The 106,567-nt window shown below is 48.7% G+C and overlaps 2 protein-coding genes and 2 long non-coding RNA genes across 9 annotated transcripts in view; 2 read left to right on the top strand and 2 right to left on the bottom strand.

Annotated features, from left to right (window-relative positions):
• The window catches only part of TMEM273 (transmembrane protein 273), an 82,532-nt gene extending 65,033 nt beyond the window's left edge, over nucleotides 1-17,499 (bottom strand). Inside the window, exon 1 of the mRNA XM_081823083.1 lies at nucleotides 17,373-17,499. Coding sequence (XP_081679209.1) covers nucleotides 17,373-17,499 — 127 coding nt within the window. The remainder of the gene's footprint in view (nucleotides 1-17,372) is intronic.
• Nucleotides 17,500-28,687: 11,188 nt separating this feature from the next.
• Nucleotides 28,688-44,181, top strand: LOC115937034 (uncharacterized). The gene is made up of 2 exons (XR_004072378.2): nucleotides 28,688-31,786; nucleotides 43,375-44,181. It is a non-coding gene; the product is annotated as an uncharacterized LOC115937034 (long non-coding RNA).
• A 226-nt stretch (nucleotides 44,182-44,407) lies between these two features.
• On the bottom strand, nucleotides 44,408-55,571 carry LOC115937033 (uncharacterized). Of its 2 annotated transcripts, none has more exons than XR_014146275.1 (5): nucleotides 55,164-55,571; nucleotides 49,213-53,164; nucleotides 45,868-46,012; nucleotides 45,367-45,461; nucleotides 44,408-44,533 (listed from the first exon to the last, which is right to left on the bottom strand). It is a non-coding gene; the product is annotated as an uncharacterized LOC115937033 (long non-coding RNA). The 2 variants fall into 2 exon arrangements; XR_004072376.2 differs by having other exon boundaries at nucleotides 49,213-49,395; nucleotides 55,164-55,563.
• C6H10orf71 (chromosome 6 C10orf71 homolog) lies at nucleotides 53,250-81,842 on the top strand. 5 transcript variants are annotated; one of them, XM_081823927.1, is made up of 6 exons: nucleotides 53,250-53,331; nucleotides 53,560-53,670; nucleotides 55,845-55,967; nucleotides 72,679-72,778; nucleotides 73,017-73,181; nucleotides 77,441-81,842. In XM_081823927.1, exon 6 carries the CDS (start codon nucleotides 77,591-77,593, stop codon nucleotides 81,794-81,796), a length of 4,206 nt encoding a protein of 1,401 aa, XP_081680053.1. In that variant the 5' UTR covers nucleotides 53,250-53,331; nucleotides 53,560-53,670; nucleotides 55,845-55,967; nucleotides 72,679-72,778; nucleotides 73,017-73,181; nucleotides 77,441-77,590; the 3' UTR covers nucleotides 81,797-81,842. The 5 variants fall into 5 exon arrangements, with proteins under 5 accessions (XP_081680053.1, XP_081680054.1, XP_081680055.1 ...); XM_081823928.1 differs by having other exon boundaries at nucleotides 53,259-53,331; nucleotides 53,563-53,670; XM_081823929.1 differs by lacking the exons at nucleotides 53,250-53,331; nucleotides 53,560-53,670 and adding an exon at nucleotides 55,564-55,722.
• The last annotated feature ends 24,725 nt before the right edge of the window (nucleotides 81,843-106,567 follow it).

Here is a 106,567-nt window from a genome sequence, read left to right as displayed (position 1 = left end):
GCCTGGGTGGCTCAGTTGGTTGGGCGACTGCCTTCGGCTCAGGTCATGATCCTGGAGTCCCGGGATCGAGTCCCGCATCGGGCTCCCTGCTCGGCGGGGAGCCTGCTTCTCCCTCTGACCCTCCCCCCTCTCATGTGCTCTCTGTCTCTCTCATTCTCTCTGTCTCAAATAAATAAATAAAATCTTTAAAAAAAAAAAAGAAAAGAAAATTGGGGGAAATTGAACACAAATGGGATATTATACAATGGTAAAAAATTGTCACTGGTAGCCAAGATGATGATGATGACTAAATCCAAATTTCCCAACATAACCTGCAAAAGGAAGGAAAGAAGGCAGGGAGGAAAGGAGGAAGGAGGGAAAAATAAAACTACACAAAACCCATACTGTCCACATAATTAGAAGACAGAAACTTCAAATTACTTGATTGAACAATAAGCAAATTTACTGTAGGCAACCCCTGATTGTCTGTAAATTTCCTGGTTGTAATCTGTGAACTCCAGTTACGCAGAACAAAGTCTTTGTTTTTAACAAGTATAGTCTATAGTAGTTAGGGATAAAGGAGAATCATGTCTGCAACTTATTCTCAAATGGTGCTATAGACTGAATGTTTGTGTTCCCCCAAATTCATATGTTGAAGCCTCATCCCCAACGTGATGGTATTTGGAGGTGGGGCCTTTGGAAGGTGAGTAGGTCATGAGTGTGGAGCCCTGGTGAATGGGATTCGTGCCTTTATGAAAGAGACCCCAGATTGCTCCCTTATCCCTTCTACCAGGTAAGAAGACAGCAAGAACACACTGTCTGTGAACCAGAAAATGGATCGTCACCAGACACTTGATCTTAGACTTCCCAGCATCCAGAACTGCACTAAATAACTGTTATTTAAGCCGCCAGTCTATGGTATTTTTGTCATAGCAGACTGAGCAGATTTAGGTCAATGATTTAGGGGGAAAAAAAAATGTGTGTGTGTATGGAGGGGAAGGATTACTAGAACAAATGAAGTATAACATAGATATTTGAAGACGCTGGAATAAGAGTCTATAGAAATTCTTTGAATTATTCTTCCAACTTTTCTATAAGTCTAATACTACATCCATATTTTTAAAAAGACATACACACAAAAGAAATTATTTACTTTGATGGTTGTGACAATGGTGTGTGGGTTATGCTTTAAAAAAAATTGTCTATTAGGGATTTTTAAATGTATATGAAGCAAATACTGCAAAACGTTAGTAACCGTGAAATCGAGGAGGTGGGTTTATGAGAGCTTATTACCTTCTCTGTCTCCATGTGTGTTTGAAATTTTTCATAATATAAATTTTTTTAAGTCATTCTGAATTCTATTGTGTATCACTCCAAAGACTGGAAAGGAATGCTATTTTTGAGTATTTCCATCTAGTCTTTAGAGTGATGCATATATTTTGTCATGCAAATGATTCAAATCCTGCCCGTTTTGTCTTTCACATTACCAAGGTCTTCCCAATTGGCTCTCCAGTGGCCGCGTGTTAGTTCATCAGCCAGACAATTTATTCAATCATTCCCCTGTTGCTGAACTTGCAGCTTGCTTATACAGTGAACTCAACATGTGGCCCTTCTCCACATATGGTATCCTTTCCTAGGAAAGATTTCCAGAAGTGGCATTTCTGGATCTTAAACATGATGATGTTTATAAATCTTGAAGCATTTTGCCAGATTGCTTTCCAAAAAGTGGTACTAATTTACACTATATGAGACGAAGCATTGGGACTTGGCATTAATTTTGTAACTGGTGCTAGGCTTGTGTTACTTGCATCTTTCTGTTTCCTCTTTTGTGAATTGTTCTGTCTCCAAGCCTCTGTTGGGGCCTTAATGTTCTTCAAAATCTGCATGAGCTCTTTGAGTAAGAAAGATATTACCTTTCATATCATGTTTGCCTCAAATGTTTTTCCTGAAAAACTCACTTTAAATGGGAGGATAATGTCTTAGGAACTAGACAGCCATTATGCACACCACCTACCACATTCTCTCGAAGAAGAGCTCCCAGTCCTGGCAAGGCAGCCATCTGCTTAGAAAACAGGATAGTTATATTTATCTAGAACATAAAATGCTATGAAAGACTGTCTGCTGAGATAATTTTCCAAAGACTACAAAACAGACCAAAGATCCTGGCTACATCTTCATGATCAAAATAACCAGCTTTAAAAATAGCTGATGTAGTCTTTGTCCTGTTTTCTTAACAACCAAATTAACAGTGACTAGTAAAAGGAGGACATAATGGTAGCCACATAAGTTTAACCCACTAAAAAAAAGGTGACACAACTTCTGTTTCCACAAGAAAAAAGATCTATTTCCCCGATTTCTCAGGGGATGGATTTCTGCATAAATCAACCTGATCCTATGACAGAAAAGAGCACGAGGGTCTAACACCCACATTGTCCCAATAATCTGTCCATGTTGAGGCGCCTGGGTGGTGCAGTCCATTGAAGCATCTGACTCTTGGTTTCGGCTCAGGTCACGATCTCAGAGTTGTGAGATCAAGTCCCACATCTGGCTCCATGCTGAGCATGGAGTCTGCTTAAAACTCTCTCTCCTCTCCTCTGCCCCAACCCCTCTTAAATAAATAAATAAGTCTAAAAAAAAAAATCTGTCCATGTCGATCAAGTAGGTGATGTATGGTTAGACCACACCAGTGGGTGCCCCTCCCTACCCTGGCACCCAGGTCTCCCTCTCCAGGGGCCATCGGCCCCCAGCTCACTTTTCTTCCCCATTTCTCATCTCTCCAATACATACTAGGCAATTGTGTACTAATGTGTAACAGCTGATGGGGAAAGCAGGGCTTTCCTCTGAAACGGTGTCTCCAGTGGGCTTCTGTGACAGGCAGAGGGAGGAGCCTTCGTGACTTAAACAACTTCTCCAGCAACAACAGGGCCTTCCAGAGACTGAGGTAGGTGTCCGCCATTTGGATCACAGGGCTGGTTCGGCTCAGGGTCAGCTGAACGTTATCCTGAGAGTTTCCTGAGCACCAAGAGCTTGGGTAAGCGCTACTTTCTGCTAGGAGCCCTTATGTTGGCTAGCCCCAAGTACAGCTTCTGTGTTCACCCTTCACCGACTCTGAAGCAATACTCAGCAATTTCTTACTTTCATCATAAGGAATCTTTCTACACCAGAAGCATTTTGTAAGGTGCATGGAGCCACAGTTGAAGACTTTCTATCAGTCATCCCTCTTCTCCTCGGAGTCACATTTCAATGGCTAGTCATCTCTCTCTCTCTCTCTATCTCTCCCCTTCATCCTATCCCTTCAACAATCCCAAGGCCCAGCTACCTGCTCTATTGAAAGAGCCACGCCCACCCATTTGCCTCCTAGTCTGGGACTCCTGTTGAGCTACAATGGTAGAGCTGAGTAGCCAGGATGCACTGAATAGGCCACAAAGCCTAAAATATTTACTATCTGGCCCTGCTCTAAATCTCTTCTATCACCACCTCCCATTCCTAGATGGTCCTTAGGACCACTCAATTTGCCACTCCTTCCTTAGTAAGGAGAGCTATTCACTGTTTTCTGGTTTCTACCTTGAACCTTACGCACCCAAATCAATACTGTACTCAAGCCTATGAAAGCCATCACACAGAGCATGATAACTGTTCGCACTCAGCAAACAGAAGAGCTTCCAGTTAGCACATCCATGCTTCTTAGAAGGCACCAAAGGGCTATCTATAAGAAAAGAGCACTTCAGTTTGCTGCAACATACATTATTGCATATAATCTGTTTATAGACACACTAAGCCCTTACTAGAATGACCTTTATGGCTCAACACAATGGAACTGGATCTTCTGACAACAGCCAATGGGCTCCAGCCATCCTGAGCTATGCAAGGAGGCCTGGGAAGGCCAGGCTAAGGTACAGAAGAGAAAGCCCAAAGCAGGTGGAGGAGGGAACCACAGGACAGAGCTGGGCTGTGGGCCCACTGCAGGTACAGGGGATGCCAGCTGACTTGAGGGTCTCGACAAATGATCTCTATGGAAAAAACAACGAAGGGAAAAGTCTCTTTCAGCCACGCCCGCCCTCCAACTCCAGGCACTGCCTCTACTCTTGACTTTTCTAGCAAAGCGAAGCAGAATTTAGCTGCAGCCAAATATTCCTTTCCATACTGCATTTGACCAATTTGTCTTACCTCTTTCTCTCTTTTCCTTCTTCAGCCCACCGAGTGGAAGGGGTGAGCTTTTTACTTCCTTTGTCTGGGTAGCAGAGCCTGTGATTGTATTATTTCATGAGTTTCCATACCCCATGTATTTTTGTTACCTCGATTTTCATGTTGGTCCAGCCTGGCTGCTAACATGTTAATGGGAGCTTCAAGGATTTATAAGAAGCTTTCTTTCTCTATAAATCCTGGATTTTAAGACTATTGTCCTGTTAGAGACTTTTAAAAAAAAAACATTTAATCTGAAAAGCCATAGCTGAGTAGTGACATGGTATTCTACCCAATACCTGCATTCAGTGGGAAGCATTGAAACCTATTGCTACAATGGAGCAACTCAGCCAACTCCCTCCACATAGACTTCCTATTCTGCAGAGTGCCCGGGCCAGAAATTACATTCCAGACAGAGTTCCACATACGACCTAGCATCTTCCAAGCTGATGTAACTACTCAAGATTTGGAAAATGAAGTGAGCAAAAAGAGGCTCTCGCCACACAATAGGACATGGTATCTTCCAGAAAACTTGATTGTGAAAGCTACTGGCTCTTCTCAGCCGCTGAAGGATTTTCAGTGCCTGGTGTCGTAGGTATCGAGCATGGGTGGTGGTAGCCGTGGTATTTTGTGAGTCCTGCGTATGCTTGGGCAATTTTCCTGGCTGTGTGGCAGCCAAGTTCATTCCCTGGTTTCCCGGGAGATCCCGTAGGCAAACTAATATGATTTTAAAACCCTCTTTCTGATTAAACCAACTAGTATGGGTTTTGTTGTCTGCTAGTAAGAACTCTGTCCAACACAGGTGGGGAGCCCAGGGCATGAAGAGTACCGGGTATGAAAATATTTCAAAAATATTGTCCCCTTTAAGCATGTTCTCTGAATGTAAGCCAAGTGAATTTACAAGCATCTTGATGAAATTGTGAGGAAGAGATACCAAAAGTTTCTAGAGAGGAAAGGATGGTAAATGGAAATTAATTATAAACTCCCTGCTATTACAAATTTATAATGTAGAAGAGGCCAATGCTTTTTTCTTTATTTGGTATGCCGCCTGTGTTTTATTGTATTGAAGATTAAAAAAATGTATGTATGATGCTTCGTGGATTCATTTATGACCTCAGACCTCAGCCTTATTTTTCTCGAAAGCTTCTCAGCAATGGTTTCCCCTGTTGCTGAGGCTTCGAGAATGCCCACCATTAGGCTGAGCACGGATTCCTAGCCACACATGGTCAGGACGATATATCCAGTAACCAGTCAGGACCTGGTCATCACATCTGTTGTCTTGAGCCACCAGAAGACGTTAAGATTCTTTGCAGCCACAGTAGTTTACAACTCCATAAATACAATCTCTAAGACATTGAAGTCTTGTTTCTCTAACCAGACTGCAGGCTCCTAGCTGACCAGGATAGCCTTCAGAAAGCTCTGCGATTCCCACACAGATGGTCTTTGCCAGCATCCCAGAAAGAGCACCAGGGACCCACAGTTGTCTGCCATAGCTCTGAGATGAGGGAGTACTTTGGTAGGTAGCACAGTTCCTCCAGACCACCAGGAAGAGAAGAAAGATGGTTAGCCCTCCACCACCAGTCTGTGGGCAAGTCCCACAAAAGGAGGCAGGAAAAGACCATTGCGTGCAGTGGGAGGAGCCTCTCAGGATATGGAGTCAGCCCTGGCTGACTGGCTGGGGAACTGCAGAATATACGTGGGCTTCTAGATTTCACTGAGCCTCTTGGATGTTTCTGAGAATTAGCAGGCAATCGTGGATGTGAGGACTTTGCAAAGGCCATCCCTGAAGTGATGATCATCACTTGGTGGCAAAGGGTTTAGGTGAGAAGCCTCCCGTCCAAAGGGCTTTCCTCACTGGGCTCTGTGTTCCAGACATGCTCTAAGTGGCTGGTCTGTTCAAACTGGGTGACTTATAAACCACAAACACTTACTCCCAGAGTTGCGGTTGGGAAACCCAAGACCAAAACACCAGCAGATTGGGTATCTGATGAAGGCCTGCTTCCTGGTCCATAGATGATCGTGTTTCGCTGTGTCCACATGCGGCAGAAGGAACAAGGGAGCTCTCTGGGGTGTCTCTCACTAAAGCACTAATTCTCCCAAAGGCCCCACCTCCAGACACCATGACACTGGGGACAACATATGAATTGGGGAGGGGGGGGACACAAATATTCAGTCTGTATCACTAAAAAAACACACACTTTGGACTTCTTAGAGCTGAGAGATAAGCAATCTGATGGAAATGGGTTCTCAGCTTCTTGTCTGTTACAGGTGTGGTAATGCACACAGCAACCTGAAGGATCATGTCACCCCCTGGCTTAGATCTGCTTGGAGGTGTTGCATGGGCAATAAAATCCTATCTCTCACCCTGGGGTTCAGGGCTCCATGTGACCTGCTCCTACTGTCCTCACCCAGCTCATCTCCTCACCATTTTCTCCCTTACTCCCACCGCAGTGCTCTTCTCAATTCCTTGGGCATTCTGAAGTCTTCCCTTCCCCAGGGCCTTTGCACATTCCATTCCCACCCTCAATTCCATGATTCCCCCTCCTCATTGCCGGATCAGTGTTCCTTCACACTTTGTCTCTCTTGCTCACTGCTAAATCTTTCACTCCTAAAACTGTGCCTGACTCATAGTAGATTCTTAGTTATTTGTTCTTAAAGAAAAAACTGACTGAAGAACAGTGTGGATTCTAACTCGCATAATTTATTACTGTAAAGTGGAAATGGTAGTAGCTCCAGCTTTTCCCTTTTCCTTACCTTTCCACTCCTAGGCTCCCAAGCTAAAGGCGGAAACGATATAGAGTCCCAGTGGGTTTCTTTTTTTTTTCTTTTTTTTTTTTTTTTACAGCGAGAGAGGGAACACAAGCAGGGGGAGTGGGAGAGGGAGAAGCAGACCTCCTGCCGAGCAGGGAGCCCAATGCGGGGCTCGATCCCAGGACCCCAAGATCATGACCCGAGCCGAAGGCAGACGCTCAATGACTGAGCCACCCAGGCGCCCCGGGTTTCTTAGATCCAACACTTTTCTTTATAGCATTTCCCCATGGGTTTGCCTGTGCCTTCCTTGAGGCTAAAGTCCGTCCACACCTTGACAGCAATCAGAGACTTAGAGTTAACAAATTTTTAGCTTTTGTTTTATGCCACATGCTCTCCATCAAATCCTTCTGATCCTCACAACAGCCTCCTTGGTTTTTCCATCCCCAACTGATGATCAAGGACCTCGAGCTTCAGGAGCATTAAGAAATTCGCTCACAGTCACACTTCCTATAAGTTGTACAATCAAATCTTGACTCCAAAGCCAGTGCTCATCCTTTCATACTACAGTAGGTCATGAATTGAGAGCACTCCAGGAGTGTCACCAAGGTCATAAGTTATAGCAATCCCTTGCAAGGGGCCTCACTGGGGAGTTGGGGTGGGTTGGGGTGGATGACAATGGTCTAAGAAATGAAACCGGCAGCTAGCTTCAGGGTCAAAGGCAGAGCAGCACCTTAGCCTGCACGATGCGGCCTGAGCAACTAGCCACTGGCATTGGGTAACCCTGGGCAAGGCCACCGGCCTCCCCTGACCTCAGCATCCTCATTTCCAGGTGGGAGAACATGGCAACCCGAGTCCGCTGGCAGCTCCAGAGTGCTGGGAGAATTAACTAATAAATGATTGGGAAGCACTCGGCAAATGTAAAGTGCTATATAAATGCTTAATAGTAACAACCACCCTGTCAGGCATCCAGGGTTGCTTTTGAGCCCTGTGGTCCCTGTGTAATGATACTGAACCCTACAAAGTGCTTTACAAATAGTAAATAATTCATTCTCAGGGCACCCCAGGGAAGAGAGAAAGTATTCCTCTTACTTGAGAGGAATTGAGATCCAGCAATTGCTGGGGCTGCTCAGCCAGGAGTCCTTGCAAAGCCAAGTTTGGATTGCCATGGCCCTCTGGGCTGGGCCACGTTGGGCCCAGCTGCTCAGGGCTGAGAGTGAGCCTCTGCTCCCCGGGGCTCTGGCTGGGCATTTGTCTGTCAGGCTCTGGAGCTGAAGACTGTGGCTTGGAAGAGTGAGAGGCTCGGGAAAATGAATAGACATAGCTGGAAGTGCAAAAGATAGAGTGGCTTCTTGTTGTCAAGGCACTGGACTTGAGGAGGTTGGATACCTCAAAGGCCTCAGAGAGGGGGAAGCAGCCAAGGAGGGGAGAGCACAGGGCAGGGTAGCTGGAGGAAGAGGACACCAAACTTAACCACTCCCACATAAGGTCCAGGGACTTCCCCACCTCAGGGGTGGTCTTGAACCCACTGGCCTTCAAAGGAAACCCTCTCAAGCAGGGCTCCATACATTGCCCCTGGCCAGGGAGCCAGAGCCTGGGGAAACAGAAAAAGCCTAACTTCCCAGGTGTCAGGGCAGGAACCCACCCTTCAGAGAGGTTGCTGCCTGGGGCTCAGGCCCAGGGGTCTGAGGCAGGGTGTTCGGGACAGGTTGGGCCTGGAGAGGCGGGGCATTAGGATGCTCCTTACCCTCAGGGTCCTGATTGAGAGGCCCAGGAATTGAGACTCCACATCTCTTCATTGCAGTTTTGGCACTATCTCCCTCCTCTGAAACCTCAGAGAGCCCAAGGATCCTGCCTCGCTTTCTTCACCCTGAGAAGGGGGATCGAAAGGCCTATCTGCCATCTTCCCAAAGAATGTGTCGGAAGTGGCTAAAGGTCCCTTCACCATCTGTGATGCCGCAGACGCAGGTAAGAAAATCCTAGATGAGATGAGGGACTTGGCTTCTCCAAAGTAGGCTCTGAGTTAATTGAAGGTATTAATAACTCCAGCTCCCTGTGTGACACGGGACGAACCCTTCACCCCGCTCCCCATGATAAAATGCGCATAAGCATCGCTGTCACTTTGCCCCGCTGTGTGAAGGGCAGATGCCCTGACAAGCTAATAGGCTCATGAGTCATGGCACCGCAGGATCGGGTCACTTCCTGGTGCTAGGACAGCACTTACATCCCTCTTCCCGGGCCCAGGGGCGGCACTTGGCACATCGAACAGCCAACAGTCCCAAGACCACCAGCCCACCCACAGGCCAGTTAGCAACCTTCTGGCAGCTGCATGTTTATTGCTGTTTTCCCCTAAAGCCTGGGACTGGAGGCAGTTGGGGGGGGGGTCATCTTCGTGTGGGGTCAGCGCCTCACACACACCACCTTCCTCATCCTCACAGCCGACGAGGAACCCGAGGTCCAGAAGAGTTCAAAAGTGTCCTCAAGGTCTCTCAGCAGGCCAACCCAGGCTCGGGACCTGCTCACCTATTCTGAGCCCAGACCTCCTTCTGCCTTGTCCTTCCGCCTGCAGGGCCCAGCGAGGGCACCACAGAGCCAATGGGCCCCGGGGAGCAAACGGGAGTGGACGGTGGTTCCAGGAGCGAGCAGCAGCCAGACCCCACTCTCCCGCTAAGGACCAGCGAAGAGGAAAGGAAGCAGGAGTGATCAGATTGTTTCCAGATGAGACAAAGTTTGAGGTTAAAAAAAAAACAAACTATTTAACTATAGTGAGCTAATTGCTGGACACAGGGAGGAGGAGGTCACCCGTCAGCAGCACCCGGATCTCAGGACCCGTAAAGAATAAAGGGGAGACAGGCAATGAGAAACTAGACCAGGGACAGATGAGTGCATCACAAATGTCGGGGAGTGTTCTGCAGAAAACAGAGGGTGCACGCCTCAGAGAAAGCTGCTCTAGAAAGGAGCGCTGCAGTGGACAAAAAACCCCATTCAGACTAGATACGTAACACCCAGGAAACTTCACCTTCAGAAGAACAGGGCATAGCAGATAGAAAGCACCGAAAGGAATACAGAAATAATGGAAGGAAAAATCATTGCGGTAGATTTTAACGTATATCTTTTAACCTTCAGAAAACCAAGCAACTAATTATATGTTAATTGATTAAATTTAAATTTAAAAATTTTTTTAAATTAAAAAAAAAACCCAAGCAGCTAAAAATGAGGGACATAGAAATGAGAATTACAATTAATAAGATTGGATTAGCAGGCAGAATTTAGACTTTGTGCCTTCCTGATCAGGCTGTCCTGGGATATTTACGAAAGAAGATACAAAAACCTGAAAAGCAGAATAATTTGATAATGAATCAGAACCATTAGACAACAGTCTAAAACAAAATACACCAAGGCCAGAAGTTGATAACAAAGTTTAAACAAACAAATGAAAAGTAACCCCATGGAAATAAAAAAGAGAGCTCTTTACTAACTTGAATCGTAGAGGTCATATTTGCAATTACAGATTCTTGGGGGGGAACAAAACAATAAAAACAAAACCACTGAATTTCAAAGAACGTAACATGGCCCAAAGTGGAAGCAGAAACAAGTTTATAATCTTAAGTGCTCTCATTATATATTTTTTATATTTTATATATTTTTATATATTTTAGTGAATATTAGTCAGAAGCATGAGAAATTAGCAAGGGGAAAAAGACCTAATTAGGACAGGTAGATGGACACTGTAAGGATAAAAGCAGAAATCAATACCACAAATAAAACAAAGAAGTAGAAAGGCCCTCATCCTATGAGGAATCCTTCTTAAACTGGCTGTTTGTGTGGGGGGCATGGGGGTGGTAAAAATCACTATATAACAGAGTAAATCTAATCAAGAAAAGAGAGCTAGACAAATAAATATAATTAGTTATGTGAAATGAGATGTAACAAAGGTAAGGAAATTACAAAAATTGTTATGAGATCTCACACTGAAATTTACTCCAAAGCATACAAACATCCAGATAAAGTTGATCACTTTTCTGGAAAAAAGAAAAAAAAAGAAAAAACAGATGACTAAAAGGGGCTTTAGAAAATCAGGAAATCTGGAGGGGAGGTGGGGAAAGACAATATTCATATTGAAATTTTTTTAATACTTCAAAACAACGGGGCGCCTGGGTGCCTCGGTCGTTAAGCATCTGCCTTCCGCTCAGGTCATGATCCCAGGGTCCTGGAATCGAGCCCCACATCCGGCTCCCTGCTCCGCGGGAAGCCTGCTTCTCCCTCTCCCATTCCCCCTGCTTGTGTTCCCTCTCTCGCTGGGTCTCTCTGTCAAATAAATAAATAAAATCTTAAAAAAAACTTCAAAACAACTCCTCAAGAATGCCCCATGGCCAGATGACCACACCTATGTGTCCTCTTCACATTTTCAAGAACAGTTGGATCCCCATGCAGTATACACTCTACAGGAGCACAAAAAATATGGTGAGCTGCCCTACTCATTACCAAAATGAACATGAACCTGATATTAAAACTTGACCCAGAGAGCACAGAAAAGCAACCATGGACCAATTTCAACCTGATGTGTAAATAGAAAAGCAAAAATCAGGGCCAGCTTCCTGGTCATACAACCTGTACAGAACACAGGGCACTGTGCTCTCAGAAGGGCCCCATGCTTGATTTAATACTGTCACCCGCTTGAGATTCTTAATACTTTTTCAACAACGGGCCCCACACTTTCACTTTACCCTGGGCAACTCCGTATGCAAATTATATAGCCAGTCCTGGCGGAAACATCAACAAATCAAATATGATAGCACGACAAAATAATCCCTACCTCCATCAGGGGGGTTTTTATCTGAGGATTCAAGGAGGATTCAACCTTAGGAAATCTACTAATTTACCTCCGCGATGTACTGTAAGATAATGGTGTTACAGATGCGGAACAGACATTTGAGAAAACGGCACTCCTATTATTTTAAAAGTTGAGTGGTATATTCTTGAATGGTAAAAGCTAACGCTAAGCCAAAAGCAGGGGACCAGCAGTAGGTTGCGGGGGGGGGGGGGGGCGGGGAAGTTCGGCTGCTACTATAGGGCATGAAGGCTGAGAAGGGGAAGGCCTCCAGGAAAGTGCAGCGTTATGTTATTTACAGACAATACGGTTACAAACTAAGAAGACTCAAGAGGGTTGACCAAAAAAACGTTTAAATCAATTGGATTGTTGGGTGCAAGATAAATAAACATAAATCAAGAACATCGGTGATACTTACTAAATAGGAGTAACAACAAAATGACATCTTCATAACAGATTTTTTTAAGTAACCACAAGTAACTGTTACATGCGTAGTCCACATGAAAGTTTACTGAAGTACATACAGTATTATTTTCATAAGTGGAGAAAAAGTTACAAGTATATTGCCAAGTTGCCATAGGATTCCGTAACCAGGCATTAATTACTTAATCAATTAGTTAATTAATATTGTTTTCCAATTTAGTAGTTAACACAATTACTATCAATACCATCAGTAGAATTTTTTAATGGAATGAATATTTATAAAAGAATTCTGAACATTATCTGAAAAATAAACAAGTGAGAAAGGTTGGAAGCATTTTTAAGAAGCAGAGGAAACTGTTCTGCCAAATTTTAAAGCGTATTCTGAGGTTCCAACAATTAAGTGTTTTACTGGCAGAAGAATTTCAAACAGATCAATGGAACAGGCGAGGTAAGCACAGAAAGAAATCTCAAAATTATATAAGAATTGAGAAGTTGAGGAAAGGAAACATCACACCGAAGGGGAAAGGAATGGATTAGTCATCAAATGGAATTTTTATTCATAATGAAACCGTAGAAAAAAAGAAGGGAATACATGCCAATAATTACTGATATTAGAATGGGGAAGCACTTCCAAGCTCAGCAAGAAAAAAATACCACAAAGCGGGGAGGCGGAGGTGGGGCCTCAGTCGGTTCAGCGTCTGAGTCTTGGTTTTAGCTCAGGTTGTGATCTCAGGGTCGTGAGATGGAGCCCTGTGTCAGGCTCCACGCTCATCAGGGAGTCAGCTTGAGATTCTCTCTCTCCCTGTGCCCCTCCCCCCGCTCGTACACTCACTCTCTCTCTCTCTCGAATAAATAAATAAAATCTTAAAAAAAACACACAAAGGAAAATATGGATAAATTAAACTGCATATTCTATGTTTGTATATCATATATAGGTCATATCAAAAGTGCCACATTTAGGAGTGCCTGGATGGCTCATCGGTTCAGCATCTACCTTCAGCTCAGGTCATGATCCCAGGGTCCTGGGGTCGAGCCCTGCATCGGGCTCCCTGCTCCTCGGGAAGCCTGCTTCTCCCTCTGCCGCTGCCCCTGCTTGTGCTCTCTCTCTTTCCCTCTCTGTGTCAAATAAATAAATAAAATCTAAAAAAAAAAAAAAAAAAAAAAAAATTTAAAGTGCCACATTTAGAAAATAAAAGGCCAAGACAAGCTGAAAAGGAATACTTTCAACAAATATGACAAAGAAGTTAATATTATAATATAAAGAACTCTTTAAAAATCAGAAAGAAAAATGTATCAAGATCCCAATAGAAACATGAGTTAAGTATAAAGGCAAAGGGCCAATAAGCCATCAGTATGTAAAAAAATGTTCACCTCACTACCAATCAATGGGATGAGAATTAAAGCAATGAGATATTGTCTAGTGCATGTGGAATTGGCAACAAGGAAGGGACTGATTTTTGTTCTTGTTTTTAACATCACAAGAGACCACTAATACCACTATGAGCACAAAACAAACCCCGAGGGGTGCATAAATTGTGCACATTTTCTGGAAGAAATTTGATAATATATATTAGGAGCCTTGAAAAAGTTATACCTCTTGATTAAAAAATTCCATTTCTACAAATGTATACTAAGAAAAAAGTCATCAGAGAAGCACCACCAGATATAAGCAGAGGAAGAACCCATACAGTATTATCTTTTTCCCAAATACTTTTACCTTTAATCAGGTAAGACGTCCTTTACATTGATTCATATTTTTCAGTTAGACAATTTTTCTTTACTTTCTCTTTGAGATAGTTGAGATAGTTGAGATTCCCATGCAGTCATAAGAAGGTATGATAGAGGGATCCGGTGTACCCGTCACCCAGTTATCCCCAGTAACATCCTGTATAATTGTAGTACAATATCACAACCAGAAAACTGGTGTAGACACAACATCATTATTCATATTGCCCCCTGCTTTACTGGCTCATTTGTGTGTGCGTGTGTGTGTATAATTCTATGCAATTTCATTATATGTGTAGATTAGTGGGCACCACACAACCAAGGTTACAGCAGTTCTGTCTGGGGATGGACACCTTCATTTTTATGCCCACACCCCCTCCCTCCCGCCACAGCCCCTAACCCCAATTACTACTCTGTCCTCCAACATTATCACTTTGTCATTGCAAGGATGTTATATAAATGGAATCGGACAATGTGTAACCCTTTGGGATTGGCTTTTTTTTCACTCAATGTAATTCCCTTGAGATCATTTAAGTTGTGGCCTGTGTGACTATTTTATTCCCTGCTGAGTAGGATTCCATGGTATGGATGGACCACAGTTTTGTTTAGTTGTGCACCTGCTGGAGGATATTTGAGTTGCCTCCAGGTTGGGGCTGCTATGAACATTTATGCAGCGGTTTTGCAGTTTTATTCTTAAGAGCAAAAATAAATAAATAAACAAAAATAAAAACAACATAAATTCAAAAGTCCAACAGCAGGGAAATAACTAAATAAATTATGGTTAAGTGACTATTTCAATGTCCTTTAAAAATACGTATAAGTGGGGCTGCTGGGTGGCTCAGTCCATTAAGCATCTGACTCTTGGTTTGGGCTCAGATCATGATCTCAGGGTCATGAGATGGAGCCCCAAGTCGGGCTTCATGTTCCGGGCAAAGTCTGCTTGAGATTCTCTCCCTCTCTCTCTCCATCTGCCCCTCCCGCCACTCAAGTGCCCCCCCACTAAAAGAAATAAAATCTTTTAAAAAATACATATAATATATATATTCAATGAGCTAGACTCACAAGTACAAACAGAACATGACTTTCTCCCCTCAACCACTGCATTTAGGAAGGGAAGGTCTGACCTCCCTTGCTCACCCCAGACAACACTGATCATACCCCTTCGCCCTTCATTCACTGTCGGGTATGTGATCATTTGTTTTTCAAGTAGTAAAAAGTCTTGTCCATTTAGAATCAAAAGCTCCAACTCTCATCCATTTAAAATCATCTCCCTTCCACCCAGTTGGAAATGAGGCATGGGGCAGCCCTTCTTGCCTAGGCTCCTGTGCCCCTCCCTCTGTGCTCTGCATCCTCCAGGGCTGGGGAGAAGAAGGAGAACAAGGTGCCTTCCCACTACTGTGGGGTTCCCTTGCAGCCTCTTGACACCCTCCCCTCCAGTCAGCTGTGCAAAGCGAGTGCTCTCCTTCCCTCTGTCTCTGTCTCCCTCTCTCTTCACGCACACCCCCCCTCACTGTTCTCTATGTGCCCTACCTCTACCCAGACACCCAGGCCAAGTTCTCCTAAGCCATCCCCTGCCCTAGTCAAAGAATCCTTACTCTGAGCCATCTAGGCTTTGCCAACACGGCCGAGAGCCGGAAGTACAAGGGTCCGGAAGCCACCCCCTTGGCTGTAGGCTAGAATAGCTGTCAGATAGAAAGAAACTTCCAGAACCCCCTGGAATCAGGCTGAGGCCAAGTGCTGTCAGATTTTGCCTGAAATCACACCACACCAGCCTCCTCGCTTTCCCTGCCCTCGCCCCAGTCCCTCAGCAGCGTCCCCTGGGAGCACTTCCTTAGCAAACCCTCATCTAGGGCTCTGCCCCCTGGAGATCCTGACCTAAGACGTTTTTAAGCAGAGGTCGTTAAGTCCATGCTTTGGGGATGTCAAAAAAATACATCCTTGTATTACCTAGGAGCTTGGATAAGGGGATCAGGTATGGATCCTCTGTTACAGGAGGGCGCTCATCACACAGCATCTCATTCAATCTGCACCCCCAAATCGCTGACTGATTGGCCTGCAGCCCGTGCTTTGAAAACCACAAAGGTGCCATCCATCAGAAGCAGACCTGTCTCCTGGAAGAACATCCATGCCTCTGTGTGCTGGCTGAGCACTTGATCAAGAACCCCCTGGGAACAAGGACAGCCTTGTCTGTAGACTCTGCCCTCACAGGAGGAGGCGCTCCATAAACAGTTGCTAAATGAACAAGAGCCTAGCCCTACACCGCCCTGTGCTTAAGGCTTGGGATATGTTGCCTCGTGGAATCCCATGACAGAGACAGTGACTTTTTACCCCAACCACCATCTTTCTTTCCTCCTCAGTTATAGAGCACTGGTGTTTTAAATGGGAGAAAATACACCAGCAAAAATCTTTATTTCCCTCTCTCCCTTGGAGTTAAAGATAGTCTGTGACTGATTCTGGCCAATGGGGTAGAAGTGAGTTGTTCTATGGGAATGCTAGAAAATCTATTCAGCTGGGCAGAGCAGCCTTCACTCTCTCCCCTTCCCCCACCTTTCTTCCCACTGCCAGCCCGGAATACTGATGTGATGGCTGGAACTTTTCAACCAGTTTGGACCAGGAGGTGCCCTCGAGGCTGAAAACGACTCTTCAGGTGCACCACGATGACACCACACCTGGCTCCAGACTTCCTTAAATCACCAAGATTGATTGATTGATTGATTGATTGATTGATTTTGAGAAAGAGAGAGAGAGTAGGGGCAGAGGGAGAGAGAGAGAGAGAATCTCAAGCGGGCTCCACACTCAGTGCAGAGTCCAATGCAGGCCTCGATCTCATGACCCAGAGATCATGACCTGAGCCGAAACCAAGAGCTGGACTGAGCCACCCAGCTACCCTTAAACACCCCAGATTTTTTATTTCCCTATTCTATTACAGTTGAACTTAACCCCAAATATCATAAATCCTCTCAATAGTTCTGAAAGGTAGACTAGGGATTGCTGGATTTTCCTCTCCCCTGAAATTATGGCATTTGTAGGGCCTACAGTAAAGTCAGGTTGAATCTTCAGGCACCATGGGCAGCCTGAAGTGTCCCAGAGAAGTGCTCTCCCCCCACAGTGGGAAATGAGGGCAGACCATCAAGAATTGGGGTCTGTGAGTGGTGTCCCACAGACCTATTCTTCATGCCCTCTCTCTGCTAGTTGATTAAACAAATAGCAGTAGGCTACTTAGGCTTAACTTTGAAGGCAGAAAGAAAAGATATTTAAATACTTCCTTCAGCAGACTGCTTTCAGCTACAGAAGAATTAACCACCATTAATTATGATGGTGATAATTATACAATGCATAAAATACACTATGTAGATAAAGTATGCAATTAAATAATTACCATTTTTCACAAGCTCTATGGGACCATTCCAGGATAATGAGCAGGGTTAATAATGGTGTCAAATGAAACCTACCTCATTTCCATGCCCATTGCCCAGGCACTTACCTTCTCGGACCTCGGTGTCCTCATCGATGAGATGAGGGGCTTGATTGAGTGAGATGTTCTTGGAAGCCTTTGGATCTCCTGGCAGGTAAAGCGTGGCTGTTCTGGGTGCTGGCAGAAAGAGGGCCATTTCCTTTGGGACATGGCATTTTACTTGGAAAACTGAGAAAGGTATTTACCACAATGCAAAAATGATTTTGTCTCCTTCTTGGAGATGCACAGCTCTTTGCTGCCAACACTCAAAGCAAGCTCTCAGCCGTAAAATGATTTACGTGGTGCAACCCAATCTTTTCTAGGTTATGGCACACATGTAACATGGAAATAAAAAGAAGAGGCTGCCTGTGGTTGCAGGTGCCCAGCTGCCCCTCCCCCTGCCTCCCGCCATCCCCAGTGCTGAGGGGAGCAGCCTGTTCACACTTCTGTATCGTATGCATGGTCCTCTGAGGGGCGCCGAATTCAAGGACCAGAAAATCAAGAAAAGTAAACATTTCCATCGTATTCGTCCTGCTATCAGATTTACTTTTTGTTCTTGTTCTGCCTAAAAGGGCTGAGACCTTGTAACAAACTATCCAAAGGCACGCGAGGGCAACTTGCCTAAAAGTCTGGGCCTGTGTGTCCACAGGCTCTGTCCTTTTTGTCAGGACCCCAGCCCCAGGCAGCCCCGTAGGCTGGCCAAAGCTGCTGAGCCAGAGTGTGGACACTAGGGCCCACCCTTCATGGGCTGGGGAGGGTCCTCAAACTCAAGACCAAGTCAGTCCGGCTTGGGGGACAAGCCTCTGTCTTTCCTCTTGAGACCATGACAATCTCCCACCCAAAGGCTAGCCTAGGTTGGGGATTCAGGGAAAAGCCTTGAAAGAGAGAAAACCTGGCTATCTTCTCTGGGCACTGAAAGATGAACTTCATTTTGTTTGTACCATGGGCCAGATGACCATCACCCAGATGTCCTATCTCATGGACGTCACTGTTAGTGAGTAGAGATAGGAGGCAGGGGCCAAGGTGAGGATTCTGTTAGGGACATTCCTTCTAAGTCTGGTTCCATCATTTACTTTACTTTGCTAAAACTTGGTGTTTTCTGTGTGAAATGGGAATATTCTATCTATATTAACAAATATTTATTAAAAACTTACTTTGTACCAGATACTATGGTAGAGTCAAGGGAGATTATGATGAACAAAACTGCAGAGGAGGTTGCTGTGTGCCCCCCATAATCTCCCTCAAAGAAGGAGTTGCTGCCCCCCGCAGGGGGTGCTATGGGTGGGGGGCCCCTGCTGTCAGCCTCTTTGCAGGTCGTGTCAGGGCAGAACAATCTGGCACAAAGTCCCTTCTTTCTCAGGGCAGCTCCCATCCAATGACTGACCAAAGCCAAAGGATGAAGAACCGGCCACCTCAACCCAACTCAGGACACCTCTGAAGGGCCACTCCAGCCCCAAAGCTCCCAAAGATGTTGGCCAGGATTGAAGCCTGATTGTCCCTCCTCCCACACCTGCTTCTAGCCCCTCCCTTCTACAGGGCTGGGTCCCAAGGGCCCTCATTAATAGACATCCTGCCCACTAAGCTAAACCCCATCTCCAAGTCTGCTTCCCCAGGAAACCCAATTTGCAACAAAAACAACTTTCCCTTTCTTAAGCAACCAGCTGGGGGGGGGGGGCGGGAGCGGGGAAGCAATTCTGTGAGGACTATTGAGAAAAGCAATGAGATGTGTGGGAAAGCACTGTTGAAGCTATGGGTAACTTTTATTTCTAGTGGTTTGAAGTGAGTCGAGTTGTAATGTAAAAACCTCTCTGATTGCTTGGAAAGAAAATCTGCCAACCTCCCCTCCCCGCCCCACCACACACACACTTCTTCCCCATCTTCAAGATACTCATTCTCAGTAGCCTGAGAGAGGTCACCCACCCAGACAGGTGTGGCATTGTCCGGGTGCCCTCTGGGGACAGGAGCTGAGGGTACTTCAGGCATTCCAAGGAGATCTCTTGGCTCATGCCTGTTATGTACCTTTCGCTAGCACAAGCCCAATTCCAGAAGCCACAAAAAGAAGAGAGCCACATGACCCCAAGCCCGGCTGACAACTTTCCAAGTTCAACGGTGCTATAACCGGCTCTGCAGAAGCAGAATCCTTGACTCCAAACCACTAATGAACTCCTTCTAGCTCCAGGTTTAATTAGTTTTCATTGCAATATTAATGATCCTAACAAACCATTTCAACTTTCCTGTTGCACAGCTGGAGTTCTTTTATTTGGCATTTGGTCTCTTTATAAGAAAATCCCACATGCATCCTCCTCCCTGCCTGCCCCATCGAGAGGGAATACGATCACATTCTTACTTTGCTTATCACTTTGGCCAGCCCAGGGACAGTAGCTTTAATAATTTTGAAACTGGGAGCATTAAACACATCACAAACTGCCGTGCAAATAACATATAATATAACTCCAGGATTTTAATTACAGTGACTAATATATGTACCAATCCTAAAATCTCTATAGTACCATTAGGGCACATGCATGGACATTATTGGGAGGCTTAAAATTTGCACAAGGTATGTCATTAGTTGATCCAAGACCTTCTAGATCTAGAGTTCTCACCTGGGACTCAGAATTCATTTCTTGGGCTCTTTGGACTACCCAGTCAGAGGCAGAGCTATTTTCATTAGTGACTATGAAAAATGATTAAACATTGCTACCAGTTCGGGTCGATTGGTGCTGAGAGCAAGTTTGGTGGCACAGCAGAACAATTAGGCATTTGCTGGTGGATTCCAATGCTTCTTTATTTTCTCTGCCTCTCCAAAGGAAGAGAGAAGCAACAGCAAACCGATGTGTGATGGAACTATGTACCACCTATTTCCAGAAATTCTCCAGGCCAGCCTCAATAGAAATTGATCTGATTTATATGAGAATCTACTGAATTATAAGCACAGTGTTCTCCCAGGCAGAGACTTGGATTTGGGTGGAACTACTGGGTGAGGACTGAGAGAAACTGAGTTAAGTCCCAAAGAAAGGCCAGCATCCCCAAAGTTCAAGGACCCATGATGAACTCAATCTCAGCACTGCCAGCATCAGCATGTAGAGGCCATGCTGTGTGGGGCCGCAGTGCTGAGCTTGTGGTGAGAGTCCAAGCTGAGATATACAGCCAATGTGGCTCAGTCCCAGCAGATACCCAGAGAAGGAATAAGGAACAAGGAAGGCAAACTGGCCACATAGATAGGAGCAAGGGAAAGAGGCAATCATGAAGGTTAACACTGGGGATAGAAAGCAAACCACTCCAGAGTCTGTTCTCTAGTGGGAAACGATCTCCTCCTGTCCTTTCAACACCTAGAGAGGGAAGACCTTTAGTGCCCTTGGCTGGCGGAGCAACTTCAGTCAGGATCACGGACATGGCCTCCTTAGGGAGAGGCCCCTCCCCCCACTACAAAGGCATCCAGTCTGGGACCAGTCCTGTGACAACGCTCTCCAAACCAGTGTCCTCTGGCATGGCCCCATTCCCCATGCTTCTGAACACACACACTAGGCCAGAAGATTCTTTCCCAAACTTAGATCAGACCGTGTCCCTTTCCTGCTCACAACTCCTTGAAACCCATAAGTGCTATCAGCTACACTGACAAAGGGGACCCCAGATCCCAGAGGGTCTCATGAGACCTGTCTATTTCACTGCCCAGGACTTCAAAGGGGCCCCAGAGATACTAGTGTCCCAGTGAGGTCTCAATAATCAGTCAAAAAATGGAAAAGGATAAAAAGTCCCATGTACAACCATGACTATAAAATGTTTATATGTAAACCTAACATGAAATGTGGAAGATGAATATTTTTCCAAAACTATTAAATATTAGTGAACAAAATAAAAGACAATAAAGGGAAATACCTTGTTATTGTACAGAAAGACTCAATATTTTTAATATATCAATTTGCTCCAAATTGATGTATCCATTTATTTCGATCCCAATTTGTGGAAATTGACAAATGATTCTAAATTACATGGAAATGAAAAGACCTAGAGTAGCCAGGTTAATCTTGGGGGGGAATAAAGAACAAAGTTAAGGACTTAAGCTACCAGATTTCAAGACTTACCATGAAGCTATAGTAATCAATACTGTGTGGTTTTGACATAAGGATAAACAAGGATATATTAAAGTCTTCAGAAAGGAAAAATGAAATTGAGTCACCTACAAAGAAAGGAAAACCACCTGTGATTCTGACCATGCATCAACCACACTGGGTGCTAAAAGATTATGAAAAATTGCCCTAAAATCCTGATAGAAGATATCTTTCATGAACTTAGAGGTAAAAACCCTCGACAGGGTGCCTGGGTGGCTCAGTTGGTTAAGCAACTGCCTTCGGCTCAGGTCATGATCCCAGGGTCCTGGGATCGAGTCCCACATCGGGCTCCTGGCTCAGCAGGAAGCCTGCTTCTCCCTCTCCCACTCCCCCTGCTTGTGTTCCTGCTCTCGCTGTCTCTGTCTCTGTCAAATAAATAAATAAAATCTTTAAAAAAAAAAAAAAAACCCTCGACAAAGTATTAACAAATCTAATTCAGTGATACATAAAAAGAATTATATGCCATAACCAAGTGCAATTTATTCCAGGTATGCAAGGCTTATTCGACATTCAAAAATTAATCACAGTAATCTACCATATTGACAGGTTAAAAAATAAAAATCATGTGATCAGATCAATTGACACAGGAAAAACATTTAACAAAGTGCAACACTCATCTATGATAATAATAAGGAAAAGAACTCCCAATAAGTTAGAATTAGAGGGAAACCACCTCAGCATGATAAAGGGCATATACAAAAAGCCTTTAGTTAATATCATACTTAATAGGGAAAAACTGAGCAAGGGCAAGATGTCTGTCTCACTCACTCCTCTTCAACATAGTTGAAGTTCTATCCACTGCAATAAGGTAAGAAAAAGAAACAAAAGGAACAAAGATTGGGAAAAATAAAGCTCTCCTTATTTGCAGATGACATGATTGTCTACATAGAAAATTCCAAGAAATACACACACACAATTAGAACTAAGTAACTGAGTTCAGCAAGGTTGCAAAATATAAGACCAACACACAAAAATAAATTGAATTTCTACATAAACAAATGAGCATTTTGAAACAAAAATTAAAAACTAGACCATTCTTTACACCATACACAAAGATAAACTCAAAATGGATGAAAGACCTCAATGTGAGACAGGAATCCTCAAAATCCTAGAGGAGAACATAAGCAGTACCTCTTCGACATCGGCCACAATAACTTCTTTCAAGACACGTCTCCAAAGGCAAGTGAAACAAAAGCAAAAATGAACTTTTGGACTTCACCAAGATAAAAAGCTTCTGCACAGCAATGGAAACAGTCAACAAAACTAAGAGGCAGCCCACGGAATGGGAGAAGATATTTGCAAATGACATTACACATAAAGGGCTGATATCCAAGATCTATAAAGAACTTTTCAAATTCAACACTCAAAAAACTAATAACCCAGCCAAAAAATGGGCAGAAGACATGAACGCACTTCTCCAAAAAAGAGATACAAATGACCAACAGACACATGAAAAAATGCTCCACATCACTAGCCATCAGGGAAATACAAATCAAAACCACAATGAGATACCACCTTACACTAGTTAGAATGACAAAGATTAACAAATCAGGAAACGACAGATGTGGAGGATGTGGAGAAAGGGGAACCCTCTTACACTGTTGGTGGGAATGCAATACAGCCACTCTGGAAAACAGTATGGAGATTCCTCAAGATGTTAAGAATAGAGCTACCCTACGACCCAGCAATTGCACTACTAGGTATTTACCCCAAAGATACAGATGTAGTGAAAAGAAAGGGCACGTGCACCCCAATGTTCATAGCAGCAATGTCCACAATAGCCAAACTGTGGAAGGAGCCAAGATGGATAAAGAAGATGTGGTACATATATACAATGGAATATTATTCAGCCATCAGAAACGATGAATACTCACCATTTGCAACAACATGGATGGAACTGGAGGTGCTTATGCTAAGTGAAGTAAGTCAAGCAGAGAAAGACAATTATCATATGGTTTCACTCATATGTGGAACATAAGCAATAGCATGGAGGACCATAGGGGAAGGGAGGGAAATCCAAAGGGGGAGAAATCAGAGAGGGAGATCAACCATGAGAGACTATGGACCCCGAGAAACAATCTGGGGGTTTCAGAGGGCAGAAGGGTGGGGAGAGGGGGCAACAGGGTGATGGATATTGAGGAGGGCATGTGCTGTGATGAGCACTGGGTGTTTTACTTAACTAATGAATCATTGAACACTACATCAAAAACTAATTATGTACTATACAGTGGCTAACTAAACATAATAAAAAAAAATACATAAATCCTAAAAAGCTCATTGTGAAGAGCAGAGTCCCAATAATTTGTATTTTGATCACTTTTAAATATTTTTAAAGTGAGCACTTCTAAGGATAAAGCAAATAGTCTCATTTTGTGGGGCATTTGATTAAATTCCGAACATATAAAAAAAAACAAACAACAATACCATTGACTATTGCTTCAAAGAAAATGAAACACTTAGGTATAAATTTGGCAAAACACGTGCAGGCTCTGTATGCTGAAAATTATGAAATACTGAGGGAAGACTCAAAGAAGACCTAAATAAGGGAGACATACCGTATTCATGGATTGGAAGACCCAACATAATAAAGATGCCAATGGTCCCAAATTAATTTATAGGTATAATGCAATTCCTACCAGAGTTCCAGGAAGGTTATTTTTCAGACATAGACAAGGTTGTTCCAAAATTTATAATGAAAAGCACAAACCATCAAATAGCTTGAACATAAACAAAAATCAGAATGAAGTAGGATTAATCACTCTACTCAATATGAAATCTTACTACAGAGCTACAGTAATCCAGCCAGTGTGGTGTTTGTGGAGGGATAGAAACATAAAACAATGGAACATAATAGAGAGCCTAGAAATGGACCCACACTAATATACCTGTATTAATTTACTAGGGCTGCCATACAAAGTACCACAGACTAAGTGGCTTAAACAATATAAATTTATTATTTCACAATTCCAGAGTCTAGAAGTCTGAAATCAATGTATCATCAGGGTTGGTTTCTTCTGAGGCCTCTCTCCTTGGTTTGCAGATGGCTGTCTTCTCCCTGTGTCTCCATATGGTCTTCCCTCTGGGTGTGTTTGTGTCCTAATCTCCTCTTCTTACAAGGACACAAGTTCTATTGGATTAAGGCCCATCCTAATGATCTCTTTCTAACTTAATCTCTTTAAAGACCCTATCAGCAAATACAGTCACATTCTGAGTTACTGGGGGTTAGGAGTTTCATATACGAATTCTGGAGGGATACAAGTCAGCCCATAAAAATGCCCCATTGATTTTTGACAAAGGGACCAAAGCAATTCCATAGAGGAAGGACAGCCTTTACAACAAATAGTGCTAGCACAATTAGACATCTATTGGCAAAAAAAAGAAAAAGAAAGAAAGAAAGAAAGAAAGAAAAGAAAATGAACCCCAACCTAAGTCTCACATCCTACGCAAAAATTAACACAAAATGGATCACAGTTTTCAGAGCTAAAGCTAAAACTATAAATCTTTTAGGAAAAAAAGAGAAAATTATTGGGATCTAGAGCTAGGCAATGAATTCTTAAACTTGACATAAAATGCACAATCCATGAAATGAAAAAATTGAAAAATTTTTCCACATCAAAATTAAAAATTTTTGTCCCACAGAAGACTTTGCTAAGAGGATGAAAGACTGAGAGAAAATATGTGCAAACCAAATCGCTAACAAAAGTCTTATATCTAAGTATATAAAGAACTTTCAAAACCCAGTTGAAAAGAGTAAAAAAGAAATAAGCCAATTAGAAAATAGATAAAAACCATGAGCAGATATTTCACCAAAAAGAATATGCAGAAGGTACACTTGGACTTCACTTACACTCTCACTGTTGTGAAGCCAGGCAAGGCCAGGTGTGATTTTTTTTTTTCCATTTGCTAACACATCCTCAAATCTGTTTCTTCACTTGGTATGACAACTTGTCATTCAAGATATCTGGGATCTCCTGGGGGCGCCTGGGTGGCTCAGTTGGTTAAGCGACTGCCTTCGGCTCAGGTCATGATCCTGGAGTCCCGGGATCGAGTCCCGCATCGGGCTCCCTGCTCGGCAGGGAGTCTGCTTCTCCCTCTGACCCTCCCCCCTCTCATGTGCTCTCTCTCTCAAATAAATAAATAAAATCTTTAAAAAAAAAAAAGATATCTGGGATCTCCTGGGGGCGCCTGGGTGGCTCAGTTGGTTAAGCGACTGCCTTCGGCTCAGGTCATGATCCTGGAGTCCCGGGATCGAGTCCCGCATCGGGCTCCCTGCTCGGCAGGGGATCTGCTTCTCCCTCTGACCCTCTTCCCTCTCGTGCTCTCTGTCTCTCATGCTCTCTCTCTCAAATAAATAAATAAAATCTTAAAAAAAAAAAAGATATCTGGGATCTCTGCACCCATTTTTCCCTCCACTGTCAGTTCTAGCCCTTTGGATCAGGAGGGCTGCCACCTACCACACCCCCTGTCCTTGTGGGGGCCCCCACTGGTTCTGTAGCAACTCTGGAAGCTCAGAACAACCAGACCCATTTCCAACGTCATCTATGAGGCCAGCTGGCCGCCTCCCAGAGGCTACTACCCCTCCTCTCAAAGCCAGGCCCTTCAGCAAGATGAAAATGCCACCTGCATCCTTAAGACTTCCTTTCTTACCTGGGTCATGGGAGTCCCTGAATGCCAGGTGCAGGGTTCTGTCTGATACCAGCCCTGTAAGACCAGTGGAGGCTTTTGGATGTGGCTGGGCCAGTCGGAAGCCTTTGAGAAGAGACTGGCAGTGCTCCTTGTGAGCTCCCTGGTTCTGATGCCTTACCTGTCACTTCCCTGCTGGCTCTGCTCTTGGACTGGCCCCTTGGAAGTGGCGTCTCACACTCATCCTCTGGACTTGATGCCTCTAGTCACTGACCTGGATTCCGGTCTCCGCTAGACCCAGCTTGGCTGGACCCGGTGCCCGGTTTGTCTCTCCCTGCCTGACCTGCTCCATCCTCACTTCTTCACCTTGGTACTGATGGCACAAAGGTGATGCCGTTCCAAGAGGCACTAGGGGCTGTGGCAGCTTCTTTGACCATGGCATTCCGTCGTTTTTCGGGATCTCCTTGGGTGAGGGAGGAGCAGCGATCCCTGAGGCTGCCACGTGGGTGGAGCTGATTCTGAGGGACTTGATCCAGCAAGCGTGCGAAATCGTCAACACGTTTAGGCAGGCAGGGAATGTGACAAAACCAGAGCTATCACTGGCCTTGGCTGCTATGGGCAGCGGGCCTAGAGTGGGGAGCCTGAGGCAGGGACCGGGGCCAGGAGCTGCTGTGGGGGCCCAGGGAAGCAGTCAAGACATGGCAGGACTTGGGCAGAGGGAGAGGGCGAGGGAGGAGGCAGTGGAAAGTTTCAGGCTTCTGTGGATGGTGGACAGCGGCACCCTCCCCATCCTGAAATCAAAACGACCATTTAATGAGTGCCTACTACGTGCCAGCCCTTGAAATACAATCTACCTTCGTAATTGCAGCCATGTCTGCAGGTGGGTTTGTCCCTCCTCGTTTGACCTAGGAGAAAACTGTCGGAGCCTCCAGAAGTTCCCACCAGCAGCGAGGGACGGAGGGGACCCAGCCAGGGGGTCTGTGTGACTCCAGAGACTGTTCTTTCCGTGCACCGTGAAGTTACACGCAGGTCATTTCAGTCAGCACAGAGCATGACACGGTGACAGCTGACCAGGCTTTGTGAGTGTTGTGGTGGCCGAGGGCCAAGCTACAAATCATACCACGTCACCACGAAAGCCAAAATAAGAAGTGCCTATGTGTGGTCTGCTTACTCCAGCTGTCTTAGCTCAACCGGATCTATTGACGATTTACTAATCCAGCCGATAGCCGAGGCTGGGCAGCTGACCCACAAACTGCCAAGCCGAAGACAACAGGCAGCCTCTCTTGCGTCTTCAGCTTAGCCGGTGGTAGTCCATCGGTAGAGTTGCCTTCAGGATCAGCACGATTTACCTGGCGTCGGTGTTGTGGGGGAGGAGCGGGAGGTGCCCAGACAGCAGACCAGTAGGCATCCCCCTGCTTGCATCTCTCTACTGCAAATCCCTCTTCTCGGGCTCCCTCCTTTGACGCACCTGCTGATGGCCATCTCCATACATTTCATTCGTGACAAGCTGCAGCGAGCTGAATGGTGGCACCCGAAAGTTACGTCCACATGCTAATCCCCAGAACCTATGAATGTGCCCTTATTTAGAAAAAGCTTCACTGCAGATGGAATTAAGGGTCTCGTGACGAGGAAATCATCCTGGCGTATCCTGCTGGGCCCTAAGTCCACTGACAAGTGTCCTTCTAGAAGAGACAGGGAGAGGACATTCGAGACAGAAGAGGAAGAGGTGATATAACCACTGAGGCAGGGATTGGAGGGGTATGTGCACAGCCAAGGAGTGAATGGTGCAACCAGAAGCTGGAGGAGGCACAGAAAAACCCTCCCTCTGGAACCTCGGGAGCGAGAGTGACCCTGCCGACCCCTTGATGTCGGCCTTCTGGCCTCCAAAACAGAGAGACTATGTGGTGATCTGTTAGGACAGTCACAGGAAAGGAACGCACAGGCAGGCTTGTGTTTCGGACTGTCCAGGGTGAGCTGCTATTTGCAGGAGAATTTGTGACCTCATCCCTCAGGCCCACAAGCCCGCCGGGTCCTGCTCTGCCCTTGGCTGGAAAGGGAATCCCGAGGTTGCATCTGCCTCTTGGGTATGGAGCTCTGGGCTGGAGCAAGATGAGAAATGGGCCTATTTATAAACAAATAGAGCCAGAGGGCGGGCGCGGGGTTGGCCAAGGGCTTTACCAAGGTCAGAGGCCCAGTCCCTTGGGACAGGGGGCATTGCCGAGAGAGCAGCGCGCTGAGAGGAAGAAGGGGGCCGAAGCAGGAGGTACTCGGGGCCTCTCTGAGCAGTGGGGCTGTGGTCCGTTTCTGAACAGCCCAACACAGGAATGTCCAGCTGGCTTCCAAGTCGTATCTGGTGTCTCGGGTGAAGGGCAGGCCCGGCTGGGTGGGAGAGGATTCTTTCCCACTGCCTCATTGCTGCTCCAAGAAAGGAAGTGCAAGCGCCCAGGGCAGGCACCCTGCAAGCAGCCCGCGTCCTGGCTGTGGGCCGTTGCCCCCCGCACACACACTCCTGCTGCCGCAAGGGGTATGTTGTCGCGGTGACAGGGCCTCTGGGCCCCTCCGTTTCTCACTGTAAAGACCGCTCTCTCAGCAGGACCAGGTCAGAGGGACATCCTGGGGGGTGTCTCAGCCCAGCCTGCCCCACGCAGTGCCAGGGATGTGGGTGGACAGGGACTCTCTGATTAGTGGCTGAGTTGGACCAGGGTTCGCTCCCACCTCGGGGGGTGCGGGGCCCAGCTGTCCAGAGGAGGTCACGGTCCACGGGCTGCCTTACCCAGCCCGTCGCACAGGCCTGTGCCTGGTTGATGCCCGGCTCTCTTGCACCAGGGGTCCCAGCAGAAGGCTTTCTTCCATGTCAGAGGCAGCCTCTGACACGGCTAGCAGGCCTGCCTCATTCGTATCTGTGACCATATCACGTCTCTGAGTCTGGTACTTTTTAAGTACTTCTCCCCATAGGAGTACATTTTGACTGAGTAGTTGTGGCAGGAGCAAGAACGGGGGCAGACATTCGCCTGCTTGGGTCCAGAAGACATGAGCTCTAGTAAACCTTGAATCCCTGCTTCATCCCCTTCTTGCTGTGTGACTCTGGACAAATCACTCAACCTCTCTGAGTCTCATTTTCTTTTTTTTTTAATTTTTTAATTTAAATTCAAGTTAGTTAACACGTAGTGTATTATTAGTTTCAGGGGTAGAATTTAGTGATTCATCAGTTGCCTACAACACCCAATGCTCATTACATCACGTGCCCTTCTTAATGCCCATCACTCAATTACCTCATTCCCCACCCACCTCCCCTCCAGCAACCCTCAGTTTGTTTCTTGCAGTTAAGAGCCTTATGGTTTGCCTCCCTCCTCCCTCTGCTGCTTCAGGTCAGACCCTCACTGTCCCTGTCCTGCTGTCATCACAGCCTCCTAGAGCCCCACCTGCCTTCTCCTGCCCCTCCCAGGCGACCCCACATCAGAAGTCTCCCTGTCTGTTCCCACCTCAAAGCAGGGCAATTATGTCTGCACACTGCCCCCCAGCTAGCAGGATGGGAGGGTTTCTAAGAACGTTTAGGTTTGGAGCCTGCCTTTTTCTTACAACCTTGAGACTGGAGAAACAGCCCCACACCTGCATGATGGAACATCCCAGAGAAGAGCCGCACCACCCACCGAGGTGCCTGTCATCGCCCCGTTCCCTCCAAACCCCAGAAGTTGGCCCTTCGCACACCAAAACCAACACTGAGCCGACAGCAGCCCCCTTAACACACACATGCTCACTCATGCACACACACACATATACTCACTTACACGTGCACACACTCACACTCTTACACACCCATCTCCACGGCAGGTAAAGAGGAAAGTGGAAGGGAGGGGCCATGCCCCCCCCACCCTGTGTGTAGAGCTGGGGATGAGAAGCTCCACCTTCATGAATGGCTGGCCACAGTGAGGGTGCCCATCACCTCCAACTCCTCCAGAGGACCCCCGGGAAATGCTCTTCCCAGACCCTCGCAGGCAGGGCCCCACCAGGCTGCAAGGGAGAGTGGCCGTGGCGAGCAGCCTGTGGGGGGCCCACTCTGACTCTGGGGGCGCAGCCGAGGCTGGAGCAAGCTGGCCCAAGTGGGGACACAGTGCTGCAGCTCAGCATGGGCCGGGCGGTGCGGGTCCACGACCCCCTCAGTCCCCAGGGCCCTAGCCCCTCTAGAGCGCCCGCTCGCAGCCGGCCGTCATCCCAGCAGTTCCCACAGCGGGCGCCATGCTTAAAGGACAGTAGCCCCCGGGCCCTGGCTGGGGAGGCACATCCTCAGAGCTGTCCCAGGTCTCAGCAAGACCCTTCCCCCTGACTAGTGCAGAGAGCCCCCCACACCACCACACCCCGTCCTCAGAGCATCCTCCCTGTCACGGCCAAAGCTGCTCCCCTTCTGTGGGCACCACGGCCCCACCGTGCTGCTGCCAGGAAGCAGAAACCCAGGCGTCTGAGTTCCTGGGGTTGAGCAGTCTTCCTTCCAGCCTCTTACCTTAATAACTATGATACAGGCCTTGCCAGGAAAGGTAGAGGCAGGGTTTGAACCCAGACCTGGTTACAGGCATAGACAGCCATAAATCAGTGTGAGCTAAGAATAACTAGGGGGTTACCAGAGCCAATGCTCAGGCCCACAGGAAGAAGTGGGGGCGAGTCAGCTAGCCAGGCCCACTCAGAGGCGCTTCCCCCAGCTTCTTAGCCATCCCCAGGGAATCCCACAAAGTCTTCTCATCTAGTAATCAGATTTGCAAAGCAGTGGGCAGGGCAATGTCACTCTTAGGAAACTTGCTTGAGCTTTTCAGCAGCTGTGGCCACATGGGGAGGTCAAGTGTCTAGAGAAGGTGCTGTAGGGGGGTTGTGTCCCCCAGACCTCAATGAGGAGGCAGAGCAGACCGGATCTGGGGTCGCCCTGGAGAAGGAGAGAAGCCCGGAGCAGACAAGGCAAAGCTGGTCTGGATCCAGGGGGTACTATTGATACCTCAGGTATCTGGAAGGGTGGGCAGTGGGTTGGGACAACAGAAATCCCAGGGGGAGCTCATGCCTGCCAGACTGTGAGTATTGGCTCCTGTTAGAATTGACGCTAAAGCCCAGGCACCCAGGGTGGGAGACTGCAGCTGGGCGGGCAGGTGGCTGGGCAGGCCCCACCCACTGGCAGGGACGGATCTGAGGATGACATCTGCTGGTCCTACCCCCAAGGGTGACAGGACCTGGCAAGGACAGACAGGAGAGAGCAGTGTCATCTGATAAAGATGTCTTTAAAACAAAAAATTCAAAAGATGACTCTCGTGTAGGTAAAAAGATGTTCAGACAAATTAAATATGCTTAGGCCAAATGCATAGGTTAGAATCCCAGCTCCGCTACCTAAAACATTGTGACCTGGGGCAAGTGTCCTGGCTGCCATGGGCTGAATGGTGTCCCCTAAAAATACTTGTCCACACACTAACCCTTAGAACTTGCGAATGTGACTTTATTTGGAGAAAGTCTTTGCAGGCCCTCCATCCAGTGACAAAGGGTCCCTACAAGAGACACTCAGAGGAGAGAGGCATGCACGGAGGTGAAACCGTGTGAAGACAGAGGCAGAGACTGGGGTGATGGCAGCCACAAGCCAAGAAACACTGGGAGCCACGAGAAGCTGGCAAAGGAGAGTGTTGGAAGGCAGCTCAGCTCTGCAGGCACCTCGATCTTGGACTTCTGGACCCCAGATCGGTGAGAGAATAAACCTCTGTGTTTCAAGCCCCTCAGGGATAATTTGTTACTGCAGCCAGGGTGCAGTAGGGTATAAAACAGGTTAATAATATCTGCCCTTCACAGTTATAAATTATAGAGGACTGAAAAAGGAGGGTTGATAAAAAAAAGAATGTAAAGATCCAACGGGGGGGATCAGCATAGTCACGTGCATTCATCTAAAGGAATAGTATACAGCCATATAAGAAGTTTGTGGACAACTGTCAATGATGAGACAGACGTTCACATTATAATATCAGGCCAGAAAAAGAGAGTACCAGAATTTTACAAATGTATGTGAATCTAATTCTCTTTGTAAAAGTATGCCAAAAAAACGAAAAAAAAAATCACACTGACTATCTTCAGGCAATATGATACCAGTTCTTTATTTTCTTCTTTGCTATTTCCTCTATTTTCCAAATTCTCCTCAGTGAGTATTACTATTATTATCAGAAAGCAAGAGAGCTGTCCTAACATTTTCTTCCTGCAAATACCACATAATTGTGCAAGAGCCGTGGGGCCCCTGGGTGGCTTAGTCAGTTGAGCCTGCAACTCCTGGTTTCAGCTCAGGTCATGATCGTGGGGTCCTAGGATCAAGCCCCACGTTGGGCTCCATGCTCAGTGGGGAGTCTACCTGGGATTCTCTCTCTTCCTCTGCCTCTCCCTGCCCCCGGCTTGCTCGCTCACTTGCTCTCTCTCAAAAATAAAAACATAATTTTTTTTTAATTGTGCAAGAGTCGCTAAAGACCCACTTTGTTTCCAGCTATAATCTCATGAGGTCCTTACAACAGTCCCATGAGTAGCTCCTGCTGTTACTCATTTTGTAGGCGAGAGGACCAGGTGCCAAGAGGTGATGGCCCAGCCAGAGCCAGCCCGGGGCCGAATCTGGGAGAGGAACACCTCCCACCTACATTCTGAGCCTTGCGGGGCCCGCCAACCCATAAGGACGGCCACGGCTCCGTCCTCACCTCCCTCCCCTGACCACTCCCAGGACTTGGCGGTGTCCTTCAAGTCAGGATGGCAGATCAAAGTCTCAAGTGCCCTCCAGGCAGAGATAAATAACAGAGCGTGAGATCCTAGGATTCCGGTTTCTTATTTTTAAATGAAATGAAGGATAAATCATTCCTGCTAACTGTTTTTACCTGGCTGCAGGAAATGATGCATCGCCATCTTTTAAAAGAAAATTAAGCCTTTAATTCCATGGCACATGTAATAAAATGGCACTTTAGCTCTCTGCCCTGAATATATGGCCCGTCGCGTCCTAATTTACTATTTCGACGCTGCCTGAAATGTTCTGAAGTTATTAATGTGGCAATATATTCAAGCACAAAACCTGGCCTTCAAACGCTGTGAAGCACTCAATTAACACAATGGATGGCCATGTGAGAGCCAAAGAGGTAACGGCAGGAGGCACGCCATGAGAGCCAGGGGCAAAGCTGGCCCGGCCCTAGGGTGCTGCTGTGAGCTGGAGACCCAGTGTCCCTCTGGAAAACAGAGGTGATGCTACCTCATTCACAAGTGCGAGCTGCCTGATGGGACCCTGAGATCCCGAGGATCCCCCTTGTCCTCCCTTTCCTGGATCCCTGGCTGCACTACCATCTCATCTCTGCCAAGAATGCCCCAAATGCCATCCTCTTTATTCTGACTTGCTCACCATCCACAGGAGAGCTGCCGCCCTTCCACAAGCGTACCAGGGCTGAGCACACCCATGCACGCGCACACAGGGGGGTCATTCAGCCCCAGACTCTGAGCGGGCCTGTCCCGCTATGCTTCGAAGAGGAGGCATTTATGACCAGGGAACCGGTCCAGTGATCCATGCAAAGATAGAGTGGGGCAAAGTTTCCTCGTTAGAGAAAGGACAGGGGCTTGGGGCTTCTGCACCTCCCTCCTCTGCCCGCAGCATGTGGTACTAACCAGCATGGCCGTGGCCAACTTGCAGCCGACATCACAAGCTCTCCTTGATGACCTGCAACTGGACTAGCCATTGCATGTGTGCATCTGGATGGGACCACCCAAATGAGAGCCCTTCTGTTGTGCAGAAACTTCCAGACAGGCTCAAAGGTACTGCTGGGCTCCCTGGGGTCAGGGGCGCCAGACCTTTCTGTGGGCCCCCTCAGCAGGGTGGCCCAGCTCTCTGGAGGGTCCAAGGCAGGCCTGCCATCCTCCACCTTCTCCAGGGTAAGGCTCATCTGCTGTTTAAGGGACAGAGAGTGGGGACCGTTCCGTTAGTCCTCAGCAAACTCATAAGAGGAATTACAAACCTATGTTTGGAGGAGGCAAACGTCAACTTATCAAGTGGACATGACCCTTTAGCCATGGGCATGAGCAAAGTTCCTGATTACCAGAGCCGGTGGCCCAGGGAGAGGCTAACAGCTACTGCTAAGACCAGTTTTCTGGAGGAGCCAGGATGCCTGGGCACCTGCCAAGTGACTAGAGCAAATTATTTACATAGCAATAGTACCTCTCTCCTAGGATTGCCGTGATTATTAAAATGAGTCAATACGTGACTATCGCTCAGTCACAGAGACATGGTCACCACCTGTTAGCTGTGGATAGCAGCCCATTGCATGGTGGCTTCCCAAAACACACGCAGACCATAAGTGGGACAGTGAGTAAGTGCTCAGTACTAGGAGGCCTGCTGGGCTCTCCTCTTCCTCATCCCCCACACCCGAGGCCTCAGAGCCAAATTCTATCCCAAATGACCTCCTCCTTGCTCTCCTTGAGTCTCTGGGCCACCATCTCTCTCAGCGGGACCCCTACCCGTTCTTCTGACTGACGCCCTGCCCCCATCTCATCCTACAACATTCTGTATTCCATTCAGCAACCAGAGAAGTCTTTCTAATACGCACATCGGATCCTTCCGGCCCCCTGATTAAACCCACCTTCAGCTTCCTGTAACACTGAGTAAAATGCAAACACTGTATCCTGGCCTCAAGGCTCCACACTCTCATCTCGAATCCCCCATCCCAACCCCCAAATTTAAGTTTCAGGAAAGCAGGGACCTTGTCTGTCTTCATCACTGCTGTATCCTCATTGCCTGGCCCACAGTGGTTACAAAACAAATGCTTCTAGAATAAAGGAAGCTTACTGCATTGTACCACTAAAGAGGGGAATAGACACTCATAAAAAATAAATCACTTCAACTAAGCTAAGTTCAATCCCTCCTTCTAACCTGGGAACCTGTGGGGCTCAGGGGGATGAGGAAAGAGTGTACACAGCCAACTATATCTCCAAGGGGCCAAGGTGGCCTGGAGGGGAAGTGGCCCTAGAGGGGCCACCACATTCAGCTGCACAGGCTGTGGGCTGCACAAATCCAGGGATGCCACTGACATAGAAAGATGCTCCTAGAGTTTTCAGATGGGACAGTGCAGCAGCCCTGCCCCCCCCAACCTGCTCTTTTGGGGGTGAGCCCCCTCTGAGCCCCCTCCCTCAGCCCTGTCTGGTACTCCTCTCCCCTCAGTTGGTTTCCTCCTTAAGAATTCTGAGCAATAAGCCAGAGAAAAATTAAGTGATCGTCACCTGAGGAGGAGGGAGGAGGGAGGAGGGAGCGCCAGACAGGGATTGTAGAGACTTTGCCACGATCAAACCCAGCCTTCAGTCCTGTCTCTGCGGCTCACTGTCTGTGTGCTCTTGAGCCCAGCATTTTTCCGGGCCCTGGACTGCCAGCATGCAGAGACGCACAGAACATGTTAGCTGGGCTGAACTGGGTATCTGTACGGCAGGGCTGGTGGAGAGATGGCAAAGCCCGAACCTCGTGGCAGACTCAGTACACAGCAATTCCACCAGCGTGAGGAGCTTCGCTTGCAAGAGAGTCAGCACACCCTTGCTTGCCTTTAGTCACCATAATGGCAAGCATGAAGTTCATCATCCCTTCTTGTACATGAGGCCGCTGTGGCTCAGAGGGTCGATGGCTGCCCACCTTCCCACGTTGCCTTACCCTGGCCCTACAGGTGAACCTTATGGCTCCTGTGAGGCAGAATGTTCCCACGGTCATGGGGCACAGGAGTCAGAGACTTCGATCTTGAAGACTCAGCCCTCTGGGTCTGCAGGGCCAGGCTCCGTCCAGCCTCACCCCCCTCCACACCTGGGGTCCATCCCGGTGCCTAAAATCAGAGTGGGGAAGAGGGTAGGCCTCCTGAAAACAAAATCCCGACCCCATACCTGAGCTTGGTTGTCAAGTCACAGCCTGATGCTAAGTCTGAAAATCTGGGACGTCGCTGACAGTGCTGATAACAGCCCAGCCGGGAGAGGGGCTATATTTAGCCACAAGCTTGACCTAAGATGTTACCAGGAGCAGAACCGCAAGGTTGAGGAGCAGGAGGGAGGTGGTAGAGAGAGCCCCCACCCCAGCTGCGCAGCCTTGATTAACTGCTCTGGTAAGTTTCCACTTGCTGAACAATATTTGTTTCCAGCCTTAGGGAGGCTCTGTGATTCCCAAGTGTTCTTGGCCTGGAGGGAGAGGCTGAAACCATTCGGCTCCATTTACAGCAGGAGGAATTCAGCACACGAGAGTTAAGAAGGGTGTTGGCCATGGGTCACAAAGCCAGGTTTTGCTTCCATGGCCCTGGGTACGGGCACCACGGGCAGAGTCTCTGTGCTGGGTGCATGGGGCCAGGAGGGGGTCCTGTGCTGTGCAGCAGGATGGATCCAAAGCCCAGATAGCGATGCTCTCCGGCTCATACAGTTCTTGAAAATATCAAATGAAATAGAATATGAAAAGTATGCAGCGCGATAAACGCTGTAATTTTCTCCCCCCTTCTCTCTCCTACTGATCCATAGTATGGATGAAGAAACAAAACACAACACTCAGAGACAACAATGTGCCTGGGGTCTCAGCTAGGGTCTCAGCAATATTTGTGTTGCAGTCACATCAATATTTCCCATCTCTGGGTTTGACTTGTGTTAGATGGTCCAAGAAAATCGAGGTTGGGGCGGAGGTGGTGCTAATTTCCCAGAAGCAATCTTACCTCTGCTCTTTGAAGTGTCACGAAATTGGCTGGAGACTGCTCCCGTCAGCAGCACGGCACGAGGCTGCTGAAAACACTTTTAGCACCTGATTAAAAAGGAGCCTTCTTTTCCTGAGCAATTACCAGCCCGCATCTCATGATCTCATCCCAAAGATGAGAAAGAAGAATGATGGAAGGCTGACCTCCAGATGCTCACCCAGCAAAATGCTGAATGGCTTGGCCGTGCCTGCTGTGGGGATATGCCAGGCACAGCTCGGGTGGAGGCGGTCGGAGCTGCTGGGCAGCAAGCAGGGTTTGCCATGGGGGTCACCATGTCCTTTCGGGCTTTCACCGATGTCCTTTTGAGCTCTGACAGAGGCCCCCCACCTGGGCTGTAGCAGCCGTGGTCACAGTCATACCCGGGGACATTTCTGTGCATGGTAGGCCCCGTTTCCTACAGCTCATAGTAGCCAAAAGCTGTAAAAAGGAAATACTTAATGCTGTCAGAGATGTGGTTAAACAGGCAGGCTTTCCCATTCCTGGTGGCAGTGGAAAGCAATCTGGCAAGACATGTGCATACAGGGCTTAATAATGTGCATCTTTGCTCCAATAATTACACATCTGCAAATATATCTTAAGACAGTAAGTCTAAATAAGATTAAGTCTTACCTATAAACATCTTTATTGTGGCATTTTTCTAAAGAGCCAAATACATTGAAATCCCAGAGTATAGAATATTAAGCCATTAGAAATAATGTTTCACAAATAATGCAATATATGTTAAGAAAAAAAAAGAAGAAGAAGAAGGTAGCGGGAGGGGAAGAATGAAGCGGGGGAAATCGGAGGGGTAGACGAATCATGAGAGACGATGGACTCTGAAAAACAAACTGAGGGTTCTAGAGGGGAGGGGGGTGGGAGGATGGGTTAGCCTGGTGGTGGATATTGAGGAGGGCACATTCTGCATGGAGCACAGGGTGAATCATGGAACACTTTGTCTAAAACTAATGATGTAATGTATGGGGATTAACATAAGAATAAAAAAAAAGAAAACAAAACAAAAAAAGAAATAATGTTTCAGAAGAAATCAAAGTAACATGGAAATCCTTTTATTATAACGCTCAATGATAAAAGAACATTATGAAATTGTCCAGATGAAATCATCCACAACTGCATAAAAAATTAGGGGAGCGGCTGGGTGACTCAATCAGTTAAGCATTTGACTCTTGGTTTCAGCTCAGGTCATGATCTCATGGATCATGGGATCGAGCGCCACGTAGGACTCTGTGCTCAGCAGGGGTCTGCTTGAAAGATTTTTTTCCTCTCCCCCTCCCCCCATTCTCTCTCTCTCAAAATAAATAAATCTTTAAAAAGAAATTAGAGAACTTATGGGTAGAGGGTTTTTTTTAATTAGCAGAGTTTATTTTCTGGAGGAGTTTTAGGTTCACAGCAAAACTGAGCGGAAGTACAGGAGTTCCCAGACACCCTGTACTCCATACAAACATAGCCTCACTCACTGCCCACATTGTGGGTGGGGCTTCTCTTCCCACTTTTTCTTACTTCCCCCAAAATTGTCAAATTGTTTATCATGAGAAATATACATTTTGTTAGGAAGGACGTAGGAAAGAAGGAGGAGGGGAAGGAGGAAAAGCAAGAAAAGGAATGCCTCATCCCAAATGAAGAACGCAGACAAGTTCATGGCCTTTCACTTTCCAATACACCTTTTTGTTTCACCAGCCGTTGGAATTCCTCACCATTTTGATTTGTGACCTCATTTCCCCTGTCCACATACTTTTTCCCAGGGAAGAGAGACCGTGTTAATAATGCTTTCTCAACACTGCAACCCTCCTAGAAACTCCAAATTCCATCAGGTCCCCAAGGGAAGCCTCCTTAGCTCACTCTCCCACCCTCTACACCTTGGGCCCCACTCTGACCTGCAACCTTGCAACCTTGCAACCTTGCAGCCTTGCAGCCTGGGCAGAGGTTCTCTGGTGTGCTCGCGCGCGCGCACGCACACACACACACACACACACACACACACACACACACACACACAGGCTCCATGGCCATAGACAGAACATGACCTGCAATGTCCACGGCCCGCCAGCAGGGGGCTGAGCGCTCCAGCTGGTTGGGGGCCAGGCTGTGTCTGTATCTGAGTCCCCAGTCCCCAGAACCAGGGACACAGGAACATTAAATGAATGAGTGGATGCATCAGTAGGCCCATTTTTGGCCCTCTTTGCAGCATTAAATTGGGAAATAGGATTGTGATGGTGGCGTTTATGCATTAGATCCCACCACAGGAAGAACAGTTAATATCTGGCCAGCTTTGATCTCTGGTAGGTCATTCTAAGGGCCAATTCCATCCAACTGTGCCACAGAAGAGAGAAGCCAGGACTGGGGTTTCCCACCCACACACCACATAACCTTGGAGCCGGCTCCTTCTCTCTCGGGACCTAGCTTTCCCCAGATATAGGATGAGGAGGTAGGATGACCTCCTTCCAGGATGCTATGATCCCATTAAGGATCACCTGAATATATAATGAATTCTCAGCATGGAAGCACTTCCAAAATATGAGACATTTAATTTCTTATGCCGTACATAATAATATGTACAAAGAATTCAGGGTAAGATCCCTAGAAAATTTGCTAATTAGAAAATAAGATCCTTAGAAAGCCCTTAGAGCTAAGAAGTGAGCTAACAGTGGAAATCAGCTTCTTACTATCTTTTTGGTAAGATAATAATGCAAAGTCTGACCCCTAGGCCTGCCTGTGCCCCCCCACACACACACTCACACACACACTCACACACATACTCACACACTCACACACACACTCACACACACTCTCTCACACGCACACACACACCTCATACCTGCCTGCACGTATGCATTTCCCATCACTACCTCCACCCACCCACCCCCAAATGACTGTATTGCAAGTGCACATGGAAAATGTTTAGGAATGAGACCACCAAGCGGAACTTAAAAAGGAAAAGATGAAATGTGGTTTTGGTTGAGGAGGAATGATACCTGGGATTTGGAGGCAATAAGCTCCCTGTGGGATTTAAAATAGATCAAAGACGGGGCTATTTTCGTCTTTCTGTGGAAGGAAGCATTCAGGGGTGACCGTGCTGACTTTTTGCCCAGAACACTTACTAAGGGCAAAGAGACATCCTGGCGCTGCTTCCTGTTGTCTGAGCTGGTGACCCCAACCAGGCAGGGTCTGTCCAAAGAAGCTTCTTTCAAGGACCGCAACTAACATACCACTCCCCTAATCGGAGCTGCTGCTTCGCACGGAGTGCCAACCTCAGGTGAAACATGGAACCAAAGATTGAATACACATTGTTTACTTAATCTGTACAAAAGCTGCCAGGTCAATATTATTATGCCCACTTTATGGATAAGACCACTGAGGCAGAGGGTGGATTAACAATGTGCCCATACCCGAATGGCTAATAAGAGGCCAGGCTGGACTGTGCAGTCAGGTGCCAGTCCCTTTCTCTTGTCTGACTGCCTCCCAATCCCCTTTCATTTGAAAGGGTTGGGAGGGGTGTGGAGGGGTGGCCGACATTCCTCAGAGGAGGTGGAAAACATTCCCTGAGCAGAGGTCACAGCTCTGCCTTTAAGTCTTGCTCCTCTTTCAAGCCCAGTCACTCTGGAGGTTTCTTCTCTACTCTGGGCTGACCTGGCATTTCTACAGCAATCTCTTTTATTAGTTCCTGAAGGGTGTGGCCTGGGTCTGGTGGTTTGATCTCGCTCCAAATTAGAACTATGGTCAATGGCAGTCCCATTTTCTGGTGGACACAGTCCTCACCAATGCCATGGGCAGTGACATCATATTTATGTCTGATTTGCCTAGCTATGCAATCCTTTGTTTTAAAGAGTTCTTCTCCTTTAGTGTAATCTAGAATCCTAGACCCTAATGGTAGAGCTTTTGTTGGGGGGAGGGGAGGGTTGTCTTTAGATGGGGGTTGTTTATGTGTTTATTGACCAAATATACTCTAATTTACGTGAAAGGCATGTATTTCATCCCTTCCATTCTGGCATCTCCACATCCCTGGCAGTGAAGTTAGAATCAGGAATAAGGAGCTCCTGAACGCCCGGGCTCCACCTCCATCTTTATAGACCCTCATGTTCTCCAGGGAAGGAGTTCAAGGGAATTCTTGGATCCAGAATCAGGAACCACGGCTTTGAGTTCCAGCTCTGTGCCACCTGCAAGTGTCTGACTTGGGACAAGTCATGCTGCTGCTCTCTGGGCCTCGGTTTCCCACCTATGAGAAACATACGGGATGAAGGACATAATGTGTGAAAATGCTTTGTTAAGACCAGCGGTTGCAGGAGAATCTCCCAGAGGGCTCGAAAAACACAACTCTCTGGGACCACCCAGAGTCTGGGCCAATGGAGCCTGAGAATCTGCATTTCTAACAGGCCCCAAGTCGCTGATGCTGCTGGTCCAGGGTCCATGCATAGCGAGCGTCTGGCTAAGAGCAAAGGGACACACGGTGGGTGGTGCATTATCGTGACAGAGGGCAGGGTGTACACCAAAGGGAAGCTGCTCCCTTGGCCACCACCCCCACTTTAGGGCAGTGTTTCCTAACCTCACATAAGTATCATCTGTGGTGTTTGTGCAAAAACAAAACAAAACAGATTCTTTGGCCCTGACCCAGCCTTACCAAATCCGAAGCTCCAAGGGGGAGGCCTGGTAATGTGTATTGGAACAAGCCTCCTGGCCAGTCTTATCATCAAGATGGTGGGGAAACACTGTAGCTTAACCACTAGTTCCGGATGGCAAAGATTTTCTGTGAAAGCAAACGGTCCGTGTCCCCTCCAAGTGGGGATGTGGTAATAAGTGACAGCCTCTTTTCCACAAGGAAGAGGCATCCCCCAGCCTCCTAGCAAACACCTCGTAAGGCCTGCAAGGCCGACCTTAGGGTTGTCCGACAGCATCAGGACAAGTGTCAGAGAGAAGGAAGGGGACCTGAGCGGACTTCAGTGTGGTCCTCAAGCCCGGCACCAGGAGAAACCTGCCCGAAGCAACGCACTCATTCACTTTTACACAGGCTCCTGTGTCCCATCTCTGGCCCCCAAAGATCCCCACACCACGGAACCAAGAGCACAGCTGGAAGCAATAGTCCCCATCCTGGCTGCACATCAGACTCGCCCTCCCCGGTGTGTGCGGCTGCACATGGCCCCAGACCGATTAAACCAGACACATAAGAGGGGACGCAGCATCACAGTGTACAATGTCCTGCAGGTGATCACGTCTACAGCTGGCCCTGCTAAACGGAAGAGGCAACACGGTTGACACCCAGCAGCTGCACACCTGCCCAGGCCCTCGCCCTTGGTCACCCAGCATGCCCATCCAAAGCCACAGCTACGAACCATATGGCATGTTCAATATGAAGACCCTCGTTTCAAATAAAACCTCATTGAGGGGCGTCTTCAGGCTTCTTTAAAAACTGATATTTTTGAAACGATGCTCAACATCACTAATCACTAGGGAAATGCAAATCCAAAGCACAACGAGATACCACCTCATACCCACGAGGATGGCTACCCTAAACATTTTTCTAAAAGGAAGAAAAGAACACGTGTTGGTGAGAATGTGGGGAAACTGGAGCCCTTGTCCACTGTTGGCGGGAATGCTGAGTGACGCAGCCGCTATGAAAAACCACATGGCAGCTCCTCAAAAAGCTATAAACACAACTACCCATAGGTTCCGGCAATCCCACTTCCGGGTACACACCCAGAAGAAATGGAAACAAGATCTTGAACAGATATCTGCACACCCATGTTTATAGCAACACCACTGTAATAGCCAAAAGGTGGAAACAACCCAAGTGTCAATGAATGGATGAATGGATACACAAAATATGATATATACACACAGTGGAATATCATTCAGTCTTAAAGAGGAAGGAAATCCTGACACATGCTACAACATGGAAGAAGCTCGAGGACATTATGTTAAGTTCAATAGGCCAGTCACAAAAAGAGAAATACTGCATGATTCCACTTATCTGAGGTGCCTAGAGTAGCCCCATTCACAGAGACAGAAAGTGGAATGGTGGGTTCCAGGGTCAATGGAGGGAGGATGGGGAGTTCGTGTTTCACAGGGACGGAGTTCCAGTTTGGGATGCTGTAAAAGTGCTGGAGATGGATGGTGGGCACGGTTGCCCAAGAGTATGAACATACTTAATGCCACAGAATTGTACACTTAAAAAATGCTTAAGATGATAAATTTTATATTAAATGTTTTTAACCACAGTTTGTTTTTTTTTTTAATTTAAAAAACCCTGAAATTTAGTGGAAGTGACTAGGGTCTCCTCCGTGGTAAGGTGGCTTTTATTTGAACCAAATGCAAAAGTCAGGACTAATGCTAAGGGGAACATGGCATGCATGTGTCAGTTTTCAAAACACCTCCTACCAAAGACACCAGAGAACCTGGAGGACATTCCACCCTCTTCCCAAACACAGAAACAATCCGCTAGGGAAAAACTAACTGTAAATGAAGAAAGTTGGTTGCAGAAAGTCGCCTGTCAATGCCCGGGTCACGTTTGCAATTGTGTTTTGCTCACTGACCCCTTCATGCTTTCATTCATTCATTTCTTCTTTCGCTGTGCAGACAATTGCCAGGCACTGGGGCAGGAAGAAGCAAGAGGAGCCCAGAGCGTAGGCTCTACCTTGGCGAGCGCACGGCCCAGAGGTCCTTTTGGGGAGAAGTGGCCCAGTGTGGGGGAAGAAGGAAGATGACAAGTGAGGGAGAACCAGACAGAGGAGAGGCCTCAGAAGCTCTCACGGGCTGCTTCGGAGCAGTTGGAGGGAAACAGTTGGAGGAAGCTCCCTTTGGGGGCCTTGTCCAGGGACAAGGTTTCCAGGCAGACTGAGGCTGTGTCTGGTGCCCTCTGCAGCCCTTGGCCCACAGGAGGGACCCAGCAAATGTTGGCTTGTGACATGTCAGGGCAGGACCTGTGTTATGAGAAGTACCAAAGTGCCACCCAAGCTGGGCCTGGGAATGAGTTTAAAAAGCAGACCAGGCTGCCCATGCCTCTTGGACTGCATGGGGAGTGAGGGGGGAGAGAGACATGGGAGAGCCCGGCGCCGCGTGCTGGGAGGCCCCGCTACTCATCCGAGACATTTTGGAGGAGCAGCCCCTCTGCAAGCCTATCGTGTTCCTAAGCCAGCGATGGATTGTTTTCATTTCATTCAGAATAGCAAGACTAAACTGGATCCAATTTCTGATCAGTGTCATTTCTCAGGCTTGCTCAGAAAAGACAAAATCCATTAAACTGCCCCCCTACTCCCCTATGAGAGGCACTGAGCTCCCCGTGGCAGCGAGATGGGAGCTCTTGAGGGTAAAGACTCATTTTCTGTGGATCAGTGGCTGGCTTATTGTAGGTGCTTAATAAATATTCAATCATAACAATCTTAATTACTGGATTACATCATGTCTGTCTTAGGGTGGGATATAAATAAATAATGCCATAATAATAATGAGGCTCTAACGGAGGGCTGCTCAGTTTGAGTTCCCACTACTTCACAGGCGGTTTTAATAAATTTGGGTGGATTTCATATTTCATGAAGACGTATCTGCTCACAGCAGGTAAATGCTTCTGAAGATAAGCCTTATTTAGTATTAATGCCAGCAGAACACGTCCTGGTTTATATCATGTTCAAGGTTTAATTCAACTCAACATGGTTCCCAGTTCTCCAAGTGTTTGATGGTGTCCAGTGGCCAGGAGGGTGGCAGGGCTGGGTGTTCAGGGTCAGGCCCCCATGGCTGGCTTTAGGGAAGACATTGAGACAGGCTGTTGTGATCAGCTATCGCTCTCCAACACCGCCTAGACTATGCCCCGCTTAGAAAGCAGTTGCAAACACAAAAGTCTTCATCCTGACAGGTTATGTAAATGAGTGAAGTTCTCTGATGGCTAGCAGGAGGGTGCATGCCCTACCTGAAGGGGCAGCCCTAGCCCCTCCCCCCATGCACGAATGCCACCCAGTGGTGCCCAATCTTCCATTAAATAGAGCCAGACTCTCCTGGTCTTTAAATGCTACTAACGAATCTAAATTATTTCAAAACAAAACCCTCCCTCAGCTTTCTGGGCCACATCTGGCCATGGGCTGCTTTAGGCGAATCTGGGGCTTGGAGCTAAGAGCCAGGGATATGTAAGCAAATGTATGGGCTGGTCCCTCCACGAAGGCCAGGAAAGAGCCCAAAAGCCCCTACCGTAACTGGTGGGCACCTGAGGTCTGCACTCGCTCCGTTATCTGCTGGACTCTCCTAGTGACTTCCATAAATCCCCAAGACCCTGCCCCCTCTGCTGGAAAGTGAAGGGTGACAAGGTTGCTGAGCCTTCTTCAGAGGGCTGTGCTAAGAACCAATGTCCCATAAAGTGATGGGGAACCCTCTGCACACCAGACAGCACCATCCGTGCCAACAGAATGGTGACTAGTGGATGTCCAGGAAGCTCTGCGAAATCTCCCTGAAGTCTGGCCTCTGGAAGCCTCTGGAAGCCTCTGGAAGCTTCTGGAAGCAGGGCTCGTCTTGGGGAGTTGGGATTTGCATGTCCCAGATAGCGAAGCTGGAGGGGAAATGGTGGCCTGCAAAGCTACTCACCTAAGAGTGCGGACTGGCTCTATCCCCACCTTGAAAGTCGCTTGAGCCAGTCCCTGTCCCACTGTGCTGTCTGCTTCCTGCTCTGTGCCCTAAAACTGGACAGGAGAGTGCAAATGAACCTCCCCTGGTGGAGTTGAGGTGCCCAGAGGGGGTCTTGGCATCTTCTGTTCCCCAACAGGAAACTAGACTAAAGGTACATGAGCCGGGCAGCCCAGCTGTGATTGTGAGCAACCTCCACCTGTTTCCCGGGACCCTCTGCAGCAAAGGCAATGCCTTAGGGACTTTGGGATCTGCAAGGGTCCAAGAAGCAGTATTTGCCCTAGACACGGTCATCACATCACAGCACTGGCCACAGGCGAGTGACCTCCCCAGCCCTTGGGAGAAAGTAGACAGCCACGGGCTTTCTAGAGAAACTCCTCCTGCACTGGGGTATTTTTAGCCCCACCATCCCATATAGCCATTCCAGCGGTGTTAACGTCATGGGTGAAATTAGCCACTCACCTTTGCCAGGACAAGGTGGCTCCAGCAGGGTGAGTGGGGTGGGGGAACTGAAAGCGCCCCACCAAAACTCTGCACTCAGGTTTCCTGCAAGCTGATCCAACTATAATCTCTGGCCAAAAGTAGGAATTAGGTTTTCTTCACCCTGCTACAAATCATCTCAATGAAAAATGCATCATCATTATTTTTACAAAGGAAAAATCAACACACACATATTTTGTTTATAAAACAGTATCTGTTGGTTTTAGGTATCTTTTTACCTAATGCTTAGTGATATGTTACTGGAGAACTTTTCTTTACATAAATCCATCATTACAGGGTTTTTTCTTTCCGTGAATATACACATTTTTACTTGGTTATTTAATAATCTACTATAAATATGTTCTTCTATTTTAAGTTTTTAATTTTTAAGCATAACCTTAGCCAACCAAACTCTAAAATTGGACATTTAATTGTTTCTGATGTTTTGTGTCCCTGCCAACATTTGTAGAAACATTGGCCTCCTTGAAGCCACTTAATATCAAATAACCCTAAGTGAGGTTACCAGACAGACTGGAGTCTACGGGATGGGCCGGGCAGACCCAGGTGCCACCTCCTCTGCCACGTGACCCGAGGGACAGTCTCAGATCTCACCCTGGCTCTTGCAGAGCCACCTGACCACCGAGTTCTCCGACTCCCTGCTGCGTCTCCTTCCCCGGAGCTCCCACCTGCCCCTCAGCTCACCCTGCCCCTCTCCTTCTCTCCTCCCTGCCCCAGGGAATTTTCTGGGTTTTTTTTTTATTGTGGAACTTGCCAAATGTATACAAAAGTTCAGAAGATAGTATAGCAAATGCCCAAGGACAAAAATCCTGTTTCATGTACTCCAACCCGTGTCCCCATATACTACATGACTTAGAAGTAAGTCCCAGAGATCATCTCATTTCATTCATAAATATGAGTGTAAGTCTTGCTAAATAATAAAGCTTCTTTCTTTAACATACCATTACCATGCCTAAAAACAGGAGCCATGATCAAATACCCAGGCAGTACTCAAATTTTTCAAGTGGTCTTATAAACGTTTGCTATGTTTTCTGGAATCAGGATCCAAAAAGAGTCTATAGGTGGTGTTTAATTGATGTGTCTCCTTTAGTGTCTTTTAATCAAGTGATCCCACCTGCCTCAATTTCAATGGTTAATGTGTAAAAGAAATCTGTCACTTGTCCTGTAGGATTGTCCACACCCCAATTTTGCTCCTTGCTTCCTCACGGTGTCATTTCATGATTTCTCTGTCCCTGTTATTCTTTTAATCTGGTAGTGAAATCCAGGGTTAGGGACTTGTTCTGATTTAGGCTTGGTTTTTTGGCAAGAATACTTCATGAGCAGTATGTATTTTCATAAGGGGCCCCTGGGTGATTGTCATCCTGACTCACTGTTTCCCCCAGGGGTTTGAAACTGATAATGTTCTAGTTCTACCCTTCCTTCTTTACTAGAGAAACTTTTCTTCATCCATCACTTGGCTCCTTGAACTGTTTTGTACAGTTCACACAGGAAAGTCAAGTGAGGTACTCAACCCTGCTCCCCTTTTCAAAAGAAAGAAGCTGCTCCCTACATCTGCCCAGGGAGCCACAGAACTGTGGCTTGAGTTGTTATTTTTTTCAGGATCTTCATGAACTCGTGGGCTCAAGAAGATTCAGTGTGTCTCAGGGCGTGTGGTGTTTTCTTACTGACAAACACACTGTATCATCTTACCTTTTGCTGGTGGGAACCTCTTCAGATTGGCCCCTGTTCTTTTGATATCTTCCCAGGGGGTTTCCTTAGCCTGCCTGCCTTTCGTGTGACAAGGGGTTCCAGACTCTTTCTTATACATGTTCTGCTCCAGCTCAGGGAATGCTTGTTCTTTTTAATGAGAAATCATGTTTAGAGACAAAAATCTTTGTCCAAAGGAGATTCATTGCTGTTAGTTATTCTGTTGGTTATTATGTTAGTTATTGCCTTTTTATTGGGAAATGCTTTTTTTCTCTTTTTTAAAAGAAAGTATATTTTGTTATGCTTTCTCTTTATATTGATTTTACACTTGGATTTTTTATGTTTGATTTATATGATCTCTTTACTTTATATTGATATTCAATATAAATATACAACTACTGGGTTTTACTTACCATTTGGGTTTTATATTTGCATCTGTTGTCTCTAACACTAAAAAAAAAACCACTTTGCTCTCTAATGACATTAACATCCTTACTCATTTGCTTTATCTCTATCTATCTATCTATATTTCTGAGAACAGTGTAAGATTTTACTTGACAGTTAATTTTATGTGAGGCTATATCCTGACCGCGGATGTTAAGTCAACTTAATGTATTTTCAAATCATTTGAAATAACTTCCCCTCTGTGAAAGTATGCCCCCTACACATTAAATTCATTTGTTTCATTTTGCTCTAATTTTTAGGGACTGCCTTTTTCAAAGTTTTGGTTTAATCTAGCTTTATAAACTGGCAGGTACTTACATGGCTCCACATCAAATCTACCAAACAAAGTAGACTCAGGGAAGCCCAGCTCCTCTTCCCATCCCCAAACACACATGTGCCTTCCCTTCCCCACAGGTAACCATTTTGGGATTTTATTTATTCTATTGTTTTCCTTTAATATAAGTAAATATATATAAATACCCACATACTTGGACCCTCTTCTTTTTAAGTAAATGGTAGCATATGATCCCGAGAGTCTCCCCCTTGCCCTGAGAACGACGGAGAGATGCTCTTCATCGCTTTCTACAGCTGCGCGGTGCTCCACCGTGAGGCGGAGCCCGGCTCGTGGTCCTCCACTCGCCACCTCCTCCCCGAGCCCCCGGGTTTCTCAATCACTGCCAGCCTGCTGCAGATCTCCTACCCACCCCCGATCCAGCCCAGGTGATCAGAATTCCACCACGCGAGCTTCCTCAGCCTGTCGTGCCCTCGGTGAGCAGCGACCTGTCCTCTCGTTTACCATTTGCAACAGTCATGTGAAGGAATGACCAAACTGAAGTTTGGAGAAGTCAGATCACGTGCCAGAGGTCACACAGCTGGTCTTGGTAGACCTGGGAATAGAACCTGTACCTCTCTGAGGCCAAAATCCACAATCTTAGCCACTCAGCCACAGAGACTCTCCTGGCCGTGCCTCCCAAAGTTCTGTCAAGTTCTGCCAAGCATCAGGAAGGTTACAAGTGGAAAGAGGTGGATGGATTCCCCTGGCACCTGTGACCCACATCCAAAGGCCTTTAGGAGGTGAGACCGCAGGACAGGTGGGAGCCTACAGAGGCTGAGGGCCGGAACTCCTGATTTCAAGCCCCAGCCTCATCTTCTGTTTAACTCGTGTCTCAGCTCTCTTACCTGTAGATCTACGTCGGAGACGCAGGGAGGATAAAGCTTCACCTTGAGTGGGAAGCCACTGTGAAGCAGCAGCTCCCAGACAGCCACCTATTGCAACAGTGGCGTGGGCCTGGCTTGGCCAGTAACAGCATCTTCTTCTCCGGGGGTGGTCCTTGGGCCAGCAGGGTGAGCACCATCTGGGAACTTGTTAGAGATACACACTCTGAGGGAGGGCCACAGCAATCCATGTTTTCACCAGCCCTCCAGCTGACTTGAGAACCACCGCCCCGAGATAAAGCCAACACTGAGTTCGTAATGGCGGGGGGGAGATGCAAGGCCGTAAGGAGCCCCCCTCACCCCCAGTGCTTTCCCATTCACCCACCATCACCCATTAGGGGGTGACAAGAAGGCAGACAAAGTAAAAGTCCTCTTGGAGCTTGCATTCTGGAGAGGGCATCCACAGAGCATAAACCCATGACCCAAGAAGGAGATGGTATGAAGGATATAAACAGAATGGAGGATAACCAGGGCTGAGAGTGAGAGTCTTTAGATGGGATGGTCACTGAGGAAGTGACCCTTGAGCTGACACTTGAATGGGGAGAAAGAAGCAGCCTTGTAAAGATCAGGGGCAGAAAGCTCCAAGCAGAGGATCAGCAGGTGCAAAGGCCCTGAGGCAGGATGGAGCTGCATACATGAAGAGGAGCAAGGAGGCAGTATGGCTGGAGCCAGGGTGAGAGAAGTGATTCTTATATTGGTCCATCTCTGAGGTCAAAGCAATCATATTACTCCTGGGCCAGAGGTGGTTATGGAACGGTTAAACAGTGGCCTTCCTCCCCCGCTGCTGCTGGGGGACAGAGCAGGCAATGCCTGGGGGTGCAGAACAGCAAGAGAACACATTCTGGCTTTGTACCCCAGCCCTGCCTTATGATCCTCTTCCTCCACATCCAGTCAAACAATTCTGCCAGGAGACCCTGCTTCTAGGGGCACTTCAGTGATTATGGCACCAGGGAAAAAAGTCAGTTTAGGCAGACCGGGCGACCTGAAATTGAGACCAGCTCCACCGTCAATTACATAATTTGGGGCAAGGGATTTTTACCTCTCTGACTTTGTTTTGCATTTGGAATTGGAGATAGGAATGGTCTCCCCACTCCCCTGGGTGGTTGTGAAAATTAAAATATACACTAGGTATGAGACCGTTAACCCAGTATCCAGTAGGTGCTCGGAAAGTGGTAACTATCCCCATTTTTCTTCATCGGCAGAAAGTTTAATTTCTTAAGGTTCACTCTTTAACAGATAATGGAAGAACCAAATAGAAATAATAATACTAGTGATCTAGGAATACACAGTTCCTGTGTAACTTCTGAACTCAGAGCACTTGACGATGGAGAAGTTGAGACATTTTCACCGTGACCACATCAGCCCTGATCCCAGGAACAGACTGGCCTCATGGAAACAGTGGACGATGAGGGGCAGGGCCACAGCCAGGAGAAGAGCAGCCCAGCCCCACTCACTAGAAATACATGGCGTGAGCCACGTGTGTCATTTTAAATTTGCCAGTAGCCACATTAAAAGAGTAAAAAGAAATATGTAAAAGCAATCTTAATAATATATTTTATTAAAGCCACAACATGCAAAGTATCATCATATCCACACAAGATCCAATACACTATTCTATACAGAAGATCTTTCGCAGTCTGTTTTTGTTTTGGGAGGACTTTTTTGGGGCACTGTCTTGGAAATCCAGTGTGCGTTTCCCCCCCCTCACAGCATGTCTTGGTTCAGACTAGCCAGGTTTCGGGTGCCCATTAGCCCATGTGCTTGGCGGTGGCTGAAGCGGAGAGAGTGGCTCAATACTCAGCACGTCTGATCCGTGAGCTAACCTGTCCTGCCCCTGGTGTTGTGTAGTCTCATAAGCTAAAAATGCTTTTGACATACTTAAGTGGTAAAACCAAAACAGGAATATTTTGTGATATGGGAAAATTATGTAAAATTCAAATCTGTGTGTCCACAAATAAAGTTTTATTGGAACTCAGCCACATCCCTTTGTTTACGGATCAGCTCTGACCACCTTGCACTGCTGAGCTGGGCAGTTGTGACAAAGACCATCTGGCCCGCAAAGCTGAAAACATTTACTTTAGCCTCTTACAGAAAAAGTTTGTGGGCCCATATGTGAGGGAGTAGAGCTCTCCACTCCCCCTTCTCCTCCTGACTCTCAACTTCCAGATCCCTCCAGGAGGAGAGATGGCTTACACAGACTCCACGTGCACGGTGGCTGACCTCTCTGCTGGCCACCATGATTATGTTGGCATTTTAATAAACTGGATTTACTTCATTTCACAGCACACGTTCTATTTCTTGCATCGAAATCCTTCTCTAGAAACTCCTAAGCAAAGAATTCTGAAGGAAAGGCCTTAAGGAGAGCCCCCCTGGCCCAGGCGACTCGAGATAAGACTATGACACTCCCATCCTGGCACGAGGCTGGTGAGGCTAGGAGAGCAGCATCCCTAGGGAAGGGGTACCAGCAACCTGAGCCAGTGGGCTGTTTTCCAGCTGTGAGCTGCAAACAGGTGCCCCCCCCCTTCAGTTCGATATATCCAGCTCCTCTGAGCTAGGCACCAGACACACATTACCACGTAACATCCCTTCACAAGGAGCCAACTCAGAGTTCCTGGTAAGAAAATCCATCTAAAGGGAGGGGTCTGATTGCTCAGGCCCCTCAGCAGGTAAGCAGCCGGCTGAGGCCCGAGCTCCAGCAGTACCCCCTACAGTGACGTCCCATCCTTGCACCAGCCCTGAGGATATACTTTCACTGGGCCGACACTGAGGTACAGAATCCCCTCAGTTCCCATAACAAATTAGTAGCTAAGGAGGTGCCCTGGCCAGACTTTGCTCCCTTGCCAGGGAGAGGCAAGGAAAACAGGTGGGTGGAAGGCAGCCATGTTCCCTGGACTTGGGCTGGGAGTGCGCTTATGTTGGGGGCTGGGGGGTGCACAGAGATATACAGACTGGACAGGCAGACAGACAAACCCTCATCTGCATCCTCAGTGCCACTGTTAGCTGAATGACACCCAGGACCTCTGAAAGCCTCAGTTTGCTCATCTGTAAAGAGGGGGTATGTACAGACATCACACTGGGATAGCATGAGGATTCAGTAAAAGAACACACAGGCGGTGCCTGGCACATAATGCATGCTCGGGAAATACCGGTTTCCTTATGGTGTCTTAGCTCCCTGACAGGTAGCAATTGGTGGGGCTAGAACAAAATGGTGCCAGGCCCTAAGATAAAGAGTGTACAGCATCAAGGTTAATTTAGGTAAAGACTCAGGACAGTGCAGGGCACCGAGTTATAGGTTTGATAAGTATTAGCTAGCATTTACTATTTTGCTGTTATTATTAAGCCCAGGAAATGCTCCACCCTCCTGAAGAAGTTTATGCAAACAACTCGTAAAGAAGAATGAGCACTAGTGAAGAAACCTCTGCTGAGGCCTCCTACCAAGCAGTCTGGTACAACCACAATGGTGGAAGAATGGTGGGAGTCGCCTCATGTCATTTGTGGGGACGCAAGCTTCCAACACCCAGCCCCAGAAATTCTGCATTACCCCCATCACCAGCTTTTGAACATTTCTGAATAAGACAGATGCAGAACAGAGCCAGTTTGCTGCAGAATGAGGTTAGTAAGCATCAAGCACATCCAGGCAAGAGCGAGGCCATTTTCACCCAGGCGGTCAGGCAGCTGGGCCCCTCCCGCCTCTGTTCCAGGGGTTCGGCCGCGAGCTGGGTCCAGGGAAGTCACTGCAAGGATGGGATGCCGTAGCCCGCCGCCTGAGGACAGCTTTATTTATGCTCTTGCAGAATGTACACGCAGGCCTTGTTTTTCTGGATGATTAGGGAGCCAGCTCACATAGCGTCCGTGGTTCTACATTTAGAATTGTGTCTTCATTCACATTCTTTCCACGCAGCTCACAGCTCCTGGACTGGAAGAGAGTGGTCACTTTGCCTGGGCCCAGCCCCTGGAAAGATGCCAGCTCACCTCTGGTCTGGAGCAGGGGCTGAGTTCTCTGGCTGTGCTCTGTGCAGGGGTGGTCCACACCCGTGTGCCCACCATGACCGAGCCAGACGTGGAGACCACGGCACGGGGCAGGTAGGGCACATTCTGGGGGAGACATCTGATTCTACAGCGGTCAGCTGTGGTCAGGCTAGCCAGACGCCCCCCACCGCCAAGCTCCTGCTCCTAGGCCAGGCTCCTACCGGGTCAACGGTGTTTCATTGTTCTCTCCTGACCCCTCCTGCTGACGCTGACAAAGCTGTCAGCCACTCTCTTGCCCCCAGAAAGTTCCCTGGGTCACCCTTGTGCTTTTCATTTCTCAAGCAGCCACTTCAAGCAAACACCACCAGCTCTGGCCGCACTGCAAAGCTCACCGCTTCTAGGACCCCAAACCAGAGACATGCAGTCAGGCGCTCCACCTGGGAAGAATTAAAAGTAAGCTGGGGAAGGAAGGTGCTGAGGAGTGGGAGGAAAGCAAGTTAGGAAGACCAGGGCCCTGTGGAATGGTTTCAGCTCCTGTTATTCACACCCCAAAGCAAACTCCCCCATAAAATGAGATTTAATGAGGCAGCCTTCACTAAAATCAGGAACAAAATGATTTGGGTCGTGCACAGATAACATGTGAACTGTTGATGAATTTGTTTCAATGCGTAACAGGGGAAAAGATGAACTAGAACATCAAACCCATGATTTTGCAGGTACTGCTATTTACCATAAAGCTCTGCTTTTTTAAGAAGTCAATTTAAATTTTCCTTACAAAAATATAGTAAGTGATGGTACGGATGGTTGAAGGTGTGGCAAAAATTATCAAAAAAAATGACTAACATTTGAGAAGATTTGCAATATACAAGCATATCTGTGTATATGAATTCATTTGATCTTCAACCCAGTAGAACTTAGGCAGTCTGTCCATCTCAAAGATCAGTAAACTGAGGCACGGAGAGGTTAAGTGATTTGGCTGGTGTCAGATAGCTAGGAAATACAAGGGGCCAGGGTTCTGAGTCTTTTGTGTTGTGTTGTGTTTTCTTTTGTTTTAATGCTAGCTCACATCTCAAGTTGATTCTTTTCATTGGCCAGGTTGGCTAGTGTTGGTTTTGACAAGCAGGGGAGGTGGTGGGGTGGGTAAAATCAAGGGGTTCACTTAGAGCCTCCTACAAACTGTCTCGGAGTACTGATCAGTGAGCAGGTGTCCCTGTAGTCAGGTCCTAAGTTCTCAGGGCAAAAGGTAAGTTTTGAGGTTCCAAGGAGGAAAAAGGGCTGGATAATCCTGCTGGTTGGGGTCTGACCCCTCCAACTGCAGGGCAACAAGGAACTGTTCTTTCTGACTTGGTTCAAACTGAAGTGCATAGACCCGGGTCCCTGTGACCCTGGCCACCAGCAGATTCAAGGCTGGAGGTGGTGCCAGGCCCCGAGTTAGGGCTAGGACACAGGCCATGAGAAGCCCACAAGGGGTGGGGGCGGGGGAGGCAGTCCACAAATAGATACAGAGATACAGTGCAGTGCAGACTTTCAGGGGCTTTGAGCACCTCATATAGCAGGGTGCCTGGTGGGGACCAGCACCTCTGCTTTCCCAGGCCATGGGGCAGGGGAACATGAGAAAGGGCTCTTGGAAACAAAGACAAAAACTCTTGCTTTAAAATCCTCGCAGTGAGCAGGCTGTCACAGGGCCAACTTGGGGAGGGGAAGGGGGGCTCCCAGGGGTTGGAACAGCATGAGCAAAGGCAGAGGGGTTGGAAGATGTCTGGGGGTCTGCAGGCAGTTTGGAGAGCAGGCAACCCCAGGCCAAGATAGAAAGTGGCCATTGGGCCAGCGCCTCCCAGAGCCAGAGAGGGGAGCTCTCAGCTGGCAGGACGAGACCTGTCCACCGGCACTTGGACCTTGCACACAATGGGGCCTGCCATGGCCAGGTTCACCAAGTGGGCACTTACCTTGCCTCTTCCCTGATTATTTCTCATCCTTCTGAAACTCTCCCCCTGAAATCCCAGCCTGGCCTTCCCCCAGCCTGCAGCTGGGCCTGTTATTTTGCTCCAAAAGCACAGCAGAGTGCGGCTCCTTACTCGAGGAATGCAGGCCGCGGTCCTCCGAGGGGATGATGAAACAGGCTATTTCTGCCCCGGGACATCAGCAGGCCTCCGGGCGGGTGCTGGCTCCAAGGCACCCACTATCGTGTTTTTTAACGTTTCCCTAAACAAATGTTTTCCTTCGCACCTTGGGATATTTGTATTTGAATCTAGGTGCTGAAATAGCTTTAAGAAATCATTCTGGATGGAAGCTGGACTCATGGTTAGGGTCCAGCTCAGCGGCGAGCAATTTCTCACTCCCCAAGTTATCTATTACCAGCGGCCGATCTGGATGTAAAAATAGCTGCTGAGGCTGTTTGTTTAATCTGACTGTTACTTGACACCACGCGGGTGTTGCGATGCGGACTGTTTGCCTCTTCCCCACCAAGAACACCATTTGGTTTCCCCCAGCTGGGTCTCTATTTAGGTACGCTTCATGAACGTCCAGTGTCTGGACAACTTCTGGGCACTGATTTTCCCCAGGTGGGCAGGTCTGTGAGAACTAAGGGGTGTGGGTCTTGACTCGGTCCCTGGCTCATCTTTGGACAGCCCAGAGAAGGAGGCAAGAAGTTTCGGCGGCCATGCAGAGCCGGGCTGCTGGAGGACTCAGGGTTCTCTCCGGTTCCGGGCAGGCCTGAAGAGCCAGCAGCTGGGCCACGCGCAGAGCGGAAGGTAGGCTGTCGACGCTTGGCTGGTTTCTGAGCGGAGGCAGGGAGGCTGGAGCTCCCCACAGCAGGGACCTTCGCTCGGGGGGCGGCAGTCGTGGGGATGGAGTTCTGAATCCGGGTGCTGTGCAGGGTGGTGTGAGCCGCCAGGGGCACCCTGGGGGCTGAGGCTCTCCGTGGGCTGGGGGTGCCGTGGGTGCCGGATTTCCGTGTGGAGCAGGAGGGGTATGCTGTACAGAGTGCACGGTACAGTTGTGTGTGACTTTGTCCTTACGTGTATGTGTCAGGGCACTTTGCTCTCACACGGCCGAGCAGACACGAGCCTGTGGGTGGGCCTAGGTCATACATTGCCAAACGGGGGCAACCCCACGGTGACAGGTTCTCAGGCAGGGGACTATCTTGAGACTCCAATGAGGCTAGGCAGGATCCAGACAGCTGTAACAAAGAGGACAATTGGTCACTGGGACGTTCTGGCCGGTGGACTCTGAGAGTATGTGTGTCCTGAGCATGGAGCCCCCCACAGTGTTCTCCCACACGCTGGGGGTCCTCATCCAGACTCATGCTTGGCCAAATCTAAAATCATATCTTTCTTTTCTCATGGAGAATGGATCACTGAGGAGATAATACTGAATATGTGTGGAAAACTAGATAGCCTTAAAAAATTATTATTTAGGACTTTAAGCCCCTCCCATGGATGTTGATCATGGAAGAGGCCATGTATAAGTTTGGGGGTGGGGGGGCAAGAACAATATGGGAAATCTCTGTACCTTTCACTAAATTGCTCAGTTTTACTGCAAACCTAAACTTCTCTAGAAAATGGAAACTATTTTTTAAAACTAAATTATAGACCATTTCTTTCAACACATCTAACCCAATTATAATGAGCTCTATTTGAAGTAATATTTTTAAAAACCCGTAAGTATAGGAATCCTAGAGAGTAGATTAAACAAATGTTTGTGTTAAATGAGGTCCAATTTGCCAGCATTTGAGTTCCCTCGCCAACAGTGGTTAGTAAACCACAGCTGTGGGCTGGGCTCCTGGTTTTGTAAATAAAGTTTTATTGGCACACAGCCACACTTGTTCATTTACATTTTGCCCACGGCTACAAAAGCTGAGGCCATTTGGCCCGCAAAAACTAAAGCATTTACTATGCGGCCCTTTACAGAGAAAGTTTGCTGACCTCAACTATACAAGAACACTCCTTGAGATGGGTCAGTCTGGTACCCACACAAAAAAAGCAGGGAAATTTCCAGCTGTTAAAACAGCCTGTAAGCTGGACCCTTCAGGATCAGTAGCTGGCTCAGAAAGCCCGGCCCCTCCTCAGGGCTGGTTTTTCCAGTCTGGCTGGTACAGGAAATGTTCTGTTTGCCACTGGGAGGTTAGCTTTGCTATGGAGTGTGGCCTGGGCTGAGCAGGGCAGATTGTGCTTATCAGGATGGTTTATAAATAGACATCTCCGGGTGACCCAAGTCCAGCGTGCTTCTGCGCCTGGGTCTTTGAGAGGAGAACAATTGTGCCTGCTATTTGGTGGCCAGAAGCTGGTTGGGATGGGAGCAACTGTGACTACTGGGAGAAAAAGGGGCTGGTGGGATGCTGGGTCCTGGAAACAGGGGCTTGGATCTCCTGGGGACCTGGAGAGACAGGTGTGTGTGGAGGAGACCATGAAGGCTACAGAGGGCCACCAGTCCTCAGAGGATGAATGCATCCACCCTGGAGTCTCTTCATCAGTATGCAGGCAAGTGTCTTGGCATCTTCTGCTTCTTCGATCCTGACCCTAAGAAGCTTTAGAGACCCTTACAGAAAGGGGAAGCCCCACGTCTGGAAATAGCCCTTTTCCTCCAGCGTCTGCCAGAAATCTCAGTAGCTGACACCTGCCAGCCAGTGGAGACAAGGCTGGGCCATTTTCTTCGTTGTCTCTTGGGATTTCACTCCATCTGCAGAGGGTTACTGGAGAGATGCAAAGGGCTTAAGAGAAGGTGGCCCTCGTGGAGACATCAGAGCTGATATTTCCCAACGGGCTACAGAGGATCTTGGTTTTATTTCCACTTGAAGGTTTAAACCACATTTCACCAAATCCAGCCAATCTGTAACCCTACAACTCAATCGTACATTTCATTCAGTTAGTTGAAAAAATTTGTCAAAATACCTCTTAATTTCTACTTGGTTCCCAGGGATTGCATGATACGAGCTGGTGAGGACAGATGGGGGTGGGGCGGACAAAGGATCTGTCAAGGCACACGGACCAAGACCCAGAAATGGAGAATGTGGAACACTGCTGAGATGGGTCACCCCCAATGTAGGTCACCGGTATCATTATTGAACATTCCCTGGAGGCGGCTGCGTGTGTGAGTCATATGTGTCTCCTATTCAAGGTGGAGGGAGAGCATGTTCTCAGTTGACCTCGGCTCTCAGGTGGAAGACTGAAGACCACTTGGTGCAGAGTGCATTCCCTTCCAAGCCTGCATCAGTCAGCCTTGGAGAGCTTGACCACAGAGTTGGAGTGTCTGGGAATCTGACAGCAAGAGGGTCCGAGGAGCCAATCCACCAATAGTAGCTTTCTCCCCAGGACCTGACAGACAGACCTCCCTTTCCTAGTAGGAAAGGGCAAGGGACTCTTCCGGACCACAGCACGTGAAAGTGGGGAGTGGCTGTGTCCTCCGTTCTCTGCATGGCAGTCCCTCAAGACTCTGGCCCAGAGAAGGTGAGCACAGCACAGATTCCCCAGGGGCCTGGAAGGGCTTCCAAATCCCACAGAGATGCCTGCGCGTGCTGCCAGCAGGAGCCCAGGGGCTCTGCCACCTGGATGCTATTCCCTGCCTCATTGGGCCCCTCCTGTCCCTGAGGAGCCCCTTCCAGGGAGGGCTTGAGCTTCGGACGGGCTGCAAGGCTGAGCTACCAGAGGAATTTCATCTCAGCCATGCCTTCGCCTGGAGCTTAAGGCAAGGGGGAGAGGAAACGCCGAGATGTGCTTGAGTGACCCCACTCCCTGCTGACCGCGGAGGCCGGTTTCAGGCCTTGTGCCTCAGGGTCCTGCCTGCCTCATGCTGGAGATGCCCCTGGGTCTGCCCTCTGCAGGGGCAGCCTGGCCACAGGCAGCACCAACAGCTGGTCCCTTCACCTGGCCCTGTCAACCCCTCTCTGAGCCGGGTCAAGCCTAACGGCCGCAGAAACCAAAAAACCAGAATTTAAACCCACTGGGCTAAAGCCACCGACTCAGAGCCACTTCTGTCCCTGTGTGCCCACCGTTTTCATCAGGGCCATCCCTGGCTCCCTGACTCCCGTGTGCAGAGCGTTTTCATAGGTTGTCTGGGGTTTACTGCTGGGCTCATCCAGCATGGTAGGTCTGAGGATCTCCTTCGGGAAGGCAGGCACTGCAGCTTAGAGACGTTCAGTAATCTGCCCCAGGATGCACAGCTAATGAGGTGCTAAGATGCAAACCTGGGACCGGAGTCCAAAGTTCATGTCCAAAAGAGTCTCGACAAGGAGGCCAGTCCATGTACAAAGAGTCAAAACTTTCCTCAAAGAAGCCATGCACGCCCAGACAGCCTCCTCCCCTTAGAGCCTCAGAGGGTCCCTGCTGCTCCCGGAGACCCGCGGAGGTGCTCAACAGGGGCTCTGGGGAGGGGCAGATCCAGAGTCACAGTCCAGCCCCACCCTTCTTAGCCAGCCCCTGGGCCTCAACTTCTTCCTCTGTAAAATGGGAATACCAACCATTGGGAATCCATCTCAAGGGCTCCTCCATGCATTAACTGAGCAAACATATGAAAAGTACCAGGCACATAATAAATATGACGACTGTTCTCTCAGCTGCCCTATTTGTCGGGTTTTTTCTCTCCTGCTTAAACTCCAACGTGGATCTTTCCCTTCCAGAGGTCCCTAAAGAGAAACCCCAATGCTTCAGGGCTCAGCTGACTCATGTTCATCGCTCAGCGGTAAAGTAGCTGGCTTCATGGAGGACTGACCCGTCCTCACAGTGACCACTGGACATTCACACATCATTATTACCTAACCTCATATGCCAAATAGCATTATGGATCTGTACACTGTTAGCACTCGGGGTGGAGGACTCAGCCCGAGAGGGGAAGTGATGTTCCCACTCACACAGCAACGTGGGCAGAGTCTGGGTGACTCTGTGCCCACCGACATCAGCCAGCACATCCTGCTCTGCCCCACCAGCAACCCCCCAGGGGAAAGAAAGGAGGTTAAAGCTTTACGTAATTTTACCTAATTTAAATTTACCTAACTTTAACTTACATCTCAAGCGCAAGGGTAGGAGTCTAAATTATAACTGAGCGAGGAGGTTTTCCCTGAATTGCTTCCGGGTGACTGCCTGGGAGCTGCAGACCCATCGTTTAAGGGGAACGCCCTGTAAGCGCCAACGCTGCAAGAAGTTAGCCAACATCCCGTCTAAGAATGAGGGAGCTGAGTGGCTTGCTAAGGCAGAGAAACCAGGCGGAGAGGGCACACACGAGGGCGGATCCCAGGATAGGGAAGCCCTCTCGGCACGCTGGTCAGTCACTGCCTTGCTTACACTGGCAAAAGGCAATGTTGTCCTAGTGACCCTCGTGCCCCCGGCCCTAAGTGAGGCAAGATGTGTGCTGGGGAGGATAGCGACATTTACGGACAGCTACTCGGGGCCAGCCACCTCACAGACACAAATTCATTAGGTCCTCACAATGACCCCATGAGGCAAGTACGACTGTTAGTCTCATTTTACAGATGAGGAAACCGAGGCACAAATAGGGTTTATAATTTGCAGAGGGTCACTCAGAGCTAGCATAACCAGGAGCTGTGCCCAAGGAGATCTGGCATCAGTCCATGCCCTTCCCACTCTGTTATACCGCCCCCCTCTGGGGATGAGAAATGATGCCAGGTGGCATTTAGTGATCACCTACTATGTGCTTCACACACATGCGATCATTTAACACACTCAGCAATCCTGTTGGAGGATTCAAATCACAGTGGTAGATACGGGATTCCTTCCCTGCGCTGTCTGCTTCAAAAACCCAAGGTCTCCGGAGTGCTGGAAGCTTCCATTCATTGAGTCCTTATACTGTGTAAATCTCCTCTGGGCTCTTGACATTTTTTTTTTACCCCCACCCTTCACAACCACCCAATGAGGTGGGTCTTGTTGCAGCTGAAGGATCGGAGGCTCAGAGAGGGGACGTAACGTGTCGCGGTCACACGAGGCTAGGAAAGGGGAGCCCTGGTCTGACTCCAAATCTCGTGCTCCTTCCACCGCCCTCTGTTTGGTGCGCAGTCCGGACCAGGAGCTCATGCACACACAGCAGCCAAAGCTCTCTTGCAGCTGCCTTCGAACAAGCCCTGCCCCATGAGACCTCTCTCCTTCCACCTCCTGGACCCGCAGCTTGCACTCACTTCTGCCTGCTCTCCCCAACTAGGCGATGGTCCCTTGAAGAGGGCAGCACTTCTGATTCACGCCTGCACCCCACACACGCACAGCCTGCCCAGAGCCAGCCTGGAGCAAGGCAGACACAGCCCAAACCACAGTGGCAGACAGCCGTGGGGCCCCAGTGGCCCCAGAGCTTATGGCTTATCAGTACAACCTCCCAAAAAGGGATACAGCCTCCAACCTAGGGCGGCGGTGCTCCAAGTGTGGTCCCAGGACAGGCAGCACCAGCATCCCCCCTGCCCCACCCCGACCTCCTGCGTGGGCATCTCTGGGGTAAGGCCCAGCACTCTAACAAGCCCTCTGGGGCCTTCAAGAAGAACCACTGGCTCAGAGAAGGAAAGGGGACAAGGTCCCCGTGTTGTTCTCAAACACAGTAGGAGATGCTCCAAGAAGCTGATCTTTTCACATCAACTCAAGCTGTAATTTTAAATAACTTTGCCTGTTGGAAGAGCCTATCTCAGTGTTCATTTTTAGAAGGATAACCTGGGTGGCCACATCTGAATTATTTTTCTTGCCACTGTAAAGCGTCCCATAAGGAATTCCATGAAGAAGGCAGGATGGTTGTCAGGCCCCCGCGGCAGGAAAGTTGTGTCTCCTTCCCTGGAAGAGCTGGGCTCTCCGCTGTCACGACCCTTGGAGAAAGGACAGGTGTCAGCTCCCAAATAGACATCTCCCATCCAGTTCCAGCCTCCAGCAGGAAGTGAGAAGGCCAGGGACAGCCGGGCTCTGACAAGTGTGTGCGTGTGTGTGTGTGTGTGCGTGCGCGTGCGCGCCCTCATGGGGTTTAGGAATTCCTGGGTTTAGGACTTCCCTGGTTCTCCATGTGAGGCCCCTCCCCCATCCCAGAAAGTCATGCCCTCCTGGCTGTGCAGGGACGAGGAAGATGGCACCCTCCAGTGTGCCTCCTGAAGGACCGCCAGGTACAACAGACGCCATCTCTAGCTCTGCCAAAGCAAATGGTCCCTGATGGGAAGAGGAGAGCCACTGAAGGTAGAAGAGAAGGTGCTAAGAGAGAAGCTGCTGCCCCCTCCCCCCGCCCGCCACCCGTGGACACCATGGCAGATGGAGACACCCCCAGAAACCCAGAGCCTCGCTCTGCCTTGGCTGCATAGGAAGCACAGAGCCATGTAGCACAGACCCTTGAGTCTGAATCCCAATGCTGGTGCTCTCTGGCTGTGTGACCTTGAGCGAGTTGCTCAACTTCTCTGACCCTCAATTTTCCCACCTCAAATTCCTTTGGCACCAGCCCTACCTAACTTGCCTCTGGTTGTGATCCCTGAGCAAGATCACAGATACCAAGTGCGTGGCAGGTGGTAGGAGCTGGATAAACGGGATGGACACCTGGAACTGCCCAGCAGGGAGCTGGGGCTCAGTGATGGCTCTTCCAGATCTGCTTCTCCGCCTTTGCCGCCCAGCCCCACAGGGCCAGTTTACAGATGGGGAAATGGGGCACACAGATGGTGAGGGGAACACTGTAGCGCCCCTGACCCTGCGGTCCGAGCACTCTGCCCAAGCCCGGGACACTCCAGGGCCGTTTTCAGGGGGCAGTGCCTATCCCCAAATGTCTTGGCTCACTTCCCAGGGGCTGGAGAGAGGACAGGTGCTGAGGGACACCCCACTCCCAACAAACCCAAGTGTCTCTTCCCCTGGGACCCCCTGAAGGGGCTTCCTCTCTGGACAAGGCTCTCCAAGGTGGAGTTCAGGCCGTTGGTTACAATCATTTCTCCCTGCAAGACCCACTTCATGAGCCACAGTACTTTGCGAGTACCAGGCTGCTGGGTTCCCCTGCCCATCAACCCCAGCCTACAAAAAGGAGACGGAGGCTCAGAAAAGTGGAGTGACTTGTCCCAAGTCTGTCTGACTCCGAAGCTCATAAGCAGAGAGCTCCTCCTGCCAGTGAGGGCAGGGCAGGATTTCACGGCCTCTGCATGGGCTCTTGGGGGTGATGGGGTGTGGGCAATAAGCCTGTGACCAAGGGTCTTAGGATGAGCTCCAAGGAGACTTGAGGGTGAAAACCAGGAGTGTGGGGGCTGCAGGTGGCCAGGGGTGGGGTGGTCCTGAGCAGAGGTTCTCAGTGTGCAGGAGGCATTTCAGAAGCTCCTGGAGGCACCCCTTTAAACACAGGTTGCAGGCACCCTTTCCCTCTCAGCAGCCCTAGGTTCGAACCCTATGCCCTCAGGTAGTAAACTTCCCTGGACTCCAGGTTCCTCCTCAGTAAAGAACAAGAGTAATCTCCACCTCGCAAGGCTGTTGCAAATATTAATTACATAACAATAAACATGAATCAATAATATTAGAGTATATAAAGTGCTTGTCTTTTTTTTTTTAATGTTTTATTTATTTATTCATGAGAGTCAGAGAGAGAGAGAGGCAGAGGCAGAGGGAGAAGCAGACTCCCCACCTAGCAGGGAGCCCGATGTGGGACTCGATCCCAGGACCCTAGGATCATGACCTGAGCCGAAGGCAGATGCTTAACCATCTGAGCCACCCAGGCGCCCTGAAGTGCTTGTCTGATGCCAGGTGCTCAGTACACAGGGAATTCTCTGACTCATTCATTCATTTGCTCCTTTGACAAAAGTGCAGGCCCTGTGTGGGGACTGGGGACACAGCACGAAGCAAAGGCAAGGCCTGGCCCCATAAACCCGGCCCCCGAGGCTGTCTCCTCCCCTGCCCCACATGAATCTGGTCAGACCCTGCCAGTCACAGCAGCTGGGGCTTGGGTCCCCGTTTCTCCATCCAAATGAAAACCCAGCATCCCTACAAACAGGGCAGCAGCAACGGAGCCTAACCAGGGATGCCTGGAGCCCCTGGTCCAGAGTAATTTACAAAAACCCCTGCAGATCAGAACTCATTATTGGGTCTGAAATCACTTACCAAATTGCAAATGGGTTTCTTTAAATGAAACAATAGAATAGAATGATAATAGAATAGAATAGAATAGAATAGAATCGAAGATATCAGAGTAGTACAGATAAGCAGGTTGAGTTTTGCTTCATGAATTTTCCTTGATCTACAGGTGACCCTTAAACCATTAGGGGGTTAAGGGTGCCAAGACCCACCCCGCACATTTAAAAATCCACATATTTTAACTGTCCAAAAACTTAACTACTGATAACATGAACAGTCAATGAGCACATATTTTGTATGTTACATGTATTATATGATGCATTCTTACAGTAAGTAAGCTTGCAAAAAAGAAAATGTTATTAAAGAAAGCTAGAGGAAAGAAAATGTTATTAAGAAAATCATAAGGGGGCACATGGGTGGCTCAGTCGTTAAGCATCTGCCTTCGGCTCAGGTCATGATCCCAGAGTCCTGGGATCAAGCTCCGCATCGGGCTCCCTGCTCGGCAGGAACCCTGCTTCTCCCTCTCCTACTCCCCCTGCTTGCATTCCCTCTCTCGCTGTGTCTCTGTCAAATAAATAAATAAATAAATAAATAAATAAATAAATAAATAAATCTAAAAAAAAAAAAAAGAAAGATAATCATAAGGAAGAGAAAGCACATTTATAGGACTGTACTGGATTTACTGGAAAAGTCTGTGTATATGTGGACCCGCACAGCTCAAAGCCATGTTGTTCAAAGGTCAACTGTCTGAGCAGTTTCCGTGCCGGGATGTAAATATTTCCTACCATGTGTTGAGGGAAAACAAGCAAGGAAGAAACTGCTCCTGGGAGACGTGTAGTGAAGGGCATGCCCATAATTCCCTTGGTGCCCCTTGGCCGGAAGGTAAAACACAGGTCTGTGGCACCCGGGGCTCCCTGGGCCTCCTTCCACTGCAGGCTGCCCCTGGCGGGGGGAGGACCCAGACCTGGTGAGTCAGGTGGCTCCAATCATCTGGAGACTCAGGCAGTGGCTACTACAGGGACCAACTCCATGACAATTCCTTTCCTCGACCCTCCTGGCGTGGAGAGCGGCCCTAAGGGGGTGGCAGAGTCAGGGTTTTCTTTATGGTTCCTATTTTACAGGTGGAGGTAGATGTGAAGTGACTGGCCCAAGACGATGCTGACTTGGTGCCAGATCTCCAGCTCTTTCTACTGCCTAGAACTGCCCATCTGATGGTTATCTCATTTCATCCTACAGTTCCCAGATTTCAGGGCAAGATGTTCTTGGGACATATGGAAGGGATGACCGACTGTCGGACTGACTGACAGAATGAATGAATGAATGAATGAATGAATGAATGAATAAACGAACAAATGATGTTCCGGTGGCAGGGCTGTGCTTTTTCCTTGATAGCAGTAGTTCTCAACCAGGGGTGATTTTGCCCCAGGGGACTTCAGCAAAATCAATAGTGCCAAAGTTGAGAACCCCTGTTTTTTATACATTGGGGCATGGCATTGGCTCCATTTTACAGATGAGGAAACTGAGGCTCACAGACTTGCTGTCATTTAGCCAAGGTCATACCTAGTGAATGTAGAGGAGCACCAGGACCTGGCCGAGACCCAGGTGGACCCAACCCTATTGGGTGTTCCTGAAAGAGCTGCGTGTCCCCCTTCCAGAGGCTGCCTGCCCTGGCCTGGGAGTAGATACAGCCCCCAGAGTTTGGATTGGGTCTGGCCACTGAGGCTGGGGCCCTCGGCCTCTGCAAAGAGCACCTGGCGGAGCAGGTACCAGGCCAGGGGTACCAGGCCTGAGCTCCTTCCTGAGGGAGGGAGGGTCCAAAGACAGCTCTCGCTGCATCCAGCCCATCTGGCCACCAGGAGCTCCAAGGAGTGATCCCCAACAACACCTGGCCACCAGGGATGGTCAGAAACAGTGCTGCAGATAGCCTTTGCAGAGTGAGACCCCTGCCCAAGTATCCTGATCAAAGCACCGGAGGATTCAGAGGTTCCCCCTGCACCACATGGTGGCTCATGGGCCGCAGGATGTCAGCCGCTGAAACCAGCCAGGGCTACAAGGCAGGAACTGCCCCAGACAGCCAGTTACTAAGCTTTGCTCAGCCCCCAGTCACACAATCCGGGTACAGGAACGGGAGCCGGGAGGGGCAGCTTGCTGGGTCTTTGAACTCAGCCCATCTCTCCACCTCTCCCCTTGCCTCTGTATCTTGCTTCTCCCCTCTCCTCCTGCGACAGGGCCCCCCTCTGGGTGTGTGATGCCAGGTGCTGTCACCTTCCTGTTGTGGTGAGCTTGGTGAGACCAGGCCTGGCCTTCCCTCTGCCAGGCTCCCTGACTTCTCCCTGCAGACATGGGTGATGCTCCTCAGAGGCTCCCGAGGAAATGTCCTGTCCAGACACAGCAGACTGGGCACCCAGGCGGGAAGGGCATGCAGGCTGGGCTGAGCTCCAGGGACAAAGCCTCTCTCCTCCTGAGCTCTCTCCCGTGGGCAGCAGAATGCCCACAGTAGCTGCAATCAGCTGCCCACAAGTGGCTCTGTGAGCCCAGCCAGCCCAGACACGCAGCTTTCTTCGGCCACATTCCCTGTGACTCCCGGTCTCCTACACACAGCAGGGCTTTGAGACTCCTTGTATGTGATGTGATTCAGGGAGGATTCTGACACACGCCAGCCCAGCGCTGCCATCGGGACCCCTGGTGCCAACCACACTGTGTTCCCGGGGCTGGAGGAAGCTGGCTTTGTCCTCTCCCAGGGCACAGGAGTCCGGGCATCGGTCTGAGAGCCCGTGGCTTTCCCAGTCTAGTTCCTAGGTCGGGGCCGTTCAACCAGGCCAGGATGCAGGCCGACCCTCCTCCCCTGCTCACAAGTTCCAGGCCCGTGGAACAAAAATGGCCCAAGCAGACGCACCATGACCCAGGTGCAAATCAAAGCTGCGTTTTCCGTGCGTGAGAGACACTGCCCAGTGGAAACTACTCGGAGGCAATCTGATTAATGTGGCCCAACACCGTCAGCAACTCCCGGCAGCTTCCCGAGGCAGAGGCCCCGATCAGCCTTGCCGCAGCCTCATCTCCAGCCCTGGGACAGGGCGGCACACAGTAATGCTCTGGGGGTGCTTGCCAAGTGAAGGAGTGCGTGACAGACCCTCCAGGTGGCCTTACAGGAGCCCATGTGTTCTTCCAGTTGAATGTAATGACCTTGAGATTTCTGATTTCCAACAGTTAAAAGGATCGAGCCATGATCACACTGGGGATAGTTGAGGAGGAGTCATCATGGGGCAAGGAAGCCGGGCCCTGGAGCTGAAGACAGGCAATCCCAGCACCAGCACTCAGCAAGAGACAGCGGGTAACCCAGGTGATAGCCTCAGTTCCTGCCTCTGTAAGGTGGGGAGCTGGGCCTACCCTGACAGGTTTCCGTGAGGAATGAGTGAACGCAGGCACACGCAGTGGTGGGCCTGAGGCCTGCCGCGCTGTAGACACTTAACACGCATCTGCTCCCCCCGCCGAAGGACCCCAACTGAGGAAGTCGATGTTGCCATCACCATTTGCCTCGTAAAATACAGGATGTAGACAAGGGCATTCGCTCAGAAACTGCCAAGCAAGAGGGCTGTTGGCAATTGCACAGAGAGGTCAAGAGCTTGGCTCAAGACTGACCAGCAGGGCAGGGGTCCTGGGCTGGGGTGGAGTGGGAAGGCTGCACGTGGGACGTCCGTGCATTCACGAGCTGGAACGGGGTCCAAAGGTACACAGGCAGGGGGCTGTCATGACTCACTACACTTAACTGCTTTTCAGGGCATGCCTACCTCAACAGCTCAAAAAACCACCCAGAAAGAAGACCAAGAGGAATCAATTCCAATTTGTTAGGGCCTTCTGGGTGTGATAAAGCCAACCCCTGTCATCTCCACGGCTTCCTGCCTCCCCTTTACTGAGAAGTGAAAACACCATTCAATTAAGGTAATTAAATCCACCCAAAGAGCTCAGGCTCAAAAACCACACTATAGGCAAGTGGTCAAACCCAGCAGGAGAGCCAACCCCAACGGCTTCCTGTGCAAAGACCGGCAGGGACCAGAGGGGAGTGAAATGGCCTCCTGAGCAGCTCGAGAGCATCCCTCCCGGCTCGGTGAGGCCCACCTGAACCTTCCTGCCGTCTGCTGCCCCCAGTAGGAGGGCCTTCTGCTTATCAGCTGAACCATCACCTCCATCCCTGTGGTTATCACAGAAACTTGAGGTGAACAGATCCGTGGGAGGTAATTAGAAACAAAAACCCTCCTTTTCTCCATCCCTGCCCTCAACTCCCCCTTGAACTGCAGCCCAGGAGCTCAAGACACACCCATCTGCGCCTGAGCCCAAGATCCAAAGGGTCAGGGCTGCCTCCCGGAGGAAGCGCGGGGTAACTGACTGGTGAGCGTGAGTCGAATCCCACCTGCGTTCTCTTCTCTACGTGCTGTGTGACACCCAACAACATTCTGCACCTCTCTGTGTCTTTCCTTCTCCACCTGGAAAACGGTGACAATGAGGCCTGCTGGCCCCAGCTCATAAGGATCATGAGGATCAAACAAGATAATGGCCTCCAAATGTGTCCTGAACTGCAGGGTGACACGCAAACATGAGTCATCCCGTACTGACTCACTGCGTTGGCCTCCTCGGATGGCGATCCACTTTGGGTTCCAAAAGTTGGTGAGGACCTTGGGTTGCCAGATTAAAAAAAACAAAAAAAACAAAAAACAGGATGTCCAGTGAAATTTGAATTTCAGATAAACAATAACTACCTATTTTTAGTGTAAGCATGTGATGATTAATTTTAGGGAGAACTCTGACTAATACGAAGTATATCCCACTGTTACATGGGACATGCTCATTCTCAGTTGGTTGTTTATCTGGAATTTCACTGGATGTCCTGTATTTTTCATTTGCTCAATCTGGCAACCCAACCAACAGCTCCCTCCCTTGCTGTGTCTGACTCTAGGACCACACAGGCCTGGGTCTCAAGCCCAGCTCTGTCACTCACCAGCTGTGTGACACGGAATATTCATGTCACCTCTCTGAGCGTCCACTCTCTCATCCCGGAAAGGAAGCTGATAGGGCACAGCCACGAGGGCGATCATGGTGCTGGAGCCGGGGCCTCCGAGAGGGGCTCTGGTTCTGTGGGTCCGTCACACTTCTTCAGGTTGTGGGGCTTGGAGGAGTAGCTGTACGTGGAGCTTCTAGAGAAGGGCCTCTAGAGGGTGGTGGATATGAGTCCCCTCCTCCGGCCACTTGCTGTCCTCGCTGCCTGGGACAGACCAGCAGAAGTCGGGCTGCATGCCCTCTCGGGCCTGGGTGGGCCTGCCGTGGAGCCCCGTGGGAGGCAAGGAGAACATGGGGTGGCAGGGCTTTCAGCCGTCCCATGTCCCACCACACACTCCAGCAAAGCTCCGTCATCACAGTCTCGAGGGCCAGGAATCACACTCAGCAACAGCGGCTACAAACAGGAGAGTGACCACCCGCACCAGCAATCCTGTCAGGCAAAGACGAACCCGGTCGGGGCTCTCACTCCAAGGTGCCCAAAGCCTTGTTGGAAAGATGGATTTACAGCAGATAAAGTGGAATAAAGCCGTGCCAGTGGTTTAAAAACCCTACAAGGAAGTGGAGAGCTGAGGATAAGCAGTCAGCAGTCGGTGGCCCAGGGAAGATAGAGACAAGGCGGGCAGCGAGGGCACCATGCCGAGGAGGCAAGCCAGGACCCGCCTGGGCCCGCAGCAACTTGTCCAGTGCACCACAGGCCTGGAGGGAAAGGGTGTGGGCAGAGCCGGGGCTGCGTGAGGGTGACACAGAGGTATTTGTAAGGGACCAGGAGAGAGAGAAAATTGTATCTGCAAGGAGCAGTGTATTCCAGGCCACGACAGTTCGACAGCATCCTGCAGCATGACATGGGAAAAAGCATCACGCGAGAAAACTTTCCAGAAGAGTTAGAATATAGTGATGACTGTGCAAAGGATATTTTGTTGCTCGTCGGGAGAAAATGCTGATCCGGGAGGATGCACACTCCCATTTGGTTTGTTTGATATATTCTGATTCAAAAAGATGACCCTGGCTGGGACGCCTGGGTGGCTCTGTTGGTTAAGCGTCTACCTTCGGCTCAGGACATGATCTTGGGGTCCTGGGATCGAGCCCCACATCGGGCTCCCTGCTCAACAGGGAGTCTGCATCCCCCAGCTCCCCGCTCGTGCTCTCTCTCTCTCTCAAATAAATAAATAAAATCTTAAAAAAAAAATTGACCCTGGCAATAAGGAAAAACAAAGCACATCCTCGAGTGTCGTTCCCCCAGTCTTAAGGCCACAGGGGTGCATACACACCCCCAGGTCCCCCACCAAGCAACTCTTTAGGATGGGTGTGTCACTGGACCTTTTACCCCTCCCCAGTGGCCCAACGGGAAATTCCAGTCCACTAACTCCCGAATTCTGATGCTTCGCATCTACCTGATGCGAGCTTGACCAGCATCTAGCACCAATGGATGGAATGTTGGAGGACCCGATAACAGAGCGCTGTGGGCCTTCTCCAGGGTGGCCTGTACCACACAGGGCAGATGCCAACATGTCATCTGCTGACACCCATAATTTAGATAACGTATCAGTTCATGAGCACTTGCACTGTGGCTGTAAACAGCACCCCAGTTAATGTACTCAACAAATTCTTACTGGATGCTCGCCTTCCAGTCATCCCCCAACAGGAGCCCTGAGTGCAATTCAAAAGACAAACAGGAAAATGGAGAAGTCATGAAGCTGCTCCTTATTTCTCCCTGACTACCCTGAACCTGGATCCCAACTTAAATGGTATATGCCATGGTGCAAATAAATGCCTTCCCCCGGGCCAGCCCAGGAGCCGTCTCTAGGACTGAGCTGTCCCACCCGCTTTCATCTCTTACCACAGGCAGATTTTTATATATTTTCGGGCTTGGAACCAAAAAGTAAGTTAAATCCTCTTGACTCCAAATTCACTAATGTGAAATTTGTGATAATTCTGGAATTATCCAATTATAACTGAGTTTCAATAAAATAAGTCCTGCTAAGCCAGTCAATAGTGTGACTAATACGACGGAGGTGGAATGATTTGCCTACTCATTTAACAGATTTTCCTTGTACTGTGCCCTATGCTTCCCGAGGAGAGCCAGACGGACATGGACACAGCCACCGTAAAGCACCCAGGTTACCAGGAAAGACAAACATTCCCCTAGCTAAATAATCACCCAGTTAACCACTGAAGTACAATTATAAGTAATGCAAAGGAGAGGGGATAGCCAACTACAAAAGCATATAACAAGGAGACTTACAATGGCCTGAAGAAGCAGCCTTATTGAACGGTCATGGGAACTGGGTTCTGAGGCATAGGTAGGAGTTAAGCAGGTAATAGGGGAAAGGGGAAAGTAAAGAATCCCAGACAGAAGGAACAGTGTGTGCAAAGGCTCTGAGGCATGCTCTGGAAAGCCAACCATGAGAGGGAAGATAGTCCAAGAGGAGGATGGAAAGGGAGACTCTTTGTTAAGGAGGTTTGATTTTCATTCTTTAAAACTGGGAAGCCGTTGAGGGACTCTCAGCAAGAGGCTGACACGAACAGTTTGAGTCTTCCAAGCTGTTCCTGAGTGCAGTGCTGAGAATGAAAAAGGAATAGCCCAAGGGAGTAGCCCAACGCAGCGCGCAGGACAGATCTGTGCTGGCTGCACCCAGGTCTCGGCCGTGTGCGGCTCGGATTGATGTCATCCTTAGACCCGGCCTGCCCGATGGTGGTAGACACAAAGCCCTCTGTGAGCCTCCAAAGAAATGTACTCCACAAATCTGAGTTAGTATGATTATTAATATTATTAATAAACTACCATGGACTAGATTAATAGCCAGGAGCTACGAGATGAGGAACGTCTTGGGGGAAGCCCCAGTGGTCTGCATTTAAAATTTGCATAATGGATTTATTTTAATTAGTTTACACTTCATCCTGAGTACTCTTAAAATTCTCCTGGGCAGCTTTGGGGTTCTTTTAGCTGTCAAAATAGACACCCAAGCCTCCTGCCAACAATAAATCGAACACTGTGCTACCGCTTGCTGAGTGGATTCAAGTTCTGCCACTCCCGTTCTCTTTACTGCAAAACCTGAGTTCTTAATCCACGTGGGAAAGGGCCTTTGGTCAGATTGGACTAGCAAAAACTAATTCTCAACTGGGCCAACCATATTAGAAACCCCAAAGGCTTAATACAGCTTCCTAAAGATTTCTTGGACCAGAGATGAATTAACGAATATTGGAAGGGATAGATATTGGCTCTATATTGGTTTTCGCCAAAAACGCCTATGTCTGGAATTTTGTTGAGTTCAAATGTGGATTTAAAAATATATATATTTGAAAGCCCACTGTATTACTGACATTTAAAGACATCTTTTGCACCTGATGTGTGCTTGACCAGTTTGTCAGTTGGGTCCACTGATATTATTTTTCTTCTTCTTTCTAGATGGGCAGTGATGCTAGCAAATGTAAGCATGAGAAGTTTTAAAACTGCAGGCCCTAAAACCCAGCAAGGCAGGCACCTGCAGCCCCCACCGCTATAACAGGTATGGAACCACCCAAGGAGACACCTTCCATTGTCAACTACTGTGATGAAGGGCTCCACTGGGCATTGGGAGACTAGGGGGTAGGACCAGGCATGGAGCCAACTTTATGACTGTCCCGTCCGAACCCAGGAAAATCATATCAGAACTGAAGAAGCTATCTGAACAAAGGTCTCTTTCCTGAGGCAGAAGAAATGTGGTTAGAGCAGTTCCCCCTTGCCCATGGTTTTGCTTTTTGCAGTTTCAGTTACCAACACTCAACCACGGTCCAGAAGCACATGAGCCTCCCTCTGATGTATGGTCAGAAGTCAACAGTAGCCTAACCCTACGTCACAGTGCCCACATCATTCATCCCACGCCATCTCATCACGCAGACATTCTATCACCTCACATCATCACAAGAAGGGTGAGTACGGTACAATAAGATTTTGAGAGAGACCACATTCACATAATGATTATTATAGTATATTGTTATAGTTGTTCTATTTACTATTGGGTATTGGCAATCTCTTACTGTGTCTAATTTGTAAATTGAACTCTATCATAGGTAACACATAATATATATAGGATTCAATACTACTCTCCATGGTTTCGGCCATCCACTAGGGGTCTTGAAACGTATCCCCTGTGGATAAGGGGGGATTACCGTATTTTCCGAATACTCCAATATGGTGAACATCTTGTATTACTGATGGGAATTACGACACAAACTCCAGATCAGTTAAGGTTCTTTGGCCATGCACAGAAGAAACAGAAACTGGACAAATTCAACTGAAATAGGTAAGTATTAAAAGGAAATTGGAGCCCTTGCAGACTCAAGGTGAAGACTGAAGTTCCAGGCTGGTAAAGGCTGAGCAGACAGCCCTGCCCCATCCAAGCACATTTCCATCTTTGCGTCATTCCAGAAGAAACAGTACAGAGGGCCTGGCCTGGGTCTCACATCTGCACTTGGCCCAGGGAGGTCTTGTCAGGCACCTTGGTTTTCAGCCCCACCAAGACAAAACACAAAAGGGAGAAGAAATAACCCCAACATTATCAAATGTTCAAAGCTGGATGTTCCAAAAGATAACAAGTATCTGCCAAAAGTGGGAGGGATTTAATTGGCTGGAGGTCATTTGCTTAACTCTAAGATTCTAAATTTAAATCTCCAACTATCCTATTTTCTTCTAAATGTGAAAGTATAGAAACCCCAGTATTACCATTACCAAGTACAGCAATTGCCAAGATCAAGACCCCAGCATTCAGGACACCAGAAGCCTCCCTGACTTATCCATAGGACCTCAAGATCCAGAAAACTTGATTCACATTGATCGAAACCACTAAGGTCTCCCACCCCAGCCCAACAACACAAATTCCAGGACCGGGAGTTCAGGCACAGGCTCAGAGCTCAACAATGCCATCAAAGACCCAGGGCCATCCTGCCCACCAGGCCACCCTCAGCAAACAGGGTTCTAATTGTCATTGCTTGTTCCTCAAGTTTGCAAAGTGAATGCCTTACTGTTATGAGTTGAGTTGCATCCCCCAAATTTTCATATGTTGAAGTTCTAACCCCCCGGGCCTCAGAATGTGATTTTATTTGAAATAGGGTCGTTGCCGATATAATCAGTTGAGAGGAGATCATTAGGGTGGGCTCTAATCCAATAGGACTGGTGCTTTTATAAAAAGGGGAAACTTGGACCCAGAGGCACAGACGAAGGAGAGACAATATGAAGATGCAGGAGAAGGTGGTCATCTACCAGCCAAGGAGAATGACCTGGAACAGACCTTTCCCTCACAGCCTAGAAAAGGAACTAACCCCACTGACACCCGATTTGGGACTTCCAGCCTCCCAAACTGTGAGATACTAAATTTCTGTTGTGTAAGCCAGCACTCTGTTGTACTTCGTTAGCCCTAGCAAACATACACACTCCGTCTCAGGCTTTGTGTCTACATTTGAAGCAGGAAGAAACAGCACCAACAGAGTGGAGACAACAGGGATTGTTCCCTTGATCAGAAAGGCCAGAATTTTCCCCGACATCTGAATGCTTCCATCCCTGTGACCAGAGCTGGGCCACACAGAAGGAGAGGCCGGTGGGGAAAGGAGCGCAGCTGGCCCGCCAGCAGGGTCTGAGAGCTGAGGCAGATGCCCGCGGCCTTCTAAAAATCCTGCACTCTGCTCTCTGGGGAGATGCCCTCATTTGCAAGGCAAGGCTGAGGAGCATGTAAGTAGAGGCTTTTGCAGAGTGGGCTCATCCAGTTCCTAGAACTCGGGGTCTCTCCTTTCTCCAGCACAGCCAGCTCAGTTCTCCCATCATTAAACCAGGTCAGCCTGCCAACGAGTCAGCACTGGAAACTCACCGGTTGGGCTGTGGTCAAGACACAGGAAACAAGCAACCCCAAAGAAGGCCAGCCTCCAGGACCCAAACAGGATGCCGCTAGCCCAACAGCGGCAGACCTGGGCGGGACACCTCCTGTACCATCCCCCATGCGGGGCCCGGGATAGGACATGGGACACCTGATGTGCAGGCTCTGCCTCCCTGTGGGAGCATCTTCATCTTCCATCCCCTAAAGCCATGGCCATGTTATCGCTCTGGAGCCAGGCAAGGAGGGAAGATTGCAGCCTTGTCGGCTTCTGCAGCTGCTGTGAACGGGGCCACTGGGTGACAATGTCATCTGTCAGCTGAGGACCCAGAGCACACTGCCAGATGTTCACTGTCCCAAGTGCCCACCACTCAGGCCCACTCTAGGTTCTATACTTGCTATTTTATCTAACTTTTCATGTACTCATTGACCTATCCTCTGTCTGGGCGAGGCCTGTTCCAAGCAGTGGAAGTATGTACCCCAGCAGTAGTGGTCAGGGTCCCGGCGGAAGCAGCATCCTCAGACAGGACCCAGAAGGAAATGCAATGTACCACCTCACACCCATTAGGATGGCTACTATTAAAAAAAAAAAAAAAACATAAAATAACAAGTGCTGGCAAAGATGTGGAGAGACGAACCCCATGCACTGCTGGTGGGAACGTAAAATGATACAACCACTGTGAAAAACAGTATGGAGTTTCCTCAAAAAATTTAAAATGGAATTATCATAGGATCCCCCAATTCCCCCTCTAGGTATATGCCCAAAAGAATTGGGCACAGCAGAATCTTGAACACATATTTGTATACCCATGTTCATAGCAGCATTATTCACAGTAGCCAATAGTGGAGGAGACCTAAATGTTCATTGACAGACGAATGGATAAACAAAATGTAGAATAAACGTACAATGGAATATTAATCAGCCTTAAAAAGGAAGGAAATTGGATGCAAGTGGATGATCCTTGAGGACATCATGCAAAGTGAACCAGCCAGTCACCAAAAGACAAATACTGTGTGATTCCACTCATATGAGGTTCCTAGAATAATCCAGTTCATAGAGACAGGAAGCAGACAGTGGCTGCCAGGGGCTGGGGTCGGCAGGGTGGTGGGTGAGTGGAGTTGATATCTAATGGGTACGGAGTTTCAGTTTGGGACGCTGTAAGAGTTCTGGAGACGGATGGTGGGGATGGTTGCACCAATATGAATGTACTTCACACTCCTGAACTGTATGCTTACATGGTTAAGTTGGTAAATTTTATTTCATGTCAATTTCATGACAGTTTTTTTTTTTTAAAAGAAGAAAATCAAATGAAGGGACCATAAGAGAGGTATAAGCATTAGGGAGACCCCAGCAAGTGGAGCCACTCAGGAAGAGTAGGAGCCATCCTTCCCACAGCCCCAGGGGGCAAGGGGAGCAGTTAGAGTCCGAGCCCAGGGGAGGGGCTGTAGTTAGAGAGGACTGCAGCATTGCCCAGACCCCACACCACAGCCAGGAGCAGGCGTGGGGGAGAAATGCCAGGGATTCTGGCTCCCTCCAGGCTCCACCCAGCATCTCCCACTGGTCACACCCAAGGGCAAGTCAGAGAGTTAAGGAGCCCAGGTGCTGCAGACTCTTGGAGACTGTGCTCTCTTGGGGTGGCTCTGGGACAAGTTCAAGCAGCCGACAGATAGCCTAGTGGCTCCTGAGCTCCTGGCTCTTACAGTCTCCTGATGGGATAGGCAACAAAGAAGTCAACTTAATTTTAGAATATGCTCAGTACCAGAAAGAAAACAAACCAGGCACTGTGAGAGAAAGTGGGGAGGGGACAGCCCCTGAAATGTCAGGGAAGACCTCTCTGCAAAAATGGCACATCTGGACCTTAGGCACTGTATCAGGCAGGGTTCTCCAGAGGAGCAGAACCAACAGGATGTATAAATATAAAGAGATTTATCTTAAGGAACTGGCTCGTGCAGTTATGGGGGCTGGCGGGTCTGACATCTGCAAAGCAGACTGGACACCCAGGGGGAGTTGATGTTGCAGCTCCAGTCCAGGGAGACCTGGGGCAGAATTGTCCCTTCCTCTGGGGAGCTCAGTCCACGTTGCGGAGGGTGGGTAATCTGCTTTACTCAAAATCCATTGATTTAAACGTTAATTACATCTAAAAAATACTTTCATAGCCACATCTACATATGTTTGACCAAAAACTGGCCACTAGGGCCCTGTCAGGTTGACACATAAAATTAACCATCACGGGCACAATCACCCATCTGGACCAGTGTGTAGTTCTCACATGGAGCCACTAAGTTGGATATCCTGTTCATACCCTGCACGTCTTTCTTTTACAGAGAAAAAAAAAGAAAGAAAGAAAGAAATCCCACTTTGCAATTGCATCTGGTCGACAGGAAGCTCTAGTTTTGCGGGAAGAGGGCTGCTCTTCCAAAATCATCCCCCAGAGGCACCCACTGGCTGACCGGGACAGTCTTCCTAGCTGGCGGATGATGCAGGGGAATAAGAAGTGCACGGACGGGTTCAGCGACTCCTCGAGCATCGGCAGTGTGCTGGACGATGCAGACAGGGAGGTGAGCAGCCTCACAGACCGGGCCTTCCGGAGCTTGTGCATCTCAGAGGACACATTCCGCAATGACTCCGACCTGGCCCTGTCCCCGGATATCACCCGCCAGGTGTTTGGGAATTTCCCCCAGGGAACAGTGATCCACACCCACAGGAAAAGCAGCATCTGGAGCCAGTTACCGTCGCAAGGCACGGAGCACGCGGGCTGGGCGGCCACATTCCAGCAGCTCCCCAAGTACGTTCAAGGGGAGGAAAAGTATCCCAAGAGCAGCCCGCCGCTGACAGCAGCCCAGTGGAGACTGGAGGTGCCCGTGTCCGGCCTGAGGAGCAACAGCAAGCCTGCTTCAAAAGTATCATCACTAATTAAATCTTTTGACAGGACTGAGAACCAACGCTGTGACAGCAGGCCTCCTACCAATAAGCCCCCGGCTCTCAAAAATCCCCCCAAATTTGCTCCTCTTCCAGAAAGTGGTGTCCACTTCTGCTTCGATTCTGCCTTTCTGACGGTCAGGAGGGTGCCTGCTGAAGTCTCTGGCGCCCACCAGAATAGCCACCAACCTGGCAGGAAGCACGGAGAGCAGGAGTCCCCCAGGAATCCCGAAATGGCCTGTCACGGCTCCAGCAGTTTCCTCCCAACACCCGAAAACGTGACCAACTCGTTTGAGTCCAAGTTCCCCTCCCCGCCCCACAAGCCAGCCAAGGGTGAGCCTGGAAGAGGTAAGGAGTGGCCCTGCAAAGGGACCTTTCTTCATAGCGAAAACAGTGCTTTTGAGTCCTGGAACGCCCACCAACCGAGGCTGCCCGAGAGAAAGGAGGCCGCTGACCCCATCCCAGAGAGCAAAGCTCCCAAGCATTATGACGACGCGCCCTTGTTAAGAGAGCCCCAGGCCCCTGAGCACAGAGTCTCCCCCTGCCACTCCCGGGCCAGCTGCAGCCAGGAGGTGAACAGGCTGGCTGCAGGGGCTCTCACGGAATCTGGACCCTGGGGAGCTAGGGATCCAGGAGCCCAGGCGTTCGCTGTGGAGGGAAAAGCTTCTAGCTCACAGCCTGACCCTCAGGTGAAGCCGACCCAGCCCCCATGGAGGAAACCAAAGCCTGGCAAAGGAAGGAAAGAAAGTCTACCAGATGCTTCAGAAGAGAAGAAGCAGGTCACCAGAAGAGGCCCAGCCTTGTATACAAAGCACAATCTCCAGGGACAATTTCCAGAAAGCGAGGCTCTTGACCTGCCCATGGACCCCAACGAGCATTATAGTCCTCCTTTTAACATCAGTAAGCTTCTGACCCCCGTCATACCCACCAAGCATGTCCTGGAGCCATCCGACAGCCAGCCAGGGGAGATAACCCCATCACCCCCAGGGCAGCTAAATGGGTACCAAGAGAAGGAGACCAGTGAATGTCAGTCTCGGGACAGCTACAAATCCAAAGCCCCCAGCCTGCTGTTCAACCTTAAGGATGTGCGGAAATGTGTTAAGAGCACATACAGCCCCTCACCTCTCTTGAAAGGCCTTGAGGAGAAAACCAGAGGCAAGCAAGAACCCGTGAGCAATGGTGACATCCTTCCCAATGGGCTGGAGGAGAGCCCTCCAGAGGAGCTGTCTAAGGAGACACCAGCTGACGGCCCTTCTGGGTCACACATCAGTACGCAGAAGGACCCTAGGGCTGTCTCCAGTGCAGCCTCTGCAGATAACTATCTAACTCTTAGCTCACCTCCAGCTACCACCCAAACCCCCTTCTGCATCAACGGGGAGGGAGCTGACAGAAACAGCTACGAGAAGGACGATGGAGATCCGGAGATGGGCACCACCGGGTCGGGCAAGTGTCCGGACGCCGGGGAACCCTGCCCTAGGAAGCACCTGTCCCTGAGGCTTTGCAGCAGAGAGCCTGAGGCAGGGAAGGCTGCAGAGAAACCAAAGACCCTCAGCCTCGAGAAGGGCTTCTTGAGATCCGTGTCTCAAGAGACAGAACCAGAGAGAGATGCAGGACTTCAGAATCCAAACTTCAACCAGAAATTCTCCCCAGGGCCCCTCTCTCCCGAGGAAGAAGATGTGTTTTACAGTGACAGCCAATCTGATTTCATGCCAGGCTTCAAAAGTAAGGCCAAGTTCAGCACCAGCTCTTCAGACCAGTCCTTTGCCTCATTTGAGGATCAGCAGAAAACGTGGTTCACCGAAAGCCAGCAGGAAGACAGGAGGAACGACGGAAGTGCAAGAGACAGTCGGAAGGATGAGAAGGAGAAAGCGATGGGGAAAGAGGAGCTACAGCTCTGTGCCCTGAGTAATGGGCCCGCGTGCGTGCAGGAGCGCAGCAAGAGGGAATCCTTGCAAGGAGAAGGGGGAGGTTTGTCTGGATATAGACCCAGGAAGGCATCGAGAGAGGAGGCTAACTTCAGAGGCACTTGGATGGGGAGAAGTAAGGATACAATCAAAGACCTCACCCCCTCACCATCTTCTACTTCAAACAAGCACATATTGTTTGCAATTAAAGATAACACCTTCAGGGCCACCCCCGTAATAAAACCCATCATGCGGCCCCTCCTGAGGACCATGTCATCAGAGGACCCTCTGGGCGGCAGCCACAAAGAAGACGACTTGCCAAAGCCAAGCTGGGGAGAAGAGGCTGGTCTTGGTGGCCCCGAGAGCCAGGAATTGGCCAACACCCCAACCCCCGCTAGCATGCAGGATGCACACTTGAAGCACACAGCCTGGGAGGGCACGAAGGACCACGGGCAGGTGCCTGGCATGGCCCGGAGGGAGACTTCCCAGCCAGTCCCAACAAGAAACATCCCGTCTCCTCCACTCATGGGAGAGGGCCAAGGGCTGAAGCCACCCCCAGAGGCTGCACGTCACATTGTGGCAAATGAAAGCAAGAACAGTTCCATGGACCAGGGGAAGCTGGATGCTCCAAGGTGCATCCCCACCATCGCTTTGCCCCAAGGCGACCCAGAAGACCAGCCACCCCCACGGCAGCTGGGAACATGTTGGGAAGAGCACACACAAGATTTCAAAAGTCACTTATTGTCCACACCCAGAGCAGGGCCGCCAGGGAGAAGACTGGTCCCTGGGGAGATGGCAATTTCCCCTAATGCCAGCTCCCTGGATGAGAGCAGCGCATGCTCCCCAGCCACCAGCAGCACCTGGGATGATGGCTCCCAGGTCCCCACTGAGCCGGGCCTGCTGCCAGGGGAGCCTCCTCACCCCAGGCCCTGGGCCAGCCTCTACTCGGCCAGGGTCGCCCGTAGGGAGGACCTGACACACGCCCTCACATGGGAGGCCGGCTCGGACCCCCAACTTGAGCCATCCGCCGAAGACCTCAGGACACTTTCTCCAAGAGGTTCAGTGCTGGACATGGCCACCAGCTCAGCGGGCCTCCCTGAGAAACCAGAGCCTCCTGCTCGGCAGGAGAGGGCAGCCGGCAAGCCCCCGGCGGTCCCACCCAAAACAGAGAAGGCCCTGCGGCGGGCCAAAAAGCTGGCAAGCAAGAGGAGAAAGACCGACCAACTGCAAGAAAAGCATGGTGAACCTGGAGAAGAAAAGCCCTTCCTGGAGGACTGGGAGCGTAGGCCACCATCCCCCGGAGAGAGGCCCCGATCCAGGTTCCCCGAGGTCCGTTCCCTGCCCCCTCCCAGCCACCGCCACTCAGTGTCTGCCTTAGAGCCACTCAGGAGGCAGCCTGGGGGATCCCAATCCCGTATGCCTCTGGCCCCTTACCCTGCCACCCAGAAGGTCCTTCAAGACCCCCAATCTGGAGAGTACTTTGTCTTCGATCTACCACTCCAGGTGAAAATCAAGACCTTCTATGACCCAGAGACGGGCAAATATGTCAAGGTCCCCATCCCATCCTCTGAGGGGGGTTCCCCCGAGCCACCCCCGCCAAACACACCTGATTCTCCCTACATGCTGTACCCCCACTTCCGGCCCCTGCCCTTGATGCCACTGCGTTGCTCGTCTCAGCTCTCTGCCCCCACCTTCTTCAGGCAGGGCCCGCACACCCCCGAGGCGGCCGGCCCTGGTTCCCAGAGCATGCAGCCAGGACCTCCCCGGTGCCCAGCGGAGGAGGGGGGAGATGCTCCGCACCTGGGCATTATCTCTACCGACGACCTAGAGGACTTTGCCACAGAAGGCATTTCTTGAGAATTACAGCAGACTAAGCCCCCTCAAATAAACCGAGAAGAACTTACTTCCCCTTTCCACCAAACAATCAATCACTTACACACACACACACAGACATCAACACATACTTAGCCATGTGGGATCCCTAAAGTCTCAAAGGAAGTGGGGATTCTGAGAAAACCCCACCTGAAGGGCTTCCTGGGGCTCTCCTCCCTGGGAGGGCACTGTTTGCATGACCGGGTCCCTCCCAAGCCCCTTCCCGGATCTTGGATCTGCTCCCTTTACCCCTTCCTTCTCCCCTCCCTTACTCCCTGTCCTCCTCTGGCCATGCCACTGGGATGAGTCCAGCCTGATTCCTAATGGCCGCTCTGCTCGGGCACCGCACCTACTTCTTCTCAAGGGCCGGCTCATGCAGTGAGCCAACTCCCAAGCCCCCAGAAATGCCGCACTGCACTGAGCGCAGCCCTGCCCGGCGAGCAGACCACCCGGCCCAGCCCCTCCAGGTCCAGCATGGCACAGAGAAGCACCTCTACCCTCGCTCCCATGCAGTAACCATTTGCAGCTCACTGCAGGCAGAAATGGCTAAGGACTGCCCCAAGGCAACCCTGCAGAAATGTTTCTTTGGATAGAGTGGGTTTTCTTTACTGAGGAAGCTTTCCTCTGAAGGCTATTTTCTGATAAAGAAAAGGCTACCTTTTAAAAAGTGAAACAAGCTTGCAGATGTGGTTCTGTCCTGGACTGGTCTTCCATCTGTGGGCAGTGGCAGGTCTCCCCTGGTCAGTAAAGTGCCTTGTGCTGTCCAGGCCTTCCATCACCTTCCATCACCGCCGGCCACGCAGGGGCATCACTCTGAACAGAGCAGCCTCGGCACCTGCTGCCATCCCGGCGCTCCTCCTGGAGCCCTCAGCGCTGTCCCTGCATTCGCGGGGTCAGGCTGTCCACTCATGTAGGGGGACAAAGAGGAGGGAGACCCAAGCTCACCATCACGGCTGGCCCAGGGAACTGAGTCAGGCCCCAGGTGTCCCAATTTCACGACTGTTAACCTATGCCCTGTGCTCAAAAGGAAATTGTATTTTCCCAACTCCCAGGCCTTTGGGGATGTGGAGGGAAGTATCTGATTCAGGTCAAGGCAGCAAAATGCAATAACCATCTCTGGCCTCTGAGAACAGAGGCGTCTGTGAGCACATGCACACTGTGGGCAGCCATGCTAGGAAGGAACGCAGGCTGGTTGCACGGGCTTCCACCCAGGGCATCCGCTGCAGCAACTTAATTCTTGTGCTATGGGAAAGACAGGGGCAAACACGTCTCCCTCCTTGTTTAGAAAGGGCAGCTGTTGAGGCAGCTGTCGGGACTGTGCTGTCCACGTCCCCACGAACCCCACAAACTGCATCATCCTTGTTCCTTTGGCAAAGATGCTGTTTCCAGGCTGGAAAGATGGGAAGGCACAGAACTCACCAAGTCCCAGGCTCACACCAATACAAGAGCTCTTATTCTTGGCCACGATTTGGATTCAGGATTTTCTACCTGTTTGTTTCCCCAACAAGTACGGCCACACCTTAATTTCATTGTGAAAATACTCCACAAATCCCCTGGCTCGATGCCTTGGTGAGACAACCAGACAACTGGCCAGGAATACAGTCCGGCTGCTGTCCGAGAAGTCTGGTTCCCACGAGTCATGCATTGGGGTGCCAGTGGGAAGAACAATCTGTGATCTTGACTCTTGCCACCGTGGCTAAGCATCCTCTCACCTGCTTTCATCTTACTCAGATAGGAAAATGGATAGCTCATTTTAAAATTCTCAGGGCCCAGGAAAAGAACTGCCTAACAAAAATAGAAACCTTCGGTTAAAAAAAAAAAAAAAAAAACCATAGTAATAGTAACGATGTCCCCACAAGGAATAATACACTTTCCTTAAGGGGAGCTTATGTATGGGGAAGCAGTCATCTTCTGTCTTAGAAACAATATAAGCAGAGCTATTGATCAAGCTAAAAGCATCAAGGTAGATATTTGGAGATCAAGGTCAACTTCCTTATGAATGCACAAGAGGAACAGGGCGTCTGGCAGGATGCAGCATCCACTCAGAGAGCAGGGATTCCTGGAACACCTGGCTCCCCAGCAGGTCAGCCAGAGGAAGGCCTCCATCACTTACAGCAAGGTTCCTATGTTCCTAGGAAGCAGGTAATGCTTCCGGGGGATAAAATCAATGAAGACCAACTCATTTGCAAATAATGTTCTCTTTCCTTCCTCCCTTCCTCCTTCTTTCCCTCTTTTCCTCCCTTTCTCTCCTTTTCCTTATCTCTCTATTTTCCTTGCTCCCTCCTATTACAAACATTTTCAGAGTTCCCGTCCTGTGCCAGGCACTTCACTGGGCTCTAAAGATATACTATGATAATTAGATCTGGTCTCCACACCCAAAGAATTAAAATCTAACAGAGAAGAAAGACAGTGATAGTCCCCTGTGGTAAGTAATTTAATAGAGTGGTCGGAGGGGCATCTACCTCAGCCTGGGAAGAAAAGGGGCTTCCTACAGGAGACAGCACCTAAGCTGAGTCAGGAAACACCAAGGAGTACATCAGCTTATGAAGACACCAGAATTTCCCCAGCTTTAATCTATCTATTAAACAAAGATGACATTTGTGAAATACTGATAGATTGGCCTTACCAGGTCAAAGTATAAGGGCTTAGCTAATGGTTAATTAGCATTTTTAATCAGCACCAGAATCAACCAGTGTAGCCTCACAAGATAGACCTTTATTGTTATGTCCCTTTAGCTTCTGAATTAATATTTGACTCCCCTGAGTTACCCAAAAAAACCCCACTATTTCTACCATTGTGTTTAATAGGACAGTGGTGAGAACCGTGAAAATATTTTATTTGTGGAAATTGTGGGTTGAAGCCATGCATGCATCTTTTTATTTAGTGCACTGGCCCTCCTACGAGTTATAACCCCCCCTCAGTGTTTCCTGGGGGAGGTACATAAATGTACCTCAAAAGAACAATCAGAGGTCCTGGAGCTATCCAGTGGAAAGTGACCAAGAGCTCACATTGTCAGTCAAATGCTATGAACCAGCCCCAGAGCCGGGAGCTTTGAGACCGGCCTCCATCCTCACAACGAGAGGTAGCCTCGTTCGCAAAGGCACTGAGATTTTGAGTAACTTCCCACCATCACACAGTCACTGAGTGAGGGGGCCACGCCAGGAACTCAGGCCACTGTCACTTTCACTAGGTGGACCCTCTTAGCACGCCCCTCCTGCTTCTCTAAGTGTGGTCAATGAATCAGCAGCCTCCAACATCACCAGGGAGCTTGTTAGAAATCCAGAATCTCAGTCCGCATTTTCACAAGAACCCCCATGGATTTATTTGCACATTAAACTTTGAGAAGTGCTGGGAGCCTCTGTTTGGCCCAGAAAAGAAAAGATTCCAGGAGACGCACACAGGTCTTCATGTCTGCAGCTTCGCCGCGGGCCCAGGAAGAGAGCCTTACATGTCGGGGTGGGAGAGCGGCAGGGAGGCCGATTCATGCCCACTACAGGAAGGGCGTGCCTAATAACTGCACCACCGTGTCCAGCTGGCTAGCGCGGCCTGGGGAGCACTAAGCTCCCCATCACCGGAAACGTGCCATAGAAGCTAGTGACCCCTTTCCTAAGACAGGGATGGGTTCAATGTCCAACGTGTCCTAACTACATCTCTGAGACCCCAGGCTGCACATGGGGCTCCAGTATAACAATGTCATGGGTCCAAAGTCTAAACAGGGCATGGCCGCAGGAGTGAAATACATGAATGAAACATTTGCAATTGAAAGAGGAGCTCTAGGCAAAACATAAATTCTATGCAGGTGGGAAGCATTTTGGCCCAGATAACACTGCGATATTACACACGATTGTCTTATGTAAGCCTTCTATCTCACTCAGATATAAAGTCCAAGGTAAGCAGAGAGAGCTCCGGGCCATGTCATCAGAGCCTGTCACCACCTGCTTATGTGTCCTTAGTGTTACCCCAGCAGGGCCATCTGAGCAGAGGGCTCCTCCTTGCGCTGGACTCCGTGTAGATGCAGAACTGCAGCTGATTCTGGGGATTCTCTCCTTCACCTGCTGGCTCTCAGACAGGAAGCCCAAGCCTTTCTTGGCTTTCCCAACACCTGTGCACTTGATGACCAGACAGCCCCGGCTGCACTTCCTGCTCACCTCATCACCTCTCCAAGTGTGGGAAAAGGACAGCTGTAAATAGAAGAGCTCCCCGGGGGACTCAGGGACACCCAGACTCATAAACACCATCCTAAACAGAGTTCCCACGCAAATGATCCGGCGCTGCCCGGGCCCAGCGTTCCCACCAGTGGGGTCACTTCAGTGGAGACATATGAGGAGGAATGGCCCATCTGGGTTTGCCCATGGGCAGGCACTCCTCCAGGTGGAAAGCTGTGGACGGGCAAAGGCACAGCCAGGTCCTGGAACTGTCCAGCGCAGCCACAAGCCCTGCCAGAGCCAGACGCAGGCGTTCCCTGGAGCTCTGAAAGGAGCCCATGGACTGATCTCAGAAGACAGGAACGAGGGCTCCCTTCCAAGGCGGTTGAGCCAGTGTTCCCAGCACACGAGGAGATAATGGGGGACTGAGGAGCCACGCGCATCACCATCCCTAAGCAAAGCCAGTCTTGGCTGTGCTCATCATTCATCCAACTGCAGTTTCGTTTTTTACGTCCCCTCACTGTTCCCGCACTGTTCTCCAACTCAGCGTATTCTGGGCACTGCCATGCTGACACCATTTTCCAGCCCTTCCATGCCATCGGTTCTCCTCCTGGGTCCCAGCCCTGGCCTCCATCTCCCATTCCCATCCTTCCCAAGCTTAGAAGTGCACCTTGCTCTCTTTAGAGCCCTCTCATCCCCCTTCATCATAATGTGTTGAGTGATATTGTGGATGCCTGCCATCCTGTCTTCCATGCTCAGTCCTATATTTTCCTCTGAATTTGGAAAATTTTAGGCTGGTGTGCTCTTCTTTCACATTTACAAATTTTAGATGACATGGTCAGTCTCACTCGGCATTCCTGTGCTTTCAGCAGCCCATTCTTCCGTGCTGATCAAGATGGAAAGTGCCAGCAAGCCAGGTCAAGAACTCAGCCAACACTGCCATAGTGGAGCCCCATCTCTGCCCTTCCTTGCATGGGTCGTCTGTTGCGTACCTGTGTGAGGAGTATAGGGAGGGCCCTCTGTCCAGCCAGCTGATCCACTGCACCGGGCAATGTGATTTCAATGGCCTCCCCACACACTTACCATATCTCTTCTGCCAAGTTTGCTGACTTCCCAGAAGATGTATACCTTCTGATGGAAACCTTTTGACCCATGTTCAACATCACTATTCATTAGGAAAATGCAAATCAAAACTACAAAGAGGTATCACCACACAGCCATTAGGATGGCTAGGATTTAAAAAAAAAAAAAAAGAAAGAAACCAAGTGTTAGTGAAGATGTGGAGAACTTGGAACCCTTGTGCACTGCTTGTAGGAATAGAAAATGGTGCAGCCGCTGTAAAAAAATAATAATGGCAGTTACTCAAAAAGCTAAACATAGAGGGGCACCTGGGTGGCTCAGTCGTTAAGTGGCTGCCCTCGGCTCAGGATGTGATCCCAGGGTCCTGGGATCGAGCCCCGCATCGGGCTCCCTGCTCAATGGAAAGCCTGCTTCTCTCTCTCCCACTCCCCCTGCTTGTGTTCCCTCTCTCGCTGTCTCTCTCTCTGTCAAATAAATATATTTTTTTTAAAAAAGCTAAACATAGAATTACCACATGGGCTAGAAATTCCATGCCTAGGCAGATACACAAAAGAAATGAAAGCAGAAACTCAAACAGATACCTGCACACCCATGTTCATAGCAGCATTATTCACAAAATAGCCAAAAGTTGGAAGCAACCCAAATGTCAGTCAACAGATGAACGGACAAACAAAATGGCATCCATCCGTCCAATGGAATATTCTTAAGTCTTAAAAAGATTGGGCTCCATGTCCTCCTGGAATCAAAGGTGCAGGGGCCAGAGGAAGGCAGGATTTGGGACTGTGGGCCAAATTGAAAGGGTGTGGGGGCCCGCTCAGACCCACACTCTGGCGATAGCAGAGCAACTATACCTGCCTCCAAAGAGAAAAATGGAAGAAGGAAAAGCTCCAGAGCTCTCCTCTCAAACCAGGTCCTCCCCTTCTGGCCTTCCCAGCTCAGCGCCACAATGCCCACTCCCTGGTGGCCCAAGCCACAGTCCCCATCCCCACTGCCCCCAATCTCTTGCCCCCAATTCAATCAGACCCCAAACCTGTGGATTCTATCTCCAGGCATCTGTCAATATGCACCATTCATCGGCACCCCACCACCACCCCTCACTCAGACTGCTGTTAGAGCCCCCCCACTCCTCCCACTCCCAATATGACCCCTTTCCACTCTCCTCACAGGGACTCCAAAGCCCTCAATAATGCCCCACCCTGATCCAGAATGTTCCAGGACTTCCTGCTCACCTCAGCAGAGTCAGCTCCAGAGGAAGACATGCACGGCTGCCACATACTGGGACCTCAGTTCTCGGTGGCCTCATCACCTGCCTCCTTGGATTCCAGTCATCCTGGGCTTCTTTGAGTTGATCAAATGGGCCATTTCCTCCCACATTCTCTGACCCCTCCACAGGAGGTTGGGTCTGCATCTCCTTGCCTGCTGGTCTGTGCCCAACAGGATAGAGTTGGTGTGCAATGCCAAGGCCAAGTCAAAAAATGCCATGCCACATTCCCCAGTCCCCTGGAACATGCATCCCTCAAGCCCCCAGTGGCCATGGAGCAGTCCATGTCCCCTGGCTCACTCTGTTGTAAAGAAGCCAACACTGACCACGTGGGGATAAAAAGAAAGGGAGAGACCCCAGCCCTCTTGTTCTAGCTCCTGCGTCTAGGCCACCTGAGCCAGAAGCAGCTTACCAAGCCGTTTCCAGATTCCTGACCCACAAAACCGTGAGAGATGATAAACTGATTGCTGTTATTTTCAGCCACTAAACTTCAGAGTAGTTTGTGACACAGCAAGAGATGACAGGAACTCTGTCTTTCCACCAGCCTCCTTTCCCTGTCTGCTCTCACCCTCTCCCTGCTAGCCTCCTCTTGACTAACTCTTGTGAAACCTAACACTCCCCAGCTTAGACCACGTCCTCTTGGAGGCCATCCCCAATGCCCTTGCTCTTGACCATGCACCTCACTTTCCCCACTTGCTGGTCCATGGGCTTCTCCCATCACAGAACGGGCTGTAATTGCCCACTTAAATGTCCCCCTCACCTACCCAATGGTCATTTTGGAAGGAGGAATCTTGTCTGTCCACATCATCACTGCATCCCCAGTGCCTAGCACAGTGTGAGGTCCAAGGTAGGCAACATGTAAACATCACTGAATTCAGTGGGATTCTTATTTTATTTTGCCCTGTTTTAATATTTTATTTATTTAAGTAATCTCTACACCCAATGTGGGGCTTGAACTCACAACCCTAAGATCAAGAGTCGCACACTCCTCCCACTGAGCCAGCCAGGCAAGGCACCCCAGGGATTCTTACTTTAAATGGAAGAGTTGAAGCCAGTTAAAAGGATCTTTTAGGAAAGCAACCTATTCCATTTAGATCTTATTTCCTCCCTTTCCCACCTAGTTGTTGACACCATGTGGATGAGTCAACCCACTCCCAAACCAGAGCAGGCACTTTGCTCCCCTGACCCTGTATGAGGGGCAGCTGGGCAGGCTGCGGCCCCACAAATGGGGTCTCAGGGACCTGAGGCCCAAGAACAGATGTCCCACAATGTACCCCATAAGTTGGCATTCACATTTAACTAATGTTCTTTGATGAGAAATTCACACCTGCCAACAAAAGGAGGCCAAAGACTTGCCTGGTGCTCACAACAACGTCCAAAACCCAAATTAGAAACCAACTCTTATTTGGTTTGGTGACAATGAAATGATGAGGACATTAGACAAATTACATTAAGTGAAAGCGGTGAGTGGCCCTGAACTCTGTGTTTATTGCCATGGGAAGACTCGGCACCAGACCCCAGTCTTCTGAAGTATTTCACCATGTTTGGCTGCCAAATGGGAAGTCCAGGCTGGTTTAAATGGGGTTTAACTCTTAAGTCACCTAAGGAAAATCAAGGTTGCCCTCCTTCAGGATGAGGGGGGTAAATTCAGCTGGTTATCCTCTTCTCACTTCCCTTAAATCCAATGAAACTATCTAATAAATATTATGACAGGGGAAAAAATGGCTCTAAAAGATAAATAGCATCACGACCTAAGGTGTCCACACATCCAGTTTAACTCTGTAGATAGGATTTGAATATTATCAAGCATGGAAGAGCTTTAGAAAGTCCTAGAGGAGACACTGCTTGACATCTTCATGTCTCAATTAATTTCTCTATGAGGTTTTGAGACAGGGTGACTCTGAAGTGTCTTGGGAAGTCAAATCAGCCACTAAGATATCCCTAAAAGTTTCAACAGCTTCCTTTGGGCATGTTCTTGAGGCTTCAAGAACTTAAAATTAGAAGATCCCAGCTAAGACCATCAGTTAAAGGACCCCCGACCACACCATCTTCCCAGAGCATGTTATCATGCTGACAAGGCCAGCCCACCCAGCCTGGGGAAAGACCTTTCTCTGTCCTGCACTCTGCAAAGCAGGGAGGGAGGGGGCAGGGCAGAAGCCACCAGAAGCAGGAGGAAGGAAGAGAGAAGCCATATGCTATTCCCTCCCAAAATTCCCACAACAGATTTGAATCTAATCTGAATCCTCCAAGCTTTGGCAGAAGATGCTAAGAGAAAAGGGTTCTTCTAAGTAAATCTGAGCCCCCTTGTTGCTGGCCAAGGAGGGGATTTGCTAGGTCCAAAATGACTCCCAGGGCAGCTCCTTTCTCTCTGCCACCTGAGCAGGGACTCCAGCAAACCAGAAGAGATGTGTCCCTCCAAGTTGAGGTCCGTAGGCCCATCCAATTTGGCCATTTTTATTTAAACCAAGAATCTTTGGGATTTTACATGGAAACTTGGTATTAACAGAAATCTGCTTAGAAAAATAACTTTATCATATTCCATGAGTGAGCTTCTAACTGAATTTACCAAACATTAAAATCAGCCACTATCCATACTAAAGAACATGTTGTGAGAGCATGCCTCTTCTGCCTCCCCTCGTGGTAGCAGGGCTTCCTCTACAATAAGCAGCAGTTTTTAGCCACTGGACAGCAAGCAGCAGAGGACCACGATCCAGAAGAGAAGAGAAACAGGTAAGGCGAGCCCCAAGATTTCACCAGCTTATTGTCTAGAGGCAATTTCCAGGCTTGCGGTTCAGAGAGGGGAAACCCAAACAGAGCCCTGCAGTCTGGCTTTGTGGATACAGAGATTAGAGTTTCGAGAGGTCAAGAAAACCAGAATTTTCAGGGCAGAGTACTAGAGAGGAGGGGGCTGTCCAGAAGGAAAGTTCTGGAAATCTGCAAAAGGGATCCCCTCGGGTCTTTGGCCAAGTATAAAAAAATATACATATGTTTGAGAGGAAACAACCAAAATGAGGTAAAGAATCACCAGAAATGCATAGATGGAACAATTCCCCAATCTCATGCAAAGTCAAGAATAGTTCATCTCCTGCTAATTAGAATGGAAATGCATCCTATGACACAGGGCATTAGGTAGAATCTTCGGCGGGGGAGGGCATCACCTTAGTAGTGGAGCTAAATAAATCTTAGAATAAAGACTCACTAGATCTGATCTTAAAAAGCTGGAAGGTGGGGCGCCTATGTGACTCAGTCAGTTAAGCAGCCAACTCTTGATTTCATCTCAAGTCATGATCTCAGGTTCCTGGGATCGAGTCCCACATTGGGCTCCACACTCAGCAAGTAGTCTACTTGAGGATTCTCTCTCCTCCCTTGGCCCCTCCTGCTTTGTTCTCTCTCTCTCTCGCACACACGCTCTCTCTCTAAAATAAATAAATAAATAAATTTAAAAAAAAAAAAAGCTGGAAGGCAAGCCTCTAAAGCTACAGTGTCCAATATGATAGCCACTAGCCAAACATGACTATTCACTAGCCATATAGAAAGTGGGTAAAAGCTGCATGTAAGTAGTGCCTACCATTTTGAACAACACAAATTACAGAACGCTTCCTCATCAAAGTAAATTCTAAAGGATCCAACATATCCCAAGTAACTTAGCTGCTTACCAGATAAAACCCAACTCCATTTAAAGGAATGCAACAAAATCCAGGCAACCAACAATATAAAAATCACAATGTTCATCACAACGTTCACTATCCTATCAAATATTACCGAGCATTCAAAAAAGCAGGAAGATATGATTTATAACAGAGGTGTGGGAAGGATCATTCAATAGCAACAGACTCTGAAATGAAAGGAATAATGGACAAGCAGACAAGGACACTAAGCAGCTGTTCTAAATATATTATATATATATATGTATATATATATATATATATATATATATATATAATATATATTCCAGAATTCAGAGGAAAACATGAGCATAATGAAGAGAGAGATGTAAAACATAAAAAATGACCCAATGGAACTTCTAGAGTTGAAACATACAATAGCTTAAGTGAAAAATACACTAGATGAGATTAAAAGCAGATTATATAATCAGAAGAAAATATTAGTGAACTAAAAGATACAGCAATGGAAACTATGCCAAATAAGCCACAGAAAAAGACTTTAAAAAATTAACAGAGCATTAGCAACTTGTGGGACAATATCAAGAGGTTTGCATACATTTTTTGAAGTTTTTTTAAAAAAAGAGAAGAAGGAAGACAAACACTGAAGGAATAGTGATTGCCTTTTTCCAAATTTGGTAATAAATATAAACTCAAAGATCCAAGAACTTCAACAAACCCCAAGCAAAATAAATCTAAAGAAAACCATGCCAATCATTGTTTTTTTTTTTTATTTATTTTAATTCCAGTTAGTTAACATACAGTGTTATATTAGTTTCAGGCAACAAATATAGTGGTTCAAGAACTCCATACATCTCCCAAGGCTCATCACAACAAGTACACTCCTTAATCCCCATTACTTATTTCACCCATCACCCCCACCCACCTCCCCTCTGGTAGCCATCAGTATGTTCTCTACAGTTAACCTCTCTCTTTTTTCTTGGTTTACCTCTCTTTTTCCTTTGTTCATTTGTTTTGTTACTTAAATTCCACATAGGAGTGAAATCATATGGTATTTATCTTTCTCTGACTTATTTCAGTTAACATTATACTCTCTAGCTCCATCCATGGTGAGATTTCATTGTTTCTTATGGGTGAAAAATATTCTGTTATATACACCACATCTTCTTTAACCATTCATCAGTCAATGGATATTTGGGCTGCTTCCATAGTTTGGCTATTATAAATAATGCTACTATAAACATAGGGGCTCATGTATCCCTTTGATTTAGTGTTTTTGTATTTTTTGGGTAAATACCCAGTAGTGCAATTGCTGGATCATAGGGTAGTTCTATTTTTAACTTTTTGAGGAAACCCCATACTGTTTTCCACAGTCATGCCAACCAATGTACAACAGCTGTACAAGAAAAAGACATGTTATATTCAAAAGATCAAAGACTTTTAATGGCAAACCTCACTAGAAACGATGAAAGCAAGAAGACAGTGGAGCAACATCTTTCAACTATCAAAAGAAATACTCTGCCCAACTTGGAATTCTTTGCCCAGCAAAAATACCTTTTGAAAGTGAAGGTTGAATAAAGGCTTGCAGACAAGAATATGAGAGAACTGATTCCTGGGAAGTCCATGCCTCAAGAAATATTTTTAAAAACCAAGATCTTTAGGGAAGTGGTGCCAGGAAGGAAAGGAAGGAAAAAGATGCCAGATGGAAATCTAGGAATCTAGGTTTACACTATAGAATTATAAGCCCTAAAAATGATAAATATGTGGGTAAATTTAAAAGACTTTTGTCTTATATTTAATATATTTAAGGGGCACCTGGGTGGCTCAGTCACTTAAGTGGCCAGCTCTTGATTTCAACTCAGGTCATGATCTCAGGGTCATGAGATCAAGCCCTGCATCAGGCTCTGCGTTCAGGAGGGAGTCTGCTTGAGATTCTCTCTGTCTCCCTCTGCCCCTCCCCCAATTTGTGCTCTCTCTCTCTCTCTCTCTCAGATAAATAAATAAAATCTTTTTTTAAAGAAAGATAACTGTTTAAAGCAAAAACAATGTCAGCATGGTGTGGGGTGCACAACGTAAGCAGAAGTAAAATATATGTCCACAATAACACAAAAGATGAAAGAAGGTAAAAGGAAGAATGCTGTTGTCAAGTTCTTATGCTATAGAAGAAGCAGGATAATCTCTTTTTTTTTTTTTTTTTTTTTTGAGAGCGAGAGAGGGAAAGAGAAGTGCATGCACATGAGCCGGGGGAGGGGCAAAGGGAGAGGGAGAGAATCTTAAGCAGCCTCCATGCCCAGTGTGGAACCCAATGTGGGGCTCAGTCTCATAGCCCTGAGATCATGAACTGAGCCAAAAATCAAGAGTCAGATGCTTGAGGTACCTGGGTGGCTCAGATGGTTAAGTGTCTGCCTTCGACTCAGGTCATGATCTCCAGGTCCTGGGATCGAGCCCCATGTTGGGCTCCCAGCTCAGCAAGGAGTCTGCTTCTCCCTCTCCCTCTGCCTCTCTCCCATTTGTGCTCTCTCTGTCTCTCTCTCTCTCTCTCAAATGAATAAATAAAATCTTTAAAAAAAAAAAAAAGAATCAGACGCTTAACCAACTGAGCCACACAGGTGCCGCAGAATAACCTTATTATTATAAGTTAAAGATTAAATTGAAAGCCTTCAAGCAGCCACTAGAAAATAAAATGAGATAGAGTTAATAAGCCAATAGTAGAGTAAAATGAATGAATATCGTATGGCAAGAAGCATGAATAAACTTAAGTTACACATAGAAACACAGATGACTAACTGATTTAATGTTCACAGGAATAAAATCAAGTGGCAGAAGAATAAAAAATGAAAAAAAGGAAACTGGAGCGGCCATATTCATATTAATTAAAGTAGATTTTAGAATAAGGAATAAATAGGGATCTTTCATAGTAATAAAGGGGCCAATTAATCAAGAAGACATAACAATCCCAAATGTGTATGCATCTAATAACAGAACTCTAAAGTAAATGAAGCAAATTAAAGTCACAATGAAATAGCATGACTTACCCATCAGATTGGCAGAATAAGAAATTCCAACAATCCCAACCATTGGCAAGGACACAGAGCAATGGGAGTTCTCATATGATGCTTGTGAGAATACAAATTCGTACAAACACTGTATTAGTTATCTGTTGATATATAACAAATACCACAAGACTTAGTGGCTTAAAACAACAAACGTTTATTTTCTCACTGATATCATGGGTCACAAATGCAGGAGCTAAGACATGACTTAGCTGCATTTCTCTCATGAAATTGAGTCAAGATGCCCATTAGGGCTACATTCATCTGACCTTCCTCAGCCAAGGAGTCTGAGAGAAGGTAGAAGCCCCTCCCCACCACCCCAAAAGGGAAACCCTAAAGATCTGCAATGAAAATATGCCAGGGTAGCAAAACACTACCTACCCCCAACCCATAGAGACACATCAAAGGCATTACTGAGAAGAGCCCCCCTCCCTGCCCCCACCTTCATGAGGAGCTCAGGCATGGCCTGGAATCAGGCTGCTCGGTTCACATCCCCGCTGGACTACTTACTCAGTGATTGAGCAGGTCACTCTGACCCTCAGTATCTTCATCTATAAAATGGAGATCATTCTAATCCCAGCCTCATACGATGGTAGTAAGGATTAGGTGAGTTAGTACCTGTAAAGCACTTAGCCCATTGCCCAGCACCCACTAAGCGCTCATCCATCTGGTTCCCTCTGCCACAACCCCCCACTGCTCAGCAGAGGCCCCACAGTCTGGGGGTGGCCTGGCTGCACGCAGCCCCCAGTGAGCCTGGCTGGGCCCTCCAGGCTGGGCCAGGGACTGGGTCCTGCCCAACACACCCACAGCTCCCCTTCCTGGATGCTGGGGTCATTCATTGACTGGCTTCCTCCCACCAAGCAGGCGTGAAAAAGCTGCAAGAGGAAAACCTCCAGGAGTGCAGGGCCGCACAGCACCGGGGGGACCACTCCCAATTCTGCTGTAGCTGCAGTTCGAGCCTTGCGCATGCAGGAACGACCCAAGTTTAATAAAGGATAATTCCTAGACTGCGAGACTGAAGGGGAATTGGATTCAGATGACAAAGCGGATGCGGCTTAATTGGAACAAAGTTACTCCCTCCTTCCTGGTGCCAACCGCGAGACCAGAATCAGAGAAGCGAGCATGGCAGGAGCGGCCACGGCCTCCCAGTGCGGCCTTGCTCCTGAGGCAGAACCTGAGACGCTGCGGGATCTGTGGCCCGGCCAGAGCTCTGCTTCGGGGATGGTGTCCTGGGCTCGACCTCAGGCCCCCAGCAGAGAACTTCCCTGAGCTTCCCTGTGAGAAGTAGTCACTGAGGAAGGAGGCTGATGCTCTGCGCAAAGCTCCTGGGGCAGGCCCTGGACTTTGCAGTGCCTGGTGTGTGAAAAGCCAGATGCCAGAAGGATTCAGTCTCCCACCAGCCCCCTACCCCACCCACCAGAGCTCCTCAGCCCTTGATTTTGTCTCCAGCTCTCTGATTTTGTCTCCTGCCACTCCTCCATCCTCCCTGGGCACAGTGACCTCTTGCTGCTCCTCTAATGTTGCAGCCCCAGGGCCTTTGCACCAGCTACACTGGCAGTTTCCTTTGCTATGAATGTTCTTCCCCGGACAGTCACCTAGCTCCTTCATTCCTTTCCTTCAAGGCTTCACCTCTGGATCAGGCCTACTCTGACTACCCTGCTGACCACCAAAACCTACCCAGTGCCCACCCCACGCCAGGCCGCCTCCCTTATTCCTCTTTGTTACTTTTTTTTCACATGCATCTCATCTGCTAACATACCATGTAATTTAGGATTAAATCATGTCTGTTATTTTTTGTCTCTTTCCCCTCTCTGATAATATAAGCCACAGAACAGGGATCTCTATTTTGTTCTTGGCTGTTTCCAAAGCACCTAGAACATAGTAGATGTATAGATGCACAGTAGATATGAATATGTGTTGAAGAGAGAAGTGAGGGAGGGAGGGAGGGATGGAGGGACGGAGGGAGGGAAGAAGAAAGGAATAGAGAATAAGGAAAGACAGAGTATCTGTGGTTAAAGGAGACACGTCTCTTGGAGCCAGCATGGAGGAAGCAGCTGGTCAGGACTAGAGCAGCAAGGGAAATGTCGGGGGGCAGGTGTTAAGGCTCTAAGCTCTGGCCAGCCACCCCTGCTTACCGTGAGGAGCTGGGCTTGCTCTTTAGAAGACTGATGAGCCCCTTACCGATAAGTTATTATTTTTTCCATTGTGATGAAGAAAAATCTAAGGTCCAAATAGCTCAGCACACGCACAGAGTGGAGCTGGGATCCAAACGCCAGGTTTGTCCAGCTCCCAAGCCAGAGTTCTCCACCAACACTGTGGATCTGCAAGGAAGAGCCCAGCCGAGCTGTGCCCGCTGCACCGGTCAGTGCAGGAGGGATGGGGAGGAACCCTGAAAGGGCACCCAGATGCCCTCTGGGGAACCAGCCTTGGCGAAGTCAGTGTGCTGCATGGTGGCAGGAGCCTCCTCCTGCCCCACTCTCCACTTTCCCCACAAGCAGACATAACTACATCCATCCACAGAAATGTGCTTCTCCCCACAGACCTCTCACTTTCAACCTGCTTCGCTCCTGCAACTCTCCACCTTCTCCATAAAAGCAGAAGAGTTTCACTTTATAGCCCGTTTAGCTCTCAGACATCAGACAGGGAACAAGTGCATCAGGAAAGATGCATCGTGCCTAGGCAGGTCATACCAGGAATGAGCACCCCGCCTTGGACCCCCGGCCTTGAGTCCTGTAGGTTTCAGGCCATGCCTAGAAGCATGGCTGTCATCAAGGGCACTGCAGCAGGTCAGCTTCACTCAAAGCTAGAAAGCTCCATCCCTGGGACATGGGTTGGTCAGGCAGCAATAGTGGGTCAGGCAGTAGGGAATCACATGGTGTGGTGGGGCCCACACTCCAGGTCTGCGACAGGGACATCTCCCCAGCCTGAAAAAGTCTCCTAAGAATGTGACTTTACAAGATGGTGCTGGGGGAGGGGGAGGGAGGGAAGCCCAGGGGTATTACGACTCTAGGTTCTCCTAAATGGGGGCAGGGATAGAGACAAGGCTCCTCGTTCCAGATTCATCCCATTAGTAAACAGAGATGAATCTTTCCCATAAAGAAGGACTCCAACTGCTGCCATTACTAATCACCAGCAATAAAACTACCAAATAAAGAAAAGACAGAATGATAAATCCACAGGAGGGATGCCCGACAGAACAATTAGATGTGGGAGAAAAACATTCATTCACAGACATCACCACCAGGCATGTATTATTAATAAAATAGACATTGAGCTCCGTCAATAATAAAAGGAAAAAGACCCCAGCCTCCCCCACCCCAATAAAGTCATCCACTGTCCCTCAGCCTTGGCATTGAGCTCTAGCTAATATTAGCTCTGAGACAGGTGAGGCTGTCAGATGATGCCACAGCCATAGAGAGACACCTGGCTCCCTTTGTCCCACTTGTCCCACTCCTGAAGGCAGGCAGGACTCCCACTATCCCACTGCCAACTTACATCCTGGTCCAGCCCCTCCTTTCCATGCCTTAATAAGCCTCCCCAACTATTGTTGTGTAACAAATTATCCCAAAACTTAGCAGCTCAAAACAACATTTATTGTCTCACAGTTCTGTAAGTCAAGAATTGGGCACGGCTTGGCTGGTGTCTGGCTCAAGGTGTCTCATGAGGTTGCCATCAAGCTGTTGACCTGGGCTGTGGTCTCATCTGAAGACTGCTGGGGAAGGGTTTTTGTAAGCTGACTAGATAGGTGTCTGATCCTCACAGCTGTTGGCCTGAGGCCTCCCTCAGTTCCTCACCATGTGGCCTCTCCATAGGATAGCTTCATGACTCGTCAGCTGGCTTCCTCACGCACACACGCTCACCCTGAGTGAGCAGTCCCCAAGATGGAAGCCACCATCTTTTCATAGCCTAATCTGAGAAACCACATCCCAGCCCAAGTGTCCATCGATAGATGAATGGATAAAAATGTGATACACACACACACATGTGCACACAGGATTGTGATTCAGCCATAAGAAAGAATGAAATCTTGCCGTTTGCGACAACATGGATGGATAGAGGGTATACTGCTAGGTGAAATAAGTCAGTCAGAGAAAGACACATATCATATGATTTCACTCATATGTGGAATTTGAGAGACAAAACAAATGAACAATGGGAAAAAACAGAGACCAACCAAAACACATCCCATAACTTCTATTTATTAGAAATGAGTTACAAAATCCAGACCATACTCCAGGAAAGGGGATTAAATGGGAGGTGGGGATCACTGGGGGTCTATTTACAAGCTGCCTGCCACACCCACTACATGTGGGTGAGTGGGGTGACAAGATGGGGCTGACAGGCAGAGGAGCCTGCCAGCTGAGAGGAAGCCACAGAGCCAAAGAAGGTAAAAAGAGGGGGGGGAGGGAGGGAGGGAGGGGGAAGGGGAGGAGGGAGAGGGGGGGATGGAGGAAGTTCATTTACAAGATGCAATATTTTCTCCCAAGTTGTGTTCCATTTCCCCCAGCAATACAAAATGTTCAGAAAATAACAAGGAAATCAGGAATTTGTGTCAACCCCACATCTGTTCCTTAATTCCCCCATAAACATGGCAATGTAGATTCCAAAGAACCAGAGAGTGAAGAAGATCCTTGGAGAAAATGGGGCAGTGGGTGTGGCTAGCAGCCCTGGCCTGCTATCATCCACCCACCGTCTTCTCTCCCAGGACTCCTCCAGCCATGCCAACCACCGCCGCACCCACAGAGAAACATGAACCAAGAAACAGACCACCTTTTCAGGGCAAGAACGAGCCAGCCCAACTTGGATGGCAGTTGGGGTCCCCCTCTGTCCTCAGAGCTCCCGCTCACTGGCCCCACACAGGCTCATCCCAGAGCCGCTCTTGCTCTACCTGGTTCCTGGGAGGAAGGAGCTCAGAAGGAACATGGGCCTCTGGCCCAGGACTGGCAATGGGGAGTCAGCTCTGAACAGACATCTGGAGAAAGAGCCAGAGACATTAATGAAAGTGACAGAGTAGCCATGCGTTCCATTTCCATGAGTAATTGATGACCACTTAAACTGTGAGGGAAGGGCAGGGCAAGCTGGAGCTCTGGAAACTAACAGAGTCAGGGTGCTGGACAACCTCAGTGTGCCCCAAAGATAGGACAGAGGGGCCCCAACGGCCCTTGTAACTCTGCTCAGGACCTCCCAGAACTTTTACACTTTCTTCCACATCTTGTCCTCATTTTACTACCTACCCACACCTCCCAGGAAGTCAGGAAAATTCTGGCTAGGGTCAAGTTTTCCTCACTGTGGTGGTGGAAACAACAGGAGACCCAGCTGGGACAGTGGAAGACTAAATCAGTCCCATGTGCCAAGGGCACCAGAGGGATGGTGGACAGCCTGGTCTCCCACTGGCCTCCAACATCCTTCCGCAGCTGCATCAAGAAGCTCCTTTGCCCTCTGGCTTCTGTTGGGGCAATGGAGAACCGGCAGGAGTCGGGGGCAGAAGGAAAGAGGGCCAGGAATATTTATTCCTCTGGCTCTCTCTCTGGGAGGCTGAGGGCTGACAGTGCCTGGATCCCTCTCCCCAGGCCCAATGCTCCTATCCAGCAGCCCTCTCCAAGTGACAGGGCCCACTGGTTCCAGCGCCCTCCATCAGGTGCGGGGGTGAGACCAATCCCTCAGGGCTTCACCACCTCTTGTTGGCTTCCCTTTACCCTGCCTACATGCTTGAAAACAGTCCCTCTCTTCAGCTTTCCTCCATCACCCATGGCAGGGTACCTGCTGGACCCTGACTGCTAGAGATGGGCTGGAATCTGCCAAGAGCCAGGAGCTGGTGGAGATAGGGCAGGAGTGATAACTGGATAGAGGGGAGGAAGGACCTGGTGACCATGGGCTAAGCCAGCCAGGCATATCCGGCGGCTGTGCAGACGTGTCCTGCTGCCTCACAGGTGGGGTCAGGTGCATTGCCCACACTCTGGGAAGCCCCTCCAGCTCCATGCTTAGGACACCCAATCTACTCCCAGGGAGGGGCATGATCCCCTCAGTAGCCTTGGAGGGATGGAAAATGGGGTGCCTGGTCCCCTGTCAGTAGACAGGGAATCAAACTGTCTGCCTGGAGTGGGTAGGGCTAAGGGCCCGCCTCTGCTTGGAAAGTGCACCATCCAATCCACTGACCAGCACTGCAGCCAGCAGGATGCTCTCCTCCCTCCAACAAGACAGGAGGGCTCCTGATAGTTTGGTGTTCACCACAGAACATGCCTCCACTTGGAAGCAGCAATAGTAGGAAAGGAAGTGTAGCAAAAGGCAAAGAGCCAGCGCTTTGGCATCAGATGACCCCAAGTGAAAAATCTGGCTCCACCAATCACTAGCTGTTTGACTCTGGAGAAGTCACTTAGACCCTCTTAGCCTTGCTTTTTTCAGATGTCATATGAGAAAAACAAACAAACCTTGTCAATTCATGTGAGCATTAGAAATGATATATGGGAAGCACCTGGTAGAACTTCTTGCTCATAGATGATATCCATCAGTGATCATTATTTTTATAATAAAAGACAAAGTCAACCCAACGACCCTTCAGACGCCAAGACTTCCCTGCATCACCTCCAGGATAAAGCTCACCCTGGCTCACAGGTCCCTCCTGTTGGCCCTCAGCCTGTGTTCCCCACTCCTCTCCCAACACCCTAGTCCTCTCCGGCTTTGCTCTTCTCTCTTGGGACTGCATTGGCTCTTGACATGAAGACATCAACACTCCCACAAGCAGAATTGTCATACATTATACTGCAAACCTCCAAGTCAACTTTCTCGTGCCAAAGGTAGGACTTCGGAACATCAGTTGATGAATGGATATTTTAATCTAAATAGTCAACAATTTGGTATCAACGTATTTATCAATACAGCAATATTTGTGTTATACCAGAGTACTGGCCCTTATCATCTTCAAATAAAATAAGGTGTGAAGGGGGGACATCAAGTTTCTACCTGGAATTAAAACAGGAGATCAAAACCAGGCACACTGCTACCAACAAACCTCGGCTTTCATACTGATGTTCGTCAGTCCAGTCCAGGTACTGGATGTCCATCTGCACAAAGAATAAACCAGTAGAAGAGCATTGGCCAAATGCTGGAAGGAAACATCGATGGAGGGAATACAGACATGTGGATTGAGAATTAGCTTCAGAAGAACATTCCAGAAGCTGAACCATATACACTAATATATGATTCTCCCCAAAATATGTATTTAAGAGAAAAAAAGCACAGACCAAAGAGTGTATATGATACATGAATATTTATGTGAAAAGAAGTATATGTACATCTGCACATCTCTGGATGGATACACAAAACCAGCTAGCAACGGGCATCTCTACAGAGAGAAACTGTAGAGGAAAAGTCGGCAATGGGGAAAAATATAATTTACCTCGCTTCCTTTTTTTCTTACCATGTGATTGTAGGTTGTAGTATAATGATCCAAATGCAGAGAAAATTCATGCACTCATAGCTTACCACAGATTCCTCGGCCAAAACAAACAGACTGGCATTCCATCTCCTCTTGACAATTATTCCAAAAAGCTCATAAAACATTACCAAAGTCAACTTCACATTCTCCTGCTCAATCCCTTCCAGAATCCCCATCAGCAAGGCTTTTCACATCAAAGACAATATCCTCCAGCAAGTACATGAAAAGATGCTCAAGATCACTAATCATTAGGGAAATGCAAATCAAAACCACAATGAGCTACCACCTTATACCCATTAGGATGGCCACCATCAATTAAACAAATTAACAAGTGTTGACGAGGCTATGGAGAAATTGGAACCCCCGTGCACTGTTGGAAGGAACGTAAAATGGAGCAGCCACGGCGGAAAACAATATGGTGGATTCTCAAAAACTCAAACTTGGAGCTGCCATATGATCCAAAATCCCACTTCCGGATGTACCTCTAAAAAGACTGAAAGCAGGGTCTTGACGAGATATCTGAACAGCTATGTTCATAGCAGCATTATTCACAGTAGCCAAAAAGTGGAAGCAACCCAAGTGTCCATCGATCAATCCAATGGATAGACAAACAAAACGTCATGTAGGCATACAATGGAATATTATTCAACCTTAAAAGGAAGGGTATCCTGATACATAACTGCTACATCTACAATATGGATGAACCTTGAGGGTATCTTGCTAAGTGAAATAAGCGGGCCACAAAGGAATAAATACCACATGACTCCACTTATATAGGGTTCCTAGAGTAGGCAGACTCATAGAAACAGAAAGTAAGGTGCCTGGTGGCTCAGTTGGTTAAGCGTCTGCCTTCGGCTCAAGTCATGATCCTGGGGTCCTGGGATCGAGTCCCACATCGGGCTCCCTGCTCCGCAGGGAGCCTGCTTCCCCCTCTACTCCTCCCTCCACTCATTCTCTCAATATCTCTCTCACTCTCAAATAAATAAAATCTTTAAAAAAGAAACGAAACAGAAATTAGAATGAGGGGTGTCAGGGCTGGGGGAAGAAGGAGATGGGAGGCTGTTGTTTAATGGATATACAGCTTCAGCTGTATGAAATGAAAAACTTCCTGGAGATTGCACAAGAATCCGTTAAGAATATGTGGATATACTTAAGACGATTGAACTGTGCAGTTAAAAATGGTTAAGATGATAAATTTTATGTTACATGTATTTAACCACAATAAAAAATAAATTAATAAAAATACATTTCCTCTGTCTCATAAATGTCACCATATGTTATCTGACAGAGCCCCTAAGAAGTCATGTTGTATCGAGTTAATGTTTACTCTATGTAACGTTTTAAATCATCATGAATACCACATCCTGTTTAACACTCCTTTTTCAAAACACATGCAGTCTGGAGCACTGGGTGTTATGCACAAACAATGTATCATGGAACACTACATCAAAAACTAATGATGTAATGTATGGTGATTAACATAACAATAAAATTAAAAATAAATAAATAAATAAAACACATGCAGTCACTCTATGATTCCATGTACATAGCAGTTTTTAAATGAGAAAAGTATAGCAATGGCAAACATCAGGAGCTATGGGGGTTAGGGGTGGGGGGTGATGGAAAAATTCTCTACCTTGACTGTAGCATGTTACAGGAAAATAAACATTGACGAGATTTCAATAGCCAACCCCCCCTCAAAAAAATTAGCACACGTAAAAACTGATGGAATCCAAATTAATGTCTGTGATTTAGTTAATAATATTGTACCAATGTCAATGTCCTGGTTTCGATCATTGCACGAGGGTTATATAAACTATGTCTCTGGCATAAAATGGGCAACTGGTACATGGGAACTCTACTGTTTTTGCAACTTGCATGTAAGTCTAAAATTGGTTTATAACAAAAAGGCTTTTTAAAAAATATGTCTCCAAAAAAAAAAAATATGCCTCCAATACTCAAAGAATTTGTGATATAGTGTAGCTCTCTGGAGACAGAACCCATTTTATAAGGTGTAAGCTGGCAGTTCTACCTCTAGGTGAGCCGTTTGTGCCTTCCAAGGTCCGCTCGGCTAGATATCAGGGCCTGTCTGCACAGCACGCTTGGTGCCCCAGGCTCACTGTGCTCTTGCATCCACTTGCACCTACAAGGGCTTCTCCCTCAGACCACAGGGTTCTTCTCCCTCATCAGTCTGAACCTCTTCATCATCATCATCACCTAGAAGAGTTTATATACCCCCTTGGCAGCAAGTAACCCCCAAGGGCCAGAACCAGTGCCTCACCCCGCCTAATCTTGGTTGCCCCCATTTTACAGATGAAGAAACTGAGCCTTGGGAGGGTAAGGGACAAGCCAAGACCCCACAGCCAGTGGGCAGTACAGGATTCTGGATTCAAGGGCAGGCCCTGTGACGCCCCCTACCGGCCACCTCAGCTGCCACCTGCAGACTGGCATGTGGCAGCAGGTGCGAGTCAAGCCAGTGGGGACAGGGCACTCATTCAAGGCTGCCAGAAGAGCAGCTGTTCTCTGAATCCCGGCGGCCTGGGGCCATGCTGCTCTTACGTTCCCCGTTCCCCGGTAGATAAAGTGCTCCACTTAGGAGAAGCTCTCTCCAGGCTGCGGGGCCATTAGCTCACTGACTCCTGGAAAACCCATTTGGCCAGTGCTGACAGATATGGCCATTACACCGTCACTTAGCCCCTCTGGCTGCCCCATCCAGACCTTGGGGGAGGGAGGAGCCACGAGGCACTCAAAGCTCAGGGGAGGGTCTGCGAGATTCGCTTCCTTGCCAGCCGCTTCCTCTCCGCCCTCCGGCTGCATTTTGCCAGGCCCGAGTTGCTGCTTCAGGCAGTATGACTTGGATGTACTGCCAATGACCTTGTTCTCCTGAGAATTGTTCACAAACTGCCTTCGTACGCATCATCTCCCTTGACCCACACAGCAACCCTACGAAGTTGAAATTAGGATTATTATTTCCACTACACGGATAAAGAAATCAGGCACAGAGAGGTTAGGTAGCTTGCCCAATGCCACACAGCTAATAGTGTTGCCTGCGCCGCGCTGCTATGACCCCACTGGGGCGTTACCGTGTATGGGGAGCTCGGCCTCAAAGCAGCATCTGCAGAACCAGGGGCGGGGCAAGGGCTGCTCCTCTCTGCCAAGTGGAAGCACGAAGCTGCCGGACGATGCGGCCTTGTCCCCGAGGAGCACCTGCCGCATTGGCAGGGCCCGGGTGGCCCTTGACCGGGTAGGTTCCCAGCTTAGGTCAATGCATCCCACGCCTCCCACGCTCCCGGATCCTTTGCTCGAGCCAGATGAGCGCCCCAGGCGGGGCTTCCCAGCCATTCAACAGCTGGCCAACCTCTCCCCGCCAGTAGCACAAGCACCTCGGGACACGGGTTGCCGTGACATCTGGGGCACCCAGCTGATCCAGGCCAGGGTCCCTGCCCCAGCACTGCCCTGTGCCCGGGTCCCTGCCCCAGCTCGGGAGCCCAGATGTCCCCGAGTCGAGGGAAGCTGCGGCAGGTGCCCAAGTCCTAAGGAAGAGCACTAACGAGCGATAGCCCATCTCCTGCCCAGAGCCAGGCTCGGAAGGGAAGGGGTTTTGCCCCTCGGGGGCCCAACCTCCTAGCTCAGGAGCTGAGAGCAGATGGAAGAGAAGGCTCCATTTTGAGGCCCAGCCTCCTTGGCCCTATCCTACAGAATGCAAAGAGAAGACCCTAGCTGCTTCCAGGGTACCCAGATGATGCTGCTTTCCACCAAGATGCCTTGCTTTGTTTTGAGGTGACTCAGAAAAAGGTGGCTTAAAAGTCCATAAGGCAAAAGCAGCCCCTTTTCTAAAATGTCCTTCCTGGTGGGTTCAGGGCCGGACCCTGGTTCGTGCCATGGGACTGAGGGAGCATATGGGCCTGGCTTGGCCCTGAGAACAGCTCATGCTGTGGGGAAGGATGCAGCCACTTCTCTTGAACACGAAGACTGGAGGTGCCTGGGGCCTGCCAGCCAGCTCTCAGCTCACTATCCTCCTCGGACAGCACTGAGTGGTGCTGGGGCCCCGGGGGCCCAGATTCAGAGTCCAGAGCTTTGCTGTCATTGTGTGTGGGGCGGGGGATGGAGACATGGGCAGGTAGCTGCGGATAGCTCAAGGGCACCTGGAATGTTCCAC

Source organism: Leptonychotes weddellii, chromosome 6 (assembly GCF_054177405.1).
Source record: "Leptonychotes weddellii isolate Sample4059 chromosome 6, ASM5417740v2, whole genome shotgun sequence".
NCBI classification, from domain to species: domain Eukaryota; kingdom Metazoa; phylum Chordata; class Mammalia; order Carnivora; family Phocidae; genus Leptonychotes; species Leptonychotes weddellii.
This window is presented reverse-complemented; position numbering and strand designations above follow the sequence as displayed.

Excerpts from the sequence above, each read along its gene's own strand:
- C6H10orf71 (XM_081823927.1), top strand. The coding sequence starts at position 77,591 with ATGATGCAGGGGAATAAGAAGTGCACGGACGGGTTCAGCGACTCCTCG.